Below are 136,386 nucleotides of genomic sequence, written 5' to 3'. Positions count from 1 at the left end.
GTTCATAATTTGTATCTTTACCTTTTTCTTCCTCTTCCTCTTCCTCTTCTTAAAGGATACCTTTCAGCATTTCATATAATCCTGGTTTGGTGGTGATGAACTCCTTTAGCTTTTCCTTATCTGTGAAGCTCTTTATCTGACCTTCAATTCTGAATGATAGCTTTGCTGGATAAAGTAATCTTGGTTGTAGGTTCTTGGTATTCATCACTTTGAATATTTCTTGCCATTCCCTTCTGGCCTGCAAAGTTTCTGTTGAGAAATCCGCTGACAGTCGTATGGGTATTCCCTTGTAGGTAACTGAGTTTCTTTCTCTTGCTGTTTTTAAGATTCTCTCTTTATCTTTTGCTCTTGGCATTTTAATTATGATGTGTCTTGGTGTGGTCCTCTTTGGATTCCTTTTGTTTGGGGTTCTCCGTGCTTCTTGGACCTGTAAGTCCATTTCTTTCACCAGGTGGGGGAAGTTTTCTGTCATTATTTCTTCAAATAGGTTTTCAATATCTTGCTCTCTCTCATCTTCCGGCACCCCTATAATTCTGATGTTGGTACGCTTGAAGCTGTCCCAGAGGCTCCTTACACTATCCTCGCATTTTTGGATTCTTTTTTCATTTTGCTTTTCCGGTTGGGTGTTTTTTGCTTCCTCGCATTTCAAATCATTGACCTGATTCTTGCGCTCCTCTGGTCTGCTGTCGGGAGTCTGTATAATATTCGTTATTTCAGTCCGTGTATGCTTAATTTCTAGTTGGTTCCCCAATATAAGATCGAGGGTCTCATTAGTTTTCTTGTAGATCTCATTAAGTTTATCGGCGGCTTCTAAACAGTTCTTGAGAGACCTTAAAAGTGTGGTTCTGAACTCTATATCTTCCATTGACAATTTTGTCCTGTTTCTTTGTCTCCGCATTTTGTTATGCTTCCTTGGTGCACCCCCTAGTGGTCTTTGTGCGCAGTCTTATAGTTAAACCTTGATTGTTGTAGCTAGTACCAGGGAGGGTTTTACCTCCAGGCCAAGTGGCTATGAGAATCAGCTGTGTCAGCAGTGAGAGAACTTCTGTCCTCTAGGGAGGGGCTAATCTAGCCTTTGCCTGAGGCTATCCGGCAAATGCCTGTGTGCAGGGCTTGGGCGGGGCGGGTCGCACAGGATCAACAGGGTGGGCCGGAGAGAGCAGTTATGGCGGCTCTCAGTCCTGTCCCCAGGGGCTCTGCCTCTCTGAGTCCCAGCACCCGCTGCAAAGCTCAGAGAGAAAGCTGCACTCGCTCTGACCGAAGCCAGACAGTCCCGCTTCTCCCGTTTGAGTCTGGGTCCCTAAAGACTCGCCCGTATCTGGAGCTCAGAGTCTGCGACTCCCTCCCGATTGAAAACGCCAACCGCGCCCTCCGCTGCCAGCCCGCTCCGCGCACTCCGCACCTCAGAATTTGACTTCAGCACTGTGCCTCCTCTGAGTGTTCGTATGCGTTTCTCTTTCCTCCTAGTTGTAGGACTTCCACTCAGCCAGCGTTCCTGTGGTTCTGGGTGATGTCCCTTCCGTTTTTTGGTTTCACTTTTGAAGTAGTTGTTCAAAGCAGCAAACTCCGGTGTTAACCTATGCCGCCATCTTGGTTCTCCCTTCTAAAATATTTTAAATATGGAAATAATATATGCACTTAAAATGTTTTGGAAATTAGAGAACTATACAAGCAAAACATCCATAATGTTAGGAGAGGAACTAATCTCTATTCATGTTTTGGTGACTATCCTTCCGGTTCTTCCTACACAGAGGAATTTTCTTCATGGGCTTGCACACTGTGCTGTATACACAATTTCGTAGCCCACACAATTTTTGTATATCATAAACATTTTCCATAGTCCTTGTAACCATTTGTTTTTCAAAATGGAAGCATCATTTATTCCTATTTATAAAATGAATGTATGACTAAGTGATACTTCTAAAGCTTATACAGAGCAAAAAAACATTTTATAATTCCATTCCCCAGTCATAATCACAATATTTAATGGATGCACACTATGCCTTTAAAGGGGCAAAAACACCTTAACCAGTTTGTCTCAGGGATAGAGTGTCAGCCTGCAGACTGAAGGGTCCCACATTCAATTCAGGTCAAGGGCATGTACCTCGGTTGCAAGCTTGATCCCCAGCCCATGTTGGGGCACGTGCAGGAGGAACCGATCGATATGTCGCTCTCATATCGATGTTTCTCTCTCTCTCCCCCTCCCTTTCACTCTTTCTAAAAATCAGTGGAAAAATATCCTCGGTCTGGCCAGGCATAGCTCAGTGGTTGAGTGTGGCCCTAAGAACCAGGAGGTCATGGTTCCATTCCTGGTCAGGGCACATGCCCTGGTTGCAGGCTCAATCCCCAGTAGGGGGCATGCAGGAGGCAGCCGATCAATGATTCTCTCTCATTGTTGTTTCAGTCTCTCTCCCTCTCCTTTCCTCTCTGAAATCAATAAAAAAATATTTTTAAAAAATCCTTGGTTGAGGATTAACAAAAGAAAGGAGGGCAAAAAAAGTGTGATTTCGTCATATATTTGCACGTTGGTATTTCATTTCTAATTTCCCAGGTATGGGATTATTACATCAAAGAGTATGCCTGTTTTGATGACTACTGATAGATGTTGCTAAAATGCTTTCCGAAGACTATAACTGCACAAATCACAAAATAGACTGGATACTTTAGCTTTCTGTCTCTGTGATACTGGCTGTCTTTTGGTGATTGCACTGATGAACACTAAGATAGCCTGAAGCTCTTATTTCTCCTCCACTCTCCCAACCTTTTCCTTCATTCATTTATCCACTCAGCCAGCAACATTCATTGAACAGGTAAGTAATGTTAAGGTATTCAGATAAAACAAAACCCCTACAACGTAGTTGGAGCAGAAGAATATTAAAGCAATACCATTTCTAAGATAAAACTCCCCAAAAAAACAGAGTTAGGTATTCAGCTGGGGAGGAGTTAGTTCTGGAGCCAGAGAAGCCTGGGTTTACATCCCAGCGTGGCCTGAACCTGTGTCCCCTGTGCTGGAGCCTCCTGGTCTGTCAAATGGACGGGAGACCTTGCTGGGGACCCAGGGGCCTAGCAGTCAGACACCTGACACCAGGCTGGGGCTCAGTGTACAGTAGCGATTGCTCTAAACAGCAGGTTAATATTAGAGCAGCAGGATGGACAGGGCACTGAGCAGCAGGACAGGGACTGGCTAACTCAGCTTGAGGAGACAGGAGGATTCATGGAGGAGGAGATCTCTGGGCTTTGTCTGGAAGGACTCAAGTCCTTGAGAGGTTTGCAGAGGCAGACGAAAATGTTGCTTGCCCTAAAATCACGTCTGGCAGCAATTTCTACATTTTAGTTGGACATGTAATAGCTAATGCCTCACATTTTAAAATGGCTCCATGCTTTTCGAAGAAGGAATGTCACATCCATTATTCTCATCACAGCAGCTCTGGAGTGTGGCAGGGCAGAGATCACTCCCATTTGGTGGTAAATTAGAGCCCAGATCTGGGTCTTCTCGCTCCCAGCCCAGCTCTTTCACTGCCCATGCTATCGGCAGTGTCTTCCTTTCTCTTTAGCTTCGCTTAGCCTGGGATTTAGTCTGTGTGGCTCCAGAACCTCTGCTCTGTCCGCTCTAAAGGGCTGCCTCCTGGGAGCAAAGCAAGCCTCAAACAGCTGGGGCAGTCGTGTCCAGCTGGAGTAGGTGTGCCTCTAAATTCAGGTAGTGGCCTGGGACTGGGCATTTCTGTGGCTCTGGAATTCCTTCTACGATGTCCTCTCCCTAGACAAGTAGTTTGAGCACCCAGAGTCAGCACCCAGAGTCTGGCCATCCGTTGTGCCCTCAGGGGAACAAGTCCTTGATGGTAGTCCCTGTGGGGCACGCACCCAGGAGGGACAGGCTCTCCCATGCATGATCAGTGCCTTGCCTGGAAGGCCCCTGAGCATCCCTCCATCCCCTGGGACTGCAGCTTAGCTAACACGGTCACTCCCCCCCACCCCCACCTCCCTTTGTCTTGGTGGTCCCAGTGCAGCAGCTGCTGGAAGATGGTGCAGATCCCTGTGCAGCGGATGACAAGGGCCGCACGGCTCTCCACTTCGCCTCCTGCAATGGCAATGACCAGATTGGTGAGTCCTAGAGGGAGAGGAGTGAGCGGAAATAGCATCTCTCCGGAGGAGCTGGGGAAGACCCGTCTGCACAGCCGGGGTGGTGCCCGCTCCTCCCCCTGAGCCGTGGATCTGGCACTGAGACTGGGGAAGGGGTTCACCTGGGAAAAGACTAGGATTGCCTCCGAGGTTGGGGCCAGTGCTTCAAGATGTCAGGCCACACCTACTCAGTGCCAAGACCTGCAGCGGGACGGCCCTTTTATTGGGGAGTCTCTTTGGGGTGTGGTGTAACGTATAAACCGAACTTCCTATATGTCTACACTGGTGTCATCACCACCTGGATTAAGATTTGAGCAGGCACATCACAAAGGATAAATAAATCATCAAAAAACAAAAAATATATTGAACATTATTAATCACTAGGGAAATAAAAATTGAAAGCATGGCTTCCGGTCAAGATGACAACGTAGGTAAATGCGGTCTCACATCCGCACACAACCACATCAAAAATACAGGTAAACTACAGAACAACCATCATTCAGAACCACCCAGAATCTAGATGAACAGAAGTCCTACAACTAAGGATATAAAGAAGCCACACATAGACAGAAGTATGGTGATTACAAGAGGGAAAGGGGTTGGGGGGGGGGAGGGTAAAGGGGTGATAAATGATGATTGAAGATTGCCTTGTGGTGGAGAACACACAATACCATCTACAGATGATGTATTAGAGAATTGTACTCATGAAGCCTGTATAATTCTATTAACCAATGTCACCCCAATAAATTCAATAAAGAAAAAATCCCCCCCCCCCAAAAAAAAATCTTAGTCCTGTAACACTGCATAGGGCAGGAGGCCCTCCCGGAGTGCTTAGTTCCTGGCCCTCAGCGTCCTGCACATGAACTCTGTGAGTGAGAGAATGAATGAAACAACATAAGGGACCATGTTTGGTTTCCATATCCACACTTTGAGCCTCTGCAGCTAGGCTAGGGCTGGGGGTTAGGGTCCAGTCCATAGGAGCCTCTGACAGCTCCTCTTGGGTTTTCCCATTTCCAGTGCAGCTGCTCCTGGACCATGGGGCCGATCCCAACCAGCGAGATGGGCTGGGGAACACGCCACTGCACCTGGGTAAGTGCCTGAAGAGCTGCCAAGACACCCTTCTCTGTGGCTCAGACAGGCTCCTTTGATGAAGAGCCTGGCGTCCTGCAGGCTCCCGGCGGGATCTCCTAGCATCTAGGAAGAGCCTTAGCTCCCAGTGACTGTGCCACGGACTGCCCTGTCAGTCACTAGCTGGCTGTGCCCTGAGCTTAGCTGGTTTAGGCACCTAAATGGCTCAGCAGCAGCTCTGCTCGGGGCGGTGAGACCTGCAGCTGGTTCCTGCCCTGTGGCTGATTCACTCACGGCTAATGGGCCAGTACCAGCTCCAAGCCTCTGTCCTCATGGCACAGGGAGGGAGCCAGACTTGATTGCCGAGTCCCACCGAGTTGCTGCTTTGGTGATGCCTTCCAGGAGGCATGACCTGGCACAGGCAACTCGGAGACAGTCCTGCTCCCTCCAGCAGGCACACAGGGCCAGGCCCTGCTGGTCCTGCACTCAAGCCCCTGTTCTTCCTCAGCGGCCTGCACCAACCACGTCCCTGTCATCACCACGCTGCTACGAGGAGGTATGTGGCACCTTCCCCTTCTCCCTCCTCTCGCACCCTCTCCCCCAGTGTGCTCACCTCTGCCTGCTCCCACAGGGGCCCGGGTCGATGCCCTGGACCGAGCTGGCCGCACGCCCCTGCACCTGGCCAAGTCGAAGCTGAGCATCCTGCAGGAAGGCCACTCCCAGTGCCTGGAAGCCGTGCGGCTGGAGGTGAAGCAGGTGAGTGCCCCTCTCATGCTGCGCCATGGCACCCAGCCAGCAGCGGACAGGTGCTGCCCTCACCACAGACACCCCGCCTCCAGCGCCACAGCTCCCGGGTCACTTCACTCTGACCGCGGTTGGTACCGGCTCCACTGGGCCTCTTGGCTGCAGCGTCAGACCTCTCTGTGCCTCCGAGCTGGGACCCCACAGCCCAGCCCGCCCTCTCGTTTCAGATCATCCAGATGCTGAGGGAGTACCTGGAGCGCCTGGGGCGGCACGAGCAGCGGGAGCGGCTGGACGACCTGTGCACCCGCCTCCAGATGACGAGCACCAGAGAGCAGGTGAGCGTGGCCGCAGGGCCAGGCCGGGTCTGGCAGGAGCCACAGGGGCCGTCCATCCTGAGCAGCCAGACCCTCATCGCAGAAGAGGCCGTGGCTGTGGGCTGCAGCCCCTGGGACCTCAAGCCTCTGCCCACTTCCTTTGAAGCTGCTGGTGGCCCTTCTCTCTGGGTCTGAGGCCACCTGATGTCGAGGACTGACCCTTGGGCAGCTGTCCACAGTCACAGTGAAGCCACCACAAGCCTTGGGAGGAGAGACAATGCCTGCCCTGGCCTGTGGTGTTGGGAAGGAGGCCTGGGGGCCTGGCACTGAGGCTGGTCTTGGAATCTCATGACAGAGCCGCCCTTTTGTCCCGCAGGTGGATGAGGTGACCGACCTCCTGGCCAGCTTCACCTCCCTCAGCTTGCAGATGCAGAGCATGGAGAAGAGGTAGCAAGAGGGGCTCCCTGCCTCCCACCCTGCCCCTGCCCACCCTGCCCACCTGCTCTCGTCACAAAGAAAAGCCTGGCGCCTGGGACTTGGGAGCTGCACTTGTCTGCAAGGCCATCGTCCTCAGCCCAGATGCTATGGGCCAGAGATGCTCTCACCAACCCAGAGCCTCTCCCAGCCATGGTCTCCATCATCTCCGAGCCAGGACCACAGCCCCAGCTTCTTCCTCTGACCCCCGCGGCACTGCAGCCACAGCTCAGCTCTGGCCGACTGGCGCGGGCCTAGCAGGGCTCACCCACCCCGTGGTCTTCCTGGCACCCTCGGCAGGCCCCAGACCCGCCCCTGTCTCTTCCTCCCAGTCATGGGCTTGCTGCAGCCAGCAGGGTGTGGCTTCAGGCAGGTGCCCTCGGGCCTACAGAGCTTCTTGGATGGCCCTGCACCTCTCACCAGCATTAGATTGACACTTGGCACCTGACTTCCAAGGACACATTGCGTGAGCTTCTCTGGGTGGAAGGAGAGGGTTGGGAAAGCCTAGACCCTAGAAATACAAGGTTAGGAAGGGCCCTGCTTAACCAGAGCAGAGAAGCCCAACCCTTTTTCTCCCAGTCATGAGGGCCAGGAGGGCCTGGAGCCTAGCTGTAGGGGGCTGAGTAGCGGCCCCCAAGGTGTCCGTGTTCTCATCCCAGGAACCTGTGCCTCTTACGGCAAAAAGACTTGGCAGATGTCATACGTTAGGGTCCTCGGACAAGGCGGTTACCCTGATGGTCCGGGTGGGCCTGCTGTGATCCCAGGGATCGTATGAGAGGAAGCAGGCCAGAGAGCAGGTAGGGGTACGGTGATGGAGCAAGAAGCTGTTCATACCAGGAAGGGGTCACAAGCCAAGGGATGCCGGCGGCCTCCAGAGCTAGAAAAGGCAAGGAAATGGATTCCCCTCGGAAGGAACCAGCCCTGCCGACAACTTGACTCGCCCAGTCAGACTATTTTAGAATTCTGACCACCGAACTGTAAGAATAAATGTGTGTTGTTTTAAGCCACTAAGTCTGTGGTCATTTGTTGCAGGAAACTGATATACTGGGAAAGGCTCAAAACTCCCTGGGAAGGAGGTACCCCCCCACGCCCCCCCCACCCCACCCCCCGCCACAGGAGCACATGCCCTTGTCGTGGACCAAGGGAAGGCACAGCCTGGCCAGCCCTCCCAGGAGCCGTCTGATGACAGCGTGAGGGCAGACTTGTTCTGGGTCATCAGTCGTGTCCACTCCAGTTCTGCCCCACTGTCCCTCCCACCAAATCGGGATTCTGGCTACTTTTCAGAGGAGGGGAGCTTGCTCCCCAAATCCCAGCTTGCTCAGATCTGAATTAAACTGGAACCCAGCCGCTCCCAGACCCTGAAGAAAAAGGGCCTCTGTAGGTAGGAGACACCAGCCCCGCTGCCTCCGGGCCCCTGTGGGGGAAGCCGAAGCTCCACCAGGCGGGCGGGTTGAGGAGGGGAAGTGTTGTGACCTCAAGGGGAAGTGTTGTGACCTCAAGGGGGGGCGGGGGCGGGCAGATGATGCAGTGAGATGCTGCTGCTGTGAGTGAGGGGCTGCCTGCGCTGCGGTCAGTGAGGGGAGCGGTCAGTGAGGGGAGCCGGTCAGTGAGGGGAGCGGTCAGTGAGGGGAGCGGGTCAGTGAAGGGAGCGGTCAGTGAGGGGAGCGGGTCAGTGAAGGGAGTGGTCAGTGAAGGGAGCGGGTCAGTGAGGGGAGCGGGTCAGTGAAGGGAGCGGTCAGTGAGGGGAGCGGGTCAGTGAGGGGAGCGGTCAGTGAGGGGAGCGGTCAGTGAGGGGAGCGGTCAGTGAGGGGAGCGGTCAGTGGGGGAGCGGTCAGTGAGGGGAGCGGTCAGTGAGGGGAGCGGGTCAGTGAGGGGAGCGGTCAGTGAGGGGAGCGGGTCAGTGAGGGGAGCGGGTCAGTGAAGGGAGCGGTCAGTGAGGGGAGCGGTCAGTGAGGGGAGCCGGTCAGTGAGGGGAGCGGTCAGTGAAGAGCGGTCAGTGAGGGGAGCGGTCAGTGAGGGGAGCGGTCAGTGAGGGGAGCGGTCAGTGAGGGGAGCGGGTCAGTGAGGGGAGCGGTCAGTGAGGGGAGCGGTCAGTGAGGGGAGCGGTCAGTGAGGGGAGCGGTCAGTGAGGGGAGCGGGTCAGTGAGGGGAGCGGTCAGTGAGGGGAGCGGTCAGTGAGGGGAGCGGGTCAGTGAGGGGAGCGGTCAGTGAGGGGAGCGGGTCAGTGAGGGGAGCGGTCAGTGAGGGGAGCGGGTCAGTGAGGGGAGCGGTCAGTGAGGGGAGCGGGTCAGTGAGGGGAGCGGTCAGTGAGGGGAGCGGGTCAGTGAGGGGAGCGGTCAGTGAGGGGAGCGGTCAGTGAGGGGAGCGGTCAGTGAGGGGAGCGGTCAGTGGGGGAGCGGTCAGTGAGGGGAGCGGTCAGTGAGGGGAGCGGGTCAGTGAGGGGAGCGGTCAGTGAGGGAGCGGTCAGTGAGGGGAGCGGGTCAGTGAGGGGAGCGGTCAGTGAGGGGAGCGGTCAGTGAGGGAGCGGTCAGTGAGGGAGCGGTCAGTGAGGGGAGCGGTCAGTGAGGGAGCGGTCAGTGAGGGGAGCGGTCAGTGAGGGAGCGGTCAGTGGGGGGTGCGGGTCAGTGAAGGGAGCGGTCAGTGAGGGGAGCGGGTCAGTGAGGGGAGCGGTCAGTGAGGGGAGCGGTCAGTGAGGGGAGCGGTCAGTGAGGGAGCGGTCAGTGAGGGGAGTGGTCAGTGAGGGGAGCGGGTCAGTGAGGGGAGCGGTCAGTGAGGGGAGCCGCTGGGGAGTGAGGGAGCGAGGAGGAGGGGTGCAGGATGGGGCAGCTTCTCCCCTTCCTTTCTGTCCGTTATCAGCTCCCTCCCACTCAGGCGCAAGGGCCTTGGGTGAGCTTCCCTTCCCGCAGGGACTGCGCGGCCTGTGCCTGGACACGGCCTCCTCTGGCCATGGCCTCCGCAGTGGGGCTGGGCAGGGAGAGTCCCCGCAGTGGAGCAGGGGCAGGAGGGAGGACTTGAGAGGGGCTCCTTCTCTTGGGACCTGCTTTTCTGGGCCTGGCCCACCGCACCCCCAGGGCCCGGTCACCCTGGAGAGAGCTGAGCCAGATTTCTCAACCTCCGGCCCAAGGGGTTCAATTAAGGGGCCCTTCGGAAGGTGCGAACTCCCTGACGCGATGCAGGATGTTGTGTGGAGTGCACACGTGTGTTTCTGATAAGAGAGGCCATAGCTTTCATTATCAGCACGATCCACACTCGGAAGAGGTTAGGACCCTGGCCGGTCTGGCTCAGTGGAGAGAGCACCAGCCTTCGGAATGAAGGGTCCCGGGTTCCATTCCGGTCAAGGGCGTGTACCAGGGTTGCGGGCACATCCCCAGTGGGGGGTGTGCAGGAGGCAGCTGATCAGTGTTTCTCTCTTATTGATGTTTCTAACTCTCTATCCCTCTCCCACTCTGTAAAAAATCGATAAAATATATTTAAAAAATAAAATAAGAGGTTAGGAACTCTGCTGTTAATCCTCACCCAAGAATTTTTTTAGAGAGAGCAGAAGGGAGGGCGAGAGACAGAAAAAGAGAAACATTGACATGCGAGACACATGGATTGGTTGCCTCCTGCACGCACTCCAACCAGGGCTAGCGATCAAGCCTGCAACCAAAGTACGTGCCCTTGATCTGCATCAAACCCGCAGTCCTTCAGTCCTCAGGCCAACGTTCTAACCACTGAGCAACTGGCTAGGGCAAGGTTAGGGGCTTGGGGAGCAGATAGGTGAGGGGCCTGCCAAGGACCTCCTGGGGACTGTCTGGCCCTTCTGGGCCCGTTATCCCCAAGGGCAGCTGCTTGGTACTGGCAGAGCTGGGGGGCGGCCATGCCAAGACTGAGGCTGCCCTGAGGTGACTGTGTGTGTTTCCAGGGCAGCCTGACGTGGAGAATCCCTGGCTAACTCCCAAGTCCTTGGCTGAACCAAAGCATCCCCACCTGGAAATTGACATCCTCCATCCCAGGGGTGCCCCACCCATCCACCCCTGGCCCTATAGCCAAGTAACCATGAGAACAGGCCGCTGGGGCAGGCGAAGGGATCGTTGGCAACTCCCTCCCTGGCCACGCAGACAGTGAACAAAGGGCTTGACAGGTGAAGGTGGCTTATAGGCCAGACAGGGAGGCAGCCAAACAATCTGCCTTGCCCAGTTTCCAGCCAGGATTTATCCTGCACCCCCAGATCTATAAGAGCTAGGCAGTTCGTGTCAGCCCCCGACATTGAAGTGAGTCAGAAAACACAGAGGACCCTGAGCTGGCTGGGCTGGCGGGGGCAGGAGGGAGAACTCCACAGAGGTCGCCCACACAGGAGTTAGTTCTGTTACCAGCTGTTCCAGGAGTTACTGAGTCTGTGGGGGAGGTGGGGAACGGGTGGGGGGGGGGAGCAGCAAGAAGAAATCCATCGTTGTTGATTTCACCTTCTGAGAGCGTCCTTTGCTTTATATCTCACATTTGTTCATATTAGAAACTAGAGGCCCAGTGCACAAAATTCGTGCGGGGGGGGGGGGTGTCCCTCAGCCCAGCCTGCGCCCTCTCACAGTCCGGGAGCCCTCGGGGGATGTCACTCCAACCGGAGGTCAGATGTGTCCTCACCCAGCAGGCACCAGGAGCTCTGGAAAAAGCACCTCTGGGAGAAAGTCCCTGTCCCCCCCAGGGCTGCCTGCTCCCCAGACTGTTTCAGATGCTGAGCCCATGCCAGGGTGAGGAGGCAAGGAGGCTGGACCGATGCCTGGGTCACCCCAACAAAGACCCTGCTCCCCACCAGCTGTGGGACCCAAAGGGCATTGCAGCCCAAACACCTGATACCGGCTCACCAGCTGACACCCAGGCCTCAGTGCCTGCAGTGGAGGGGGCAGCTCACTCTACAGATGAGGAAACGGGCTCAGGGAAGCAAAAGAATCCTGCCCAGACCAGGGACCGGAGTGTTCTCTCATCTCTATGACTGGCCCGTGCCAGCCCGGTGACTCTCCACTATGGAAGCCGAGAGGATGCCAGGTGCTGGGGACAGACTTGCCAGTCAACACATCCAGGGGGTCAGAGGTGGATGAGCCATGCCTCCTCAGCTGGAGACCAGGATCCGCCTGGGGGAGCCCTTAAACCTCACGTATGGCTGGCAGCGTGCCTCCAATGGGGCCCCGCTCAGGCAGAGAGCTGAGTGCTGCAGGCCACTGAGGCTCAGTGAGGTCAGGGCCAGGAGGTGCAGGAGCTAGGATTCCAACCCGACAGTGTGGCTCCAAGTCCGCCTTGACCCCTCCTCTATGCCACCTCTCTGAGTTGACCTGGCAGGTCCACCCAATGCCCAGTACCCCTGCCATCCAGAGCACCCCAGGTACTCCAAGCTGGCACTGTGCCGCTCACCCCTTCCTCCTGCTTCTGTCTCACACCTCCACTGAGCCTGGGCCACTGAAACAACATGGCACCAAGCAGATCCCTCAATAAATCAGGCTTGTCCTCACCCAAGACACAACCCAGCCTGCACAGCCTGGCCCTCTGGCCTCAGGCCATCTTGGATCCAGCTGGCAGCTTGCAAACGAGTCCTGCCTCAGGGCTGAGAAACTGATGTTCATTAATAGGAAACCTTGGGAACTTAATTGGTATTGACGTCCCCAGGTCCACACCTCAAAGCTGACAGATGATGCTGTGCCTGCCAGCGTCAGGCAGGGAGAGGGCTGACTAACACGGCTGTGCCAGGGCCCTCATCTCACCCACCCTCCCCCGGCTGAGTTTTAGCCCCGACACCGGTTGCTATATGGGGGTGGGGTGGGGGGTGAGAGCGAAGGGGGGCTCACCTTCTCTGCACATCCAAGTTCCTCCCTCCTCCTCAACCAACTCCTCCTGCCTCTTCCCTGAAGACCATGGAGCTGAAATCAGACAGACCTGAAGACCCCAGCTGTTTCTGGCCAGCTCTGTGATCTTAGGTGAGTTACATAATCCCAGTGTTTTCGTCTTTAAACTCTAAAGCAGATGAGACATGTTCTAGGCAAGCACAAGGCCTGAAAGGTAGCAGGGTGTCCAGCAGCAGTGCCCTGTGGACACCCATCACCACGCCCCACAGGCCCCTCACTCAACAAGTTCCCACCGAGCTCAACACCTTCCCCCTCAAACCTGTCCCTCATCATCCCCACTGTCACTCCCAACAGCCCAAGGCAGAGGTCTGGGGTGTCCTCTGGGACGCCTCTCTCCTCCCTCCACATGTTCAATCACCGAGTCCCGACAACTGTACCTCCTAAGGGGCTGTCCCGTCTCCCCATGTCTCCCCACCCACTGCCAACGTCTTAGATATCGTCATCTCTGGGTTCTCACTCCAGCCTCCTAACTGCCCTCCCTGCACTTCCTCCCCAGGAAAGCCTGCCTGGCAGCCAGAGTTCCCTAAAGAGTAAATCCGATCTGGTCATTCTCTTAGTAAAAATCTTTCAGGGGCTCGCCCTGGCCGGGTGGCTCAGTTGGTTGAAGCGTCGTCCCACACAACAAAATGCTGAGTTCAATTCCAGTCAGGGCACATACTTAGGTTGGGAGTTCAATCCCCAGTTGGGGCACATAGGAGAGGCAACTGATTGATGTTTCTCTCTTCCTCTCTCTCTAAAAATCAATTTTAGCCGAAACCGGTTTGGCTCAGTGGATGGAGCATCGGCCTTCGGACTGAAAGGTCCCAGGTTCGATTCCGGTCAAGGGCATGTACCTGGGTTGCGGGCACATCCCCAGTGGGAGGTGTGCAGGAGGCAGCTGATCGATGTTTATCTCTCATCGATGTTTCTAACTCTCTATCTCTCTCCCTTCTTCTCTGTAAAAAATCAATAAAATATATATATAAAAAAAAATAAAAATAAAAATCAATTTTAAAAAACATATCCTTTGGTGAGGATTAAGAAAAGAGTAAAAAAAACCAACAACACCTTTCAGTGGCTCACCATTGTTCTCAAGACAGAGTACAGTCTCGGTTCAGAGAAGAATTTGCAGGACCCTCTGTGACTGCCCCGACCTCTGGCTGGGCTCCCGCGTGCCCCGTTCCAGGCCCTGAGCAGGCCATGCGGTGCCTGACTCGCAGCCATGCTCGTGTTCCTCTCTCTCCCTCTTCCCCGTCCTCCCTAATGAACTCCCTCTCAGGACTTGGCTGGACATCAGCTCCTCCGGGAAGTCTTCTCTGCCTCTCCATGCTGGCTAGGGCCCTCCTCTGGACTCCCACAGTCCCCGTGCCTCCGTCTTTCTTTACTGCAAAGAACCCTGTCCTCCTAAGCCAGCGGTTCTCAACCTGTGGGTCGCGACCCCTTTGGCAGTCGAACGACCCTTTCACAGGGGTCGCCTAAGACCACCCTGCATATCAGATATTTACATGACGATTCATAACAGTAGCAACATGACAGTTATGAAGTAGCAACAAAAATAATGTTATGGTTGGGTCACATGAGGAACTGTATTTAAAGGGCCAGAAGGTTGAGAACACTGTAAGCGCTCATACATGGATGTTACAGGCCCATCCCTAAGAGGTTTGCACAAGTAGGAGGGTGAAAGGGATGCAGAGTTTAAATCTCCCTCCAACTAATAGGGGTTCCTTGCAGGCCCCCAGGCTGCCCCAGGCCCAGGCTGAGACCTTGCACGGGCTTGGCCTGGAGCCCTGGGGCAGCAGCCAGGGCTCACCCGCCTCTCCTCCAGCCCCTGCTGCCTGCCTCGGGCCCTGCAGGACTCACAGCGCTCTCCTAACCAAAGTTCAGTAACTTCTCACTTAACATCGTCCATAGGTTCCGTGACTTTAAGCAGAATGACATCTAACAAAACCAGTTTTATTACAGGCTAATTGATATAAACTGGCGTCAAGTTCCCATGGCATCTCCTCAATGTTATAACGCAACGACATTGAATGAAATGACGTTATTCAAGCACCTGCTGTCTCAAGGCCATCTGCTCTTCCAAGCATTTCATTAGCCCCTGACGCAGACGCGGGCGCCTCTGGGGCCGGGGCCGAGCCCAACAGCAGGCCATCAATCGTCCTGCCAAAGCCATAGCAAAGCTCATTTCCCAGCCCCGGCCAGGCCCTTGGCGGCCGCTTTCCTGGCTAAGGGCTCACAGGGCAGCCTCTGGACAGCCAGCCCCTACACTGTGACCCTGGGGCTCTCTGACCACATGTCTGATGGGGTCCCGCCCCTCCTGAAACCTGCAATGGTGACACCACCTGCCTGGAGGAAGTTCCTGTGCGCCAGCTGGCCTGGGAGGCCCTCCTGCTCTCACTGCCACCCCACCCGGCCTTCCTGGACCCCACCCGCCTGGCTTCACTGGCAGGAGCCCGCTTATGGCTCCTACCTGCACCCTGCCTGGCACAGGCTGTCGCTCCACCTTGCAGGCCCTTCCCACCTTTTTCCAGAAAAGTGCATATTAATGTGGGACGCCGCTACAGCGTTTTGGACAGGTTCAAGCCTTGGACTGAGGAGAGGGCACAGTACTCTCATTGCCACGTCCAAGTCCCAGCTTGGAGGGCAGGGCCTTCCCAGCACAATTATAGCCAATAGCTATAGCTGTAAGCGTGAACCTATGGTCCGAACACGTGGTCCCACGTTCCTGAGTGATAAGAGTTCAGGTGCGTGTAGTTGAGTAGGATGGAAACCCACAAGAATGTTGTAAACAGCTTGATCACGCCCTTACTTTGCCTCGTGGCATCTGCTATAAAATAAAGACACAAGCCCTAACCAGTTTGGCTCAGTGGATAGAGCGTCGGCCTGCAGGCTGAAGTGTCCCAGGTTCGATTCTGGTCAAGGGCATGTATCTTGGTTGCGGGCACATCCCCAGTAGGGGGTGTGCAGGAGGCAGCTGATCGATGTTTCTCTCTCACTGATATTTCTAACTCTCTATCCCTCTCTCTTCCTCTCTGTAAAAAAAAATCAATAAAATATATTTTAAAAAATAAAAAAATAAAGACACGGCTGGTGGGCATGGGCTCTGTCCATCAGAGGAGCAGCGTCCCACCGAGACCCAGCTTTCATTCTCTTGTGTCTTTTCTAAGCCTTTCATCGCCCCCACTCAGGGTCACTGAACCAGGCTGAGCTGGCATGAGTATGCCATGGCCATGCCAGCCCTCCACACATTAACTGCCACCTTCCCTGGGACTCCTGCTTGGACTGCCCGGGAAGGCGGGATGGCCCCTGTGCCTGTCCAGACTGTCTGTGCTCTCACAGCCCCTCCCACGGTGCTGTCCTTCCTTCTTTGGGTTTTTGGTGCCTGGAAGGGAGAGACTAGGTCAGACTCATGCCATCCCTGTCTTCCCCAAAAGGCCTAGCTTAGGGCAGGCCCTCACGTGTTTGGGGGATAAAGGAAGGAGGGACAGGCCATGTCTTTCTTTCCCTGGCATCCCTGACCTCATGTATCACATATCTGTGTGTGCCCGCACTGGGCCAGGCTGCACTGCCCTCCGTGAATCAGGGCCTCTGGCTTCGTTATTTGGCTCCAGGGGCCAAAAAGACCTACTTCGGAAGCAGGAGGCCTTGCCCTGGCCGGTGGCTCAGTTAGTTGGAGCGTTGCCTCATACACCCAACGGTGGCAAGTTTGATTCCTAGTCAGGGCACATACCCAGGTTACAGGTTCCATCCCGGTGGGGGCATGTTTCTCTCCCACATCAATGTTTCTCTCTCTCTCTCTCTCTCTCTCTCTCTCTCTCTCTCTCTTTCCCTGCCTTCCTCTCTCTAAATATCAATTAAATTTTTTTTTTAATGTAGGAGGCCTCAAAGTCCAGCCAGAGGCCTGGCTGCCTGACAGTTGAGGAGAGACCTGGCCACTGTGGAGGGTTTCCACTGAGCAACCCCTCCCCGGGGCCTGGGGTTTTATGCAGGTTCAGACTCTGACCCTGTGGCTCTCCAGCTGGGAGAGCTTGTCGTCTGCCCGTCCTAGATGGAGCCGTTCCCAGTCGGTCATCTGTCCGTGCCTGAGAGGTGGGTGTGGATCAGCAGCCCAGCTGGGAGGGTTCCTCCCTTCTTTTCTTTGCAGGCACTCACCATCGCAGAGCAGCGAACTGCCAGATGCGCGCACATGTTTCCCGCTGCTGCCTGGCTGCTGTGAGAGCCATCCCTGCGGCCCCAAATTTGCTACTTGGCTCCGGTCAGGCTACCTCACCTTCTCGAGCCTCGGCGTTTGTTTCTGAGGATGGAGGTAATGTTCCTCGACCGCTCGGGCTGGCACAAGGCCCGATGAGCCCGTGGAGGCCACAGGGAGACACAGGCCATGCTGGTGCTGCCCTGCAGGACCCACTCCCACTGCTGTGGCCTGAGGCTGTGGAAACCTCGGCAGAGACGTGGGAGGAAGAGCACGGGACCAGGTGTCAGGCCCAGTGCCGGGCCATTGCAGCAGCTGCTCCCCCAGCTGGGTCTTTGCCTCCCCGTGAAGGGTGACTGCCACTCTGACCCCTGGGCCTGTGGCAGGTGGCAGGCAGTGACCAGGACTCAACAGCTGCCTATGGTCAGGGAGGGGCCCGCCCAGAGTGCCCAGCAGCCAGAAGGTGTGCTGGGGAGACACAGAGGCCGAAAGGTCTCAAGCCCCAGCTGGAGCTGATCACGCTTATTGGCAAGCGGTGAGGGAGGGAGGGAAGTGGTTGGCTCTGCAACCACTGAAACTGATTTATTGGTTAATTCGGAGGTTTCCACCGCCACAGACTGTGCTGGGAAAGGGGAGGAGGGGTCCACAGGGCAGCCAGGGCTGCAGGGAGGCCAGCTGGGACCCGAGTGCGGCTGTGTCTCCTGCACCAGGAGCGCCAAATGTCTAAGGCAGGATGCCAGGGGGTTTGGGTCAGACTATGTGCCTCGGACGTGAAGCCCATCAGACCTGCGTATCTGAGCAGCACTCTCCTGAGGAAGGGGACTGGGAGCCTGGAGGTTTCCAAGGCATAAGAGTAGGGTGTGGGGAGCTGTGGGCTGGGGAAGAGAGCGGATCCAGAATCAGAAAGAACAAAATAAACACACCTTGGAAACCATGGAAACCGAGAGCAGAGGCCTTGGAGGTGGAGGAGGGGAGGTTCTACTGAGAAATTGGACTGCAGTGGGGTTGCAGCCAACCTCTGCCAAACACTAGCTATGTGACCTTACGCAAATCACTAGGTCGCTTTGATGCTTGATTTCTTCATCTGTAAAATGGAACAAATTACAGCGACCCCGCAAAGCTGTTCTGATATTTAGGTTGAAGAATGTAACTCCGCATAAGATACATAGTAAGCGCTTAATCAGTATTTGCCACATTAGCTGCCAGTATTAACCCAGAACTGGACTTGGAAGGGAGAAAGGGCTGTGGAGGGAGCAGGGTTTAGAAGCAGCTGATGGAGTTGGAGGGATGGGGGAGGGCCTGCTCTCCTGCAGACAGTCTGGGGGCTGCCTGTCTAGGGGGTGCTCTAAGCTGTATCCATCCATTTTCACCACCCAGGGGTGTCCACTGGGCTGGGACCCCAGCTCAGCCTCTGCTCCTCACAGGGCTTCTGGCCTTGCGCATCCCCTCCCCTCGCAGCTCTGGCCCTGGGGGAAGGGGGTGACAGACAGAGGACACCGAGCAGAATGGAGGCGGACAAGGTTTATTTCGGTCCTGCGGGAGTCAGGGCTGGTCCAGCCTCCCCGCCTCGGGCAGCCTCCTCCCCGGGCTCTCCGCCCCAGCCACCGCCCGCCGGCAGTCTCCCCCGAGGCCGGGCGTCCCCGGGGCAGCCGACAGGGCCCGAGGACGCCGGCCGGATGCGACGGAGGGCGCGGCGGGAGCCCGGGGGGCAGCAGGCGCGGCGGCGGCGGCGGCGGCCGCAGGGCCACAGGCGGCGGAGGCGCGCGCGGAAGTGGCGGGAGGCGAGCGCGTAGACCAGCGGGTTGAGGCAGGAGTTGGCGTAGGCGAGGCAGTGCGAGGCCAGGCGGCAGGCGTAGGTGGCCGGGCTGAAGGCGAAGCGGCCGTACCAGAAGCAGAGGATGAGCGCGTGGTGCGGGCCCCAGCAGAGCGCGTACAGCGCCGCCACCGCCAGCATGGCGCGCCCCGCGCGGCCCGTGGCCCTGCGCCTCGCCTCCGCCGCCGCGCCCGCGGGCCCCACGGCCGCCCACAGGAAGCGCAGCGTGCGCGCGTAGGCCAGGCTCACCACGGCCACCGGCAGCAGGTAGCCTGCGGCGAAGGTGGCCACGTCGAGGGCGCGGCGGCGCGCGTCCTCCCAGGCGGGCACGCAGAGCTCCAGCGCGCCGTAGCGCACGGTGCCGTAGTAGCTGAGGTAGGGCGCCGAGAAGAGCGCCGCCAGCAGCCACACCAGGCCCACGGCGGCGCGCGCGTGGCGCGGGGTGCGCAGGGCCCGTGAGCGCAGCGGGTGCCGCACGGCCAGGTACCTGCGGGTGGGCGCCCGGTCAGCGCGGCCCGCATCCGCGCCCTTCACCCCCCACCCCCACCCCGAAACGCTGCGAGGGGACCTGGGGTTGGTGGAGCAGTGGGGTTACCACTCGACCTGCCTCCCGGGTGGTGGTGATTAAGGGGGTTCACGGGCAAAGCGCTTAGAGAAGTGCCTGGAGGTACAGAGAACAGTGACTTGGCCAAGCTCATCGGCTAGAGAGCGAGCCTGGATTTGACCCCAAGTTTCAAGCCTTGCAAACAGCTATGGATGACTGCACCCGGGCCAGGCATGGGTGGTAATAAATATCTGAGTCCTTTCATGTATTCCTTCCCCTTCATTTCACTCACACAGCACCTGTCATGTGCCAGACCTGGTGAGGACACTGGAGACAGAGATCTTTGGGGGAAGCTCATCATGGAGTCGGGGAGGGCAGGATGGTCCCCTCAAGCCCGCCCTGCAGATGCCCAGAGACTGGACGGTGGTGGCCAGAGAGCTGTTCCTTTCCTCTCTCCATGTCCCTTTTGGGTCCCCCATTCTCTCTCTCCTAAGGCCAATGAGCATCTGTTCAGGTCTTCCCTCCCCCACCCGGCCCCAGGCACACCTGTCCACGGAGACGGCGGCCAGCGTGAAGCTGCTGGCGTACATGGTGAGGTAGATGAGCAGGTGCACAGCCTTACAGACAAGGGCCCCGAAGAGCCAGGCGTCCAGCGTGTAGATGGCGGCCTGGAAAGGCACGCAGCATAGGATGAAGCAGAGGTCGGCCACTGCCAGGTTGAGAATGAACAGATCCGTAGTGCTGCCTGGCTCCTGCCACGCACTGGGGCCGGGCTGCAGCAGCACCGCCAGCACCAGCCCGTTGCCCACGGTGCCCAGCAGGAAGATGAGGGCAAAGACCACAGGCACGGCCACAGCCCCCACACTCCCTGGGCTGTCTAGCGAATTGTTCTGGGCATCAGCCATCTCTCCAGCAGATGATCACCTGGGGAAGAGAAGCTGGACCTCTCAGGCAGGGGCTGCCAGCCCTGGTCACTTGACCCAGGGTCTAGTTTCCTCAGCCTGGGTCTGGCTAGATCTCCCGGCTAGAAGCTCCTGGAGGGGGAGGGGAGGTGTGGGGGGACAGAGACCTACTGTGCAAGCTCCTGGCACAGTTACATTGGTGTCTGAGGTGGGTTTCTCAGCTCCCTAGAGGACATCCCCATAGTGCTGACTGAGTGTGAAGGTGAAGTGATGGACACCTCCAACCAGTGATGCAGGTAAAGACACAGGCAGAGATGGGGAGGACATGGAGGGGGAGGAGAGGGGCACTCCAGCCTCAGGAGCAGGTATACTTTCTTCTCAATGGGGCACCTGAAGCTCAGGGAAGACTCTTGGACATGGGTCAAGGCCAGCAAAACCTGGGTGGCATCCCTGTCATTGGAGAGTCCAGTTTGGTAAGAGCCACAGCACAGCTGGGAACACCACATATAGGTCCCCCCCCACCCCCACCCCTTTGCACATGAGGAAGTCAAGGCTCAGAGAGGGCACACGGGAAGCTGAAGAGCACGCTCGCAATGGCAGATGCGGGGCCGCTGCCATCCTGGTACTGACTCCCAGGCTGGAGCTCATGAGAGCACTGTAACAGGTGCTGCTGTGAAAACCTGTGTGCGTGTATGTGCACGTGCGTTGGTGCAAGCTGTGTCCACCCCCACCCCTGCCCCACCCCACATCGGCTACTACCTGTGGATTCCCCCTGGGACCTCTAGGTTGGTGGGACAAATTAAGGGCAAGGGAGACAGGGAGAGATAAGAAAATAGATGTCTCCCTACTCCCCGCCCTGCCCCAGCATGCAAAAGACCCTCCCAGTGCTACACCCACCTGGATCCTGGGCACTAGGCCCCCGCTTGATCCTGGGTGAACCAGTCAGGCTGAGGCTGCCTCCTGGCTCCTGGCCGCCCCTTGGTGCCTCCCTGCAGATAGAGATCTGCCTCTCACTTCTCCCTCTTCTCCTTTAAGGCCCCTCCTCTGCTGAGCCAGACTCGGGCAGTCCCTCCAGAGTGCCCAGTGGCCGCCGCCTCCTCAGTCCCGGATTTCCCCCAGGTGGCATGCTCTTCTGCAAGGCTTCTCTCTGCCTTTTCGTTGCTCCCTTTCTGCAGTGAGTAACCCATTGATCTTGCTCTCCTATTCGCTTTGTAGTTAACCCCTCTGTGCCCAGGGCCCAACCCATCCTTGGCATTCCCACCTCCTGTGGCTCTGCCCAAGGATTCCACTCCCCTCCTCCCCTCTCCCTGCTCCAACCCAAGTTCAGAAAGGATTCCTAGCCTAAGGTGTCCTAGGCTGGGAAACCAGAATGAGCCCCTTTTCTGCATTCTTCAGGTGGGACTCCTCCCCCAGACCCTGAGAACCTTGAGACCTATCAGCTTCCCTAAGCTTGGTCCAGAACCCCTAAGGGGTTCAGTCTGGCTGGAGACTGGAGGGTTTATGTACCAGCCTAGAGAGTCTTGCTTTAGCCAGAGGGCAACGGGGGAACTAGTAAGAAGTTCTAGAGCAGGGCTATAACCTGCCAATTTATTTTGTAATTAGCTTATTATGGCTGCAGTGAAAAGGATGCAGATTGGGAGTGATTTAACAAGTGACCTGTTAGAAGCCTCTTTACACTCAACAGCTAAACAGGTTAAAAGGTCTTGGTGGATGGCTGACTCAGTCACGGGGTTCTGGCCTGACCTCTTAGAGTGGACCACGTGGCCAAAAGGGATAGAGGCCGGCACTTAGAGGGCGAGGTGCAGACTGCAAGGAGTTAAAAGGGAGAGGAGAGGTGGTAGGAACCGCATGAGGAGTCTTTCCAGAAGCTGGGAGGGGGGAAGTCTGGGAGAGTGCAAATAGTATGAGGGGATGCTGACAAAGCCAAGCCTTGCATCAAGGCCAGAGGAGCGGGGGAACTCCTCAGAAGCGGCTCCTTGCGGGCCCCTGGTGTTTCTGTGAGTGCTCAGAAGCACTGCTCCAAAGCCTGATGGCTCACCCCAGGCCCAGGGCATCCTCGGGTTTTTGGAAGCAGAGACCCCCTGAACTGAAGGTATTGGGACTCAGACCTGAACTCTCCAAATCTGAATTCAGAGCTAGCAGACTGAGTGAATTAGAACCGAAGGATCTTGTGATCACTGAAAGGCAGACTTGTAGGATTCTAGACTCAGTGTGCTGGGGTTTTAGAATCACAACCACCCTTTATGAATGGAAAGTAATGCACCCATCGACTCCCAGAAGCCCAGACTCACTAATGTGGCTGGCATGCCTGCACCTGGGAAGCCCCTGAGATCCCTGACACTGTCCTACCACCCCGTGGGGGCCCCCAGCCCGCAAGGCCACTCCTTACCCTTGGCTGGGTTCTGGCAAACTAGGGGAACTCCCAGCAGCTGTGAGGCTGAGCAGCTTTGATAGTAGACGCAGAGGGAAGGATGGAGGGGACCACAGAAGGCCTGGCCTTGGGGCAGGCGGGAAGGGCATGTCCTCATGCCCCTAGCACCCCCTCCTCCCTTTGCTCCAACTCCTTTTCCTGGCAGCCACAGCTTGAACCCTGTGCCCAGTGCAGAGGATGTGGATTGTGTGCCCTGGGAGCCCTCCTCTGAGCCCCCGGCCCTGCGTAAGAAGTGCAGCTGACCCATGACGGGCCCTCAAGCCTCTTGCGAGTGTCCAGTACCGCCCAAGCCCACGCATGCGACCAGAGCTGCTGCTGCTCCTCATGGATGGCAGTGGGCCAGGCTACCACATACTGGTCAGCTGCATGGTGCGCTAGTGGCCAGGTCCAGGATGGCACGACCCTACAGCTGCTCATATTGTCCATTGGGGAAAGCCAGCCAACAGCTAGCGGACCTGGGCCAGGTGCTCTGGCTTCGCTGGGTAGGGCACACCCACTGTGATGTGACAATGACCGTGGCTGCCAGGTTTGTATTGTGCCTGCTGGCAAAAACCTTACACATCAAGCTACAGGCTATGCACCTCACTGCTGTAGCAGTGCATGTGGCACCAGGTGCCTTCCCCTGGTGGTGGCAGCATTCAAGGGTTCTTGCTGCTGATGTGGTCACAGCAGCCCCTTCCCCTGGCTGTACCCCCAGCGCCCTGTGCTCCTTGACCCCAGTCTCAAGCTGTTCCAGACCACAGGTTAGGACTTCCAGAATCCCAGTGTTAAGATCCTGCAGGGTTGGGCTGGAACTCAACCAGATAGTCCACCCCAAGATTCCCAAGGAAAGGGGAGGGCTGGGGGTGCAGGGCATCACACACCTTGTCCTAGTTCCCTGTTAATAAGGGCCTTTTCAGCCTCCCTGCTCTACCCCAGCCAACTACGCAAGAGCTTCCCAAGGCTAATCACTGAGACCGGAGCCATCCCCCGCCCGCACCAGGTGCCCATAAGGCTGAGTGGGGAGGGCAGTGGAGAAGGGCTCGGGGAAAGGACTGTGGGAAGGGGGGGTACCATCTCCAATAGGGACGCTGCGAGGCGTTGTGGAGGACAAAGGTGGATGGGGCCTTCACAGAAGCCAGTGGGCCTCCTGGCGGCAGCCCAGAGTCCAAGGCCTGGAGTCTGCAGGGGCGTGGCCATAGCGGCCAGAGCCTGAGCTCGCTGCGCCCCCTGGCGGCTGACCATCAAGCCATTAGGCCTTGAGAGGAGGGAGCTGGAAGGCCCTACGTTAACATAAATCCAGTCGTGCGGGAACAGGGGGGTGGGGGGATGAGGCACACACAGAGGATGGGGCCTAGAGTGGCTAGAACACAGGGTGCCAGGCAGCAGGGCCTCTCCAGTAGTGACCCACATTCTTTCCTTTGGGGCTTGAATCCTCAGCCTCTCGTCTAAACACGGGTTTGGGTGTCCAGCCTTCTTATCTGGGCAGCTGTGAGTCGTCCTTTGGATGGGGAGAAGCACAAGGGGTGCCCAAGGCTAGACTCTGGAGGCTGGGGGGGGTGGGGGGGTGGCGTGGGAAAGGCCCTGCAGGGCTGATGCTCGGCTCCCTCTACAGCAGCACGGGGGCCAGCTGAGCCAGATGGTGGACCCTGCTCTGTTAGCCCAGCCGCCTGGCTCTCATCTTAATCTGGGGGAGGTGTTCAGCTCTGAGGTCTACTTTCAGGAGCCTGCCCGCAAGTCCCGGCTCCTGCCTGCTTCTTCAACCCATCACAGAGCAGACCAACCTGCTCAGAGAGAATAAAGCAGACCAACGCATCACAACCAATTTCCACGGTTGTTTCATACTCATGGCCACAAGCACAAGCCTTGCCCCAGCCTGGCCCTAGGACTCCGACAGGGCTCAGGGCCTCTGGCCTGGGCGGATGATCAGAGATCCCTTTCGTCGCTGTGGAGGGAGGGCTCAGGGCAGCGCCCCGTGCAGCCGCCCCACCTCCACAAAGGCCTTCACGCAGCGGTCAATGTCCTCCTCACTGTGCACTGCTGAGATCTGTACCCGGATCCGGGCCTTGCCCTTGGGGACCACTGGGTAGCTGAACCCGATGACAAAGATGCCTGAGAAGGTAGAGAGAGCCAACCTGGGACTCATCAGAGCCAGGCAGGCTTTGGGGCATGACATATAGCTCTTGCTTCCTAAGGATCACAGAGGGCAAGGGGGCAGTCCATGGTCTCTTCGACATGGATTGCCCTGTGGCCTGGGTTTCCACATTTGGACAGCTGGTCCAAAAAAGGTAGGAGGGTGGGGACAAAGGGGAATGTCACAGTCTAGGGGTTCACTCCTCCCTCTTTTCTCTCAGGACCCACAGCCAGTCCTTTTGTCCTGGTCTCCTTACCTCTCTTTAGCATGTCGTCCGCCATGGAAGAGGCCAGCCGGGCATCACCCAGCATCACCGGGCAGATGGGGTGATTGACTCCTGAGATGGTGAAGCCAGCAGCCTGCATCTGACTGCGAAACCTGTGGGCACAAGCAGGGTGTGACAGGTCCTGGGGGACTGGGGATCACTCACACCCACTCCTGATGGGCACAGGATCCCAGATCTGGGCCTGAGTCTGTAGAGACCAACAAGACAGAGGTGCAGTCAGAAAGTCCAACGGGGAGCCAGGCAGAGGAAGAAATAGACCGAAAAGAGAGGTTGAAAGAATTACATAAGACGGGCAGACACAGGGTCTTTTGCAGAGAAATGGGAGGAAATGGAAGGAAGAGACCAAGCTGCGTCCCAGTGAAACGGGCGGGGGATGTGGTGTGAGCACCTGTCGGCGGGGGCTGGGCAAGCACACAGGCAGGCCTCAGCGGCCCCCCTCCCCCCGCCTTTTCCACCCCTGCCAGGCACTGCACCGCTGGGTCTTGGCTGTTATAGACTGGACAATGGAGTTGTCTTCCATGAGCATGTCCAAGGCCTTGGAGGCACAGCCAACGATAGCAGGCGGCAGGCTATTGGAGAAGAGGTAGGGCCGGGCACGCTGCCGGAGCAGGGACACCAGGGGCCCAGGCCCCGTCGTGTAGCCCCCTGAGAAACAAGGGCAGAGGTGGGAGTAGTCAGGGCCCAGGAGCCAGAGCCTACACTAAGCCCCTCCCGAGAGTATAGTCCACGCTGCCCTCTTGTCCGCAGTGCCAAGTGTCCCCTCCCCACCTCCCTTGAGACTCCTCTAGGGCCCTGCATGTGGATAAGGGGACCCCAGGGGCACAACCCTGTCGGCACCTGATGCTCCGCCCAGCGCCTTCCCCAGTGTGGAGTTGATGATGGTGACCTGGTCCCGCACGCCCAGCAGCTCGTCCGTGCCCCTGCAAGGAAAGCTGCCACTGCCACTGCCACTATTGGCCGCCTGGTTTCCCACCCACCCTTAGAAGCCCAACCCAAGGCCTTAGGTGCCACATGTGCCCACCGTCCTGTGGCCCCCAGGAAGCCAGTGGCATGGCACTCGTCCACAAAGACCAGGGCACCATATCGAGATGCGAGTTGGCAGATCTCCTTCAGGGGTGCAATGTCGCCGTCCATGGAGAAGGCCCCGTCAGTGGCCACCAGGCGTAGTCGATGCTTCTGCAGGGGAAGGCAAGGACAGGTGGCAGCTGGTGTCACGAGGTGACCCAAACCACCCACCTTCTGAGCTCACTCTGCCCAGCGCCCAGCACAGAGGCGGGCACATAAGCCTCGTATGGTGGGACTGGAACATCTCCCTCACCTCTGCCTCTCTGAGCCTTACCCATCCCCTCCAGGGCAGTCGGGAGCACACTTAGCCCTGAGAGTGAGCATGTTCTCCGTGCCCCCTTCAGAGGGCAGCGTGGGGTGGGGCCAGTTCTTCCCATAAGTCCATCCACCACTATGCCTAAGAGCCTGCCACACCTATAAGGTACCCAAGGTGACGTGATGCAATGGAAAAAAGCTCTGGGTCTGAGGGACTTGGGTGCAAATTTGGGCAGTTTCAAACTTTGCAGGCTGTCTTTGAGTGTGGAGTTGGCCTTGAAGATAAGCCCAGCCCTGGGCCCCAGAACCCCTGGGCCTTGCCCCACCTGAGCCTCCTTCAGCTTGGCCTCTAGATCGGCCATGTCCAGGTGGCGGTAGCGGAACTTGTGGGCCTTGCAAAGACGAATGCCATCGATGATGGAGGCATGGTTCAGCTCATCTGACAGGACTGCGTCCTCTTGGGTCAGCAGGGCCTGGAAGAAGGCAGTTGGAGCAGAACCATCACCCAACCACCTTGGTGTCCTCCCTCTCCTATGATTCCCGAGTCCAAATTTCACTGCCAACCAGGGCATTTCTTTGGGCAGGGAGGCAAGGAGCCCTCTGCCTCTCTCTGGGCCCCTGCCACTGGAATATGTTTGGTGAGTGCCTGGCCCCTGCCCCCCTCAGCCATCCAGCTGATGTAGGTTATCCCCAAATACCCTGAGAGACAGCCTCCTTGCAAGCCTCAGGATTCTTTCTGGAGCACCTACTGCCTCACCTGACCTCCCTAAGAAATGATCACTGGAACCTCTAGCCATGGCACTGGCATCCTGCCAGGTTCTCCTGATTGCCCTCTCCTTCTACAGCCTAGCAGTCCTCGCCAACTCCCACCCATGGCCCCTACACACCTCAAAGAGGCCAGCATTGGCATCAAAACAGCTGGGAAAAAGAATGGCATCCTCGCGCTGGTGGAAGCGGGCTATCTTTGCTTCTAGATTCTTGTGGATGCTCTGAAGAAAGCGAGTGAGACAGGTGTTAATTCCTGCAGGGTCACATGGCACAGGTCCTGGGGACAGAGGCTTAGAAGATCATAAACACACCCAGCCTAGAAGGCCTCCAGCCCGGGCCTTTCCCTTCTTTCTTCACCACAAGGGTTCCTCAGAGCCAACAGGAATCTGGCAGATGGTTCTCACGGAGGAATTAGGGACTTGCTCGGTGTCCCTTCCTGGCCGGCTCTTCTTTTTGTAATGAGGGTTGACAGTGAAATTATGGGTACTGATGGCAAAGGAAGATGTGTCTTGCTAGTATCTAACTGAGTGTCTTTTTTGGTTGCTTTATGGCAAAGAAGTGGATTACATAAGTAACTCTAAGTTCATTTGGACCTTGAATTCTTAGATTTGAGAGCTGTCCAGGATTTTGTTGGAAAGTGCTCTGACTTAGGAGTTCCATCATTCATTTCATCCTCAACTTTCTGAGAGAATAGGTCATAATTACAAGTAGTCGGGAGCATGGACTCTTGAGCCAGGTCACCTGGGTTAAAATCCTACCATGAAAGCCTTAAGCAAGTCACTTCTCTTCTCTGGGCCTCAGTGTCCTCCTTAACAGGGGCGAAAACAACACTTACCACTGAGGATAGTTCCAAGCATTAATGAGTTAATGTTTGTAATGTTCTTAAAACAGTACCTGACACACAGTAAGCACAGTAAGTTTCATGTTTATGTAAGTTTATTTTGAAATATTACAAAATAACGAACATTCATTGAGCACTGCTGTGTGTCAAGCACTGTTCTAAGCATTTTTAAATGTATTAACTCTGTAATTTGTAGACTCTATTAAGCACTATTATCCCCATTTTACCAATAAAAGGATTGAGACACAGAGAGGTTAAGTCACTTGCCCAGAGTAACAGAGTCAATAAAAGGTGGTACTGGGCCCTCGCCGGGTGGTTCAATTAGTTGGAGTGTTGTCCCATACATGAAAAAGTTTCGTGTTCGACTCCTGGTCAGGGCATGTACCTAAGGTTGTGGGTTCAATCCCCTGTTGGGGTGTGTATGGGAGGCAACGAACGATGTTTCTTTCTCACATCTATGTCTCTTTCCACCTCCCTTCCTCTCTCTCTAAAATCAGTAAACATAACCTCAGGTGAGGATTAAAAAAATAATAATAATAAAAAGGTGGTGCTGGGAACTGGGCATAGGCAGAATTGCTCCAGAGCCCTCTACCTCAATCCCTGCCTTCTATTCTTCCTTTCTGTAGGACCGGTGGACTCTGTTCTGCAGGTGGGAAAATAGATGCTGGGAGATGTGGTTTCTTGCCCAAACCTTCACAGCAAAACAGAAGCCTGAACCCAGTCTTTCTAGTGGATGGTATCTGGGGCCCACAGCCCTGAGATAGGATGAGCTGAGTTGGCTAAATCAGCCCTGCTGACTGTGGGAAGCAGACAGCTGGGGACAAGGCCCCACTCTACCCGCCCCCTTCCCACATCAGCCACTGTATACCTGGGTCCCACAGATGAAGCGGACAGAACTAAGGCCAGCTCCAAACTCCTTCAGGTTCTTCAAACCTGCCTGGATCACCTCGGGGTGGCTGCTCAGGCCCAGGTAGTTGTTGGCACAGAAGTTAAGGATTTCTGAAGTGGGGGACAGAAAACAGACAGCAGCTCAAGGCCCTAAGGAAAGGCCTGGAAAGGTGTCCGTGCTAGGCCCTGGGGACCCAGGCAGTAAATGAATCAGGATTCCCCTTGAGGAGGCAACCACCACACAGTACGATCCATTCTGGGGCAGAGGCCAGGATGGGGATCTGGGGGCCCCTAGGAGGCACTGAATCCACCAGCTACAGGAGAGGAGAGGTCAGGAAAGGGTCTGAGTGGCATCTTGAAAGATGAGAAATTTAAACTCTGGCTCTGAATCACCCCCCCCACCCCCACCCCAAGGAGGAACTCACAGGCTCCTCCCCTCCCTGAGGACACCAGCAACCCCTCATCTGAGCCTTGGTTACCTCATGGGTAAATGAACAGGGTTTGGTCAGATGCTCACTGTGGTTCTCAAACTTCACAGTTGACTTTGCTGCCTGATATAGAATCACAGGGCAACAAGGGGTGCCTCTGAGACCTGGACCTTGAATTATACCCGAGGAGGAAAAAGCGGCTTGAGGAAGGTTCACTCAGCCTGGGGAAGGCAAAAAGGGAGGAGCACCTGGGGTCTCCTCATTTCCCATCTTTTGACCTGCTCCAAGCTTCCTGTGGGGGTTGGGCGGGGGGGGGGGGGGGGGGAGGTAGGGATTTTCCTGGTACCGCCATTTTACAAATGAGTGCAAGAGCACCAAGGATTCCATGCCTACTTCCTGAGCAGAGGGCAGCCTTTATAACCAGTACCCACTTGGGACTGGCACGGACAGAGGGTGACCGGGTGGTCCAATTCCTGGTGTGACTCCTGCAGCAGCATGCGCCCCTTGCTCGCTGAGACTGGCCAGGAAGTTGGCCTCTCTGGCCCATTAGCTGACCTTCCAGCTCCACTACCAGAGGACCTGGACGAAAGCCCAGCTCTGCCTGCCGCTCGCTGGGGGCTTTGGGGCAGCTCACTTCTGAGCCTTTCATTTGTAAAGCGGAGAGTTACAGAAGTCCACGTGCAGCTCTGAGAGGCCTGCACAAAGCAGCAGCTCCAGAAATGCCGGGTTTCTCGCTTCGCCTTCCCATCACCCGTCCTTGAAGCAGCTGGGACCCAGCTGGGCATGTCTCTTTTTTCTCACATTCTCCCAGGCTGGGTCTGGCCCACTCTGCCCTCTTAATCAAACAAGTGCTCAAGGGCAAATCACCTCCCTTCGTGGAAACGGGTTTAACCAGATTTAACATGAGTAAAGTAGGTCTGATAGCTGGAACAGGGGCCAGCGGCTACGAGCGCAGGACCTCCATTCAGCGCAAGCCTCGGAAGGCCCTCTCACCAGCCGCCCGAGTGCAACGACTCCCGGGAGGGGGAGTTACCTCCGGAGACGCCGTCGACGCGGATGTGCGGCCCCTGACGCGACGTGATGACCCGCTCGCTCTTCCAGGTGCCAGCCCCGCGGATCCCTTCCAGCTCCTCCTCCAGGATGCCACGCAGCTGGGCCAGCGCGGAGTGCGCGCAGCGGCCGGGGGCCCGGGAGGGCGCGGCGCGGATCGCGGAGACAGCCCACATCGCACTCACCTCGCCTACCCCGCGCGAGTGCGCCCGCCGGTTGGGAGCCCAGCGCCCCGAGGCCGCGTGACGTGGCCGGGGGCCGGAACCCTGCTAGCCAATCGGAGCGGGAAGGGCTCCCTCGGAGGGGCAGGAAGGCGGGCCCAGGGGCAGGTGGGCGGAGCCGGGCGGGATGCACAGAGGACGGAGTGGCTTCATCTGTAAGTTGAGACGCGAGCGGTCGGCGGAGGGGAAGGGAGGCCACGCGGCGGGCCCAGCCCACCAGCCCCATCCCATACACCCACCGCCGGGAGGGGTTGCTCTGGACCCAAAGGCAGGAGCAGCCCGCGCCACGCTCGGTCCCCCAAGCCCTAAGGTTCCCATTTCTGGGAGCTCATGGGACCCTCCCTCCTTTCTCAGGTGCAAAGGCCCCCAGAGGTTTCCCCGGCGACTCCCCCGCCCAATTGCTCCGCCTTCTCCAGTGTTAGAAGTGAGGAAAAACACCAACCAGGTTTTGTCCTTTTTCAGGTTTTTATTTTAAAGTTTCAAAATTACAAAGACAGCAAATTCTTCCCGGCACAAATAACACTTGTGGGGTACTTTTTACAAAAGGGGGGGGGGTAGGACGCGAACTGCGCGTTTTCCTATTTTATGGGAAGGACTGTACAGGTTTTTTCTCCCAGCTCCCGGGTGTGAAACTAAGTGCTAGCTCTAAGCAGGTATGTACACTTTACACGCAGACACAGACCAGCTCTGAAACTACTTAGCAATTCAAAAGTCGACTGCAGTATGTCTTACTGTCCACTCCCCGCCCGCCCCACCCACCACTACTTAGAAAAGACGCAGAAATAAAGAGGTCGGGACGTGTGTGTAGGTGGCGCTGGCAGGGCTGGAGACTCCCCAGACCACCAAAGCCACCTCTTGTACAGGAGGAACCAAAACACCGGGGAATACAATCCAATTGTGTGGAAAAACCCAAGTTTCAACAGGGCACACTGAGGCACTTGGCTGACTGACTCCCCACCCTTCCCCCAAAGTTTCCACTCCCTCAACGGGAGACTTTCCAAGCCACAAAAGACCCTCCCCCCCCCCCATGGCTAGTTTCCAGCTGAGAAGCCACAGCTTCTCAGACCAGCTGTCACCCCCCTCCTTCCCTAGGACAATGGGAGCCACAGGGACAGACTCAGAAGTGAGCAGGAAACTGGACTTGGACCCCCTCTGCTCCCCACTGGGAGGTGGAGTCCCCAGAGGGCTTATTCCACCTCCCTAATTGGCGTCCAGCTGCTGCCACCCCTCCCTCCCCAACAAGGTCCTGAAACTCACAGGGGCCGCTCAACTTAAAGAAAACCCACTTGTCTCAAAGATATTCCTGCAAATCTTGCAACCCCTGGGCTCCCTCTCAACTAGCCCGAACAAGCGGCCTCCCCCACTCCCTCATCCTCCATTCACGTTCACAGCGAAGAAACCACCCGCCTGAACAAAACACACGAACCCACCCCAAACCCTAAGCCGATTAATAATAACAAATTAACAGAACAAAATAGAAGTACATTCTCATCATTACGGAGATGAGTGTTTTTGTTTTTTTTTTTGCTGTCCTTGCACGACTGGTTAAGGAAGAATGAACTAGTCCCTAATTTCTGAGGAATCCAAATTCTGTCTCGCATCAAGTCAGAATAGAAAGGGGCCAGGGGCCGCAGGTGAGGAGTAGGAGAGAGGAAAAGTATTTACAGGAAACAGGAGACAGGCAGGAGTGTCCACGAGAAAGGTTCCCCGGTCACTTCTTCTTGCCGGCCCTCTTGGCACTGGACTTGGCTTTGGGCTTCACCGGCTTGGCCTTCTTGGGCTTGGATGCCTTGACCGGCTTGGCTTTGACAGTCTTGGGCTTTTTGGTTTTCTTGGGCGTGGCAGCCGCCTTCTTCTTGGCCTTCTTGACCGGGGTGGCTTTGGGCTTCTTGCTGGGGGCTTTGGCGGCTGCCTTCTTGGGCTTGGCCGCCTTCTTCGGCGCGGCCACCTTCTTGACTTCCTTCTTGGTCTTCTTGAAGGCCACCGACCGCTTGGGCTCGTCGCTCTTGGCCAGCCGGAAGGACCCCGAGGCGCCCACCCCTTTGGTCTGCTTGAGGACGCCGGTGGTCACCAGGCGCTTGATGGACAACTTGATCTGCGAGTCGGCGTTCTCGCCCACCTTGTAGTGGCTCTTGATATACTTCTGGATGGACTGGCGCGAGGAGCCCGCGCGGTTCTTCTCCGCCTGGATGGCGGCCACGATCATGTCCGAGTACTTGGGGTGGTCCGTGGACTTCTTGGACGCCTTGGCCCGCTTGGGCTTGGCCGCAGGGGCCGACGTGGAGTTCTCGGTCATGGTGGGGTGGGCTGCCCGGTCCTGCTGCTGAAGAAGGCGCCTTCAAAAGGGCCGGCCCCCGTCGGAGGCCGAGCAAAGCCTCGAGGTCGGCCTTCGCAGTCCCGGTGCTCGGGGACCGGGCTCGGGTGGAGGCAGAGCTCGCGGCGCCGGTGCTGCGTGGCTCAGCCCCGCCAGCCGGTCGGCTTGTCTCTGCGCGCGGCGGCTGCGGTCCTGGCTCTGCCTCCTCCGCCGCCGCCTCCGCTGCCTCTCTTTTCCCAGCTCCGCGTCTGGCGCTCGGGCGGCGCATCCGGGTATTTAGCGGCGGCGGGCGGACCGCGGTGAGGACAGGGCTGCTGGCTGCCTGCTCCGGGCCCGGAATGGCGCTGCGCCGCCGCCATCTGTGTTTCTTCCGCCGAGCAAATCCGACCTTTCCCCCCGCCCCGGGCCTTCCCGCTCCCCGCCGCCGCCCGGGGTCGCTGCCCGGCTCCCTGGGCTCCCCCGCCAGGCGGCCCGCCGGCCTGGCCGCCGCCCCCCGAGCCCGCCAGGCGCCCCAAACGGCGCCGAGGACCGCTGGTGCGCCGGCACATTTCCCCTTTGCGGGGGGCTGGCTCTGCGGAGCCGGGGAGCCCCGAGGCGGGAAACCCCCCGTAGCAAAGCTCCCACCCTGGGGTTCCTGGGGACCCCGCTCCCGGCCCGCTGCGGGGTCCCCCAGCCCGGCGGAGGGGCCGGAAAGCGGCCCCAACTAACACACGCGGCCCCGAGCCGGGCGACTCCCAGCCGGGCCGAGCCGGGACAGGGGGGAGGGGTCGCTCCCCCGGGGTCCGGTCACCTCTCGGGGGTCACCCCGCGACCTGGCCCCCCGCACCTCTACCCCCTCTCTGTCCATTGGGCCCCTAAGCAAACTTTCTCTGCAAGAGTTGGAAGGGCACTTTCAAACTCTGTCCCTTCCCCCTCCTCCGTCGGCTCTCCCCCAGCGGGTCCCCTGCCCTCTGCGGTGGGGGTTCTCTCCTGGGGCCGAACCCCCAGGGCTCCCAGGGCCCCCCGAGACAGGGGGGAGGGGTCTCCCCAGTCGCCTCCGCCCCGCAAAGGCCCCCACACTCCCCATGCAGCTGAGCCGGGAATTCATTTGTATGCCTCCCTCTGCCTAGTTTTGGGGTATCAGAGGCAGAGCCCGCTGCCCCCGCCCCTGGGGCCCAGCCTGGGGGTGCAGTCCCCTCCCAAGCACCCTCCAAGGCGGGGGTCTCGGGCGGGAGGACCGCGGCCCAGGAGCTGCCCACAGGCTCCAACAGAGGCGGCCCTGGGGGCGGCTGGAGGGAAGGCGCTGCGCGCTGCGGGGCGCGGGAAAGCGGGGCCCGGGGAAGGGGTCGGGGTGGGGGGCGGTCCCCGGCACCGACTCCTCGGAAAGTGAGCGGCCGTTCGGGGAGCCGGGCCGGGCCCACCGCCATTTTGCTGGGAGGATGCGCGTCTTTGTTACCATGTGCACATCGCTCCGTCCTTGGCAGGTATCGACGAGGCCAGCACGGGGTGCCACCGGCTCTGGAGGGGCTGGGCGGGCCCCGAGGGGATCCAGGGGCGCAGAGGCCAGCAGGAGGGACCCCAGCACCCCGGGGGCAGGACCCCTGGTCGGCGACAGGCATCCCCCTCGCACGCAGGTCCTGCCTGGCAGGGGCCCTGGTGTGAGCGGCTGGAGGCCCGACCCTGCGCCACCTCCCGCTCCAGACCCGCGTTCATTCCCGAAGCAGAGGCCTAGCTCGCTGCACCCGAAACAATTCCCGGGATTGGGGGGTGGGGGGTGTAGGGGGTGGGGTGTAGGGGGGCCTCCAGCTGGTCAACGCGGTGAACCGGCGGCCGCGCTGCGCGGAGCTGGTGCCGACTCGGCTGTGGGGAGGGGAGGTTGGAGGGTCGGACGCGGGACGGGGTCTCAGCAGGGATGCGGGGGAGGGGAGGCTGGTCCAGGACTGAGGCCGGGAAGTGCGTGGGTTCCCCCCATCCCGAGGGATGTCCATTGCCCGGCCCGCGCTTTTCTTGGGGGCACAGGTGGGGAGGGACGCGACCAAGGGCCAGGTGAGCGAAGAAGGCTGATGCCAGTGACCCCGAAGCTCCCTGATTTGAAAACACGTTCTGGTGGGTTTGTTTGGGCTGTTTCCAAAGACAGTTCTCCTGGTCCCCAAGATCTGGATGGGGCCATCGGTATCCAAATAAAGACACCCCCAGGTCGGAGGCGTTCCAGGAGCATCCTGCACCCCCCGGTCCGTGCACCTCTGAGAACCAGCACTGGGGGAGGCCAATGCCATCAGGACGGAAGAGTTGTATTTACGCGGCGCATTGCCATTTGCAAAGTGCTCGCCACCCGCTTCTCGAGCCTCTGCGCCCCCAGCCTGGGGAGGCAGGCAACGCGATCGCCCCCCATTGCCCCCGTTTTTCTGCCGGCCGCGGGACTCCCTCAGGTGGTGGGGGGCGCACTGTTAGGTTCAGCTCCCTCCGACCCGGCCCGGGTTTGAGATTGCGACTGCCCCGTCCCCATCCCTGCCCACCCCAGCGACCGGTACGTTCTCCCCCGGAACTGGAGCCAGACATGGAGGGAGGGTCGCTGGAGCTTTCCACCGGCGGGCAGCCCACCTCCCCAGCTGGGGAGGTTTGAGAGGAGGGGTCCCCCCAGAGTTGGGCGCAGAGGCCGAGGCCGAGGGGCGCCAGGTGAGGAAAGGCCGCCTCCAGATCAGCTGGGCCGCACTTGGCCTCCGCACGGCCCCACCCGCCCCGGGAAGGCTGCTCCGGGCAGACGGCGGAACTCCCTCCTCCCCCTGGAACGCGAGCCCGTGAACATCCCGGCGCCGCAGCGATGCGGGCAACTCCTCCTGGGAAATGTAGTCTCCGGCGGGCGCCGAGCCCCGCACCGCGCCCCCAGCCCGGGGCCCGGAGAGCCTGGGGGCCGCCGGGCGCCCAGGGCGCGGGGAGAAGGTCGGGCGGCCGACCGGTCGCGGTCGCGCGGAGGGACGCCCCCGCCTCCCTGCTGTTTTTTCCATCCCGTTAAAAAGGGGGCTCCGGCTCGCCGTGGGGCTGGTGTGAGGGTGAAATGAAATCCTGCATGAAGAGGGGAGATCGCATTAGGAATCCGGGAGTCATGTTTTCACAGATGTGCGCCTGTGCGTGCGCCACGTGCATGGAGCCTTGATCCATCGCATCTTCATTCATTCTTCAGGCAGGAGGTGCGGAATGGCTGAAGGACGTGCCCCAGGTGGGGCATCGTGCGGGAGGGTGAGGAGGAGGGTGACTTTCCCAGTGCACCACTGTGTCTCCTGAGGTCCTGTAAGAGGGCACGTATTCTGGGCTTTGGAACCTTAAGGAATTCACTTGGCGTGTGTCCGACACCAGGATAGGACCTCCTAAAACGAACCAACCTAAAATAATCCTTATGCCAGGGAGACATGAGTTGGGGTGACAGATTCCGTTCCCCTGCAGCTCCTAGGGTATAAGCCTGTGCAGCATGTTACTGGACTGAATACTGTGGGCCATGGAACACGATGGTACATATTTGTGTAACACTGCACATATTCCTAGGGTGGGATGGCTGTCAGATGTGTGGTCCTGTGATGACTGCCGTGTTATACGGCGCATGACTGTATTCGGGCTTCTGTTAAGAATAGAGAAAATTTGGCCTCCCAGCGCCCAGGTGAGGTCAGAGAGTTATGGCTGGCCGTCCTTGGGGCTCTGCCTTTGACCCTGAGGAGAGGGAAGGAATAAATTACCCGGTGCATAGTCTCCTGCTGCTGCTGTAACAATTACCCCAAACTTGGTGGCTTAAAACAACACGTGTGTGTTATCTTACGGTTCCAGAGGACAGGACTCCAAAATGGGTCTCCTTGGGCTAAAATCAGAGTCGGCAGGTGTGTGTTTCTTCCAGAAGCTCTAGGGGGAGGATCCATATGTTGCCTTTTCCCACGTCCAGCAGCAACCTGCATTCCCTGGCTTGCGGACCCTTTCCATCGCAAAAGCTATCCACAACTGATTGCTTTTCATGCTACCATCTCTCTGGTTCCGACTCTCCCACCTTCTTCTTCGCTCATTTAAGGACCTTTGAGATTCCAGGGTCTACTTGGGTAATCCAGGATAGTCTCCCACCTCAAGGTCAATCAATTAACAACCTTCATTCTCCCTTCTCGTGTGACATAACAGATTCACAGGTTCCAGGGACCAGCACACAAACATCTCTGGGAGCCATTATTCTACTGCCCACATGCAGCTATCCACATGCAGAAGTGGGCAGGGGCTGGGGATGTGAGCCGCACCCTCCCACACCGGAGTGGGGCTCAGCTCGCAGCCAGGGCTGTTCCTGTTCTGAGAAACCCCTGGCTGGGCAGAGAGCTGGAGGGGGGTGGGCACTTTTCAGTCACCTTGCAGCCGTGTGACTGGTAGGAAGAAGGGAGATTGTAGAAACCCTTTGGCTCGACTCTGTTAGATTCCTCATGTCCCTAAATGTCCATCACTTTTTCTTTTCAGTCCTCACCCGAGGATGTTTCTTCCATTGGCCTTTAGAGAGAGAGAGAGAGAGAGAGAGAGAGAGAGAGAGAGAAGAAGAAGAAGAAGAAGAAGAAGAAGAAGAAGAAGAAGAAGAAGGAGGAGGAGGCGGAGGGCGAGAAACATCCATGTGAGAGAGACACATTGACTGGTTGCCTCCCGCATGTGCCCTGACTGGGGCTGGGGATCAAACCTGCAACCGAGGTACATGACCTTGGCCAGGAATCAAAGCCGGGACCCTTAGGTCTGAGGGCCAGTGCTCTAGCCACTGAGAAAATGTGGCCAGGGCTGTCCATCACTGCCAGAAGCCGGTCCATCCTTGCTCCTTGACACAGTCGCTGCAGGAAAGAAACATCTGCACAGCATATGTTTCAAGGGACCTGGTGTATATAGCATACTGTTCTTAATATGTTTGCTCCCCTTAGTGCTATGTGTTTTAACGAAGGTCACCTCTCAGAGAAAAGTTGTTTCCCCAGGTAGGAATTTTTCCCTGAAGTTAGGGAGGGGATAAAACCCCTTAACTAAGTGCCAGGTGGGTAATTAATCACTTTAACTACAAACAATCACGCTTAAGCTACATAATCTTTACTCCCTGGAATGGAGATAAGAAACGCCTTAACCTTTGCGATAGAAATTGACAGGATTAAAATCAACTGGTATAAATACAGATGTAACAAGACAATAAACACCAGAACTTCGCTGGAGATCCAGACCAGAACTTGGCTGGAGATCCTGGCTAGAGATCCTGGCTAGGCTGCTGATCAACTGAATGCTGTCTCCGTGTCATTCCTTCTTCGCCGACTCCGTCTACACCTTTGGGAACCCCTGGACCTGCTGGGGTTGGACCCCAGCACATCACTTTTTCACTTAAAGAGTCTGAGTTATACCTGCCCAGGTAGGAGTGAGGGCAGCCCCCAGACAAAGAGTAACCACAGAACCTTGTTGAGAGGAGGGGACCCAGCCCTCCAGGGCATAGCGGCCATCACTCCTGAGTAGCCAGGGGTATACTCTGCCGGCCTCTCCTCTCCCACCCCCCCGTCCCTCCATCTCTAGGTCTTGCCCCATTTCCCTCTGGAGCCGTTGTTCTCCCTTCCACCTCTTTCTCCCATCTGCCTCGTCCCCCTCACGGAATGTGAGCCTCAACTCAAACATGGAAGTCCAAGCCCTCCTGGGCAACGGGACAGACCAGGCACTGGGCCTCCAGGATGTCCCGGCAAATTGTGATTGTCTCCATTTCAAGGAGGAAAGCAACGGGGGCGGGGGGAGAAGGGGGCTGGGAGAGGGGGTGGCAGGCAGGCCTATCTGGATCAGGTGCCAGGTAGGCTGTGTGGCTCGATGGGGACAGTGAAAGGGAGTGTGCGTGAGATGCCAGCAGAGAAGGGCACCCACTGAGTGGGTGCAGCCAGGGGTGTGAATTTTGTTCTACGTGCACTGAGAGCCACTGCGGAATTTTAAGCTCAAAATTTTAAGTTTCTTTTAAAAAATTAATCCAGTTATTTTTTTGTTATTTTTTTTGTTATTGATTTCAGAGAGGAAGGGAGAGGGAGAAATAGAAACATCCATGATAAGAGAGAACCATGGATCGGTTGCCTCCTGCACGCCCCCTTACTGGGGATTGAGCCCGCAACCTGGGCATGTGCCCTGACTAGGAATCGAACCTGTGACCTCCTGGTTCATAGGTCGATGCTCAACCATTGAGCCACACCGGCCGGGCTAATCCAGTTATTTTCAGATAAAAGTTTCAATTATAACCAATATCATTCATGCTAGAGATTATGCAACATATTTGTGATTCTAAAACTAACACGGAAACAACTGTGTTCCCATCACCCAAGTTAACATAATAAACATCACCAGTCCCTGAGATGCCTGCTTTGTGTCTCTCCCTGATCAAATCTCTGTGGCCTTTATCCTCCGATTATGTAAACAGTTGTTGTTCTTTATAGTTTTCCCATATATGGACTTCTTCCCATACACTATACAACTTCATGTTGCCTGGTGTTGGACCACATACAAATGGCATCCTGTGGGTGTTTTTTTCTGTGACCTGCTTCTTTTACTCACTGTCATGTTTTTGAGAGTCATCACATTGGTGCAAGCAGCTGCGGCTCATTTGTTTTCACTGCTATGGTCAGAGCACATACTGGTTTTTTAGGGCCTAAAGTTTCTATAATTTGGGGGGTCCTTTTAAAAATATATAAAATTTAATAGAATATTAGGCCAAGACTAAATTTATATTTAGAAGGAGAAGAGAACTCACAAGTTGTAGATTTCTTTAAAAACTGGTAAATATCACAAGCATCATGAAATCCAGAAATATATTATTTTTACTAATTAACTGTCTGATCCTTGTGACTAGGGTCCCTCACAGAGCTTTACCAGGGACTTGGGGGTCCCTCTCAGGGCCTTGCAAGGGGTTTGGGCAAAGAGGGACCCTAAAACTTCAGTGAGAGCAACTTCACAATGAATCTATCCCAGAATGTGGTCCCACTGTAGGAAGAGGCCACAGTTTGTCTCCATTCTACTTGTGATAGGATGGCTCCCCTAGCTGTCCATGCCCTAATTCCTGGAGCCTGTGAATCTGTTATGTTACATGAACAGGAGGAATTACGGTAACAGATGGGATCCAGGTTGCTGAGCTGGAGCTAGGAGACTCTCCCGGATTATCCAGGTGGTTCAACGTAATCACAAAAGTCCTTAAATCAGGAAAGCGGGGGGAAGAATCAGACCCAGAGAGATGGCAGCATGAGAGACTTGACCCACCATCTCTGGCTTTTAAGAGAGAAGGAATGCAGGCTGCCTCTGGAAATGGGAAAAGGCAAAGAACAGATCTTCCCCCAGAGCCTCCGAACAGGCACACCCCTTCCAGCACCTTGATTCTAGCGCTGAGACCCATTTTGGACTCCGGGCCTCCGGCACCATAAGGTAATGAACCTGTGTTGGAAGCCACCACGTTCGGGACGATGTGTTACAGCAGCCGTGGGAAGCTCATACACTGCCGTGTTGGTTGGATACTTGGGTGTTTCCAGTTTCTTGCTCTCCAGTGTTGCTGTGAGTTTTCAGCTGTACGGGTCCTGGTGCAAACAGGGAGGAGCTGCAGAAGGCGTGGCTTCCGCTTTACCAGGTCCTGCCTGTGCTTTTCACAGGCTGCCCTGTGGATGAGGGATTAGGGAAGGGCAGAAGGCGGGTGGCAAGACCTGGGGGGCGGGGCGGGGGGGGACACCATCGCAGCTACTCAGATACTGAACTGTGGAGAGGGCAGTGGAGGTGGGAAGAAGGGCCAGGTTGAGGAATATTTAGGGGAACAGGTCCACAGGACTTGCTGAAGGCTTCGTTGTTGGGGGTTTAGGGAGGAACCAGAAAGACTCCCCAAGTTCCTGGAGCAGAAGCAAGGAAGGGGTGGGACCCCGAGGTGGTGATGGCCAGGGAGTCTGGCTCCGGGACCCTTGCCGGTGGGCCTTCTCCTCCCCTGCCCTCACCGCAGGCTCTCCTGGTCCTCCTCCGCCTCCTGCTAGGAAGCTGATCCCCCTGAAACCCTTCATGGGCTGAGAATCAAACATGGACAAACACTCCGGGGACAAAGGAATGAACACGCAGGCGACAGCTTCACAGTTAAACTTTAACTAGTTTAACTCAACTCAACTTTAGCTCATTCCTAAGATTTAAAGCAACAGAACACATCACGGAGACAAAGACGGAAGGTTTTGACCCTTAGCGATAGTTTAATCTCCAAACGTATAAGGGATGCTGAGAAAAGCAACCTACGAAAAATATGTGTGGAGGATCTCATTTTATAAAACAGAGAAATCCAAGAGCTCCCTATAGGGTATGTAATAACAGTTCACGTTTCCTGAGTAGTTACTGTGTGCCCGGCACGGTGCTAGGTGTGGGCGGGTGACCCACGCTCAGAGCCAGAGGCTGGGCACTGGGGGGGGGGGGGGGGGGGGCGGGGGCGGGGGCAGACGCCATGTGTGGCTTGGGCTGGAAGTTTTGCTGGACCCACCCATTCTGGCATCATTCCCACCTCAGGGAGCAAGGACCCAGCTCCTGGTGTGAAGGAGAGGGCTGTACCCCTGAGGCCTCTGGCAGGGGGCCTGGCCCTTGTGGAAGTGGGGCTGGCCTTTGCTGGAGGGAGCCCCTGGGATTCTCAGACTATTCTGGAAGAGACCTCAAGAGGGAGATGCTTCGTACCAGTGAGTTCATGAGCGCGCCTGAGAGGCTGGTTAAATACACAAGCACAGGGCACTGGGAGCGGCCCGTTCTCCAAGCTGGGCAAATGGGCCATGCGTGTGTCCACACCACATTATCACTCACCGTTTTCTGTGAGACGTGGAATTGGGTCACGGCAGGCCTTTATTTTTTATTTCATACCCTAAAAGCAGCAATTTCCAACCGTGTGCTGCAAGAATTTTTAAAACACACAATAGCTAACTAGTCAGGAGCACTGACCTCTTTCCCCTTGGATTGTCAAATAAAAACATGACAACAGCCAACACAACAATAGCCGCCCGGTATGAATGAATGAAAGTTATACCTATTATTTTGTCAGATCAGCAAAAAGTAAAAAATATTTTTCAGTGTGTCTCAGAATTATAGTTATTAGTTTATGTGTACCATGAGAGGAAAAAGGTTGAAGATCACTGCCTAAAAGTGTTATAATTTTATATACTAGTATAATTTAATTATATACTAGTTTTAATTTATACATCAGTTTTAATTTTTAAAAAAATTTTTAGAGAGAGAGGAAGGGAAAGAGAGAGAAAAACATCAATTGTTTGCCTCCTATCTGCCCCTGGACAGGGGATTGAACCCGCAACCTTTCGGTATACGGGACGGCACTCCAACAAACGAGCCACCCAGCCAGGGTTCTTTCTTTTGTAATACAGAGAGAACCTTTATAATGTCAAAAACATACATATGATGAAAGGCAAAAAATAAAATACAAAAACACCTTCAGAATAAATATGATGAATGGTAAATATCTTTTTTTAAAAAAATATATTTTATTGATTTTTTACAGAGAGGAAGGGAGAGAGATAGAGAGTTAGAAACATCGATGAGAGAGAAACATCGATCAGCTGCCTCCTGCACATCTCCTACTGGGGATGTGCCCGCAACCCAGGTACATGCCCTTGACCGGAATCGAACCTGGGACCCCCCAGTCCGCAGGCCGACGCTCTATCCACTGAGCCAAACCATGTAGGGCGGGACCTTTTAAAAAGACAGTATTGAAACAATTGAGGACATTGGAATGTGGATTGTAAGTTAGGAAATGTGCCAGTGTTCCATTTCCCGTGGGTGCCCATTGGTCATGTGGGTGGATGTCCTTTTACGAGGTGACGCTGGAGGATGCAGAGTGTCCGGATGTCTGCGGCACAACATTCGGCAAAATGTACGTGTTTAGACAGAGACAGAGCTGACAGGTCTGTGTATGTGTAGACACAGATGACAGTAGCACCAGAGAGAGTAGAGGTGGCCGAATGACAGCCATCGGTGAGCCTGGGCGCAGGACGCGTGGGTGCTTCTTGTCCTATATCCTCGCAGCTCGCCGGTAGATTTTAAATGTTCAGAGTACGTTGGAGGAAAGGTATTCAAGGCCATTCTCAGCCCTGCACCCGAGAGGCAGGCGAGCCAGCCGGTGAGGCTGCCCTGGCTCCGGCCCCGTCCTTAGAGCCCCACCGCAGCGCCTCCAGCCTGGAGACCCCTTACAGGCCTGTCTAGGGGCCAGACCCTCCCCTGGTCCCAGACTTGGCACTCACACCAGGGCGGTGCCAGGGAGACTGAGTCCCGGTGCTGGTTCTACCCACGTCCCTGCTGGCCATACTCTGGGACCGCTTTCTCACTAGACGTGCCCATCCATCATCCCGAACACTCAGAGTTTGTCTTTTCCAGCCGTGGGCAGCAGTTGGACGGCAGCTCCAACCAAGAAGGTCAGGAGTCCCGGAGGTGGGGGACTCCCAGGAGAGGCCCTGGAGCACCCCATTCTAATTCGAGGCCCTGACGCCCAGGGCACATGGAGGGGGTGTTTGTGTTTCTTTTTTCAAAAAGCAATAACACCCAACGTGGGCGCAAGCTGATTTCCTAACCTCGGGACACGCACTCTGCTGTTGGACTGGTCAGCTGAGCTTGACCTTGGGGCCTCTCACGGGAGCAACAGCCCGCCTGGAGGAGGAGATAAGGGAGGGTCCCCGGGCGCGAGGACTAGGACACCCTGAGAGCAACACACAACAAAAAACAAGACCAGGGGCTCCAGGAAAAGAGGGCAAAGGACAGAGGTTGTGGCCCCTTCCCTCCGAGAGGCCTGACGGACACTGATGGCCCCCAGGCAGCCCACGTCCTGGCTGCCAGGAGCAATGGCCTTCGGTGGCCCCAGCTTTTGGGAAGAAAGGACAAAGCTTTCTAGACTCAGAGAATTCAAAATCATCAAAGGCAAGCTGAGAATTCTCACTTAGGTTAGAATCGTAAAATGTAAAATATCAGAATCACCATCTCTCACAGCCGCAAAGTGCTGAGGCAAGTCCTACAGTACTTTCTGCTGCGTGCACCACACTCTCAGAGGCCCTCGCTGGTTCCCTGACCAGCCCCAGAAGCCAGACGGCCCGGGAGCGGAGGCTGGGATGCCCGGGATGGCGAGGAGGCCTGCACACCAGGCCTGGCTGCTACCCGGCAAGGGCCATGCCCACCTGGGCCCAAACGCAGATGCCCATCACTCCCTGCAGGTGTTCAAAACACGCGTGCGTGCTGGCCGGGAGCCCAGAGCGCCTCCCAGAGAGGAGCGGGCACAAACTGAGTCACCGCGGCTGCTTCAGAAAGGTGTAGGTCCCTTTAAACACGCCTTAGAAGGTAATGTAGGTGTGAGGAGCACCTACATCTGCTGTGTGCCCTACAGTTGTTTGCTGACCCTCGCTGGGCCCATGCACTCGCTCCTATAAACTCAGGGTTTGGCTGGACCTCATCAACCCACTGGAAGCCCACGAAGTCTAGCATAGTGGCCAGGTCCACGCTCCACAGATCCATGGGGCCCGGGTTCCAATCCCAGCCCTACACTCACGGGCATGACACGCTTGGCAGCTGACCCTTCTGCGCCTCAATTCCCCCCCCCCGTTCCCCGTGAACTGGGGGTAATAATGGCACCTACCTGATAGAGTTTTCATGAAGACTAAATGTGCACATACGTGCATAGATATATGTGTATGTGATATGTACATGATGCACACACGAGAGTCTGACACGTAATCAGTGCAGTTTAACTATTAGCTGCTGTCATCACGGTTGGTGTCTCAGACTCCGGGACAGAAATGATGTGTTTGCCCACAATAAGGCAGCAGAGACTCACAAGTGTGTGAAGCGTCTTTCCTTCTGGCTACGATTTATGTCAATTCAGTGTGGGAACAGTGGGTTTTCTCCCCCCGATCCACAGCTTTGGCTGGGAGTTCCATCTGGCTTTGCTTAATTTTTTAAAATGTGGGCATCTCTTCTTCCTGGCTTGTTTGAGAGACCAGAAGTTTTAAAACATAGAAGAGGCCCACTGGCAGGAGCCTAGCCTAAGCAAACAACCAGAAATTCACACAAATATTTGTGTACAAGGATGTTCGCTGCAGCATTATTTTTAATCCTAGAAAAATTGGAGAAAACTTTTATGTGAAACGGTCAGAGAGGCCCAGTGGAGTACCTCTTGGTCTTATGAAAGCAGCACAAATACTAGAGATGGTGATATGTGAAGCGGTGGAAAAGTTCTTTTTCAACAAGATCGTTTTTAGTATTTTGAGGTTTTCAAGTAGCCTGTGTGTAGTATGATTCCATGAAAAGTACATACATTTTACATTAAAAAAACTATATAGGTATGCATAGTTATGTGTATCTATAGGATTACAAAAGTCCCACAGGACAGTCAAGAAATGAATGCAGTTTAAGCCTATCGGTGATTCTTTTTAAAATATATATATATATTTTTTATTGATTTCAGAGAGAAAGGGAGAGGGAGAGAGAGATAGAAACATCAGTGATGAGAATCATTGATCAGCTTCCTCCTGCACGCCCCCTACTGGGGATCAAGCCTGCAATCTGGGCATGTGCCCTTGGCTGGAATTGAACCCGGGACCCTTCAGTCCACAGGCCAACACTCTATCCACTGAGCAAAACTGGCCAGGCGGGCCAGAGCTTCCTTAATAAAGAGCTGGCATAGGCTCTGTGCCTTTCCCTCCCTTCACTTCTCCTCCCTGCTGGCCGGGATGAAGATGTGTTGCCTGGAACTAGAGCAGCCACCTTGGACCATGAGGTGCATTTATGAATGGAGGCTGTGGGTGCTGGAGTCTAGGAACTAGGCAGAAAGATATCAGGAGTCTGGATCCCAGACACTCTGGCTCAGCCTGGGATCCCCCCCTCCAAACTTTTCTGGATAAGATAAATAAACACATTTATGTAAGCTATTGCTATTGCCACTTACAGCCAAATATCTCCTAATTCTCTCACTAATGATCACTCTTTGCCAGAATCTGGTGCCGGAACAGATATGAGCCCTAAGTTCATGCAACTCCAAGTCCAGAGGGGAGATGAACGTGAGATAGACAATCCCAAGACAACTCTACTCGTGTTTTCGACTTCATACAACAGGCAGCCACTTGTTCACACTGTCAGTCAACTCTTGCCAGGAACCAGGCCTCCTGCGTGACATCAGGCGCCCACCGTGCTGGGCACGGGGGCACAGGGACACAGTGGCAGCTGGCCTCCCAGGGCCCCCAGGCTCAGAGCACACACCGTGAGCCTGGGGCCTTCTCTCCACCCAGAGCAGCTGGCCTCTGACCCGGGGCTCTAGCATAACAATGAAAACGATGACACAGCCTTCTCAGTCCTGCACAGAAACTGCCTCATGGCCTGGCCAGTGTAGCCAAGTGGTTGAGCATCGACCTATGAACCAGGAGGTCACGGTTCGATTCGATTCCCGGTCAGGGCACATGCCGGGGTTGTGGGCTTGATTCCCAGTAGGGGGTGTGTAGGAAGCAGCCAATCAATGATTCTCTCTCATCATGGATGTTTCTATTTCTCTCTCCCTCTCCCTTCCTCTCTGAAATCAATAAAAATAAGTTTTAAAAGAAACTGCCTCCCTATGAGTTCTGCACTGTTATCCTCAGGGAACTGAAGCACAGAGAGGTTAATGGCTTGCCTGGGGTCACAGAGGAGCCAGCAGTCTATCCCAGCCCGCACTCCTAACCCCCAAGCGCCTGGCCCTGCGTGCTCAACCCGGCCTGGCCTGGGAGCACCTAGGGCGGGTACAAGCCCGTGGGCTGCCTATGTGAGTAGGTGAGCTGGCGAAGGTGGGGCAGGTGTGCACACAGGTGTTCCTCGTCCGTGTGTCTACAACTCTGTTTATGTGTCCAGCCTGGCCCTCCTGCCTGGAGCGCCCTTCCTTCCCTCCCCTCCCCTCCTGACTCCCCTACTTACCTTTGAAGACTCAGGGCGCTGTGGTCACCTCGCTGGCAGCCTGCCCTGGCTGGCGTCGTCAGTCTTCCCTGGTTGTTGTTGTCCTGGGGGCGGGGGGTAGAGGCGTGTCCCTTCACATCTGTGTCACTGGGGGCCTGGAACAGGCCTGACCAGGACATTAACAGGGATGCTAGCAGCTGCCACTGTGGGCGCGGCTGCCGTGGAGGCGTGTGCGTGCCCGTGCGGGAGCGGCGCCCTCCTGACCTCGCTTTGATCCCACTTGTTAATCTCAGGGGAGGAGGACGCGCCTCAGAGGGTAGCTGACTGGAGCCCGAGGGCGGCAGAACCAGGAAGTGAACCCCACGCTCTAGCTCTGTTGTCTCCATACCACCTTCCTTTTGGGGCGATTTCAGAGTTTTGGAATAGAGACCACACGCACCTGGGAAAGCATTCAGAATGCGGGAACGAGTGTAATGTCAACATAAGGGTCCTCCACGCTGTCCCCCAGCCTTCCCATCCCCTGTTGGAGGCAACTGCTGTTCCAGGTTCTTTTCTTTTCTTTTTTAAAAATATATTTTTATTGATTTCAGGGAAGGGAGAGGGAGAGAGAGATAGAAACAACCTCCTGCACGCCCCCTAGTGGAGACTGAACCCGAAACCTGGGCATGTGCCCTTGACAGGAGATGAACCTGCGACCCTTCAGTGTGAGGCTCTATCCACTGAGCCAAACCAGCTAGGGCTGTTGCAGGTTCTTGCACGGCCAGGGCCCCCTTCCCACTGTGTGTGTGTGTGTGTGTGTGTGTACGTGCATGTGTGTGTGCAAACCCTTCCAGAGAGGTTCGACGCATATACACACACATGCCCATCTGTACCTGCCAGATTTCCTACTTTTGCACCAACAGAGCCACGTCGCACACCTGTTTCTGCACCGTGCTTTGTTGACTCCACTGTGCATCTTGGCGACCTCTCCGCATGAGCATAGGGATAATGTCCTCACTGCTTGTCATGAGTGCCTGGCACGGTGGTGCTGAGTTTACTAAACACTCCCTGCTCCCGATGCTTCCTGTGTGTCTGCTATTGTATAGTCATAGACTTTCTTCATTTTAAATATGTTTACGGAGGTGGAGCCCACAGCCTGGGCATGTGCCTGACTGGGAATCGGACCAGCGACTCCTTGGTGCATGGGTAGACGCTGAACCACTGAACCACACAGGCTGGGCTAGACATAGACTTTCGTTGGCTGAAGGGCTCAGTGAGTGAATGAGTGAAGAGGTGAGAGAGTGCATGAGGTTGGGCCCTGGGTCATACGGGCACCTGGGTGTGGGGCTGGAGACACCTGCAAGTCTGTCTGCTAAGGAAGCAGGAGCGTGAGGATCTGCTGGAGCCACAGGGTCACAGCTGCCAATCCACGTGCAGGTCTCAGCAGAGCCCTCGGCTCCTCCTGCTCCACGCAGTGAGGCCACACTGCTGGCCAAGCGTGTCCACCAGGGGTCACCTTTCAGACTCGCCTGGAGATATCTTAGCTGAGGTCACGGGGCCAGTGGGCGGCCAAACCAGGGCTCAGGCCCAGGTGACAATCTTGGGGCTACAGGCTCCTCACCTGCACTCACTGGGGAGATGGAGTCACAGCGTTGACCACTGTCCTTGTTGAGCCATGGCCTCAGGGAGCTGCAAGGGAGCTTGGAGAGTGTGGCCGACTGGATCTAGGGTGGCCGGAGCTGGGGGGTCGGCTAGGAGTGAGGGAGTGGGGAGAGGGCTGGGCAGGGAGCAACACTGAGGCGCTTGGGGAAGACTGTGGTTGGCACCTCCATGATGCATGGGGAAGTCTGGAACTAAAGGATGGTGAAGGGGCGCAGCCAATGATGCGGGCACGCCTGGCGCACCCTCCTGCCCTAGCTCGGGGCCGCCAGCCTTCCCGGCTCCCTTAAGAGGATGTTTTTGTTCTACTTTAATAGGGAAACTGAGGGAGGAGTGTGGTGATGGCTCATCTGAGTTAGCCCGGTAGAGATCCACCCAGAGTTCTCCCCACACCGACAGCACGAGTGGGGACCCTCGCTCGTGGCCTCCAGGCAGTCTCCCCGGAGAGGAGCCGGGTGAGCTCAGGAAGCCGCCTGCACCGTGAGACCGGGCCCTGGGCTCCAGCTGGGGACCCGGCCACGGCGCTGCTCTGAGTACCGGCCCCCTCACCTACAAGGTGGTTCATTCCCCCCCTCGCTGGCCTGTTCTGGGGTTAACGGAGGCAACGGGGTGAATGCTTATTGCGGGCGTGGACACCGCACGTGCCCCACCAAAGGCGGCTGTTTTTACTGTTAGGGCAGGCGGCCTGAGGAAGCGATTTGGGCTCCGGAGCCAGGTGTGCCGAGATGTGAGTGACTAAGTGACTGACCTGGGTGGGTCCTGTCCCCTCGCTGAGCCTCAGTTTCCTCCTCTGTAAGCGGACACAGCGATGGGTACTTCAAAGGGTGACTGTGAGCATTAACAGGGGTGGTGTCTGTAAAGTTTGCTCACGGCAGAAGCTCCATCAGCGTAAGCTCCTCCCTCCCGGGCCTGAGAGCCCGCAGGGCCCTTGTAAAGTCCAGCTGGGACGCGGGATGACAGGGTGACTCACAGTCACAGCCTGGCCCTTTCATGTACTGGAAACTACCTTTAGCTCCCAGCCTCTCAGGCTGGCTGCTGGGCTTCCCAACCGGTTTATGGGGAAACACAGCCCTTTGCCATTGGCGCACGGGTGGGGCTGAAGCTGTGGCTGGGTAGTCATTTACTTCCTGTTACTAGGTCAGTTAGTCAATCAACAAACACTTGTCCCACTGAGACTCCCTGTGCTCTGTGCTGGGCTCTGGGGAAACAAGTGAATCAGAACTGGCCTGGCCTCAGTGGGCTCAAAGTCTGGGGGGAGGGGGTGCAGAGAACTATGTGGGAAAAACATGTCACGTGGAGGGGCTGTGGAAGTCAGAACAGTCATCTAGCCCCATCTGGGGGGCCTGGGAGGGCTGCCTGGAGGCGGCAGATATGACTGAGCTGAGTCCTGACACCATCAGGCGAGGGGCAGGGAGTGGGCAGGTGCATGGAGGAGAGCAGTGAGGGCAGGTGAGTTCATGGCTGGGTGCCCTCGGGAGCTCAGGTGGCTTCCTGTGGAAGCCGGAGCCCAGGGAACCTGAAGGGGCAGGGAGAAGGGGCTGGGGCAGGCTGAGGGGTTTATTCGCCGTGACTAAGGGCAGGAGGGGGTAGGCAGGGCTTCACAAAGGGAAATAACGGCCAGCTCTCAGTTTTATTTTATTTTAATATACTTTTATTGATTTCAGAAAGGGAGAGACAGAAACATCAATGATGAGAGAGAATCATTGATTGGCTGCCTCCTGCATGCCCCCCACTGGAGCTCGAGCCTGCAACCTGGGCATGTGCCCTTGACCAGAATCAAACCTGGGACCCTTCAGTCCGCAGGTCAACGCTCTATCCACTGAGCCAAACGGCCCAGGACCAGCTCTCGGTTTTAGCAAGTTCACACTGGTGACGTGCAGATTGGACAGGAAGGGAAAAACCCAAGGCTGGGGACCGGGGGAGGGAGGGGAGGAGGGAGGCTGATCCAGGTCACAGTCGTGGGCACCAGGGGAGAGGCTGAATGAGGCCATGGTCAAGGGGACCAGATAAGCAGCTGCATCCGAGAGCAGGAAAGGGTAGCTGGCCAGGGCGTGGTGGGGAGGAGCAGTTGGGCCGTACCCAGTGGCCAGGCTGGCCTCTTCCCACCACCAGCAAGGGGGCGAGATGGTGCAAGGGGCAGTATGTTGGGAGCCCTCACAGGACACGCTTTTTGAGAGCTTTTTGAAGGATCTGGCTTTGTACCTGGAAATGCTGCCCCCCTTTCCCCAGCCCCACCCCCCACGAGCGAAAGGAAGTCTCAGGGTAAGTGACAGGTGGGTGGGAACCTGCCAAAGGGGAAGGAAGGGGTCTGGATTCTCCCAGACCATGGCACTGGGGTTTGGACCAAGTTTAACCAGATCTCCTAAGGATGGTGGGGGGCAGGGGCATCCAGCTAACCTCTGACGAATGATCAAATCCTAGCTCCTGTATCCCGGCCTGTGCCAGGCATTTTACTTCCATAATCTCATTTAATCATCATTACTGCCCCATAACCACCACCACCACCATAATAGTAACATTTGTATATCACTTACTAGGTCCCAGGCACTCTTCTCAGCATTGTACACCTATTAGCTCTTCTGTTCTGTTTTGTTTTGTTCTGCTAATCCTCACTCAAGTATATTTTTCCATTGATTTTTTTAGAGAGAGTGGAAAGGAGAGGGAGAGACACAGAGAGAGAAACATTGATGTGAGAGACACATCGATTGGTTGTTTCCCGCACACCCCCCCACCAGGGCTGGGGATTGAGCCTGCAACCGAGGTACATGCCCTTGATCAAACTCGAACTCGGGACCTTTAGTCTGAGGGCCGATGCTCTATCCACTGAGCCAAACCAACTAGGGTGAGCTCATTTTTTAAAAATTTATTGGAAAGAGAGAGAGAGAGAGAGAGAGAGAGAGAGAGAGAGAGAGAGAGAGAGAGAGAGAAACATCGATGTAAGAGAAACATCCATGTGTTATCTCTTTCACGGGCCCCAACAGGGGATTGAACCCAAAACCTGGGTATGTGCCCTGACCGGGAATTGAACCCCCACCTTTTGGTGTATGGGACAATGCTCCAACCAACTGAGCCACAGTAGCCAGGACTATTAGCTCTTTTTTTTTTTTCTAATATATTTTTATTGATTTCAGAGAGGAAGGGTGAGGGACAGAGAGATAGATACATCAATGATGAGAGAGAATCACTGATTGGCCGCCTCCTGCACCACACAGGTGATTGAGCCCACAACCCGGGCATGTGCCCTGACCAGGAATCGAACAGTGACCTCCTGGTTCATAGGTCGACACTCAACCACTGAGCTATGCTGGCCGGGCTATTAGGTCATTTTTTATGTTCATAACACTTCTGCAAGTTATGCACTACTATCCCCATTTTACAGAAGAGGAAACCAAGGCATAACTTGCCCTAATTTGCAGAGCTAGTGCAAGGATACAGATGAAGAGCTGTTTGACCCCAGCCCTGAGCTCCTACTCATTCCTCATCCTGTCCGCCCCCCCCCCCCGCCGCCCCCAGTGAGGGAGGGGTGTCCAGGGTTAGAGCAGGGGCAGGGGTATAAACAGGGGCATTTGGGAGGAAGAGGAGGGTGGGGTCTGCATCGTTAGTGCTTTCTGAGGGTGAGCCGCTATGGGGTGACATTGTCCCCTACCCACCCAGGGGCACTGCAGGTCCCTGGGGCTGAGAGGGGTGAGTGGTTGTGGAGCCCCTGGATGGGGTGGGGCTGGGGAGACTGGAGCTCTGGACCTGAGTAAAGGGAGGTGGAGTGAAATCTGACTCAGTGGTGAGAAGGAAGTGACAAAGCCCAAACCCCACACGGCTCCCCAGCCTCATGGCCTGAGGAGGAGAGGGAGCCAGAGAAGAATGATGGCCCCCAGGGAACCACCCCCACATCATGCCCTGCTGGTGTCCCCTCCCTTGAGTCTGGTCTGTGACCCATCTGTCCCCTCCCTGTGACCCGGTCTTGACTAATGTGATGAAAGCGACGCCACAGCACTTCCACGCTAAGTCATCAGAAACTTGTAATCCCAGCGGGGTCTCTTGAAACTCTCTTCCTCTGGGAGGTCAACCACCAAGGAAGAAGTCACTGCAGACTCCCCGGGGCCTGCCGTGCAGGGAGGAAGCCAAGCCAGCCTCGTGCAGAGGCCACTGGGGGCGTGTCCAGGGTCCCTGTCATGTCATCCCAGCTGAGTGAAGAAGTCACTTTGGACATTCAACCCAGCTGAGCCTTCAGATGGCTCCAGCCCAGCCACCGTGCAACGGCCACTGCAAAAAAGACGCCCAGAAAACTGCCGGTTTGAGCGCAGCCAGGGGGCCGAGCGTGATGATAGAAGACAGTTGATCTGAGCGTTAAGGCTGTGGCCGTTGGCTACACAGCGACAGGTAGTTGACAGGGCTGGTGATTTAATACCTACACGCCCTATAATTGGTGGTAAACATTATGGTCCCCATTTCAGTGGGTTGGAGCGTCATCTGTGCACTGAAGGGCTGCCAGCTCATCCCCAATTAGGGCACATACCTGGGTTTCGGGTTCCATCCCCGGTCAGTAACCAATTAATGTTTCATTCGCACATTGATGTTTCTCCCTCTCTCCCCGCCCCCCACCCACTTCCTCTCTCTAAGCATGTCCTTGGGTGAGGATTAAAAACAAAACAAAAACCAGATGGGAAACAAGCCCAGAGAGGGCTGTAACTCGGCGAGGTGCACGCAGCTGGAGGCGGCGGCTGGGTCTGAACTCAGGCGGGTTTGTCTGCTCCCAGCCTACGCTCTTTCCATAGGACGTGCCTGGCAGCCACGCCATGTGGTTTTGGCCAAATTCCCTGTGTGACAGGTGACTGGGGCTTTCCCCAGGTGGCTCACCTGGGCACCTGCTGGAACCAGCTTTTTTTCGAGGCATGCTTCACAGCCAGCTGCACAAACGTACAGCGCGGTACATTTTTGATGCGTACACACCCGTGTGACCACCACCCGATCACGGACGGAGTATTTCTCTCACTCGGGAAGTCCTTTGTGCCCACTGCTAGTCAGTATGAGCCCCCCGCCCAGCCCAGAGGCACATGACCATCACCATAGTGACAGTTTTCCTGTCCTTGACCGTCACACACGTGGAATTGTACAGCCGGCGCCCTTTGTGGCTGGCTTCTTTCTCTCAGCGTTGTGTCTGAAGATTCATCGTGATGTTGCGCGTAGCAGGAATTCTTTTCTCATTGCCATATAGCATGTCTAGTGTATGAATATAACATTTATTTATTCCTTCTGTTGATGGACATACATATTGTGCTCAGATTTGGGCTGCTACGAATAAGGCTGATATGAATATTATTGTCCTAGTCCTTCTGTGGCCCTACGCACATTGCTCCTGGGTGTATATGCAGGAGTGGAAATCTAGGTCATCGGGGAGATGTGTGTTTCTAAGAATCTGCCAAACTCTTGCCCACAGTGGTGGCGCAAAGGGCACTGCCACCAGCGACTCGCGAGAACCCAGGTCCCACATCCTCGCAGACACTTGAGATTGTCAGGCCTCTTAGTTTGAGCTATTCTCGTAGGTGGAGAGTGACATCTCATGTTGGCCTGACTTTAGCTTGCCCAGGGGGCCCTGAGGGTGGTGCCTCAGCCCAGGTGCACGCTGGGAAACCCAGTTGGCTGAGGGAGTCATGGGGGCTGAGGATGGAATTGAGGGGTGTCCAGGGCTGGTGGGAGGTAAAAGCACAGGGAGGATGGGTGGGGATCTGGACTCAACTCTCTGGATACTGAGCTGCCGTGCAGACACTCCATCTCATGAGACAGGAAGTCCAGAGGCAGGGGGGCCCGATGGCTCAGGGATCCTGATTCTTTCTGCTCAGCCACTATTGACCGTTGATTAGGCAAGACGGTGGCAATGTCAGGACTTCCCCCAACACTGTCCAAAGGCCAGGAGAGAAGTCTCCCCCTTATGAACCCCCAACCCCGTTTTTAAATCCTTACCCGAGGATGTTTAGTTTCGTTTTTTAATTTTTATTATTTGGTAATCTTCACCCCAGGATATTTTTCCATTGATCTTTTAGGGAGAGTGGAAGAGAGAGGGAAAGACAGAAACATGTGAGAGAAACACACCGATTGGTTGCCTCCTGCACGCACCCTGACCAGGGCCGGGGCTGGGGAGGAGCCTGCAACCAAGGTCTGTGCCCTTGAGTGGAACTGAACCTGGGACGCTCTATCCACTGAGCAAACTGGCTAAAGTAGGATATGCGTTTTTATTGATTTTAGAGAGAGAAGAAGGGAGAAGAGAAACATTGATCAGTTGCCTCCTGACCAGGGGTCAAATGCATAACCTGGGCATGAGTCCTGACAGGGAATCGAACCTGAAGCCCTTCAGTGCATAGACGACGCTCCAACCGAGCCACACCAGACACGGCTTTGGGACCCTTTTTAAGATCAAGAAAGACCTCCCAGATGACCCCTCTGGCCCTCCACCTCCAACCAATACTTCCTGCATCTCAGTGGCTGGAACGGCATCCCATGCCCAATCCTAACCCATCGCTGGCGAGGGAACAGGCCCACTTCCCCAACCCCATCAGGATGCTCCCTGCGGGTCTCTCCTGAACACCAGGTTCCCACAGCCTTCTAGGGCCCAACCTGATGTGGCTGCAGTGGGGCCAGGCCAGTTCTTGTTCATCTCTATGCACCTGTGCCTGGTCTGAGGTGCCCGAGGATTGATGGGAACAGCCATGAGGGTGAAGCTGGCTCAAGTTGTCCTTATGTCTTCATCATAGCCACAGCCCTGCTAATTGGACAGCCGGCCTGGCCTGGGGCAGCTCAGGGGGGCCTGTTCCAACCCACATGTGACCAAGATCAGCACATCCAGTCAGCCGTGACGAGGCCTCCCACATCCACTGCCCCCACCCGACCCTGTCCAGGGCTGAGCATGACCTTTGGGCATAGCCTCAGGGACTGGGACTAAAAGGCGCCCATATGATGGAGGCTCAGAGAGGGAATGTGACTTGCCAGGTGAGTCAGGGGCAGCCTCAGGTCCAGCTGGGACCAGCGCCCACCCCAGGGCGTCTCAGAGGTGCATGAACCACTGGGACTGTAATGTAGTGCGGACACTGAGTCCGTAGGTCGGTGGGATCTGGACTTGGTGTTTCTAACCAGCTCCCTGGTGGGGGTGCTGGTGCTGGTCTGTAACCCGCGCAGAGCTGCAGAGCATCGCCTGCAGGAGGAGCTAGATCCTCAGCTCCGCCCTCAGAAGCCCACAGGCCACCTGCAGGAAGGGTGCAGTGCTGGGGGCTGAGGGGGGGGAACCCACCTCCATCACCGCCCTGCCCCAGCCATCCAGGACACCAGAGCTGCAGGAACACTTTATTAAGTTAAGGCGATGGAGCAGGAGGAAAACGGCCTTCACAGCAGCTCCACCAGTTCCACGCCCAGCACCCCGAGGGGGAGGTGGGGCCATGGAGACAGAGGCGGGCGCCCTCAGTCCCGCTGTTCAGAGTCCCAGGGCGCAGGACCCTCCAGGGCAGGAAGTAATTAGCGGGAGGTAGAGTGGGAGGAGGGTGGCTGGCTCCTGGCCTCTCCCACCAGAATCAACTCTGCCAGGGCCGCTGCCAGACCCCGGGGCAGGGCCACGGCCCCAGGAGCCCAAGCGGGAGGCTGGAGACAGGGGAGCCAGTGCTGGAGGCACACAGCCACCAGGTATCGCTTTTTAAAAAGTACGTGTTTTGGGGGGAAAAAAAAAAAAAAGGAAAAAGTCTATATATAAAAATCTCTTCACATATAAAATCCTGAAGAAGGTGCAAGGTAAGAAGACCCAGTGCGAGGGGCACGCTCAGATACGCAGAGAGTGTGTGCGTGCGCCTGTGCATGTGTGTGGTGTACATGTGTGCACCTGAGTGTGTGTGCCTGGGTGTGCATGCCTTGTGGTGCCTGTGTGTGTGTCCCTGTGCAGTGCCTGTGTGTCTGTGTGTGTATGCCTGTTGTGCCTGTGTGTGTGTCTATGCAGTGCCTATGTGTATGCCCATATGTGTGTGCCTATGCAGTGTGTGTGTGCCTATGCAGTGTGTGTGTGTGCCTGTGCGGTGTGTGTGTGTGCCTATGCAGTGTGTGTGTGTGCCTATGCAGTGTGTGTGTGTGCCTATGCAGTGTGTGTGTGTGCCTATGCAGTGTGTGTGTGCCTGTGCGGTGTGTGTGCCTGTGAGGTGTGTGTGTGTCCCTGTGCAGTGTAAGTGTACCTGTGCGGTGTGTATGCCTGTGCAGTGTGTGTGCGTGCCTGTGTGTGATAGTTGTGAGTGCACGTGTAGCCCACAGAGGGTGGGGAGAAAGCTTGGCTTCTGACTTCCATCCAGCAGGGAAGGAGGGCAACTGGTCCCCTTGGGCTGGGAGTCTGCAGCTGGGCCGAACCACAGGACCTGGAAGACAAGAGAGGGGCTGGTGAGGCCTGGGGAAGCCCAGCCTTGGTCCTGGGCCCAGCGTGGCTTAGGCTACGCAAGGGTGGCCAGGAGGTCCTCCCAACACCTCTGGGCCCCAAAGGCTGGGCCGGACCTGCTCCTCCAGACTTCTCCCCACACAGCGGCCACAGGCGGCCTCTCCCGAGTGCTCAGCCGTCCACGGGACTTGTCAGCAAGAGGGAGCTGCCCCGCGTCGGGATGTCTGGGTGCGGAGCTCGGTGGAAGGAAGACTATTAGTGCCGTGTGCCTGCTGCCAGGTCTGAGGGGGGCCGGCACCGCATTTGCCACCCATGCCGAGGCGTGGACTGACCAGGCTGTGGTTAAGAAGTGCCACTGTCCCCATTTACAGAAAGGGAAGCAGAGGCCAGGGAAAGGGCGTGCCCTGGCAGGTGGCACAGCGCCGAGTGCGCCCCCAGGCCGGCTCACCTCTACTCGGCCACGCTGTTGCGCGGCGCCTCCTTCTCCTGCAGGGCGGCCATGGCGAGGCGCAGGTGCTCCTTTAGCTGCTCGATCTCCCGCTCCGACCGCGTCTTGATGTGGTTCAGCTCCACGTACACGTCCTGGTACTTTCCTGAGGTGAAGCGCTTGTCCTGGGGGCGGGCAGGGGCGATAAGGGCACAGAGCCCTCCCTCCCTGGCCCTGCCACTCAGCACATGCCCACGTGCTCCCCACTGGCCAGCACCAGCAACCAGGCCTCTCCCGCCAGGAGGCCCCCTCGCGGCCCAGCCCTGGACAAGCCCCTCCCAGCACCACCGGTTTCAGCACCATCTGCAACCTGCTCAACGTGAGAGCGGAGGCTCAGGCAGGTGAAGCTTTTGCCCAAGACCACACTGCACCCGGTGGCTGGGAGGAGAACCAGGTCAGCGTGGCCCAACACTTGGGCCCGTTCCATGAGTCTGACTCACACACTCGCAGAGCCACGGACACACAGAGGGTGTCAAACACACAGGGACATGGCACCAGGCAAGCCACACACTCACAGAACCGGTCCTGAATCCCAGCCCCCCCGCCACCTCCACCCTCACCCCCCGCTGGCAACATGGCTTGTTCCCTGAAATGCAGGCTCTGCACAGGCAGGGATGTTGGCCTTTTGGCTCACAGATGTCTCCTCAGCACCTAGCACCATGCCTGGCACGGAGCAGGTGCTCAGTAAATATTTGCTGAATCAAAAAGAGCAAGCGTGGCCTTGAGCAGGTCACCCTTTCTTAGCCTCAGTTTCTTTGTAAATGAGGATGACACCTCGGGGGAGAGGCACGAGGAGGGCCTGGCACAGAGCAGGGGCTCAGGATGGGGCATCCAGCTGGATCCCGAGGTCCCCCACCCGCTGACACCCTGCTTCAGCCAGGACCTACCTTCTGCATCATCTGGAGCTCATCCCGGAGGCACTGCACCTCCTTCTTCAGGTACTGAAGTTCGTTCTCCTTCACTCGCAGCAGCACCTGGGGTCACAGGTGCACGCTAACGCAGGGCCAGAGGCCAGAGCTGCCCAGCCCAGGGCACCGCAGCCGGCCTTCTCCTTGCCTCAGACCCCTAGAATGCAGCTCCCAGCCTGCACTGAGACCCACGACACCCGGGGGCACACTCCCCCAGGAAGTCCTCTCTCACCCACCCGCACCATAGCACCAGGCCCTCAACTTGAGGGCGAAGAAGAAAAAGGGAGCCATAGTATGGCCCTACTGTGAACCAGAGAAACTGGGACTCTCTGCGGACATCATTAACCCTCCCCAAACCCCGAGGGGCAGGTGTTGCTGTCCTGACTTAGCTAAGGAGGAGACGGTTTCAGCCAGACTGGGGAGACTTAAAAGCTTAGACTCTGGAACCAGACGGCTGGGTTGAAATCCCAGCTCCCACACCAACTATCCGTGTGCTCTTGGGTAAGGTACTTGGCCTTCTTGTGTCTGTTTTCTTACCTGTAAGACGGGAACAGTAACAGCATGTGCCCCATAGGACTGTGAGGGAGACTTGGTGAGTTAAGAACCTCGGCTTACAGAAGTCCCAGGCACAGAGTAAACCGTATATAAATGTTTGTAAAATAAAGTATCAGGGTGATCCTGGGATCATGCCCACATTTTCTCACTGCAACTTCTCCCAGTAAGAAAGGTGTGCGAGCCCATTTTACAGATGAGCTACTGGGACTTAGAAAGGCGAGGCTCTGGTCCTGACCACATAGCAGATGGGTGGGAGGGCTGGACTCTGGCTGCAAGAGTGCAGCGCACCCAGCAGGTCCTTCCCAGCTGTGCTGGCGTCTCCTTGCTGGGCCCAGCCCCTCAGGTGCCCTCCCAGGCCTAGGCCCCGAGGTGTGCACTTACCTCCAGCTCACAGGAGCTGCGCTCATTGCGCCCACAGCCGCTGCCAGTGCCCTGTGAGGCAATGAAGCCGCGCAGCCGGTCAATCTCCTCAGACAGGCGGGCATGCAGCTCCTGGGGGTGGGCAGGGGGGCATGGTCAGCGCAGGGCTGCTGGGCGCCCATCCCCACCCACTGGGGCCAGGCCCACCTGGTTGTGGCGCAGCAGCTCCTGGCCCTCCTGCTGGCAGCAGCGCAGCGTGTGCTCGCGCTCCTCGGCCTGCTGCGTCAGGGTGCCGATCTCCAGGCACTTCTGAGAGTACTGCTCCGACAGCACCTGCAGCTCCCGCTTCAGCGCCTCCATGTCTGACCTGCCGGGGCGGAGGAGGGGAACAGTGATGGGTGTGGGCTCGCGTGCCCTCTGCCAAGCTGCGTCGGGTCATGGCAAACTCAACGCGGCTCCTGATTCCCACCCTAGTGTTGCTTTGAGCCCAACTGTGGGGCTTTGAACGGTGACAGGCTCCCGTGGCTACAGATGCCTCCTCTGTGAGGGGCGGGTGGGAGGAGCCCATCGCTATAGCCTCTGCAGCCTCCAGAACTGTGCTCGGTGGCAGGACAGGGACTGGCCGAGGCTGACACTGCAGCCCAGCTCTAGGGGACACTAACGAGGGGACAGGAGTTGGAGGCCGAGACCAGCCTGACAAGAAGGGGCCAGAAGAACGGTGGCCTGAAGAATTGTCTATTTGGATGGCATGGAGGCCTGACTAAGGCCCTGCTGCTTCTGTTCAGGTGCCGCAATGATGTCAGTGGGGGTCTCATTTGGGGGCAAACTGACGTATCCTTTGCCCAGTGACGTCAGCACAGGTCCCTGACTCATGACCGCCAGTGTATGCAGCTGGGTCCCCGGCTCAGAAGGAGGCCCAGCCCACAGACCCCAGGACCCAAGTGCCATCTCACTGGTGCTGCTTCCGGAGGCCGTCTGGGCCCTGCTGGAGGCTCCGTGTCTTGTTCAGCTCCCGGCTCAGCTCCTCCTGGTAGGCCTTCTTCATGGCTTCGATGGCTGGAAACAGAGCAGAAGCGAGGGGGAGGTTGGGGAGGGGTCAGCAGCACCAACTTCCCCTCCTCTGAGACGCCACACCTGCCGTGGAGACAGGAGCAGGCAGGGGCATGCAAAGAGCCCGGGACCAGGCTGTGTCGTGAACTGAGTGGCTCTGGGTAAGCTGCTCGACCTTCTTGAGCCTGTCTAGCAAGAGAAGTTCACAATCCCTGTCTGATGGACCCTGCTGGGGAGACACCCAGCGTCTGAGCACTGGTACCTTCTGTTAGCGATGGCTGGGTAGAGCCCACAGTCCACTGTCCCTGCACAGCCTGGAGGGTCCTTTAACAAGACCCATCTGTGCGGCCCAGCTTAGTGGTCAAGAGTACAGGCTCAGCAGTGGATACAAATCGAGGAGATTTTGCTCAGGGGACTTCACCCCTCTGGGCCTCAGGTCCTCATCTGGAAAGTGGGGTTAACAGCGCACCTTCTCTCATGAGTCCCTGGGAGACGTGTGAAGGGCATTTCGAATAATGCACAGCACAGACTTTAGCTTCTGGCTGATTTTTCAGACTGTGAGCTCCCGAGGACTGAGTCTCTTTTCACACTTACACAGGGTTGCTGTGAGGATTAAACAATCCTCAACCATATCTTATCTGTAATTCCAAAATCCAAAAGCTCTGAACACTGGAAGTTTTTCATAACTCTTTTGGTGACAATCCCCGGCCTAAATGGACATGAGGCTATTTGAGGTCCCACTTAAGGGTGACCCTGAGAAATGTCACTGCAAATAACTTGGTGCTAGATTTCAGGGTGAAGCCCAGATCCTGCTGAGACACCTAATATATGCACCCGGTTATCTTCCTAAAAGCAGAACGCATGGCCCCAGGGTTTGCGATGCGGGGCCATGGGCTTGAGTGTGTCAAGCACTTAGCAGGTGTAAGTTCTAGATCATGTGATCTCTTCCATCATTTCCATTATTCTAAAACGCTCCGGAGGTGCATGCGCTGTGCCAGGCACACAAAGCAGAGGGTCGGTTCAGAGCATGGCTTTGCAGTCAGTGTGCTCTGGGCTCCACCTCCAGCTCTGCCACCGATAAGCTGTGCCATTCGGGACAGATCACTAACCTCTGAGCCAGTGTCCTCATCTGTGAAATGGGTCACTGCAAGGCCTAGGACTGCTCACACCCCTCCCTGCTCTCCCCGGGGTCTGGCCTGTGTGCCCAGTAAGGTGGCCCCGCTGTGAAAACTGGGTCTGTGGCTAAGCAGTCTCTCCCCCAGGACATGGCACCGGCTTGGATCACACTGAACCTTCCAGAGGCTACATGCCCCGAGGGAGCACTCACAGCCAATGGGGGGAGGGAGGGTCTTTTCATTGCCTCACTTTCCTCTTTTTAAGTAGGTTCAGAGGCCAATTCTGGGGGCTTCCAACTCCTCTTGATCCCTTACCCTAAGTCTAGCACCAGGGACCCCAGCTTCTTATTTAAGAGCCTCCCAAATCCAGCGAGGAGGGGCCTCAGCTTAGAGGTTTGCGAGGCCGAGCCCGCTGTGCCACTCCTTCCCGGGTCCTCACCTGAGGCCGTGGCGGCTGTCTCCTCAGCCAGGAGCCACTCCTTCTCCTGCTGCAGCCTCTGCAGCTCCCGCTCGTGGTGCCGCTGCAGCTCTTCCATCACCTGCTGGTGGGAGGACTCCATCTCGGCCAGGCTGCGCTCCCAGGCCTCCTGCAGGCAGGGCCAGGGGTCACGGGCTGCTCCCATTGCCTGGGAGTGGTCCTTCTCCAGCCTGAGGTAGGCAGGCCTACCCTGGTCCAGGCTTCCCCTGGACCCCAGCACCACCAGCCTGTACCCGCCACCATCCCTCTCCTCCAGCTACAAACCTCATCCTGTCATTCTTCTGTTTCAAACCCTTCTCAGGCCCCCATCCTGCAGGGTCAAATCCCTGTTCCATGTCTGACCCCTGCAGCCTCATCCCTGGCCCTCACCACACCAAAAAACCCCCCTAGTTATAAAAAACAATTCAGTGTGTTCACACCCGAGCTTTAGCTTATGCTCTTTCCACTGCCTGAAACATTCTTTTACATCTTTCTTTCCCTGGGTAACTCACTTCACCTGCGGCTTAAATACCCTCCTAGCTCTGTCTCTGGACAAGCTCTCCGCTGCCGCCAAAGGCCTTGTTTCCGCCAGATATAAGTCCCCCGAGGACACGCGGCCCAGGACAGGGCCTGACGTGTGGCAGGTGCTGGGGAAAGGAGCTGAAATTGATGACATCACAGAACAGGGCCTTGTGGATCAGACTGGCCAGTATTTTTTTTAATATGTATTTTTTTATATTATTTCAGAGAGGAAGGGAGAGGGAGAGAGAGAGAGAAACATCAACGATGAGAGAAACATCATTGATCAGCTGCCTCCTGCATGCCCCACACTGGGGATCAAGCTCACAACCCAGGCATGTGCGCTTGACCAGAATCAAACCTGGGACCCTTCAGTCCGCAGGCTGACACTCTATCCACTGAGCCAAACCAGCTAGGACAGACTGGCCAGTATTTAAAAGCCTGGTAATACCCACTGCTGGGAGAGTCGCTGTGATGGGGTTCGTGGAGGGCAGTTTGATAGCACCGATGCATTTTTAATGACCCTATCCCTTCACCTAGCGCAGCGGTTCTCAACCTGTGGGTCGCGACCCCTTTGGCGGTCGAACGACCCTTTCCCAGGGGTTGCCTAAGACCATCCTGCATATCAGATATTTACATGACGATTCATAACAGTAGCAACATGACAGTTATGAAGTAGCAACAAAAATAATGTTATGGTTGGGTCACAACATGAGGAACTGTATTTAAAGGGCCAGGAGGTTGAGAACCAACGACCTAGCGGGTCCAATGGTAAGAATGACCCCACAGAAAGTCACACGTGTACAAAGACTGGCAACACACAAGAACTGGAAACCATCTAAACAAACAACCCTTAAATAAGTCATGAGATCGAGCCTTACAAAGGACCCAGGCAGCTGGTAAAAGGCAGAGCCGCGCACATGGACAGCCGGGGGAAGGAGTGTGGAAAGTTAGGTGATAGAAGCTGGTTTCTGGCAATGTACATGGTGATCCCACTCACGGAAACAAAGCCCATGGAGCTGGACATCCGGATACATGTATGGAAAATCACAGGAAAGGTAAGTAAGGACGCTAGAAGGCAGAGGACTGGCCCCCAAAGATGTCCGCGTCCCGCTCCGGAACCTGTGAGTATCACCTTATACTGCGGCGGAGGGGACCTGAGCTTGCTAGATGCCCTTAAACAAGGAGACTCTCTCCTAGATTACGGACTGGCCATGAAGCCACGGGATCAGGGTCCATAGATGCAGAACAGGCAGGAGAGCAGGGCGGGGGGAGGGTGGGGGGGTGGTGGTGGAGGAGTGGCTGCGGAAGGAGGTAGAGTGACGTGAAGTGAGGACTTGACTCCTTGCTCTCTTTAAAGAGGAAGGAATAGCCGCGAGCCACGGAAGGAGGGCAGCCACCAGATGCTGGAAAAGGCGAGAAGCCGATCGCACCCAGAGCTCACAGGAGACGCAGTTCTGCGGGTGCCTGGATTTAGCCTGGCGAGACCCATGCTCGACTTCTGCCCTCCAAACCGTGAGGTGATACAGGAAACAACACAGATGTGCTCTGATGGCACTCTAGGCGACCCCTGCGGGGCACGGGGGGGCAGGCAGGGGGAGTTCATGTGTTTATTTCTAACCTTTTAATTTGAATTATTTACGAAAATGTAAACCTATTTCTTATATAATTAAAAAAATATTTAAGGCCCTGGCTGGGTGGCTGAGCCAGTTGGAGCGTCGTTCTGTACATCAAAAAGGTTGCAGGTTCAATTCCAGGTCAGGGCATGTACAGCAGGCAACTGATCGGTCGGTTTCTCTTTCACATCCATGTTTTTCTGTCTCTCCCTGTAAAGTCAATTTAAAAAACCATAGCCCTGGGTGAGCATAAAAAAAATTAAGATAATTGAAAAGGGAAGGTGAAGAGCTAGGGAAGAACCAAGGCCCAGAGGCCAGGTAAGAGGTGGTATTCTCACCTGGCTGGTGTGGCTCAGTGGATTGATCACTGTCCCATGCACCAAGAGGCCAAGGGTTCGATTCCCCCTCAGGGAACATGCCAGAGTTACGGACTTCATCTTCGGTAGGGGGCATGCAGGAGGCAGCTGATTGATGTTTCTATCTCTCCCTCTCCCTTCCTCTCTCTAAAAATCACACGAAAGAACTGTATTCTCCTTCATGGTACAGGGCATCTCACAGTGGTGGGGGCGACCCCACCTCTCCAGCAGCCACAGCCACACCTTGGAGGCCACTTTGGGGGAAGGGAAGGGCCAGCCCACCTGGGTCCAGGTGTTGAGGCAGTGAGCAAGGGTACCTGTCTCCCTGGGACTCTGCGCATGCCCTCTGTAGATCCCTCTAGTTAGGACAATAGAACCTGCTTTGTAGTCCTAATCCTGGCTGTACTGTGGAATGACCTTAAGCCTCTTCCCTCTCTGAGCATCAGTCTCCTTATCTGTAAAACAGGCCTCATAAGACCAACTCCTGAGTGTCCCTAAGGCAGGGGTGGGCAACCCCTGGCATGCGTGCCAAACATGGCACGCCAGTAACTTTTGCTGGCACATGAAACCCTCTCTTATAATCTTCCATTTACAATTTTTTTCTTAATATCGACTTTTTTATTTTTCAGATAAATTCAGTGTAGGTGCATCTTAGATAAATAATTTTTCATAACAAGTTATCTTAAAGACCATAGACATGGATTGACGAGAGAGGGGAAGAGCAATTTCTATGCCTCTGCCCTAACTCTCCCTGCCTTCCTAGATCCGACCAGTGTTTTGGTTTCATCCACATACGCTTGTGAATCTTTGTTCTCAGTGATGAATTTTGTTAAGTCTCGTAATAGGAGCAGCCTGACGGATGAAAGTAGTAGCTCGTGCATATCTCTGAAGGTCACGAAATATAAACCTGATGTAAAAGCTCTGTCATCAGTGATGCAGCAGCAAAAGTCCCACTGATAATATCAAACGGAGTCATAAAGTTTCCTGTCGGACTATCAGTGTACATGTATACATTAAAAAATAAATGTATTTTTCATCATCATATACCAGTGATGGCGAACCTATGACATCCGTGTCAGAGGTGACACGCAAACTAATTTTTTTGGTTGATTTTTCTTTGTTAAATGGCATTTAAAGATATAAAATAAATATCAAAAATATAAATCTTTGTTTTACTATGGTTACAAATATCAAAAAATTTCTATATGTGACACGGCACCAGAGTTAAGTTAGGGTTTTTCAAAATGCTGACATGCCGAGCTCAAAAGGTTCGCCATCACTGTCATATACTGTGTTTTTGTCGCTTGAATGAATTTTATTATTTCTTCAAGGTTCTTCACATATGTATATCTTAAGAGATATCAAGTTAAGTGTAACATGTTCTCAAAAAATTAGGGTTGGCATGCAGAAGAATTTTGAGTCAGAGATTTTGCTGGTTTTGGCACGCACTCACAAAAAGGTTGCCCACCCCTGCCCTAAGGTAAGCTAGCGCCCACCTAGAGACCACCCACCTGCAGAGATCAGAAAAATAGGGGGGTGGGGATCTGTCCTTAAAGGGTCAGATCAGGCAGGCAGAGCCAGAAGCTAATAGGGGGTCAGGAGGCTGGTGTCAGGAGGTGGAACCAGCCCATGATGAGGGGCTCCTAGCAGGTCAGGTGCTGCTCTCTGACCTCCCTTCCTGTGGGCTCAAGGTGTCAGCTGCCACCTCTGACGTGGATCAAAGTGGACAAAGAAATGCCCATGATCCCCACTGCACTAGGATGGAAGGGTCCCCTTTGCTAGAGGCACTACAGCCTGTGAAGTCCCAGACCCCCCAGCTGCTGTCCTGTGGTGGCAAGCCGCCGCACCAGCTAAAAGAGGGGCACCCACTCGGCCTGAGATAGCAGGTTGGGGGATCCCTCCCCAGCTGTCACCTCTCCAGGGTCCACTGAACCTCCAGCCGCTTCCTCCAGTGCCTGGGGGACACAGGTGGCTCAGCTCCTCTTCGCTGGTGCCCTCCGCGTCCTGAGCCACTCCTCCACTCCCGTCTTCTGCCCCCCGTTTCCCCTTTATTCCCTTCTCAACGCCCCTCAGTTCTGCCTGCTCACCTACCATCCCAAACTCACAAGACAAAGTGTGACAGCCCAGGAGGCCTGGACTGCAGCACTAGTCTGACTCCAGGTCAAAGTTCTAGCCTCCTCTCTGGGCCTGTTTCCCTATCTGTATGCTGACACGTCAGAGAAGTGCTTTTCAAATTTAATTTTAGCAACAGAACCCTTTTTGCAAAGGAAATCTAATGCAGGTTCTAATAGTAAAATGGACAAAGGCGGAGCTGCTCTGATTCCCCGTGGATGTGGATGAACCCACTCAGAAAAGCAGTCCCTGGGAGACCACAGCTCCACAGAGCACAGCTTGTGGGGGTCTCTGAGGTGTTGGGCCCCACCCGGCCCCACCCACCCCCACCCACCCTTACCTCTTGCCTCAAGGGAGCCTTTGACAACACTGGTCCCTACCCTCTCCTCCTTCCACATGTCAGGTGACCCCCAAGCTAGCCCTTCATGTCAAGGCCCAACTCCCCAGGCCCTGGTCTTCCTTCAGCTGAACCACACAGCCCCAGATGGGCCCCCAGGCCTTGACAGCAACCCCAGCCTTAGGGCCCCTTGGGGGCTCCCCTCTGCCTTCCTTGGGCCCAGTCACCCAGTCCTAAACTCTCCCCCCTTTGTACCCTCCTACATCCCGCTCACCCTGTCATCATCCTAGCTCCTGCCATGGCCTTGGCCCCTCCCAAGACCCTTCCACTCCAACACCACCTTCCCGGCATCACCCCAAACCTCCTCAGTCTGTGGGACAAGATCCAAACTTCTGGCTTGGCAGCGGAGGTCTCCAGGATAGGCACCCACCAGCCTTCCACCACAGCCCATGCCCCCGCCCCAGTGCTCAGCTCCATGCCCGCCCCCAGGAAGGCTTCCCAAGAGCCCCGCACAGCAACCTCCCGCCTGAACTTCTGGAAGGTCCCTCTGCTCAGAGCCTGGGTTCCCAGCATTCTTTTCTGCTTCAGGCAATGATGTGCTGATTAGAGGCAGCCGATTATCAAACTTTTAGGAATTTTGTGACACAGTTAAGCAGGCCATTATTAAAAATTATGTAAGCTTATAGTTAATTACATTAAAAACAAAGCTGATACGCCAAACATCTTTTCGTAAGGATTTCACTGCATTTTATTGTTGTCTATGCTCCCAAGGTTACTTCTCTTCTGTGTCTGTGTGGTGGAAATGCTCTATAATGGGTGTGCACATGTCTTCCCAACTCTGTGTGCCGGTCCTCAGCCACAGTGGGAGTATTTACACCATGGACATTGGTAAACGTTACAAATCAGGACTCGGTTTATTTTTTGATAGTCTAGACTTAAGCAAGTGATGAGAAAATGCTAGTAATGCAGATTAAATTTAAAAGTGTGCCATACCTATGACCACTACATTGTAAGTAGAACAAAAACCTGAGGGAATACTCTTAAGAAAATATTCTCAATAGAGAACTATTATCCAATTCAACCAAAAAATTGCTCATGACATTGATCAAGAAAAGTTTCAATATGTTTCTCGTCTTACTCATCCACATAAATAAAAATGTCAACCAACATTCATGTTAGAATGACACTCGTTTGTCAGTTACCTCTGGATACAAGCATTCGGAAAAACCAATGGAAGAATTATGAGAAAAATCAATTAGCTATATAGAAGTTACAATAAAAAGTATTACATATTTTTTATTTGTAAGTTGATACTAAACATCCTTTGTATCAGTAATATATCTATATCTATATCTATATCTATATCTATATCTATATCTATATCTATATCTATATCTATATCTATATCTACGTCTATGTGTATATCTATATCTATATATACTAGAGGCCCGGTGCACAACATTCATGCACTGGGTGGGAGCGGGGAGGGGTCCCTGAGCCTGGCCTCTGGGGAGCGGCCTAAGCCAGCAGTCAGACATCCCCCAAGGGGTCCTTAGTGCTGAGCCTCTCCAGAGCGGCTCCTGTCACCACTTCTGCGCTCGCCAACTGTGAGCCCAGCTGCTGGCTGAGTGGCGCTCCCCCTGTGGGAGCGCACTGACCACCAGGGGGCAGCTCCTGCGTTGTCTGCCCCCTGGTGGTCAGTGCGCGTCATGGTGACCAGTTGTTCCACTGTTTGGTCGATTTGCATATTAGCCTTTTATTATATAGGATATACCATATATAAGTGTGCAAGTGTGTACACATAGGTGTATTTTTTCTGGAGAGCAAGTTGTCCCCAGACATGACCAAATGTCCCCAGGGGAACAGAATCAGTCTCAGTTGAGAACTGCTGTCCTCACGTTCCCCTAAGGGCCACCGGGGGCTCCCAAGTCCCAAAGACCATCTTATGAGGGCCTCGGCCTGGCAGGCATGGGCAGGACTTCCCTGTTTAGGCAGCACCTCTCAGGGGCCTGCCCATTGGAGTGCCCACCCCCCATTGGCTCCCCATGTCCCCAGGGTGGTGTGAAGAAAGTGGTCCAAGTGCAGAGTGTCATATGAGGGCTATCAGCCAGACCTGAGCTTAAATCCCCTCTGACAGCTGCAGGCCAGCTGACCTTGGGCAAGTCACATAACCTCTCACAGCTCAGTGGCCTTGTCTGTAAAACGGCACAATGCTCATGTCCACCCGCTGGAGAGATTGAGACAATGCATGTCAAATGCCTCCCATGGTTCTGGTACACAGGAAGGGCTTCCAAAATATTAGCTCTTTTCTGAAAACATGGCAACCAGATACTTGCCCCCGTCCCCCACAAAGCAGCTCTTCAGCCTCACCTGTGAGATGTAGCCTGGGGGGATGTGACCATCCTCCTGGGACCTGGGTGCACCCTGAGGAGCCTCCCCCTGAAGACGCCATGCCTCCAGCTGGGCACGAAGAGACAGGACCTGTGAAGGGAGATGAGGTCAGCGGGGGCCTGAAAGCAGAGAGGGCTGGCGCGAGGCAGGGCAGAGCTGTGGATGGGAGGAGACGTGGCCCTGGTGGGATGTGCAGGCCAGGGGGACAGCCAGCTGTGTCCCGGATGGCAGGGCCAATGAGCCAGAAGAGCTCTGGCCCAGAGAAGACTAGACAGGGTTGGGAACAGAATGCTGTGGCCACGGACATTTACATTACATAGGTGGCAGGGGAAATGTCTTTAAGCCTCAGCTTCCCATCAGTAAAACTGTGATGAGATCTACCCTATGGGACCATGAGACTGCTGTGAACATATATGAGCCTATGTATGTAAAGAGGGCCAAGGGCAAGATGCTCAGTAAATGGTCTCTCCTTTTTCTTCTCTATTCCCTCTGTGTGATTGCTGAGGACAGAACTAAGAAGCAAAAATATCAAAAAACAGCCCTGGCCGAAACCGGTTTGGCTCAGTGGATAGAGCGTCGGCCTGCGGACTGAAAGGTCCCAGGTTCAATTCCGGTCAAGGGCATGTACCTGGGTTGCGGGCACATCCCCAGTAGGAGATGTGCAGGAGGCAGCTGATCAATGTTTCTCTCTCATCGATGTTTCTAACTCTCTATCTCTCTCCGTTCCTCCCTGTAAAAAAAAAAAAATCAATAAAATATATTTAAAACAAAACAAAACAAAAAAAAACAGCCCTGGCCTGTATGGCTCATTTGGTTGGACATTGTCCTGTGTACCGAGAGGTTCCCGGCTTGATTACTGGCCAGGGCACAAGCCAGGTTGCAGGCTTGATCCCCAGTGAGAGGTGTGCAGAAGGCAGCTGATTGATATTCTGCTTTCACATCCATGTTTCTCTCTCTCTCTCTCTCTCCTTCCCTCTCTAAAAATCAATAAAAATGCTTCTTAAAAACAATAAAAACCCCAAGGTCTAGAGAAGATTCCAGTTCACAAAGGAGTCTGAGGTGTCCAACAGTGGACCAGGAGTGAGCTCCCCACCACTGTAGGTATGCATGATAAATGCTGCAGCATGACTATAGGGATAGGAGGGGTGTTGGTGGGGTAAGGGGGTTCCCAGAGGCCAGCCATGATGTCTACCTCCTTCTCCAGTGCCTCATGGCTGTCACTAGGGGGCCCCCGGCGCTCCCCGCGGCTTTGGTTGAGCAGAGCGGTGAGAGGCACCCGCTTGTTCTCCCGCAGAGGCAGTTTCTCCAGCTCCTGCCACTTCTTCTCGATCTCCTCGCTGAGCCGACTCTGCTGGTCCTCGGTCAGGGGGGCACCCAGGCCCCGGCGTGGCCCCTCGCCAGCAGGTGTCTCTGTGGCTCTGCTGTCCACGGCCTCAAACCATTTGCGTCGCTCCTCAGAGCGATGGGCCAGGTCCCGTTCCAACTCCTCCTCCTTGGCTAGGCGGTCAAGAGTGCGAGCTGGGGTGCGGGCCCGCTGTGCGGAGCCCTGAGACAGTGGGGAGAGCTCCACGTAGTCCAGGGATGGCCGCTGTCCATCTGCCTTCCGAGGGCTGCCCCGACTGATGACCTCGGAGCCCGCACGCTGCTCCCCCACCTTCAGGGAGCCCTTCTGGGCGCTGTAGCTGTGCAGTGTGTTCTCCTTATTGCAGTCCGAGAGCCTAGGGTGCCAGCAGAGCCACATCAGGCAGGGTCTTGCCCACTCAGTCCCCAAACAAGCACTTCTGGAACGTCCCCATGTGCCAGAGCCTGGGGATGAACCCAGCAGAGGAGGCAGCCGAACCCAGAGGTCAGAGCTAGAGCTTCACCATTAACACACCCAGGAGCCATCCCAACTCTACCACTGACCAGCAGAGGGACCAGAATATCTGGCTTCCCTCTGCGCTCAGTCACTCATCTGTAATATGGGACAATGCTTCTCACAGGATGAATATGGGGACTAGGTGGGCGAATGTGTGTAAAGCAACCAGGAAGCCCATTAAGAATAGTGATCAAAGCATTATTATTAAAAGTATGGTTTGATATAAGATCCTGGGTTCACAAAACTCACAGTGGAATAAGGGAGATGCCCATGGTTACTGCCAAACAGGTGAACAGTGACCTCTGGGTGCATAGGCACAAAGTGTGGAGATTTAACAACTTTGGCAGTACTCTTCTCTATAACAATAACAGGGTATATGGTCGCCCATCCCAAAACTACACTTCCCAGCATCCCTTGCTGCTATGTAGGGCCATGTACCTACATTCTGCCCAGTGGAAGTGAGAGGTGACACCCTTTAAAGGACTGGGTGTGCCCTGGCCTGGCTCCTGTTTGGCACTCCAGGAGAATGTTAGCAGTTTCCTGAGTCAGAGGCAAAGCTATGAGTTGAGGGCCACAGGGCTGGTCTGGACTACACACCACAGGACTGCTCTGGAGAAAGAAATAAACCTCTCCTGCTTAAAGTCACTGTGCTTGGAGCTTCTTTGTTACAGCAGCCAAGCCTATACACTAAGTAACAATCCAGCTGCACTGTGCTCCAGTTCACAAAGGGCTCCTATGCATATTCTCGTGACAGTCTGACTAATGAAGTGTCTGAAACTCAGACAAGGTGACTGGACTGAGGTTGAACATCCAGGCTATGGCCACACAGGGGGACTCACGCTTGACACCCCTCAATGTCATGTTTCCATTCCTGCTGCCTGGCAGCCACAAGTCCTAGCCCCCCATAGGTGTCTGGGGTTTATACTGTGTGGGAGCGCTACCTCCAGGTAACTGAGCCCTCCCTCTACTCTACCCACGGAGGCCTCCACTGGGAGTGAGTTGCTCTCCCAGACTGCCAAGCCATCCCCTCTCCTAACACAGGATGAGACACAGACCACACAGCACAGACCATCAGCCACTAGGGGGGCCTTTTACGCACTGGCATCTCCTCCAAAGAGCTAAGGCCTCTCCCCACCTTTTCAGGATGTGGGGGACGTAGAGGGACAGCAGTCACACTCCAAATCCTCACTGTATTTCTGGAGGACTGCCAAGATGCTCACTGCCCTCTCCTCATTTTGTTGATAGAGAAACTGAGGCCCAGAAGGTACAGCCAGAGGCTCCCAGGTGAGTGCCAGCACAGCACTCAGTGATACAGGGGAAGTGCCTCCCCAAAGCCCTGGTCCAACCCAGCACGTACTTGGTGACATCTGGGGCTGAGATGGGACGCACAGTCTTCCTCAGAGCCTCGATCCAGTTCCTCCGGATGCCCGAGGTCATGGCCGACAAGGTATAGACAGAATCCTTGGTCTGCAAGACCACCCCACAGGTAGGTTGCCATGTGGCCAGCACCACTGCTCCCACCCCACTATGGACCCCAGGGAGGGTGGCCTTCTCTCCCAAGAGAGAGTCTAAGGTCTTGAGCCTGGAGTTGAGCAGAGGGTGAAATACCTCCCCTTCACTAGCCTAGTCTTGGAAGAGTGCCAGTGGCTCCAAGGTCTCCCCAATATTTGAATTACCCGGCCAACGATATCTGGGATCTCCCCAGATATGCTGTGTTGGCAGGAGAGCTTCTGACTGGCTCTGAGGACAGGGTCTCTGGGTAAATGAGTGACAAGAGCCAGGCATGCTCCACACCAACATCTCCTCTGGGGGCTCTCCAGTCATGCCACCCCCCAGATGCACAGTCTCACGTGAATCTGGAAGCCGTAGTTGCGCTGTACTGCATACTCGGTGACGTCAGTGCAGGAACGCAGGTCAATCTCGCCATCCAGCTCATCTGCCTACAGCAGGAAGGCAATGGTGCATATACTCCAGTGACCCCCCCACAACCCCCAAGCCCCTTCCAGGCGCCCCCAGCACCTGGTGCCTCACCTCCTCGGCGGTGGAGTCCCTGTAGTACTTGAGGCTGGAATCAGTCAGCACAAACCAATGCTTCTTCCACTGTGAAGGAGAGGCGGTGGTAAGGGGGCCAGTGTGGAAGGAAAGAGCATGCCTGTGCCACTTTGCTGGCACCCTGGGTGCTGCCAGGTCAACCATTCTGCTCAAGTAGGGGCCTAGCACCCTCATCCAGCCCGCTGAGAGGTAGGGGCAGAGGGCAGGGCAGTCAGAAAATCCACATTTGATGCCTGGCCCTCCCATTCCTCTCTGAGCTGCAGGGGCAGCATCGATGAAATGGGTCGACCTCTCATCCGGAACCGCCCCCCACCTTCCTTCCGGGAGCCCTTCTCTGCTTTGTGAACACTTCCATACCCATCTTGATCCTTTCCACCAAGATCGCTGAGGCGCCTACAAGCAAATCCCCCCAGGGTAGACCAGGGAGGGGTTGTGACCTGTGTAAGGTCATCTGCCTAGCAAGCCAGGGACCAGAACTTCCCCAGTTACTTTGCATATGCCCCTCTGGATCTCCCCAGTCGCCAGGGACAGGACTCCCAGAGAGCAGGACTGGAAGGTGGCCCAGGGGGAGGCATCTGGTCGCATTCTGTTTCTTGATCTGGGTGCTGGTTACACGTGTGTTCACCTTGTGAGATGCATTATCTGAACATTTAGGATTTGGGCACCTTTCTGCAGCGCCTTTCTCTCTGCTCCAGCTGGGGTCAGGTTAGCAGGACACATCAGAAAGGAAAGGGGTGGGGGCACCAGTACAGCCTGATATTGAAGGGGCCAACCTTGGCCCTCCTCTGGCTTCTGGCCATTTGCTGGAATGCTAGTTCAGGTCCACCCACTGCCAGGGTCAGTGCAGTCCCCACATCTCCTTGGATTCCCACACATCGCCAAGCCCCATCCACACTGTTTGCTATTTCAAGTACTTAGGGTTCTTTTTTTTCCTTAAGAAGATGGTACATTTTCAAGGATGTGCCAGAATGACATTTTCTACTTCTTTCAACACTACCTCTCCTTAGTATTCAAGAGACAACTATTTTATCCCTTCCTAGCTGTGTGTCTTTAGTTAAGTATCTTGACCTCTCTGAGCTTCAGTCTTCAGATTTGTAAAGTAGGGCTAATAAGAAATGCCTAAGCCTCTCGTAAGGTTAGAAGTTCCTAACCCTCCCTTGTGTGTCTCTCAGGGCACCTGGCCCAGGGTGGGCACTACACTGTTGGGGATTGCTCTAAATGGCTGGCCCTCTTAGAACTACCTGCTCTTATTGAGTGGCCTGAATTGCAGCTCAAGACCTCAACTGTCCCTTTGTAAAGTGGGGCAGGGGTTCTGTGCAAAATGATGTCCTTGGCCCAGTCTATGACTGTCTAAGATGGGAGCTAGATGGAGCTCTGTGGGCCTCCAGTGCCCGAGTTCCAGGCCTGTGTCTGCCCAAGGTACTGCTAGGCCTGGAAGAGATCGAAGCCCTTGTGGGCCTGTCTCCTGTCTGTGCACCAAGGGGCTGTGCTGGCTGAACTCCCAGGGCCCTTCCAGCTCGGACATTCCAAAACCTCGGGAAAGAGAATGAGTAACAGCCAGTGCTGGGTGGGGCCCATAATCTCTGCCCTCCAGAGACCCTGGGTGGGAGGCCAGGACGGGTCACTGGCAAGGTGCCAGGCCTTGTTTGAGGCTGGAGGGCAGCCACCAGAGGACCGGCGAGCAGGCAGCGGGTACGGAAGGCTGTGGGTTGGAGGGGATAAAGCATGTGGGTAGGAAACACAATGCAATTCCCTTGGCTCCCAGCCCTCCCGGCATGCGGGCTGCACACAGACCAAAGCCACGAGCGCATGCAGGGCAGGGGCGGGGAGACGTTCCCTCCCAAGGTGGGTGGGCAGAAAGCCAGCTCCAGCTCCAGCATGGCAGCCGAAAGGGCAGAACCCATAAGAGGCCACTGTCCCTTCTGGATCTAAGGACAGACACATTAGAGAAAGGGAAGGGTGATTACTGAGGCCCTAGCAGATACTGGGGGCTATGTGAGACCCTTTACCTGCTTGACATCTGTGCCTATCAACCCTGGAAGGAATCATCATCATCCACTATGCCCATCTCACAGATGTGGCCACCGAGGCCAGGGAAAGCTGTGATTTGACCAATGGGGCCCCAGGTTGGTGAGACTTCAGATGTGCTCTGAGCATCATCTGCAGGGTGGGGGAGGAGAGGCTGTTAAGACGATTGAATTGTTACAAATCTGTGCGTCTCAGGCCCGATGATCTCTGAGCCCTTCTACCCCAGACCCTCGGATACCCAGGAGGTCACCAAGAGGTGGCAGGACCAAGAGGTTCTTGGTGAGAGGAGGGGATGGGGTACAGAGCCTGAGGCTAGGAGGCCCCCTCCATGGTGACTCTTACACACTGGACTGCTCCGGGAAGCCTCCACCCTCCCACCCCCATAGTCCAAGGCTGGACAAGAAACACCCTGCCTCAGAGTTCCCACTTCTGGCCCCCACCCTGGCCCCCCTCCACCTGGAAGCCATGGTCTCTAGAAGGTTGGACAGGCGAGGGAAGCAGCTCCGCCTCCTGGGCTGCCCCCAGCCACCCCGCTCCTCTCCACTTCAGCCCTCCTACCTCTCCAGGCTCGTCCAAGATCGACATCCATCCCTTCTTGAAGTTGAGCAGATCGGGCTATGGGGAGATGAGGAGGCAGATGAGTCAGGCCCAGTGGAGAATCCAATGGGGCTGGGGAGGAGGGGGTGCTGTACCCTCTTGGCCTTGAATCCTGTAAGACTAAGGGCCTGAGAAGCCAGGAGAGAGGGCTGAGGGCCCAGGTAACACCCCAAATCGAGGCAGACTCCCCAGCCACTAATGCAGTCTTGGCCTAACATCCAGTAATCTCTGATTGCCAAGAGGGTGGACCAGGCAACTGGGACATCCACCAAAGATGTTCAAGCTTCCCTCCCACCAGCCTACTTCCTCACCCAAGAGTGGGAGGGGGAGGGGGGCAAGAGAATGCTGCCTGCAGAGAACAAGCCGGACCAGCAGGATGAGTGAGCTGTCCAGTTCCTCTCTCTGACAAGGCCCACGCGGCCCACCAGGAAAATGCCTTATTGCTGCCACCCACCCCCAACCCACTCACTCTCCTGTGGCCCAACCAGCCCTGCCTGCCCTCATCTCCGGGAGACCCTGAAAGATGGAACCAAGCACAGGCTGGGGTCAGAGACCCTCTGGTTCCCTCTAGATCTCTGGATGGGCCGGTCCTGGCAAGGCCTACCTGCCGGGTGCTGCCCAGGGGGATGCGGCCCCGGGGTCTGGGGGCTCCCAGCTGAAGCATGCTCCACAGGGGCCTGTGAGCTATGAGTCCCCACCTAGGCCTAGACAACGAAGCTGCTCATTCTGGCATTTTCTCTGGTCAGGTCCATCTGCTGGGTGCCCAATACCAGACTCTCTGCCTGTTGGGGAGACCTCTCTTGTCTAAGTCGCGGTCCCTCTGCAGTCTCAGCTCCTGCCACTGGCAGAGCAGGGCAGGCCAGGCTGGCGGGCAGGGAAGAGGCGTCCACCTGTTGCCATGGCTCTGAGCCCACCTATCAGCGCCTGCATCGAAGCCTCACCAGGCCAAGGTGTCTGGTTGCGTGAAGGGAGCGGGTGGCATGGCTCAGTGGGGTGGGCGGTGAGGATGGCAGCTGGAAACCTGGAAACCAGAGCCACCTGACCTGGCCACCTCCTCTGACCTGCCTTCCTCCTATGGAGCCCCTTCTCCTCTTCCTCAGCTGGAAGAAGTGGCCTGAGAGGAGTTGGGGCAGCAGCCTGGACATTCAGAGACATCCACAGCCATGGCCGTGGGACCAGGGCCCCATCTCAGCAGGCTGGCAGCCCCACCCCTGCGCTGCAGCCCCTCCCTGCATACCTGTCAGAGGGAAGGGACACAGGCTCTGCTCAGACCTGAAAACTCTGGGTGGTGTTCACCCTATCTGCTCTCCATTTCTCCCACCCTCTTCCCCAAAGGTACAGGTGTCCCAAACCAAGGCCGAACGAAGTGGTAGCCCCGCTCAAGACCACCGGGTCACTTGGGTTCACCTGCATTCAGTCTGGACCTCCCGTGGCCCCAGGGAAAACCTGCTGAATAATACCCACCCTCCTGTACCCCATCTAAATTTCTGTGCTTTGGCCCAGCCGGGTGTAGCTCAGCGGTTGAGTGTCGACCCAGGAACCAAGAGGTCACCGGTTCAATTCCTGGTCAGGGCACATGCCCAGATTGTGGGTTCGATCCCCAGTGGGGGGCATGCAGGAGGCAGCCAATCGATGATTCACTCTCATCATTGATGTTTCTATTTCTCTTTCCCTCTCCCTTCCTCTCTGAAATCAATAAAAATATATTTAAAAAAAAAATTTCTATGCTTTGGAGACAGACCCCCTCCTCCCCTCCCTGGCCCTGAGGAGTTAGGGATGGCCCACAGCAGATCAGCCTCAACTTCCAGAAGCTGAGGAAGGGTCCCTAGCAGGAATGACAGGCTGGGACCCCAAGGGCTGCCTGGGAAGTGGGGTCACAGTGACCTTCCTAAGTCACATGCCCTCTCTGAGTCCAGCTGCCTAATGTGGCAAATGACAGGGGGAGTCCTGACCTCCCTCAAGTTTTATGAGGACTGAATGTGAAGCCCAGTGACCCTCCGGAAGCCGGTACTAACACAGTGCACACCCCCTCAGGCATGGAGAGAGGAGGCCACCAATGTGAGGCTTCAAACTGCTGGCAGGGGAGGTCCTACGGTCAGTTGGGAACTCCCACCCCCCACCCAGGGTCAACAGGTCTGATAACCTAAATCTCTCCCACGGCACCTTCACACATGGTATTCAGGCCAGCCCACCCTCCTCCCTTTGGCCACAGGTCTGCACTGTGCCCGCCCTCCTGGGCCTCAGGACCTTCGACATAGCCTCCTCCCTCTAGGGCAGTGATGGCGAACCTATGACACGCGTGTCAGAGGTGACACGCGAACTCATTTTTTTGGTTGATTTTTCTTTGTTAAATGGCATTTAAATATATAAAATAAATATCAAAAATATAAGTCTTTGTTTTACTATGGTTACAAATATCAAAACATTTCTATATGTGGCACGGCACCAGAGTTAAGTTAGGGTTTTCCAAAATGCTGACACGCCGAGCTCAAAAGGTTCGCCATCACTGCCCTAGGTGCACTCTGGCAGAGGGACTCACTCAAAAGGGCCCAGTGTTACAAGTTTGCTCAGAGCCTCCAGGGATGGCTTCAGAAAAAAGTCCAGTACACCTGAAGCTAATATAATCATGTATGTCAACTGTAATTGAAAAATAAAAATGGAAAAAATAAACAAATAATAAAAACAAAACCCAGCTGCCTTAGGGTGGCACAAGAGGTCAGCCCCGCCCTTCCAGCCCAGCCTTCCCCCTGCATTGGGGGCCCCATGTTTGTGTCTCCACACATCCTCACTGATCCCCGACACACCAGGACTCGGACCCTCCACATGCCTGTGTCCTCTGCTTGAACGCCAAGCAGACCCCTCCTCATGCTTTTAACCTCCTCCTCCGAGGCCCTGTCTCTCTCACACTCACACACACACACACACACACACACACACACGCCCGCGGCCCTCCCACAGCCTCTGTTGCCCATGATTATCTTGAAGACATTTACTTGTCCCTCACAGACTAGACTCACAGGCAGGGACATGCGCATTCACACCCCCAGGACCCAGGGAATGTTTGTGGAATCTTCCCTTTTCTTTTTTTCACTATCAGGCACTGTTCTGGACCAGGAAGTCAGCTGTGAACGAAAGCTGTGGCCCTTCTCTTGGTGGAAGTCAGGAGACAGACAATAAACAAGTGGACAGGTATATAATTTGATGCCAGGCAATGGCTGGGGAATGAGGCTCCAGGGCAAGGCTGCGCACGCGAAGGCAGAAGGAGGTGGAGCAAACCCTGACTCCAGGCCCGGCTTCCAGCCTCAGCCTTTACCCATTCACTGCACCTTTGCCGCTTGATCCATACAGATCCCTGGGGTCAGGGAGATGGGACTAGCCCAGAGGGAAGGAGGCACAGAAAGGACACCAGCCTGGAGCAGGCTCAGGTCCCAGGCAGCTGGGATGAAACCAGTCACCACTGTCCGAAGTGCTCCTCCTCCTCCTCCGCCCTGCTTCAGAGCCTTTCCTGGACCCTCGGGAACCTTGACCAAAAGCCTAAGCTACTTTTCCCGGCCGATGGGCCCCTCTCCTTCCAGACCCCTCTTCCATGTTTCCAGCCCCCAAAGGTGACCACCAGCCTTTGTCCACAGCGTTCCCTCCCCCCCGTCCATCTCCACCTGACACCGTCCTACAATCACAGGAAGGCTGCTCCCAGCACAGGGCAAGCTGTCCCTCCTCCGGCGGCCCCCATGTGGCTCCCAGCAGCCCCCATGCGGCTCCCAGCAGCCTGGCCCTGCTGAGCATGTGCTCCTCCAGGAGAGGCAACTGTGTACATTTCTTATCTCCCGAGAGAAAACCAGGATAGCCCTGGATACCGATTCGGCCTCAGCAGGGCCCTCACCTCTCTACACCCCCACGTCCTCACCTGCTGGACGGGCACTTGCCATCCACCTTACAGGGTCAATTCTGGTAACGTGAAAGCAGCCAGTGCAGGGCCTGGCAGGCAAGCAGTGGGCAAAGTGGCTACCCGCCCCTGGCCTGGGGGGCCGGCAGGACACTGACTCAGCTCCTCCCCCACATCCCTCTTTGCTCTCTGACAGGGCAGGGGAGGCTGCTGCGCCAGGAAGGGCCAGCAGGGAGGTGGCAGGATGTGTGGAGGCTGAGGAAGTCCAGGCAGTGGCCAGGTCATCACACTCACGGGGGGCAGGGGCCCCTCTCCCCAGCCACCACCCCGCTCCCCAGCAGCCCAGCCCACTTCGCTGGCTGTGGAAAGGGGGCAGGCACACGCACATACACATCCTGCCTAACACCCTCTCCTCACCAGCTGTCAGAGCCTCCCTGAGACACTAGTCGGAAACCAAAAGCAGCACTGCCCTGCCCTGCCCTGCCCTTCCACCACCGAGCAGGCGGGCCTGGAAAGGGGCTGCTGCTTCCCTGACACTCAGGGTGACCTCGGGCAACTCGCCAAGGCCGCTCCCCCGCGCCTCAGTTTGTCGGACTGTGAAATGGGGATAATGGTGAACTCAGCTGCGAGGCCTACTATGAAGGCACAGGCATTGATGGAACTAGGGTAGGTCTCACCCCGAGAGAAGACAAATCCCAGCCATCGCGTCCCCCACCCCACTCGCGGCACGGTCCCGCCCAAGCCCCGCTGCGAAGGGGGCAGCCCGGGAGAACGCGGTCTCGGCCGCTTCGATCCCAGGATGGGCTCCGGCAGGGTGGGACCCCTTCGCACCCACCCAGCCTCCGCCGGCCCCCACCGGTGGGCACTCTTCCCTAGTCCGGGCCAACGAGACCCATCCGAGCCGGAAGGACCCTCTCTCCAGCCCCGGGCGAGACCCCAGCCCTGGCCCGGAGCCCGGGGAGCCCCTACGGACCCCGCAGTTTGGGGGGATCCGGTCGGGTTTCCACTAAGGGAGCCGGACGGCGGTGGTCAAGGACCACCCGAGTCGGTCGGGGCCGGTCCCGCAAGTGAGGAGGCGGGTGCCCGTGCTGGGACGTTCCCAGATCCTCGGGTTCGCCCGGGCTCCCCGCCTGGAAAGGTGAGGCAGGTCGCCCGGCCTCCGGCGGAGACTCCTCCGGACACCGGGAGGGAGGACGAGGCTGCCCGGGAGGAGCGGCTGGCTCGGACGGTCGCTCAGCCGCCCGGGCGCGGAGGGGCGCTGGGGGGCACTCACCGTCATGGCGGCGGCCGGGGGCGGCGGGGGCAGGAGGCAGGAAGGTGTACGGGGCGCGCAGGCCGGGCTCCGCGGCGCGGGAATCCCGCTGCCGCCGCCCCTCTCGGCCGCCCGGAGCCGCTCCTCCGGCCCTTCCCTTCGCCCGCGCGGCTCCGGCCCCGTCCATCCGCCCATAAAACTTTTTTTTTTTTTTCAAACTTCCTGGGAGGACCCGGGCGCGCCAATGGGCGGCGGGGAAGCCGGGACAAACAGCGGCTGGGCCGCAGGCCAACCAATGGGAGCGTGGGACGGGCCTGGGGGCGGGGCCTGCGCGACGGGACGGGCGCTGGGGGCGGGGCGGCCGGGACGGATGGGGGCGGGGAGAAGGGAGGGCGGGCCGCGCTCGGCCGCGGGCGCGCGGGGCGGAAGGAGCCGTCCAGCCAGCAGGTGACTTCGCGGGCTAGCGCCCGGCAGTGCGGGGCGTGGCCCACGTCGCCTCGGCTACCGCTCCCCGCCCCAGCCGCTCCCCGCCGGCCCCCGGCTTTGCTGGGCTCGTGGGCCAAGCCCCCAACACTAACAACTCAGCGTCCCACCCCGGAGCCCCGCTTGTCACCAATGAAATCCACTTTAATCCTCACTACAGGCTTGACAGACGGTGCCCTTGTCCCCATTTTACTAATGAGAAAATAGAGGCGCAGAGAGGTGAGCGGACTTGCTCAAGAAGAGGTGCACTCCTAGCGTGTGCCCCCTAAATGCCCCCTCCTGTAAATGGGTCTTTCTGACTTAAGAACCTGGTTTGGGGTTCGTGGGTGTGGGTGTACACCCGTGGCTCACGTTCCCAGAGCACTTGGCTGTTTTTAGGAGCCCTTTTGCAGGCAGGAGTTCATCTGAGCCCTGAAGTAGAGGAGGGACCTTTGGTGGAATTTGTTGCTAAATGCATGTAGTAGCTTGTGTGGCATTGTGATTCAAACACTGTGTTACCTAAGCAAGGTACTTAACCTCTCTGTGCCTCAACTTCACCCTCTGTTAAATGGGATAATGCTGTGTTCTCATGGGGATGCTATAAGGATTAACTGTTAAGTACCCAGAACACCCCATTTATCCCTAGTTAGCTATCTATAATTGCCATTTCAATTATTCTGCCATCTTAGTTCGGGGATCAAGAATTATTATCATAATTACCGTCCCCATTTCACAGATAAAGAAATGGAGGCTCAGGGAGCTGAAGCTCTTTCTCAGTATTTCCCACTGGGATTCTCTCCTCCACACTAGAAATGAGGCCACGGATAAGCCCATCTTCCTCTAGACTAGAGGTTCTCAACCTTCTGTCCCTTTAAATACAGTTCCTCATGTTGTGACCCAACCATAAAATTATTTTCGTTGCTACTTCATAACTGTAATGTTGCTACTGTTATGAACCGTAATGTAAATATCTGATATGCAGGATGGTCTTAGGCGACCCCTGTGAAAGGGTCGTTCAACCGCCAAAGGGGTTGCAACCCACAGGTTGAGAACCACTGCTCTAGACACTGGCCTTTTGGCATCCCTATGCTGAGTTCTCCTACCCTAACCCTGTACTTAACTCAGGCACTTTATCCTTGGGAGAGTGAGTGGAGAAACAGAAGACCTCACCTCCCACCAGTGCCTTGCCCTGTGGCCTGGGCACCTCACAGCCCCCTTACAGGTTTCCTGGCCTCTGGGACTCCACTTCTAGTTCCCTCAACCCAGTGATCAGATCAATCCCCTGCTCAAGGTTCTTCATCACTTCCCCCGTGCTACATTCTTGTTCCAAGCAGTCTGCATCCATCATAATCTGCCCCTGCCTGCTGTCCTCCGTCATCGTACACACGCATTGTACATGCGAGGGTCCACAATGCTGGACTTCTGAGAATTCCCAGAATGAGCAGGTCCGCTGCACCTTGGTGGGACTGCATATGTTGTTCTCTGCCATGTCTGAAACACTTCCTTTCCTATTCTCTGTACCCCCACTCCCCCCTGAACACACACACACACACACACACACACACACACACACACTCATCCACTCCCCCTCTCTCCTGCCTCTCCCTCCAAATGTTTGTGTGCCTGGAAAATTCCTCCTCACTCTTCAAGTCTTGGTCCAGAGGAAACCCAAGTGCCCCCAGCACAGTTACAATCTCCTTGTCTGATGCTCCCTGCATCACCTTCCCACCCAGTGCTCCCTACATCTGTACACTCCCCCACTAATGTGATAACCACAGTGTTCTAACCACATACATGGCAGTGTTCTAACCACATACATGGCAGTGTTCTCACCAAACCATGAGCTCCTTGTGGGCAGGGATGAAGTGTTTCTTTTCTCTGTCTCAGAGCTTCAGCCCACAATAGGTCCTTAGCAAACATTGGTTAAATGAATAAATGCACAAATGAAGAAATGACTACCTTACCACAACCTGTCCTGGCAGGAGAGAGATGGCACAGGCTCAGAGACCCAGGAGAGAATAATTAAACAGGGCCACCCAACTTTGGGGTGATTCAGTCTTAAACTGTTACTCTGTCAAGGATAGCAATGTGAGGCTCAGAAAAGGGAGACAATGGCCCAAAGCCACACAAGTTAGTGCAGAAACAGAATTCAAGCCCAGGCTTCCTAGCTCTTAACCTTGGACTAATTTCACTATCTCGCTCAAGAGACGTTTGCAACTACTCTAAGTACCTGTCTGGGAGGCTCCACTGGCAGTTCTGTCTCTCAGCTCCTGATTCTCCTCATTCCCAGAAGCCAGAACCGCTGCAGACTCACCAAGCCTCAGCTGCCACACCTGTCTAATGGGGACTCTTGAGCCTGCAGGAAGGCAGGGAGATCCAGATGCAGGGGTGGGGGGGTATGAGGTCAACCAGAGTAGGGTTTAAATCTCCACTCTGCCCCAAGTGGGATCTACAGCAGTGATTTTTTGTCCTCTCTGAGCCTCATTTTCTTGTCTGTAACATGGACAATATAAACCGCACCTGGTATGCCTGGTGGTAAAGCATGCCGTGCATTGAGCACAGCCGAGCACATAGTAGGTGCACAATAAATGCTAGTTATCAGCAGCAGCAGCATTATCCCAGAGTCCTTTCCCCATTTCTCTCCACTCGGGACTTCACCTGCCCCTTCCTGCCAGACCCGCTTCCTGTTGATAAGGTAATTCCTGTCCATGGCTTGAAAGAACCACCCTGCCCAGGTAACCATGTTCTTCTCAATACCCTCTTACTAAATCCCAAAAGGCAACAGAGAGGAAATTATGAAGTGGATGGGGAAGTTGGTATTTAGCCACACCTGCCCCCCCCCCTCCCCACACACACACCTCTGTGCATCCTGATCTCCCGGGGCCCTCCCTGCAGCCCTGAGTGTCTCCATAGATTCCCTGCCCCCCTTAGACCGATATGGCAACCGAGGCTCAGTGAGTTCAGCTGCAGCCATTCTCTCATCTAGGAATGAGGAAAATCACCAAGAAGCTGGCTCCTCTAAACCCCAGCTTTTTGACCTCAGGCAAGTCAACTCACCTCCCTGAGACTTAGTTTCTTGGTTTGTAAAATGGGTGTATGTCTTTAACACACCCAGCCCAGTGATGGGCCCAGAGCCAGCAAGAGGGTGACAGTCCGCCTGTCACTGAGAGAAGAGGCCGCGTGAGCCAGCCCCCTTCTCTCTGGCTGTGAAGGGGCAGGAGGGAGCAGGTCACAGTTGCCTCCCCTCCCTGCCCTTGAGGAAACCCCGAACCAGAGGCCTGAGTGTTTACAACCCTCTCTGGGCAGGGGATGGGTTACGTAATGCCAGATGTTTGTGAAACTGGCTCCGGCCCAGGACTGAGACACACTTTGCAATCCCAGAGCCCCTCACAGGGCCCTCCTCCCCCTCTCCCTCCCCCCAACCTGGCTCTCCCTGGCCGGTTGCAGACTGGGAGCTTTCAGCTCTGAAGCTCATTCAGTCACCCCTCACCCTGGAGTGGGCAACCCACTCACTCGCAGAGGCCATCCGGGCTCAGGACTCTGCTTTTCCCTCCTTTCTCATGTGGGCCCCCAAATCCTGCCCTCTCGGCCTCCACTCTCTCCTCTTTGACTAACACCAACCTCCTCCCTCTCCTCCCCCGCTCCCCGCCCTCACCCCTCCCACCCCACTGGAGCCAGCCTACCCTTTGCCACCTGAGGACCCCCAGGGATAGCAGGAACGGATTGAACAGCGTGGGCCGGTCCCCGGGCATCCGCCATGAGGTCACCAGTCGGCCCTTGAGTGGGCTCCCAGCCTTGCCCTCCGCTGGCCTCTTGTCTGCCTGTCAAACAGGGTCCAGTGTTGGCCCCAGGTCCCTTTAGGGAGATGGGAAAGTCCCTGACTACAGCCTCCCCTGCCCATCCTGCCGTGCCCGCCTAGAGGCCCAGGGTTCCCCTTGTTCTCCTCTCCCAGAGCTGGGAGAACGGAGCTCGGTACACCTTTCATGCTACATGGTGTTTGCCTGACTGGGCTCCTAACGTCGAACCCCATGTGGCTGGCAGGATCCAGTGTTAAATAATCAAGAGAGTTAACATATAACGACATATTTCTAACTTCTCTTGAACTATCTAAAGATGTGGGAACACTGGACCCTCTTCCCCATGGCACAGCCACCTGGGGCCAAGGGGTCACACAAGGCCCCTCTAGCCTCAAGTCCCCCATCTGCCTACGCTCCTCACCTTTGTGAAAGGAATGGATCACAGGCTCCTACAGCCACCTGTCCTCCCATCCTCGTAGGACCCCCAGGTGAGCCCCCTTTGGAGGAACAGGCCCAGCGAAGCAAAAGCATTTGCCCCAAGTCCCAGAGCAGGTGGAAGGAAGACAGAGCCCAGATGTCCCAACCCTCCGGGTCCGGAGATTCACTGGAGGCAGAGCATGAAGCCTCAAAGCACAGGTGCAGGAGGGCTTTGGGGAAGGACTGCCCCACCGCCACCACGTCCCATCACAGTGCTGGCCGCTAGACCGTGCGCCATGCTGGTGCTCTAGTCACTCCGCCCACACCCAGCACGCAGAAGGTGCTCACTAAGTGAATGTGAATGAATGAGTGAATGAATGAATGAATGAGGCTGCTATCAATTCTGTGTAGTCCTGGCTGCCTGGGGGTGATTGAGAGGCTTTCCGTGTTGCTGGGATGGGCCCATTTTGTGGAGACTGGAGGGACCCCTGTATTACTATTTCCTCTTTGTTCATGAAACCCTGGCCCCAGGAAGTATGAAGAAATAACCCAAAAAGAGGAAGCGCAAAGTTGCCGGAGCCCCTCTGAGAGCTGGAAGTGCCGTTAGTGACCAGTCCCCTGTCCCCTCCCACTTCACAGACTCCTACAGCCACCTGTCAGGAAGACTGGCCCACCAAGCACATGGGACATTGCTGCTGCTGTGCAAGGCCAAGCAGGGAATCGGGGCAGGGCCAGGAAGCGGCTTGGGGGGAGCAGACCGAGCCCTGGGTGGGGGTTCCGAGCCCTAGTTCTAGTCTGAGTTCAGCCACCAACTGTATGACCTGTGACAACACCCCTGCCCTGTGTTTTCTCATCTGCACAGGGAGGGGTTGGGCAGAATCCCCCCAGCTCTGACAAGCAGCAGGGCCAGAGTCGGGGCTCCAGGCTGCCAGACAGACACCCCAGTCAGGCGGCATGTGGGACAGCAGAACAGCAGGGTAAGGAAAGCACAACCCCAAACAGCCTGTCTCCTCCCCGCCTCCCTCCCGCTGCCCCAGGCCCTGAGCTCTGACCTCACCTCTCTGGAGGCTGAGGGTGAGGAGAACAGTCTGTGTGGCAGGTCAGGGGGAGGGGCGGGACAAAGCAATGCACTACAGCTGCAGCCAGGCCTCAGAGCAGCCCCAGTGGGCCCCACCCCTGCACACATCTGTCCTGCCCCAGGATCCTGGAGATGCTCCAGACCTGGCGGAGTGTGGCGTTTCCTCAGCCCCTTCAACGCTTCTCTTGCTCCAGCTCCTGGGAGCTCTACCCTTCCTCCCAGCCTGGCAGCCCTCCAGAGCCAGAAGGACCTTGCCTTCAGAGACCATTGGAGCCAAACTGCTATTTACCCAGGGGAGGCGTTTTAGTTACCTTTCCAGGGCATGCTAGCAAGTTAAGAGCAGAGCCCTGGGCTCAAGTCCTCACCCAAATCCCCAAGCCAGAAGGTGGCTCTGCCACCCAGCTCCACCAGAGCCCTTCCCACGGCCCCGCATGCACACGGATGGCCCCATTACAGAGCCCAGCTGGGTCTGGATGAACCCAGAGGTCAGCTGAGGACCTCAGCCCATCTCCAATCTGATTTCCCATCCCTTCCACTCCCCTCCCCATGTGTCCACACCCAAGACCCAACTACCGAGTCTGCCTGCTTCTGGCCAGTCAGTGAGTCTCCTCTCGGTTCTGACTCCTTAGGCTCCTTTGATTGGAACTGAAGATAAGAAAGAACACAGCTTTAGTCCAAGTTATTCCCCAGTTTCCACTTGTCTATCCACCTTCTTATCTATCCATTCATCATCCAACATCCATCTAGATCCAACATCCATAGATCCATGTACCCATCCAACATACATCCTACATTACTCACCTACTCACTATCCAACATCCATTTTCCCATTTATACATCCATCCTCTATTCAGCATCTATCCATCCTTCTTACATCCATGTATCCTTCCTCAGTCCATCTACCTACCCTTCTAACATTCGTTTACTATCCATCATCCATATTCCACATTTACCCTTCCATGCAACATCCATCTATCTATCCATCCATCTATCCATCCATATTCTACCCAACATTCACCCATCCATTCATCTCCCCATCCATCATCTAAGCAACATCCATCCATCCAACATCTATTATCTATTCCATTCATCACCCATCTATCTATATATTTATCTACCCATCTATCATCCATCCAGCATCTATTTATTACTTGTCCAGCTATATGCCCTATCCATCGTCCATTCACATATCCATTTTCAATCATTTATCATCTACCCACTCCCCTCCCATATTCCATCTTTTTTTTCTTTTTTCTTTTTTTTTGTTAATTTCATCCAAGGATATTTTTTCCATTGATTTTTAGAGAGAGTGGAAGAGAGAGAGGGAGGGAGAGAGCAAAACATCAATATGGGAGAGACACATCAATTGGTTGGCTCCCACACGTGCCCCTGCCAGGGCCCGGGATCAAACCTGCAACCAGGTACATGCCCTTGACCAGGAATCAAACCCGCAACCTTTCGGTATATGGGCAAATGCTCTAACCACTTAGCAACACCAGCCAGGGCTTGCATTGCACATAAGCATCCATGTATTCACCGGTCAACCATCCACTGAGCTGACCTCTTCCACTGTGTCAGGCCCTGGGCCAGGGGCCAGGGATACAGAGAGAAAGAAGGCACACCTCCTGCCCCATAGAGCTCATGCTTCTTATGGGGAAATGACAACTGAGTATGACCAGATGAAGGTAGAACTATCAGAAGGAAGACATCACCAACCTGGGGAAAGCGTCTCAGAACAGGGCACCTGATCTGACTTGCACAGTGAATGGCGTTTAGTGAAGAGGGAGAGAAAGAGCATCCTGGGCAATGGGAACAGCATGCACAAAGGCTGGGAGATGTGCTCACAGGGCTCTGCAGCCAGCTCAGCACAGCCAGAGGGCAAATCTGGGTGAAAGGAGGCCAGGAGGCCTTGAATGCTGTGCCAAGGATTTTCACAGAGGTGAGCAGCTGGAGCCCCAGTAGGACCTAGTGAATGCCTATTGTCATCTGTGGAAATGCCCGTGTGTGTGTGTGTGTGTGTGTGTGTGTGTGTGTGTGTGTGTAGAAATGCCCTTAAGCACGTGGTGTTCCTGCCCCTCCCCAGTCACCATCTCCTAACCTCCCCGGGACCCCTGAGCCTCACTGTGCAGTAATTGTAGCTGAAGAATCTCCCTGCTCTCCCTCTTCCCTTTGATCTGGCATCCCAGCATTCACTGGGACACAGCATGGCGCCCTCCCTGAGGTACAGGTAGTCCACCTGCCTCCCCAGGAAGCCTGACAGAACCACATTGGCTTATGCCTGCCTCTCTGCTGACTATGCATTGAATTCATTAGAGGACAAATGGATAAAAGCCAGAAACACGGGGGAGGGACTCCCTAGTCCTGCCGTGGACTCTGAGGCCTCACAACATGGTGGTTAAAAGCTTGGACTTATGCAGGTGTGACCCCTGGCAAATGCCTAATGGGTCTGAACCTTGTACATGGCAGAGCGTGTAAAGCGCCCAGGCCAGGGCCCGGCACACCACAAACCCTGCCATCATCCTTGCACACTGAGGGTCAGATGAACAAACAGGAGCCTCGCATCATCCCAGTGGTACCTGTCAGGGAAGGAGTTGGTCCTATTTTATAGGGAAGACTGGGGCCAAGATGGGCTAGGGGTCCCAAACCACGTGCTGTGTTCCGGGGAGCGGAGGCAGGCTGCAGGGCTCTGGCCTCCAGGACCCTCCCAGCCCATCACCTCCAGATAAAGGCTCCAGGCAGCACAGAGAACCACTGACTCTTTGAATCTGCCCTGGGCCGAGAAGGCAGGGAAGGGACTTGGTGAGCACCTACTGTGTGCCAGGCATGGAGCCTACTTTGCACAGGGGTCCTCATTTAAGCAACCTGTCTCAGCAGCCGACTCACGCAGTGAGCAGATGCAACCTCTTCACTGTGCCCGAAAGGAGCTGTAAGGACCAGAGCGAGGTACGTGAGGTTGTTCTGGACTGAGGGGAACCTGGAATACAGCAAGGGGCGGGGCCATGACCACACTGGCTACAATGCCAGCCAAAGTCAGCTAAGAGCCACCGGGGCAACACAAACCAGGTGTTGTGGGGCCGGGAGGGGAGGAGGCCCTGGACAGAGCATCTTGCCTGAGGCCTCAGGTGATCTGCACTGAGCAGACCCGGGGTTCACCCCTGCCCCAGCCCTTACTAGCTGTGTGATTTGGGGGAAGTGGCTTGACCTCTCTATCTCAGTTTCCTTATTTGTAAATTATCAGTGGCTTTCTCATGAGGTTGCCATGGGAATTAAATGAGGAAAATACCCATACGTCATTCACACCAGGGTGGAGCACATAGTAAATGCTCACTGGAGGGTTGGCCATTACCACCGATGGCCATTTTGGTGACCGGGAAAGGTTCTGTCAGGAGGGAGGATTGGGGCCGAGCTTTGAGACGGACTTACCTCCCAGTCTGTTGAGCTGGGGCCTTCTGCAGGGCGCCTACTCGCCAGCTGGCTCATCTCCAGACCAGCCGTAGCTGAGGTCTCTGGTCCACTCGTCACTTTGGTCTTTGGCCACTGGGTGGAGGTGCAGGCAGGGCTGGGCAGCTGGGCCAAGCTCTGGGGCCCCTGCTCGGGGCTGTGTCCATTGACTAGGGTGGCCTCTGCCCAGCCGGCAGGCTGGCTTTGTCGCTCTCGTTCAAGGGCATCCTTTGTGCCCGGGGAACCCAGCTCTGGCCCTGGAGCTGTGACTGGGCCACCCCAGTGTCCAGCTGGGTCCTTTCGGGGCAGCTGGGTCTGCAGGAGCTCCAGGAGGCCTTCCCAGTCCAGGCTTGGAAGACGGGAAGCAAGCGTTGGCTCCTCTGGGCGGGCCCAGGCCCCCTCTCTGGGCATCCCAAGAAGGCTCAGCAGGTCCCTCCAGTCAAGCTCGAGGCGCCTCTCAGGGCCATGCAGGTGTGGGCAAGCTCCCTCAGTTCCCCGGCCCATATCAGTGTCTGTCTCAGGCCTCCAGGAATTCGAGAACTCTGCTGGGCCTTCCCGGGTGTTCTCCGGAAGGCTCATAGGCTGGGGAGGACCGAACAGCTCCTGCAGGGCGCCCCGGCCCCTTTGAGCTGGCCTGTCAGGAGGCTTCTGCACCCCATTACTGGGGAGCTTCTCCCAGGCCTCTGACTGCCCCCAGCTCTCCTCAGACTCCCTGAGAGGGCCCCTCCATGTTCCCTCCAGGGCTCTGGTAGCGCCCCCACTGGGCTCCCCAAGTCCTTGCCAGCCCCCCAGGCCTGGGCCCTCCTCCTGGCTGCTCCAGCCTCTCTCCAAGTGTCTGTGCGGACCCGGGGCCCCAGGCAGCTCCTCCTGGCTCTGCCACCCACCCGGAGGCTGTCTTGGGCCCGCCCGGCCTCTCTCCGGAGGTTTCTCTGTTCGCCGTTCCCTCTCAGAAGTCCTGGCTGATGTCCTTGGGGGCGGCGAGGACCCCTGGAGCCGCAGGTCCCCCCCAGGTCTCCTGGGAGGAGGGGCCTCTGCACGGCTCCTCCGGGCGGGTTCTGCCTGCTTCGCAAGGGGCGTGGTTACCTGAGGATGAGGTGAGGGGTGGGTGAGGCTCCAGGACCCTGACCAGGTGGCCTCTGTCGAGGAGCTCAGGACACTGGGCTCTTGGCCAGGCCACAGGGAGAGGCGGGCTGTGTCCTCACAGCAGCTGGGATTAAAGCAGGTCAAAAAGCACCTACAGTCTCTGCGCTCCCTCCCGGGGGCAGGGGGGCGGGGGGTGTCTGCTCTTCCCTCTCACCCACTTTCCGCAGTTCCAGAAAGAGATCTGCAAAGAGCTGCTCACTGTCCCCGCTTCCCCCTCCCCCACGATATTGATTCCAACCTGGGCTATCAGGTGCACGAATTTCCACACCAACACTCCCTTCCACTAGCGCAGGCCTTGCCCTCTAAGAGTTTCTTTAAAAATATAAATCCCGCTCGGCCAGCGTGGTTCAGTGGTTGAGCATCGACCTATGAACCAGGAGGTCACGGTCCAGTTCCCTGGTTGTGGGCTTGATCCCCAGTGGGGGGCGTGCAGGAGGCAGCCAATCAATGATTCTCTCTCATCATTGATGTTTCTCTCTCTCTCTCCCTCTCCCTTCCTCTCTGAAATTAATTAAAAAAAAAAATATATATATATATATATATATATATATATATATATATTTTAATATATAAAAATATAAATCCCCGGCCTGGAAGGGATGGCCCTTAGAGGCGGACTATTGAGTCCAAGGCTTTCCCTGAAAACTCAAGCTAGCAGCTACTTAATGAAGGAAGGAAACAACAAGGAAGGGCCGCCTTCAAAGGACTGCTGGCTCTGGGAGAGGGGGAAGCTGGACACCCGTGATTGGGATTCTGACACTTTCATAAAGGACCTCCCTTCCCAGGACCCCGCCTGGCACCTGGGGGAAGGGAAAAGCAGTGGCTTGCCCCTTGGGGTGCAGGGGCCCAGGGCAGGCTGGCAGTGCTCACCTCCCTGCTGAGGGCAGGGCTGGACTGTCTCCGGAGAAGCTGGCTCTGACCTTGGCTGGGCCGCTGCGACCGCCCCTCGTCCCGGGCCTGGAAGGTCCCTGGTGCCTCGGACTTCCTATGAGCAAACGCAGCCGCCCCTCTGAGGGCCCTTGGGGCTGTCCCACTCCCAGCACCCACCGCCTCTACTCCCACCCCCAATGGGAGGAGATAGAGGAGACCCACAGCTGAAGAGCCCTAAGGGAGGGATGAGCCTCTCAGGGCCTCAGTATCCCCTTCTGAAAAATGGGTGACACTGCTCTACCTGCCTCATGGGGCTGTGGTGGAGATGAAATGGGAAAAGGGATGAGCAAAGGTGCAGGCTCAGCCTTGGCCTTGCCTGCCTCCTGTCTCTCAGTACAGTGGGGCCTTGACTTACGAGTGTCCCGACTAACGAGTTTTTTGAGATACCAGCTGTCTCTCGTCCGATTTTTTGCATTGAGTTGATAGAGTAATTTGAGTTAGCGAGCTCGGTCTCGGAACGAATTAAACTCATAATCAAGGCCCCATTGTACCTCCTGTTTCTGACTGCCACCCGGCCAATAGCCCATCTCTCAACCCCAAACAAAGGTTAGACTGGTCTTTGTGGGAAGTAAGGTTTATTGAGCACCTACTGGTCACCAGGCACTGTGTACACATGATGGTAGCGGCAGACATTTATTGAGCACTTCTTGTGTTCCAGGTGCCAAGCACTTGTATCATCTCATCTCATCGCATCTCACGCAACCCCTGTGAGGTGGGGACCGGAGCTGCAGAATGCTCACGCCCTCATATTCCATTCTTTCTGCCATCTGTCAGTCTACATGGTGAGTTTTTGGCTTCCCAGGCCCACCCTTTTCCTCCTCAGTACTAACAAGATTCCTGCACTTGGCCTTGAAAACGCCAGGCCATCCCAGCTGTTGGTAACAGAGCTCTTAGCAAGACCAGAAACAAGAAATGCTCCCTCTTCCTACACAACTCCAGGACGGCCAGCATAAAAGGTCGTTTCCAAGACACCTAGCCTTCAGGCATTGTTGCCACGTCTGTCACCGATAAGCTCTAAGCTGGTAAAAGTCCCTCGTTCCACTTAGCTGTCTTAGTCATTGGTAGCCATGCCTATTAATATTTAACATGACATCTCTGTTGCACGTAAGCATACCAAACAGATTCTGGGCCCGTCTCTCCCCTCCCACATGTAAGGGGTCAAAACAAAAGACCAGGCTGCTCCACTGGGTATCTAGTCCAACAGGGTTTGAGTCTGGCTCCATCTACATCAGTGGTTCTCAACCCTCCTATGCCGCGACCCTTTAATACAGTTCCTCATGTTGTGGTGACCCCCAATTTCATTGTTACAAATTGAACATAATTAAAGCATAGTGATTCATCACAAAAACAAGATGTAATTATATAGGTGTTTTCTGATGGTCTTAGGCGACCCCTGTGAAAGGGTCGTTCGACCCCCAAAGGGGTCGCGACCCACAGGTTGAGAACCGCTGGTCTACATGGACAAGTGGAGCTCTATCTCCGGTGGCCGAGCTGACCTGGGAGTGGCCTGGAACAGACGGCCTGGTGCTGAGCCTGGACAGAGCCCGCAAAGAGGAAAGCAAGAGGAACCGCTTGGTGTGGGAAGGGACTGTGCTTGGAGTCTGCCCCCAGCGTGGGAGCCATGCTGGAACCCGCCAGAGGCTTCGGAGAGAAAACAAACCATGGGCTTGGGGTCTGTTGTTGTCTTATGGCTTTTGCCAGTGTCACTAAAATCAAATCCATAAAGTAACTGGAGCTTTTAGCAGTTGACTCACAGGGAACCCAAGCTTCCCACTGGACTAAGTGTTCCTAAATTTGCGGGCTACCTGATCAGGTTCCATTTTTAACCTAATTTGAAGCGAGAGAGGTTCCGTGCTCTGTGAGAGCTGAGGCCTTGGAGGGCTTTTCCTCCAGAACCAGGGTGCAGGAGCCTCTGTGAAGCAAAAGCCCCAAACGTGACCCAGTGGGGAGGACACGGTGACAGCGACGGAGAATACTCCGTGCAGGGCAGCGAGGCACCGTGTGTGTTCTCTCCAAGTGAGTGCGTTTTCCGTATAAACTCCTGCCTGCCAGTTCCTCCCGAGAAGCCCCCTCCATGTGGAATTGAGAGAGAGGAGTGAAGACTCAGGGCAGCAACAGGGCGCTCGGGCCACCTGCTCCTGAGGCTGATGTGGCTGCACAGGGCTGAGAAAGGAAATGCATTTCCTTTGGAAGCTGGAATGGGCTCTTCCACCTCCACAAAGTTTAAAGGACAAAGCTGTCAAGTCTAGCAAATTCCATGAAGGCTGTTTTGAATTTAAGAGACTAGGAAGTGCTTATGTGATTGTAAGATAAGAGATTCCAAAGGCATCCAGGGGAGAAGAAAATGAAGATATCAAGCCAAAATTCCTAATGCTTTAATGTGAGAGCCGTTAAGGAAAAATTTCCAGGCTTAGTTAGTACAATGCTTGGACAGAGTAGATGCTCAATAAATACATGTTAAATGAAATAGGAGAAAATAATAAACGTACTGTCTATAGTCACCCACTCATAAATTTCAGTCTTCCAGATACTCAAATAGGTTTTAAAACTTCATTTTCAGATTAAGAATGGTTTTCTACTTGGAAAAAAATGCCATACAACAGGAGAAAATTTAATTACTCAGTAGAGTTATAAAACCTTGGTTAAAAGGTACGTCATCTATTTCTCCAAAATATATACTTAAGCATATGCAATTTTTATATATCAATTATAGTTCAATAAAGCTAAAAAAGGTAAATAATCTATTTCAAAGAATAAAATAAAATTAATAAAAGTATATGTGTAAAAACAATTAAATGATTAATAAAAGTATAAACATATTCTGGACTTTTATTATAAACCTTTATCTCTCTAAAAGTTACCCCAGTAGGAAAAAAAGAAAGAAAATTTAACTTAGGTTTAAAGACCTTAGTGTTCCTACTGAGTTATCAGATAAAAGTTAAAGTACACAAACTGACGTCTGACTAAAAATAGTAGTCATAAAAAGGCAAAGACAAAGGGGGTTTTAGGGCAGTGAAACTATTCCATATGATACCATAATAGTGGATCCGTGTCGTATATTTGTCCAAACCCCTGGCATGTACAGCACCAGGAGTGAACTATGGACTTTGGATGCTAATGACGTGTCCGTATCGGTTCATGGTTTGTAGCAAATGTACCCTCTGGTCAGGTTGTTGATAGTGAGCTGAGTCCAGGCGTGTGGGGGAAATGGGATGTATGGGAATTCTCTGTACTTTCCACTCAGCTTTGCTGTGAACCTAAAACTGCTTTAAAAATTAGTGCCTGTTTAATTTTTAAAAGGCCAAAGAAATAATTATATTAATGCTGGAGACCTTAAAGGTTGTCATCTGGATAGTAAATGGATTGAAGTTACTGTAAAAAGGAAATCTGAGCCTTAGGACTGAAGGGTCGCAGGCTCAATCCCCAGGAGGCAACCAATCAATCAATGGTCTCTCTCACAGCTGTTTTTTTCTCTTTCTGTCTCTCCCCCTCCCTTCCACTATCTCTAAAAATCAATGGGAGAAAATATCCTCACGTGAGGATTAACAAAACAAAAACAAAAACAAGAAAGAAACGGAAATTTGAAGAATGAAAGATAAGATTTCTCGCACAGATTCTAACCTAAGATAAAATGTTGCCTCACGGACGACAGAGAGAGGAATTCTGGATGTAAAACATTACCCACTCTTTAGGGTGACGGAAATGTTCTAAATTTGGGTTGTGGTGATGGTCTTGGTAAATACGCTATAATTCATTATACACTGAGAGCGTTGAGACTTCCAGACCTACTTGTTTGCTGTTCTTTCAACCCTGACTAATGGAATTCCAACCCTGGTCCTGAAAACTCCTGAGGCTGGGACTGCTGGAGAGAGAAATCTCGGCCAAGCAGGGGTAATGCTTCCCCTCCCGGGGCTGTGTGAGTGGCCCCAGGACCAGCACTCCAGGGTGCCTGGACTTAGGGCTTGTCACCACGTCCCAGGAAAGTAACCTTTAACTTCTAAAAGGTCTGTGATTCTGAGTTCTCTTCATTACAATAACGGCTCTGGCTATATAGTTTAAACTGACATCTCTTTTCCAAGAGGCATGGGTAGCCATGAGTCTTCTTTGTTAAGGCAGAAAAAAATCATGGGCACTTTCTTCCCTCACATAAGGAGGGGGAAAAATAAACAAACCTGTGACTATGGATCACATTAAGGGTTGGAGAGCTTAGCCTCATTTCAATGAATGGATACCGTTCGAATTTTCCAGATGAGGACATTGAGGCTCAGGCAGTAGCTTTACCAGGTCACAAAGATGGGGAGTGGCTTTGACCCGGGATTGAACCCAGCCTGCCTGACCCTGGTCTTTGCTCTTAACCACCAGGCTATGCACAATATCACTTCATCATCAAAAAAACCCTCTTAACTTAGGGAAAGAGATGAAGTGACTGGCCCAAGGTCACACGGCCAGTAAGTGGCAGGGCAGGAGACAACCCTTTCCATCTGGCCACCTAAGCCTTGAACCTTCCACCTGTCCTGCTGCCGAGGCTCCTCCCCAGCCCACCTGGCTGACCCCACCCTGGGCTCACCTGCGCTCTTGCCCGAAGAGGCGCTCCACCTCTGCGCGGCCAGGGCTGCGGGTTCGGCCCCCGTTGCTGCCCTGGGGCCCTGGCTCCCTCTGTGCCAGCCTCCTGGGTGGGGGCAGGTCGGCCAGCACGGTGTACTCCTCCCTCTCCAAGTTGTGCCTGGTCTCCCCAGGGGGTGCTGAGCCCCGGGAGCCCCCTGAGCTGCCTGGAGGAGGTGAGGGTGCCAGGAGGGCTAGGTCACTGGGTGGGTGGCGGGGTGGGGAGGAGGCTCGAGGTGCATCCCGGTGCCCGATGCACACTTGGGGGGGCAGCATTGGGGAGCCATGCAGAGAGTCCGTGGAGGGGGCCAGGCTCTCCATACTAGTCCCAGGGGGGTCCTGAAAGAAGAGGGAGGGCTCGGGGGCCTGGCGTGGGGGGGACGTGAAGTAGGGTGCATCTCGGTGTCCAATGCACACAGGGGTGGGGATGTGGGGGGGCTCGTGCAGGGAGTCTGTGGAGGGGACAAGGCTCTCGGTGCTGGCCCTGGGGAAATCCTGGAACAGGAGGGAGGGCTCAGGGGCCTGGCGCGGAGGGGAGGAGGCCCGGGGTGCATCGCGGTATCCGATACACACAGGCGGGGGGAACTGGGGAGGGTCATGCTGGGGCGACTGGTTCTCAGCATCTGATGTGTCCGGGAGGAAGGGGAAGGGGTCGAACTGGGTGTGGCGAGGGGGTGAGGAGGCCCGGGGAGCATCGCGGTGTCCGATGCACACGGCCGGGGGGATATAGGGTGGCTCATGGTGAGTGGATTCACTCTCAGAGGCGTGGGGGTCTGGGAAGAAGGGAAACGGGTCATATTGCAAATAGCGAGGAGGCGAAGAGGCTCGGGGGGCATCCCGGTGTCCAATGCACACGGCCCAGGGAGGCTGGGAGGACTCGAAAGAGGTCTGGGATGCCCCTCGGGTGAGGTACAGAGGCGTGGAAGTCCGGGGGGCGCTGTGGGGGCCGGGGTTGTGCGAGGAAGAAGAGGCCCGGGCTGGTGAGTTGTGCTGGGGAGGGCCCGAGGAGGACTGGGGGGAGTCACGCTGAGCTGGTTTGGTGGGAGATGAGGTCTGAGGCCTGTCAGCTTGGGTTGGCCGAAGGGCGATAGAGGCCCAGGGAACCTCGCTTTGCTTGGAGCGGGATGGGGAGGAGGTCCGGGGACCATCGCTCTGGGTGGGCCGGAGGGGAAAGGAGGCCCAGGGGATGTCTTTGTTAGTACGATGGGGAGAAGGATTCCTGGGGTTATTCCGCTGGGTGGAGCGATGGGGAGATGATGGCCCAGGATTGTTCTTTGGGGTGCAGCACTGAGGGGAGGAGCTTCCGGGGTGGTCCCGCCGGAAGGAAGAGGACTGCGGGTTGTTCCGTTGGGTAGAAGAGGTTCTGGGGTTGTCCCTCTGGGCACAGGAAGTTCTGGAGTTTTCCCGCTGGGTGGTCCGGTTGGGAGAGGGGCCTCTGGGGTTGTCCTTTTGGGCACAGGAAGTTCTGGAGTTTTCCCGCTGGGTGGTCTGGTTGGGAGAGGGGCCTCTGGGGTTGTCCCTCTGGGCACAGGAAGTTCTGGAGTTTTCCCGCTGGGTGGTCCGGTTGGGAGAGGAGCCTCTGGGGTTGTCCTTTTGGGCACAGGAAGTTCTGGAGTTTTCCCGCTGGGTGGTCCGGTTGGGAGAGGAGCCTCTGGGATTGTCCCTTGGGGCACAGGATGTTCTAGAGTTTTCCCGCTGGGTGGTCCGGTTGGGAGAGGAGCCTCTGGGGTTGTCCTTTTGGGCACAGGAAGTTCTGGAGTTTTCCCGCTGGGTGGTCCGGTTGGGAGAGGAGCCTCTGGGGTTGTCCCTTGGGGCACAGGAAGTTCTGGAGTTTTCCCGCTGGGTGGTCCGGTTGGGAGAGGAGCCTCTGGGGTTGTCCCTTGGGGCACAGGAAGTTCTGGAGTTTTCCCGCTGGGTGGTCCGGTTGGGAGAGGAGCCTCTGGGGTTGTCCCTTGGGGCACAGGCAGTTCTGGAGTTTTCCTGTTGAGAAGTACATGCAGAAAAAGAAGTCTGAGGGTTGTCCTGTTGGGTAGAAGAGGTTCTGGAGTTGTCCTGTTGGGCGGCTCTGGGGGAAGAGGAAACTCGAGGATTGCTCCGTTGGGTGGACGAGGTTCTGGAACTATCCCGTTGGGTGATTCTTGAGGGAGAGGCCGTTCTGGGGGCGCTCTGCTGCGTGGAAGAAGCCCTGCGGGTGTCCCGTTGGGTGGACGAGGTCCTGGGGCTGTCCCGTTGGGCTGCTTGGGAGGGAGAGGAAGCTCGGGGGGCATCGAGTTGTACGGCAGCCGTCTGGGCAGCGTCCCTTTGGGCGGAGCGGCGGAGAGAGGAAGCCTGGGGGGCGGCACTTCGCGGTCCGCTCTGTGGTGTCTCAGAGGAAGCCCGGTGCCGCTCCAAGAAGTGCCCGCTTTCTCCCCGGAGCTTCGCCCAGTGCTGCCCGGCGCTTCGGCTCCCACCACCCGGGTCTAAGAGAGAAGAGGCAATGCACGGTGAGGGAGAGTGTGCTTTGCAAACTGAGAGATGCCCCACGAGGGATGTCAGGGAGTTCCTAGTGTCTTGGATTTGGCTAATTCCTCCTGGGCCTTGGCACCCTGCCTGCAATTTGGGCCCCTGCCAGCAGGTGGACAGAGGAGGTGACTGCCTTTGATCAGCAGGTCAGAGAGGAGGCTCGCCCACCCACGCTCATGTGTTTAAGAGCAAGAAAGCAGGTGCCTGTCACCCATTCACACCAGGGAGGTGCTGGGTCTCCATGTGTTAGTCTCACCACAGTCTCCCCAGGGCCTGAGGGGACAGCGCAGTGGGATGGGGCGGTGAGGTGACAAGATCTGATTAATGTTTTAAAAGATGGCTCCAGCTGCTGTGGGGGGAATGGACTGAAGGGGCCAGCAGGAGCGGGAGAGGTTGAGGGGTTCTGGCAATAATGCTGGCCAGCGGCAGCCATGGTGGCTTGGCCAGGGGGTTATGGTAGAGACAGCAAGACGGGGACAGATTGGAGGTGTGTTTTGAAGGCAGCGCTGAGCAGAGCTGCTGGTGGTCGAAAGGGTGAAGGAAGAAAGGAATCAGGATTTGGGGCCCAACTGCTGGGCGGGTGGTGACACAGAACAGACTGCAGGAGAAACAGGTTTGGAGGGAGAGTTAGGTGGCTGGTGGCCTCCTCTCCACCCATTTTCCTCTGCTTCTCGAACCCAGCACCCGTCCACTCCTTAGGGCCTCTGTACTGGTTGTTCCTTCTGCTTGTGAACTCAGATCAGCCACAATGCCACTCCCCCGCCCCCCAGGCCAGTGATGGCGAACCTTTTGAGCTCAGTGTGTCAGCATTTTGAAAAACCCTAACTTAACTCTGGTGCCGTGTCACATATAGAAATTTTTTGATATTTGCAACCATAGTCAAACAAAGACTTATATTTTTGATATTTATTTTATATATTTAAATGCCATTTAACAAAGAAAAATCAACCAAAAAAATGAGTTCGTGTGTCATAGGTTTGCCATCACTGCCCTAGGCCCTCCCTGTCCACCTGGCCAGTCACTCTCACCGTTCCCTGTCTTAATTCTCCCAAAAGCAGTTGCCGCTTTCTGCTCTGGCTTCCTGTTTGTTTTCTGCCAGCTTCTCTCCACTGGAGGGCCAGCTCCAGGGACTGGGTCTTGTCTGTCTTCTCCCCTCTGGCTCTCTAGCACTAGGCCAGGGCCTGGCACACAGTAGGTGCTTGATAAATACTTATCGATGAGTGAAATGAGGAAGCTGTGCTGAGTGTGAGGTGCTATCCTACACCCAGTGAAGAGGTCAGTTGTACAATGAACTAGATAGAGGTCAGGGGAGAGATCAAGGCCAGAGGTGTGAACCCAGGAGATGCCGATTTTTCCAGATAGCGTTGACAGCCAGGTGTTGTCAAGTTGTCAGAGAGGGGAGAGAAGGGAGCCCAGGACCAGGCTTTGGGGCATCCATATTTGAAGGTCGAGCGGAGGAAGAGGCATCAGCAAAGGAGTAGCCAGAGAATGGTCTTGACCCATCACTGAGCAACTGGCTCTACACCTCTTGCCTGAATCTACACCTCTTCCCCGAATCTACACCTCTTCCCCGAATCTACACCTCTTCCCTGAATCTACACCTCTTCCCTGAATCTACACCTCTTCCCAGGCTCTGGATCCACCTCGGCCCACACTGCTTGCACCTCCTCCCCAGTTCTCCACGGTCAGTGAAAGGCATCGCCGTCCACACAGACACCCAGACCAGCAGCTGGGACCGTGCGTTCTCCTGTTCCCACTCCCATCAAGTCCACCTTCTAAACCTCTCTCCTTCTCTGTCCGCTCCTCACCCACAGCCACCGCCCTAATTCAGGTTTCTCCATCTCTCCCCTGGACAATTGCCACGGGCTACAGAGGGGTTACAGGAGTGGTGCGTCCATCACCCAGAGAGCAATTCTTCACCCAGAGTGACCAGCTGTTAACAGTTTGTCTCATCTGCTTTATCCTCGCATCTGCCTACCTACCTACCTGTCATCTACCTGTGTCTATCTCTCTGTCTTCCTGTCATCTATCTTGTTGAACATGTGAGAGTTGAAGACCTCATGACTCTTCACCCCCTATGCTCTCCTAATGCATCTCCCATGAGCAAGGACCATTTCCTCCCATCACCGCACTCAGGAAATACAGCGTGGGTCCAAAACCTTTATCTAACATACACTTCATATTCAAATTCCCTGGCTGTCACAATAATGTCTTCCAGAGTTATAACTTTTCCTATCCTTGCTCCACCCCAGGATCCCACATGGCATTTGCTTCTCTGCCACTGTAGCCTCTTTTATTCGAGAATAGTTCCCTAGGCCTTTTTCGTCTTTCATAGAGTCCTGTCAGCCCTGGCTGGGTGGCTCAGCTGGTTGAAGTGTCGTCCCATGGACCAAAAGGTTTCGAGCTCTATTCTTGGTCGGGGAGCATGTGGGAGGCAACCGATGATGTTTCTCTCTCTCTCTCTCTCTCTCTCTCTCTCTCTCTCTCTCTCTCTCTCATCAATCATTAAAAAAAAATTTTTTTAAAGAGTCCTGCCAGTTATTTTGCAAACAGTCCCTCAATTTGGGTTTGTCTGATATTTTGGTGGGACCAGATGCAGGCGGTGCATTTTCAGCCAGAAGACTTGGAAAGGATGCTGTGACACCCCCACACACACACACCGTGCATCACATGGGAGCACCTGACGCCACTTTGCCCCCGCTGGGATGCTGAGCGGCCACTTGGTTAAGGAAGATCTGCCAGATCTTCCCATCCTAAGGGTGCCTTTTCCCTCTGTAATCGATGTGCAATCTGAGGGGTGATACTTTGAGATCGTGTGAATATCCTGGGTGAATATCTTTCACCCAGGAATTTAGCATCAGCCGGTGATTCCTGCCTGAATCAGTTATCACTACAGTGGCTGCAGCAGTCCCTTTACTGGTTTCTCAGCCTCGTCCTGCTCCACTCCATCCTTCACACTTCGCCCTGGTGAATTTCTTTAGGCACAGGTCCAAACATATCACTCCTCTCCTCCAAATCCTCCCATGGCTCCCTACTCCTTAGAGAAGTGAGTCCAAACGCCTTGGCCCAGGGTGGTCTGAGCAACTGTGCTCTAGCTGCACCTTCCAGAGCACTCCCCATTCACACCTCCAAGCCGTGGCCAGGCTGTTTCCTCAGCCAGAGCACCACGGCCAGGAGCCACTCCTCTGTGAGTCCCTCGCTGGCTGGAAGGAAGCTCTTTGTCCTCTGCCCCCACTTCCCACACAGCCCTTTGCTCACAGCAGGGCACGCGCTTCTGCTCCTCCTCCGTCCTGGGCTGCTGTGCTGGGGGACGAGCTGTCTGGGCAGGGACCGGGTAATTCCTCCTGAACACCCACTGTCTGGTACCAGGTTTGTGCATAGTTAGCACTGGCATGTTTGATGATTGGATGCTGCAGGAGCCATAGGAAGCCAGGCCTGCCCACCAGGGTAGAACCTGGATGCTCGGGCCCATATCCCCGAACCCTGACGATGCTGGAAATGCAGATCAGGAGCAACACAGTGCAGCAGTGATGGGAGGGCCCGAGCTGTGGGAGCCAGCCTCACGTGACTCTCTGGGCTTGGCCTGACCAGCAGCCTTGTCCCTTCCCTTGGGAACACCACCCTGATTTCCTTTGGGCCACCTCCTCTTCCCCACCCTCAAGCCATAGGTTTGTGCAGGGGGCTGACCCTACCCCTGATCCCCTGATTGGGCACATGACCCAAGCTGGGTCCCCTGGAGAAGCCTTCCTAGGACTTTAGCTACATCTGTTGGGAAGATTGTACCTTCTGTTTGTGGAAGTTGATAAGCAAGTAGGATACAGCCTGGCACTGCTGCTGCTCATCATGTCACTATGGGGGAGGGTCTGGCTGAGAATGAAGCCACCACAGAAGAAAGCGGAGCAGAGGCCGGATTTCTGATACTGTTTGCACCTGGATCCAGCTATGCCTGAAGTCATCTCCCCCTAGACTTTTTTTTTAACAAAATCTATTTTTTAATTGATTTCAGAGAGGAAGGAAGAGGGAGAGAGATAGAAACATCAATGATGAGACAGAATCATTGATCGGCTGCCTCCTGCATGCCCCACACTGGGGATATAGCCCAAAACCGGAAACTTGAAATATGACCTCCTGGTTCGTAGGTCAACACTCAGTCACTGAGCCATGCTGGTCAGGCTCCCCCTCGACTTTTTACTCAGCTACTTTGTCGCTTGCAACCTGAAAATCCTAGCCCACCAATTGCGGGAGATGTGTATAAAGCAGGTTGCATGGACGCATGCCTGCTCCATCATTAGATGAGACTGTTACTATTATTAGGACTTGAGCCAGCAAAGTGCGATGTGCCCAGGGACCCAGATGGCCCCTGGCAATCACTCCATCCAGTCACAGGAACCAACCTGGCCCGGCAGAAGGACTCACCCTCCTTCCGTTGGCTCGCAGTGTCTCCTCCCACAGGGGACCGGGTGAGGACGGACGGAGCCCTTTGGGTGCTGTCAGCTCTTGACCCCTCCTGCAGCTTCCGAGGGATCATCTCGGTGATCTCGTCCCCGCCGGGGGCCTCCTCCTGCCTTTTGACAACGTCCCAGTCCTGCCAGGGAAGGAGAGGAGAAAGCGTGCTTGGAGGTTAAGAAGAGAGACCCCCAGCATGAGATGGGTAGAAGGAAGGAAAGGACCTGGCATTGAAAGGGCACCTACTGTATACCCACCACTCTGCTGGGCTCTTAGGTGGCAACTCAACTCATCTGGAATCAACTCCTGAGGGAGGCAGTCTGTGGAGCCAAGAACTTGCCCGAATCACACAGCTGGGAAATGGTTTATGTGGGCGGGGACTTGAACCCAGGGGACACCATGTGGTAGGAGGGCCTTGGCATAGCAGTCCCCGCCCCAGAGACAACCCCATGATCCAGAGAGAAGTCGTTTCAAAGCCTCGCCCTGCCATTTCCCAGATGTACGGCTTCCACTAAATTGCTTCCCTTCTCTGAGTCTCAGTTTTCTTGCCCCCAAACAGGGCCATAAAGCAGGTGGTGAGCCTTCCTGAGCCCATGCTGGCCGCCTCATCACTTCCCTGTCACATCCTCCTGGAGGTCTCACAGACAGTCTGCCTCTTCTACCCGGGGAGGCCCTCTGAGGGGTGAATGCCCAGGAAGTTCCTGATTCCCTTCTTCTCTCAGGGAAACGGCCCAGCTCTGCCCAGCACCCACCCCACCCCCAGCCTACTCCGTTCCCTCTGTCCTCTGCCAGCGCTGGTCATAGGGTGCAGTGGTGTGTAACCAAGGCAGGGCCAGGACCAACCCCATCCTTGCTCTGGACAAAACACCCAACCTCCTGGCCCTCTGTGACCTGTGACCTGAGAGTTTTTGGCAACCTGAGCCCATTGGTGATTCACATGGAGCGCCCATCAACCAAAACTCCTTCCTCCATTATTTCATAGGCAGAGCCCGGCCCTCCTGCACCGGCCCCTACCTCTCCCAGGTGGGGTGGTCGGGGCAGCCTGACGCACTAGGCCTCCAGGGGCCCTTGGCACAGGTCCCTGGTGTGAGGCCCAGCCCTCCTCTGGGAGTTTGGGGCTGGCACAGAGGGGTGATCTGTTCGTGCCCTCAGCCTCCCGCCCCCAGCTCACCACAGAGGACGAGTTGCTGGTATCATCAGGGGCGTCACAGTCAGGGCTGGAGCTAGTGCCAGAGTCAGGGCCCTCGTCGAAGCTGCACAGGGAGGAGGCTGGGCCCTCCAGATAGGGCACTGCCTCGGAGTCCCAGCTCCTGCTCCTGGGGGTGGCTCCCTGCTCCTGCTCTGCAGGGAGCCCTGTCGCCGGCCTCCTGAGAGAGGAGACAGACACATGACTTTTCCCCCAAAAGTTATGGGAATTAAGAAGTAACACCCCCATCCAGGTACACACACACCTCACGTTACAGGGGAAGAGGGAGCTGACACCAGGGCTCTCTATGTCTGCCTGGCTTAGCTACAACAGCCTCTCTTTGAAATGAGTGTAATGATTCCCATTTTACAGATGAAGAAACTGAGGCTCAGAGAGGCCCAGGACTGGCCAAGATCACAGAACTAGAAAAGGGCAGCACTGCACTGTGAACCAGGGCTGTGGCGCCAGCCTCGACCCTCTGTCACTGGAGCAGCAGTGGGGACCCAAGCTCAGGAAGCCCAGACATAACTGTGTTGCGCTAATGGGGGGCTCTGAGAGGCAGCAGAGCTCCAGGGGCAGTGGCAGGGGCACCAGTCTGGATGCCAAGGGAGGGCGCTGCAGAGAAAGCCCTGCTTAGGGGAAGCCAGCGAGGGTGGCCACAGGCCTTAGCAGGCTTAGAGCTGGCAGTATCCCCAAGGAGTGGCCCACAGATTGGCCTACAAGATGGAAAGGGGTGCTGACCCCCAAGAAAGAGGCCTGCAGTCAAATAACTTTGGGACATACTACACACATCTACCTCCCCCCTTCAGAAGCACAATGCATGTCTGCAAACTACAGGCTTTGACAAGTCCTGCAAGAAAGACATCCAACTCTGTGGATCTCAGACTTTCTGAAACTATTTGATGGCAGAGGTTTTGGTTTTTTTAAAAATGTCTACCTGTGAGGAACACATGTTCCCAAAGCAATGCTGGTTTGATTCAATTCTTCTTATTTTTCAAATGGGGAAACTGAGGCACAGAGTGAGGGAATAACTTGTCCAAGGTCCCACAGCCCAACAGGGCTGAAGTTGAAACAGGACCCCAGGTTTCTAGACCCTCAGCCATGCCCTCCCAAAGCCCCTCAGCCCCAAAGGGACTTCAGTGCAGCTCAGGATGTGGGTGGAGGGAATCCCAGAGCCGGGAGCCATGCACAGTCAGACAGGTGGGTGGTAAACCTGTTTAATTTTTTAAAGCTGTGCAAAGAGAACAAGGAAATGTAAGCAGGCTGTGAGCCATGCCCAGGGCAGGGTGGGTGCGTGGGTGCTCTGTATCCTGGAATAAAGCTGAGCTAGGGCCCCAGGAACATGCCCGTGTGCCCAGCTGTATGGCCTGACCATGTGACCCACGCTAGCAGCCACCATAGACAGACGCTGCCATTGTGAAGGGGTGTGGGGTGGGGTAAGTGAGGGCTACCCCAGGGAGCCCCTCCCCAAGCCCTGGAGCTCTACCCACCTCTCGGACTCTGGCCCAAGGCCGAGGCCCACCACAGACTGGCACCCAGAGGTTGAGGCTCTGTGCAGGTCCTCAGATGCAGGCGGGCGGCGGGGCAGGTCGCAGTAGGGTGCCTCAGCACCTGGAGGGCTCCCGGGCTCCTGGGACAGAGTTGCAGAGAGGAGGCACCTCATGGCCCACGTGGGGGCTCCCCTCCCCCTGCGCGGCCCCTCCCCCCACCAGGCGGTGTGGAAGTCTCCAGGCATCTCCTCCTAGGATCTCAGACTTCTCAGGAGAGCTGTCCATCAGGCTGGAAGCGCCCCTGGGGATCAAGGCTGAGGGCAGACCAAGGTACAGTGTGTGCATGCACACGTGTGTACAGGTATGTGGGCGTATAAAGGCCTGTGTGTGTGCAGCTGTGCACATGAGCATGCATGTGTATGCAAGGCCGGGGGGTACACTAGTGCATGTTTGCATAAGTGCATGCAAGTTCCTTTATATGTGTTGGCACATATGTAGGTGTGTGTGCCTGGGGACATGACGTGCACAGAAGGGGCCAAAGAGCTTTCTGTAGCTGGAAAGGAGGAAGGCAGGTGGGGAAGAAGGGTTAAACCAGCCTGCAGAGGGAGGGAGGAAGAGGCTGTCTGAGGGAGGAGATGGGGAAAGAAGGCCTCATCGGAGAGATTTGCCCACTGAAGGAGGGCAGGGGGCCCCAGGGTGGAGGCGAGGCCCTGAGCTGACTGCTGGCTTTCTCTCCCTCCGCCCTCACTGAGGCCACACCTGTGAAGGCTGGTGCTGGGCTCACCCAGGGGGAACGGCTGCTCACCTCCGGGAAGGCCCCCCCATTCCTCCCCACCTCCTGGGGTGGCAGGGCCCTCCCCTGGTGGTGGGAGACAGCGGCCACAGCACCCTGCACCCCGCCTCCTCTCGGGTTACCTGGACGGCGGGCTCCGGCGGTGGCGGCTGGCGGCTGTCAGCACCCTCGTCCCCGGGGGGCTCCGGCTCAGGCCCCCACGCTGCGGCCCTCCCAGGCCCCAACTCTGGGCCGTGGCGGCGGCGGCCGAGGCAGCAGAAACCTTAGAGGGGCCGGCTGCGGGAGCAGGGGCCCCTCATTACTGTTTCATAAGCCGGGGCCCAGCCAAGAACAATGCAGGACATGAAACCACAGGAACCTGATCCCCACAGCTCACCTGAGAGCTGGCAGGGCGGGGGCCTGGGCCTGGGCTCCCTGGGGACCCTGGAGCCCAGAGCTCAGGGCTGAGGCCACAGCTTGGACACAACCCCCGGGGTGGGCACAGACTCTCTGGGTTCCAAGAAGGTGGCCCCTGGCAGGTCCTGGGCAAGGCCAAGGAGTGGGGCTAGGGTGTCTGCCATGCCATCCAAGCCAGAGGAGCCCGACTGGGTTCAGTTTCGCCCCCTGCCCTGGAGCCAGATTCTGATCAGAGCTCGTAGCGGGAGGTGTCAGATCCACAGCCCGGCCTGGCGCCTGGGCCACCCCAGGGACCTCGCAGCATGAATGAGGCGGGAGCAGCTTGCTGGGCATTGCCAAGGGGTCCGAGCCCAGCTGAGCCCAATAAGACCCCAGCCAGGCATGGCACTTCCTTCCTGCTCTCACCCCCAGCCCCCATCATACCCATCGCCCACTTGAGCAGCCCAGCAGCCAGTCCCTGGCTCTGATTTCCTGTCTGGCGGGTCAGCACAGGCTCTGGCCTCAGACAGACATCAAGCCCAATCCTGGCACCTCCACTTCCCAGCTAGGTGACCTCAGCCTGTGGCTTCCCCTCTCTGAGCCTGGTTTTCTCATCTATAAAACCGGGATGATAAGAGGACCCACCTCCTAGGGGTGCTATGAGAATGAAAGGAGTTAATATTTGTAAGGGGCTTAGAACATTGTCTAGTTTGTACATCTTAAATATAATAGGTAACGTATAAAGATGAAATAGAATTTTATTAGTGTTGAATCAATAGAATGTTAAACACACATAGGAATACTTTAAAAAGGGATGTGCAGTACCTGGCACACAGCGCGACCCTCCCAGTGAGGCTCCCTCCCTCCATCCAGAACCTGGCCGTGACCTGCTCCAGGCCCTGTGATTTCCAGGGATAAGCCCTCCCCCGGCCTGTGGGACTCAGCTGAGAACAGAGTAGAGGCAGATCCAGAGCTGGGATCCCAGGGGAGCCAGAACAAGCTTCGGGGAGGGGCCTGGGCCATTCCTGCATATTCCAAGGTAAAGATGTCAGAATTATTTCCACCCACAAGAGGTATCTTTCCAGGCCCCCAGGGAAGAGTTGGAGCCCAGATTAACTAAGGCCCCAGCTAGGCCCCACACAGCCCCATCCAGGCTGGGGGATGCTTCTTAAACACAGATTTTGTGACTCTACAGGTTTGAAACAACCTATCCATGAGCAAGACTTTTCATCAGTGTCAGATCCTGATGATTCGAGAGCCTTGATCTCCCACTGAGGTCTGGCTCCTCAGCTCCATAACTCAGTGACTTCCCTCATCTATAGTGTGGCCCACAGGCACCTCTCACTCACCGCCCCCAACCACTCCCGACGGATTTCCTATCCCAAGTACCTGCCTCAGGAAATAACTTAGAAGTCAGCCATGTTTCACCCCTCCACGTGCCTCAGGTACCAAATCCTTTAGGTTCCCCTGTTCAATTAGTTCTGAAATGTGTCCATTTCTCTCCATCTCAAAGTCTCCATCATCTTTGGCAGGAGTAACACCGTTTCCTCACTGGTCACCTTGATTTACTCTCACTCCCTGCACTCCATTCTCTGTCCTGCAGTCAAAGTGACTTTGGAAAATGCAAATCTGATCACATCACTTCCATTTAAAATCTTCAGTGGCTCCCATGCCTCTCAGGAAGAAGTTGGAAGTCAGCATGTCTACAAGGCCCCAGGAAGCCCACAGAGACCATCCCCCACCTCCTTCTCCAACACTGTCCTGGAGTTCCTGTGCCTCTCCCTCTTGGTGGCCTCTCTCCAACCTCCAATGTGCCTCCTCCTTTCTGCCTCAGGGCCTTTGCACCTACTGTTCCCTTCCTCTCCTCTTCCCCTAACTTCACTGGCCAATGTCCCCACATAGCCTTTACCAAGCAGCTGAAATGTCATTTCCTTGGAGAAACCAATCATTGATCCTCATGCCACTTGCTATTCCTTACTACCTTTACCACAACCGTAATTCTTGGCACGATTAGTTAGTTTCCATTTCTCCTGCTAGTTTGCAAGCCCCATGAACCAGGGACTGTGTCTGTGTTACTTTTCACTGTTTCCCCAGCATCTAGCATCATGCCTGGCACACGTGAAGCACCTATTCAATATGTGTGAACATGTGAACTGGCCCGTCTCAGCCGGGAAGTGGAAGGACTAACCCTAGAACCCAAACCTGTCTGAATCAAAATTTCTTCTCCTGTTCCTGACTTGCCATCTCCCCACCCATTAGGAGAAGGTGATTTGCATGGGAGATGGACTCACTGAGCTTTCCGGCCGCTGTTCCCTGAACTTGGGGGGAGGGGAGCTGTTACTACAGGAATCAGGACGGGCAAAAAGGAATCTCCCGGGTTGGTTTGCCTGATCAGGAAGGAGGGAGGGGAAACTAAGGCGTATTGAATTAGCCACCTGTGACTGCGGCTAAGCAGCGCCAGAGGCCCTGAGTGAGGAGCCTTGCTGCCTTTTCTCTTTAGGACAGTGAAGCCAGAGGGTAAATGACCCACGGTCACACGGCGGGGAAACGGCAAACCTGGCCCTGGAACGCTGGCCGTGTGGCTCCAAAGCTGAACAATGCCTCACTCATATTGGTCACTTCAGAGCCTAACCCCCTGCATGGTGCTGGCTGCCAGGCTTAAGAGGAGCCTCAGGACCCTGTGGGAATAACAGGCCCACGAGGCACCAAGGCTGACGGGCCCATGGAGATTCAGGGTCCAACGCTTCTCATAGCGTGTGTATCAGGAGCTCTGGGTTTATGTGTGTGGGGACTTGACCCAAGACCAGATGGTTCCCAAAGTGAGAAAATGCTTCACTCCTTCAACACCTTCAAGGAGAACCTTTGCAGTGGCTGCTGGGGTATCTTGAACATCTCTCTAGCACCTGCCAACCTCCCCCCATCCCCGCCCCCCCAACCTCCCTTTTTAACAGACAGCAGGACTCAGGTTCAGAACATTTGGCCAGCAAATTCTCTAGTTAGAATTTAAAGACACTTCTGTTTTTCATCTTTCTCTTTCCTTCTTTTTAACCTTTTATGTAAAGGATATGGTCCTAGTTTTCTATTTGTGGTGGTGATGTAAAGTTCTGCTTTAGTGGAAGTCAAAAAAGGGAGTTGATTTAAAGAATAAGGTATGTAATAGATTACATGAGGCAATGGCAAAAAAACAAAACACAAACCCATAAAATCGGGAGAATGCCTGGCATTCGGGAAACATTCACGTGGTCCCACTACTTCATTGAACAGATGGAAAAACTGAGGCTCTGCCCAGGAGGAAAGCCAGTGTCTGGGTTCAACTGCAAGTGAGTGTCCCAGTCAGGCCCCAGCCCATCACGGACGCCCCCATCCCAAACCACCCGACCACTCAGGAGTGCCAGCCCACCTGGTGCCTTGCTCTGTAGGCCTCCTCAGGGTGGAAGCAGTTTTGACAGCAGCTCTGGGCAAGCACATTGGCCTCACAGTGTGCACAGGAGGCATTCCCAGCCTCCCCCTCCATACTGGGTGAGTCAGGCCAGGGCAGCTGCTGCAATCCACTGGTGGGGCCCGGGAAGAATGGAGCAGGGAGGCGAGGACCAGGTGACTGGCTAGTAGTGTACCCGGACCCCAGCCCCAGCTTCCCCCTGGACAGACAAAGACCAAGGAAATAAGGTTATTCATCCATGTATCCATCTGTTCATGTATTCACTCAACAAACACCCATTAAGCACCTACTAAGCACCAGGCACTCTGCCAAGCACTTGACACGTGCTTCCTAGTTATTACTGCAGTGTTGCTCCGAGTGTGTTCCGAGGACCCTGCTAGACTCAGTAGAGCTGTTTATAAAATGCATATTCCCAGGTCTCTCCCCAGATCCGCCTACTTAGAATCTCTCTGGAGGTGAGGCCTAGGGGTGTGCATTTTAAACAAGTCTCCTAGGGCACTCATGCACCCCAAAGTTGGAGTGCCCGTGCCTTACAATTATCCTGCATTGTGGATAAAATTCATGTCAGTTTCAGATGAAGCAAGGAAGGCTCACAGAGGTTCCATAACTTGCAAGGCCCCAGTGGCTGAACTGGATTCAAACCCACCACCCCCCAAACACACACACAAGGAGGTGGAAGTGAAGGGCACTGGATCACCCTGCCAACCCACACAGGTCCTTTGGGGGAATACTGGGAGGCAAAAGGCCAGCCAGGTCTTTTCAGAGTTGAGGACAAAGTCATGAACAAAAGTAACAACCTAACGTCACACAGCAAGTTTGTGGCAGAGCCTGGCCAAAGAGGAACCCTGGTGTTCTGACTTGTGCCTGTGGCTGTCCCTTCTGTGCTCCTGGGAGCTCCACTGTCATGCCCTTGGGGGGGGGGAGGGGTAGCCCCAACAGAAGAGTGACTTGAAGATGCCCTCCTAACCCACACAGAGCGCCAGGAGGGGGTGGGGCGAGAGGAATCCATATTCCCAAACACACCTGCCCCTATGGCACCCCAAGTCACTGCCCGGTACTTTCCTCACCTGGAGAATTTCCTCCAGTGTCCCAGGGAATCAGGCCTTCCTTGCCAATCTCACCCGAGAACTGGGGAATTTCATGTCCTCTGCTGGGGCAGCCAGGGCGAAGGTTCTTGGCTTCTCCATCATCAGACCTGGGAGGCAGCAGGGCACGGTCTATGGGGAAGAGGGTGGGGTCTCTGATCCTCTCTGGGCTCTCCTCCCAGCATCGCTGCTCCCAGCTCCCAGTGGTAGACCAGGAGGGACTTGGTCCCGCCCAGCCCGGCAGTTCTTTCCCAGTTTGGCCACATAAAGGAGTATCTCCTGGGATGGAGACCGCTGCTCATTTCCCTGGGAGCGGATGTAGAGGACTCTACTCCATGTCCCCCTCACTGCTCCCGCTTCCTCTTCCCCCACCCGCAACCAATCGGCAGAATCCTTCTCTGAAATGCAGTTTAGATGCGGATATAACAATGAAAAACCTGCAGAGGACATGGATGCTCCACCCGGAGAATAGACCCGTAGACCTCTCTCCATGCAGCCAGTCCCCCAGTCCCTCTCCATATCCTCACTCCGCTACCTTTTCCCGCTTACCCTCCTCCCCTCCACCCTTTCCAATGCGCAGAACTAACCTCGGCTCGAGTTTCCATGCACAAGGGGGTGCCAGGGTTGGGCACGGAGGTCACAGCCTCTTTATTTTAACAATGAATCAGAACATTGCCCGGGAGGAGGATGAAGACCACGCCTCTGCCGCCCTCTCATAGGCTCTCTCTAGGTCCTTTATTTACATGAAGACTGTGCGATTGGATAATCCGAGGAGAAGGGGCGGGGCGGAGGTGGGCGGTGCCCAGATGCCTCTGAGCGCGGGACCCAGTGCACGTTAAGCCTGAGCAACCAGGTCTGGACCCTCCATGGCTCCTTCTGATCTCCCCCTTTGGTTCGGTCCCCTTACAGTCCGCTAACCTGGTTTCTGCCTAGACCTCGGGCTAGAGTCTTAACTTCTCTGTGCCTCAGTTTTCTAATTTATAAAATGGGGCTAGTAATATTACCTGTGAGGATAAAATTAAATACCCAAGGGTTTTCAACCTCTATTTGCACATTTCCACTAATGCGACGTTCACGCACATGCACAGCTCTCACCTTTTAAAAAGTCTAACATTTTCACCCCACCTGGTTTGGCTCAGTGATAAAGCGTCAGCCTGGGGACTGAAGGGTCCTGGGTTTGATTCCTGTCCCGGGTTGTGGGCTCGATCACCCCAGCTATCAATGATCCTCTCATCATTGATGTTGCTATCTCTCTCTCTCTCTCTTCCTCTCTGAAATCAATAAAACACATTTAACAAAATAAAAAGTCTAACATTTTGCTCTAGCCAGTGTGGCTCAGTTGGTCTGAAAGGTCGCCTGTTCACTTCCCAGTCAGCATACATGTCCAGGTTGTGAGTTTGATCCCAGGTAGGGTGCGAGTGCTTGCAGGAAGCAACCAATCGATGTTTCTCTCTCTCTCTCTCTCTCTCTCTCTCTCTCTCTCTCTCTCAAATTAATAAAAACATTTTTTTTAAAGGCGAACTTTTATTCTGCACCATGTGGCAGCTCCTGGTCCAAATCTCCACTTATGAAGACATAACAATGTGAAGGATTAAGTACAAAGATCTTCATTTCATAGCAACTGAAGATCAGAGAAATTAACTAACTTTCCAGTGTCACACAGTGGCAGAGGCACGACTAAAGCCCTGGATGTCTGCCTCTACCATGGTCCACAGAGCATCCTCACAATCCAGACATCCACATGTACGGGCCTAGCATGCTGAGCTGGGTACTGGGGAGATGGTACCATGAACAAAATGTGGCTCCTTCTGAGACGAGGAGCCCACTGCCCAGTGGGAGAGACAGCCTCGGAACAGGTCATTGTGGGCCAGGATGGAACAGGCGAAGATACAGCTTCATAACAAGAATAAGGGGCTTTCTGCTTGGTCCCAATTACTGTAAGCAAAACAGGGAATAGTGAGACTTGTGTTCAATGTCTGGCTCTGGCACTCGCTGCCTGTGTGATTGTGAGAAAGTTCCTTGACCTCTCTGAGCCTACGGTGGGGTAGGCTCTCGGTCTGAGTTTGAAGCTCGGGTATGATGCCAGCCCTCTAGCTCCCACCCATCAGTGAAACTTGGAGCCAACTCACAGGGCCCTCCTGACAAATTCACTACGCACTTATGAAGCCCCTGCCTTTGTCCGCGTGTGTACTGAGGGTGTATCAGTGAGCAAAAGATCACATCGCCTGCTTTCGTAACGCTTACACTTCAGGGGAGACAAGCAGACCACAACTAGATAGATAAGCAGTATGTGGAGTGTGCTGGCCGGTGATGAGCACAAAGGAGAAAAATGAAGCAGGGAGGGGGTGGACGTGGCTGGCATGGCCAGGGAAGGCTGCACTGAGAAAGGTGACATTTGAGCGAAGACCTGGAGAAGATGGGGCAGCGAGCATGCAGGGCCTGGGAAGGGAGTTTTCAGCTGAGAGGACAGATGCAGAGGTTGGAGTGGAAAGAAGGGAGAGAGGAGAGTCAGGGGCAGGTTGGTGGGTTGTGCTGAGCTCTCTTCCCAGCTCTGGAGCTGCCTGGTTGCCCCCCTCTGTGGAATGGCTCGGGGCTAAGGGTGCAGTGGTGGCAGCCAAGGAAGCATCACCATGTAGTCCCAGCCTCGCAGCCCCCTTTGTATTCTCTGAATCTGCTTATCTCCACTTTTGCTCATGCCATTTCCCGTGGCTGGGACACCCCTCCTCAGAGGTCTGGGGAAGCTGGATAGGTTCTGTTCCCGCTCTACCCCCCTGAGCCTCAGCTTCCTCTCAGCCAAGTGGAAATGGCCATCCCAGCTCTCCTTGCCCACAGGCCTGGTGGAGAATCACATGCTCTTGGCAGGCAACATAGAGATGCAGGGGAGTGTGGCCCAATGGAGCAGGGACAGGAAGGCACGAGTCTCTAGAAGGGTCATCAGGGCTGGCTCCAGCCCGTGGTCACCTTGCACAGTATGATCCAAAGCGGCCAGGCTTGCTTTTACTGACCGCTTTAGAGACTCATGACTTGATAAAGCTGCTAGAGGCCTCAACCCACAGGGCCCAGGAGATGGGGGGCAGCAGGAGTAAAGAACCAAAGGCAGGCATGGCGAGAGGCGCTCCTGGGAGAAGACCAGCTCCCCAGAGGGTTGACTGCACCGCAGCTGACACTAGGACTAGCACAGCCACGGCCTCAATGTCCTGGGTCTGCTGGAGGAACCAGGGGCACGCATAAGAGCGATAATACTAACCAACTTCACCCGTTGTAGGTACAAGTTATACATGACCCCATGTCACTGGGGATGGGAAGAGACCCAGGGCAGATGCCTCAGCAGTCAGCAGCAACTGCACATGCACTGAAGGCGCATCGGAGAACACAGTGCTGAGAACTGTCCACACGCAGGTCTCATTTTAGCCTTCGGGCAGCACTAGGAGGTAGGTGTCTCCTATCATCCTACACATGGGAACAGACCCAGGGAGGTTAGCAGAGTGAGGAGCTCAGACAGTGGTCAAGTGGCAGGGCCCATATTCCAATCCACACTCTGCCGTCCACTGACGCCCCAGGCCTAGCTGTTCCTGCTCACGGGGCCTGTGAGGGCTGGGGTCACATTCCGCTACCATGGGTTGAGCACCAGAACAGCTTTGAGCCTGGTAGCAGGCTCTGCCCTGGACGGAGGCAACCAAGTGGGACTGAGTCACCTGACCCAAGCACAGGAGGGGACAACCAGAAGGCAACAAGAGGAGCGGGTGGAAGGAGCCGAGAAGCAGGTCACGAGGCCTCCTGGCCAGAAGCCCTGAACTGCGCGTTCCCATGCCCAGGTGTGGCCTTCAGAACTGCATCAGATATCACCAGAGAGGTGTTGATGGCGACATGGGAAAGCACCTGCCCACCCCCAGGTGCAGCCTAACAGCCACTGTTCCTGAGCCTGCCCAATGGTGGGGTGCGGCTGCTCCTGGAATGCCTTCCTGGGAGGAGTAGGCGGAAGGCCTGCCCCACAGACTTCAACTCCCTCTCCTCCAGGCGTCTCCTATATCCCAAGGCCACAGACCCTGCAGCTGTGCTCCCATCACAGCTCTCCTGTCACCGTGACCATCTCTCACTAGTCATGAACTTCACTGGGGATGAGAGCACATCCCACTCCCCTTTCAGTCCTAGTGTTAGGGTCCTGACCAGGGTGCAACACAAAACCCCTGTGCCCCAGCTCAGAATCACCAGTAAGTAGTTAGGGGGGAGTCAACGATGCTCCAGTGCGCTGGCTTCCTCTACCTTCTTGGTCAGGGGAACAGCAGAGCGTGAGGGGTCACTAACAGCAGGAACAAGGGCGGCTTTCATCAGCTCGGAGGCCACGTCTGAAGGCCTGGAGGAGTGTGAAGCCTCGTAGAACACCAGCTGGACTCCCAAGGGGTCTGCTCGGAAAGGGCCACACTTTCAGACACGATGCATTTTCTTTAAAAAGGTTATTCACTCCTAGAGCCTGAGAAGCTGCCTGTTTGGGGGTGGGGGATGCTCCAAGAGTCATCTGCCCCCACCATTTCAATTTCAGCTGAGGAGACGAAGAAGACCAAGGAGAAGGGACAGACTGCAAGTCTCAGCTAGTAAAGGGCAAGCTTGGCACTGCTCACCCCCCAGCTGCCCGCTTTCCAGAGCAGCAGGTGGACTCTGGATTCCAGCAGTGGTTATGCTGGTCTGCACCCCAGTCAGGGGGCCTAGAGCTGACGCTGCCTCTTCACACCCACAGGGAAAAGCGCTGGAGGGTGAGGATGGACCCACTCTCTGACCACGCCCACCACCCCAGCAGCCTACCCTTGGTGCATGGCATTGGGGCCAAGGACAAACCACAGTGCACTCAGTTTCAAAAATCTGAGGAAGGCCCAGTGGTGTATACATTTAGGAAGATGCTCCAAATGTGGCTCAGAAGGTTCCTCCTGAGGGAGGCCAGTTCTCAGCTGCCCGCTTCTTCTGGGTGTCGGTGCAGGCTGGGTTACCGGGACAGCCAAGCAGAGGCGGGACAGATCCTTGCAGCCCAGGCTGGGGCCTGGCCTGGTTCTCCGGCTCACTCTCCGCTGTGCCGGGCTTTGCCGGTCAGCCGGCGGCGCTGGGTCTTGCTGGTACGGGTGGCACTCGGGGGCTTCTTGGTGGAGTCCTGGGCTCGTCGAGGATGTTTCTTCTTGACTTTTCTGCGGTTGTGTGCATGCAGTGACGCCGTGAGAGAGGAGATCCTGCGGGAGGGTGGAGGCAGTGAGGCTCGGGGAACAGGGCCGAAGAGAAAGGTGGTGTTTACCTTGGGGAACAGGGCGTAAGCGAAAGGTAGTGTGCGGGTTGACTGACAGCCCAGCTCATGAAGGGGAAGTCAGGACAAGCCCACGATAGCGGGAGTACCAAGTCCATTCCAAAGGCAGCCTGCTCTGACCCAGAGGGCGGCCAGCTCCTCAGCTCAGAGAGAGAAAGGTCTTTACCCCAGGTACGAAGGGCTTCCAGGGTCGGCCGATCTTGGAGTGGGGATGGGGGACAATGAGAAGCTGAGGACCACATGAGGCCCCATCCCTGCCCCACCCACAGCACTCCCCGAGCCAGCGGGCGGTGGCACTGCAGGCCAGGTCACCCGGGCAGCCACGCAGAGCAGGCTCAGAGGAGGACAGGCCGGGCTCACCGCTGGGACAGCAGGGGCTCTCTGGACTTCCTGGGTAAGGCTTTGGTCGGCTTCTCCATGGACGACACCTCCTCTTCAGACCCAGGCCCGGTCCCTTGCTAAAGAAGCACAGGACAAAGATCGTCACAGAGAGCAGTGGACTGGGAGGCCAGGCAATCGTGGCTCTATGCAGTGGGGGCGCGATTCGCCACCTCCCAGGCCTGGGCAGGCTCAGGGAAGGCTCTGTATGCCCTGGAGCAGGAATTACACAAGGGAGAGCTGTATTTCAGAGTCCTCCGCTGCCTCAGTTTCCAGTGGGCACGCAACACTCACAGATGGAAGAACTCTAAAACGGAGACAAAACTTGTCTTTGCATCAGACCTTTCAGGAGATGGAGCACAAAATAGAAGGTGGATAATAAGACGTGGCAAGGCAGTGGCTCGAGGACTTAAGCACACTGTAGCCCGGTAGGAAATGTGGTTTACCTGTGACTGTGCACAGACAGTCCTCGGGTTACATCGGACTCGACGTACGTTGTTTTGTGGTTACGTCGCCATCTCCCATTTATTTATTAAAAAAAAAAGTTCCGTCACTTTGACGTATGTGCTTTATGTTTTTTATTATTTATTTACCACAAGTAAAGGTCAGGAATTGTTTTCTTTCTTTGAAATTTTTTGACTGTTTCACTTCATTACTGCTGTGTATGTGCTCCATGTGAGTGACGTAGGTGCTTATGTGGGTGGGTTCTGACTTACCACGAAAATCACGTTTTGTCGTGTTGCAGGGACGGATCTCCGACGTCACCTGAGGACCTACTATACACATGTACACAAATTCCTACACAACCCAGACAGACAGACTCTAACTGAAACTAACTTACTGAGATGCTTTCCGATATTCAATGATAATTCTATTCTTTTTTTTTTAATTCTTACCCGAGGATGTGTTTATTGATTTTAGAGAGAGAGGATGGTAGAGAAAGAGCGAGACATCGATGTGAGAAACATCAACTGGTTGCCCGACTGGGAACAAACCTGGAGCCTAGGTATGTGCCTTGACCTGGAATCAAATTGGCAACCTTCTGGTGTATGGGACAACGCTCCAACCAACTGAGCTACACCAGCCAGGGCTACTTCTTCCTTCCTTTCTTTTTTTTAAAATATATTTTATTGATTTTGTACAGAGAGGAAGGGAGAGGGATAGTTAGAAACAACGATGAGAGAGCAACATCGATGAGCTGCCTCCTGCACACCCCCTACTGGGGAAGTGCCCGCAACCAAGGTACATGCCCTTGACCGGAATCGAACCTGGGACCTTTCAGTCCACAGGCCGATGCTCTATCCACTGAGCCAAACCGGTTCGGGCCCCCCACCCCCTTTTTTTTTTAGTGCTCTTAGAAACCTGCTAATAACTCACAGGTTGAAAACGCACTGTCAGTGCACTCAGATGTGCCGTGTTATTATTGCTGCTTACCATGCAATGGAGTGACCACAGTAAACAGCTATCTTAAGTGCTTCTAATGGGTTCTCCACTTTTAACCTCACAGAAATCCCACAAGGCAGGTGCTACCATTAGCGAGCCTCAATGTACTGATGAAAGGAAGAGGCAAAGCAAAGAGAAGCCAAGCTCCCCAAGCCGCTCAGTGGTGGAGTTCGCCTGTGAAGCCCCAGACTCCAGGGTTCTGTCTGGGCCCAGAGGGAAACAACCCTTTGCACTGGAATCTCCATGACATGGACCAGGGCTGGGAGTGACACTCACATCAGGCGGGGGCAGTCCGAGCAGCCGGGCCCCTGAGAGGTCCAGGTCACTGATGGTGGTCACGGTGACTGTGTGGTTGGGGTGGTCATACTGCACTGACTCTGTCTTTGCCGTCACCAGCCGGTCCAGTTCGTCCGCCTCCTCTGTTCAGGGTGAGCACAGAACTGAGCCTCAATACTAGGGCATAAGTAACCAGGCCCCAGCCCCTCCCAGTCCTGGAGTGCAATGCTCCCTCTACTCTGTAGGAGAGTATCTGGGAGGTCACTGGCTCCAGCGCCTGGCCTGTCAACAAATGCTATAAGTTATCCAATTCCTCCTTTTGTGTTCCAGGAAACCCTCAGACCACATGGTTCCCACCAAGGACAAGCCCAGTGTGACACCAGGAGCTGCTGCCCCTTTCCCTCTACCCCCAGTCCCTCCAGGTCTCAGAAACTGGGCTGACTGCTCAGAATCGGTTTACCAAGAGGTAGGGTCTCCTCCGTGTCTCTGAGCCACTCACATTCAGAGGTACCCAAGGACCACTCCTGTCCCCGGGTCATCACCAAGACCCTCAGAGTTAAGGAAGTCAGCTTCCGTGCAGCCCCGGCACCCCTATCCTCCCACCCACCAAGGGATTAACAAACCCAGGCCTGTTGGCTATTCTCCAGGTCAGGCCAAGGATGGGACTTACCCAGTGCCTCCTCTCTCTCTGCCAGCATTTTCAGGTATTCTTGGTGGCGCTGAAACCAAAAGGGAGGGGAACACAGTGAGTATGATGGCTGTCCAACCCCACCTCAGGCAGGGGCACTGCTCACCTCCAGAGTGAGTGAGTGAAAGACTAGAAGATCCCATCCTAAACCTTCCCCAGACCTGGGCCCACGGTGTCTCTACCTGTACAAATGCTTCCCAGGCCTGCTCACGCCTCCCCTCACCCCCGAAGATGCCCCATTCAGGCATCGGAGGCTACAGGTCCCCTGGGGTGAGACTCTCCCACCCTCCCCTCTGCACCTCCTCCCGGAGCTTCTTCTGCTCCTTCTTGAGCCGCTGCTTGATCTCCTCTATGGCTGCCTTCTTCCGCTCCACCTTCCGCTTGTGGAAGCCTGTCAGGTACTCCCTACAGGAAAGAGGCAAGGGAGCGTCAGGACATACAAGGAATAAAGGCTCGTTCCAAAAACAGCTAAAGTGCACCCTCAGTCCTAACTGGTTTGGCTCGGTGGATAGAGCATAGGCCTTCGGACTGAAGGGTCCCGGGTTTGATTCCGGTCAAGGGCATGTACCTTGGTTGCGGGCACATCCCCAGTAGGAGGTGTGCAGGAGGCAGCTGATCGATGTTTCTTTCTCATTGATATTTCTAACTCTATATCCCTCTCCCTTCCTCTCTGTAAAAAATCAATAAAATATATATTTAAAAAAATAAAAAAAAATAATTTGCACCCAGTGTGCCATGCACCATTCCCAAAACATACCTGTGATCCTCACAACTACCTGTGCCGTGGGTACCAATCCCTGTCTTACAGACGGGGTCACTGGGGCACAGAGAGGCTGGGTTACTTCCCAAGGTCACAGAGGGGAAGGTATGAAAAGAGGGAGATGGTGCCTCTTTCTACCCACTACCCTCCAGGGCTTCCAGCTTCAAGAAACAGAGACAGTGATGGGCGTGGGCTTCGGGCCTTTGAACCCAAACAGGCGGCCCGCCTATACTGCCCAATTCCATTTCCCGGTGAATTGAGCCACTTCCAGCAGGACTTCCGAGGCCACCTTACTCGGACCTCTGCACTTTCTGCTGGACCAACACCGCATCTCCCCAGGGCATTTGCCCGCTGGACCCCTCCATCCGTGTAGGGCCTGTGGATGCCCCAGCGCTTCCCTCCCTCCATCTATCTGAGCTCAGCCCCTTCCCGGCTCTGCAGTACCGACGGCACCATTCCCATCCATTCCGGGCCCCCACACTAGGTTTTTCCATGACCCACTACCCTCTGCTAAGGTGGCACACACATGTAGGAGTGAGTACATGTCTGGTGAGCGAATAAATGAGCTTAAGCCACGCGTGTCATTCATTTATCGTTTATCTTCAACATCTGAGAGCACTGCAGGCGGGGCGGCCGGCTGGGCTAGGGAGGTCGCAGCCATTGCTCCGAAACCCGAACTCCCGGCTCTAAGAAGCTGGGAGGTTTGGGGCGCGGAGAAGAGCGAAGGGAGGGCGGGGCGAGCGGTTCCATTGCTCAGGCCGGGGGCCGAGAGCGGCCGCTTCCATTCGGCCCGAGAGCGTCCCGGGGGAGCCGCGGAGCACGCCGCGAGGGCGGGGCCGGAAGGGCCCGAGCGTGAGCGTGCGCGGCGCGGGGATGGCGTAGGCCTTGCCCGGCAGCCGGAGGGGATGCGGCCCAGCTTAGCACTCACCGCCGCTTCTCCTCGTCGAAGCTGAGAACGAGCCGCGGCCGCCGGTTGTCGCCGTCTCGCTTCTTCTTCTTGTTGCGGCCCATAACTGTGAGGCCTGGGCGGTGCGGCTCCCGCTCCCCTAAGACACTTCCGGTGTAGCGTCCTCAGCCTTCCGGGCGCGCCTGGCAACGACGCTCCGAGGTTCCATCCACTAGAGCTGGTCTTTTAAAGGGACCGCCCCAGCCAGTCTCCCCACCCCTCCCTTCTGGGTGTAACGAGCAGAAATCCGCCGGGCGACTCCCAGCCCCATTCCTTCTAGACAAGCACGGTACCCGACACAGAGCAGGTGCTCAATATGGAGTTATTAGATGGCGTTATATCAACCAAAGATTGCTGATCCTACTTTTTTTTTAAGTGTTTTTATTTTATTTTTTAAAAAATATATTTTATTGGTTTTTTACAGAGAGGAAGGGAGAGGGATAGAAAGCTAGAAACATCAATGAGAGAGAAACATCGATCAGCTGCCTCCTACACACCCCCCACTGGGGATGTGCCCGCAACCAAGGTACATGCCCTTGACCGGAATCGAACCTGGGACCCTTCAGTCCGCAGGCCTACGCTCTATCCACTGAGCCAAACCGGCCAGGGCTAAGTGTTTTTATTTTTATTTTTTAAATATTTCTTATTGATTTCAGAAAGGACGGGAGAGGGAGAGAGAAACATCAATGATGAGAGTGAATCATTGATCGGCTGCCTCCTGCACACCCCCTACTGGGGATCGAGCCTGCAACCCAGACAGGTACTCTGACGGAGAATCAAACCTGCTGACCTCCTGGTTCATGAGTGAATGCTCAACCACTGAGCCACACCAGCCAGGCCTGATCCTACTTTTGATTCTGATGTTCACTTGGGGGTGCTCTCCAAGATCACGTTTCTGGAAGTAAACTACCTGGATTAGAAACCTGGTATCCCAATTACAGCTGGGTGCTGGACCACTTGCCTTTGCTGTGCCTGAATTGCCGTTTGTAAACTGGGGATAATTATAGCGAACTTTGTAGTGTTATTGTAAGGCAGTGGTTTTCCAACTTTGGTGTGCGCCAGGATCTCCTGGGGGAGGGGGCGGGGCATGCTGAAACCCAGATCCCTTGGCCACACTCCAGAGTTTCTGATTCAGCAGGTCAGGAGTGACCCCCAGAATTTGCATTTCTAACACTTCACCAGCTGATGTTGCTGATCCACGGACCAAACTTTGAGAACATGATTGTGAGGACTAAATGAGTTATGTAACATACGTATCTAATCATGCCACATGTTTGCCACACAAGCTGTCTCCCCTCTCTATGCCTCAGTTTCCCAAGTATGGAGTAGGGGTGTCATAACTAATCCTCTACTGGAAATGCAGGCGCGGATGTTAAGGCATTCACTAAAACAACACCTGAAGGGGAGTTTTAGTAACTGGGATTACATGCCTGAACCTCCCTGTAAACAATCATATAAATGATGCCACTTTAAATGGAGCCAGAGCTGCCATCCCAGAGGGAGCTGCCTTATGCCTCAAATCTTTGAAAAGTAAAAAACAGGGCAAAGTAACCCTGGACAGGCCTCAGCAACCTTGTTTCCCTAAGAGCTGTTTGCAGAGATAATAAGAAAGCAGTTATCGTGACTCATGGAATGATGACTACTAGACTGAAAACTTAAAACATTGTTTAGCATTCACAACACTATGTTGTTATCTGCACCAATAGAAATGCCTTCCTTCTATTGATGTAATTGTCCCCCTTCCCTGTCTCATAAATACCACTTGCCTCTGTCTCCTAATCAGAATATTGTTTGGGCTTTTGCCTGAATTAATGATTCCTTAATAACTATCTTTGCTGGTCTCAAATAAATGCTTGTTTGCCTCTCACCTTGAAAGGCCCCTTTATTCTTAGGGTAGCACTCCATTCTCAACGCATCTGTGCTGGGTGGCCCTACAGACTGCAGGAGTTCGGGGTTGGCTCCTCCGGTGTGGAGTGCTTCCCAGCGGTGCTGACCCCAGAACAGCTGAGAGTGGGGATACCAGAGGCATAAAAGACTCTTAGGACCCATCCCGCTCCTTTGATAAGTGAACGGATCCCAGAGAGCAAGTAAGCACTCTGAGTGCCGGCTGAATGCCAGGCACACAGAGAAGGGAAGAGCCCGGCCGGCCTGCTCCAGTGGTTGAGCGTCGACCTATGAGCCAGGAGGTCACGGTTCAATTCCCCCCAGTCAGGGCACACGCCCAGGTTGCGGCTCAATCCCCAGTGTGGGGCGTGCAGGAGGCAACTGATCAATGATTCTCTCTCATCACTGATGTTTCTATCTCTTTCCCTCTCCCTTCCTCTCTGAAATCCATAAAAAAAGATATTTTTTTAAAAAAGAGGTGAAGGAAACCAACATTTACAGAGCCCTTCCTATGTGCCACGCACCATACATTCTCTACATTATCTCAGCAAATCCTTGCAACAACCCCATAGGGTAGATACCAGTATGAACGCAATTTGGTAGATGAGGAAACAGGTTCAGAGACGTCCAGTAACTGCTCTGCGGGCAAACGGTGATGGAGCTGGGGTTTGAACACAAGTCAGATTCCAGCCCAGTTTCCTTCCTCCATGTGTAGTGGTCTCTCTGCTGATCTGTCCCCCGGCTTTCCTCTGGCTCCATGTAGACCCAGTTCTGGTGCATTGTGGGTGTCCAGCCAGCTTAGGGAGAATCAATGAGTGAACTCTCAGAACCAGAGGCAGTTGAGGGGACACTTTCTCCAACGTCCAGCAGAGGGCGCCCTCCCACAGCCAGATTTCCAAAGCTGTTTCTGGGTGGCCACTTGGGTGACTCAGGAGAGCCTGGAGATTGGGTGTGGCTCTTAGGAGCCGCAGCCTGTGCGCTCCTTCCTTCCAGGCCCTCTTATAGAAATGTGCTTCCTAGGGGACCTGCCGAGGTGGGACTCCCGCCTGAAAGGGCCCAGGTGTGAGTAATAACCCCCCTTTTATGGGTGAGAAAATGAAGGCTGGAGACAGACAAAACCTCCCCAGGGCCCCCCAGCTGCTGCTGGCTGTTCTGGGAAGTGAGATTCGCCAAGCTCCCATTCCCCTGCTCAGCTGGGTGTGGCACAGACCAGGGCATCACGTTGCCACTCAGAGGCTTGAGGGCAGTGGGGGCGAGAAACCACTACTGTTTACCATGGGCCTTGCACTCATCTTCCTCTCACACATTTCTCTTCATCCTCACAACTGGTTATGTGCCCCTAGTCCCCCCGCATGTGAATAACCAAGGCTCCGTCAGTTCATGCACACAAGGCCACACAGCTGCAGCCCTCACCACCGTCTGAACAAACCAGCTCTTTCTAGCTCGTGAGAACAAATGAGGGGCCCAGTTACCCTTCTCCGTGCTGCCCCAGATACCAAGGCATGAGTCAGTCCGTCCTGGCCTCTTTCCCCCTGGTTTCACTTATTCATCTTTTGAGCACCTACTGTGTGCTGGGGCCCACTAGAGTTGGAAGCTGTGTGTCACCAAGTCCCCTACTGTGTACTGAGCTCTCTTCTCCACCTGGGGACTCAGGGGAAGAAGATGTCACTGTCACTTAGCAGGTGTGCATCAAGGCAGTGGATAGCAGAAAGGGGCAGAGCCTGGGGGTGCTAGTGGAACACGCCCTCTTACACTTACACTTACACACACACACACACACACACACACGTGAGGCTGGTTCAGGGGGAAGAGGCAGCAGCCTTTATTGGGTGCTATGGGTTGGCTGGCTTCAATCAAAGGCCACACACTTGATCTTGAAGTCACCTTCAGCTGTCAGGTAATTGATGGCCTCCAGGTTGAGGCGGTTGGGGAACTTGAAAGAGTATCCATCTGGCAGCTGGATGGTCAGGTCGGCCTGGTCGAAGGAGATGCACACCTTGGGAGAGGAAAAGGGCAGTGAGCAGTGTCCCCAGCGGGAGCCTCCGTGCAGCCACAGCCATGGCCCGCAGGCCACGGGCCCTCCCAGAGCCCTTTCCTCCTGTGGCCCTGACCGCTCTACCTCACCGGTGAGTCCACTGAGGTTGGGGGAGGGGGATGACACAGCAGGTGAGAGAGGGAGAGAAGGGGGTGGGCAGGAAGGGCAAGGTGGGGCCTAGGTCTCTAGTCACTAAACCCAGCTCTGCCCCAGCCCACCCAGCCCCCGGCCCCCGGCCCCAGTCCCCAGCCCCTTGCCCCAGTCCCCAGCCCCGAGCCCACCTCTGCAACACTTCCGGGCTGGAAGGGGAAGGCAGTCTCCCGCTGCTCAGCCCCCCAGGCCCCGCCATCCTTGCTGTTACACACAATGGTGTTGATGTCTCCATGTATATTGAAGCGAGGGTTGAAGTGCAGGCACATATTGTTGTCATCTTTGCCCAGGTTCAGCGCGAAGCTAGGGGGTAACAGGTGGGAGGGATTGAGGCCTCCGAGGCCAGCTGTAGGCCAGCGGCAGCCCCCTCAGACCAACCATTCTCTGGCATGCAATGCCTGGAGAGCTGGGAGAATGCATTCAGCCCGGAGGTGAGAAACCACCTCCTTGATGTGTGACCTGGAACAGGTCCCTGCCACTCTCTGGGTCTCAGGTTCCTCATCTGCACAATGGGGGCCACACAAGAGGGAACTCTAGGGGTCTTGCTGTGCTGACAGCCAAGACACTTGCAGACTGTCGTTTGTGACCCAGCCCTTTGGCCGCGGTCGGAGACTCCCTCCAGATGACCTCTGGGAGTGCAAGTGTCCCCTCTGCCTTGTGTGTCTTTGTATCCGTGGTGCCCAGCACGATGCATGACATGCAGAAGGTACTCAATAGCTCTGGGGCGAATGAACAAATCACAACCCATTTGCTAAGTGGAGGAAATAGCAACCCTGGCCCCTGAGGTTTGGTAAGAATGAAATGAGTAATGCACGCGGCTCTGATGGTGTCAGCTGATCATCTCCGCACCGAGAGATCCGGCATCTCACATCCTCCACACAACCACCGACCCCTTGTTTTGGTTACTGATTAACAAACTGAGGCTCAATGCAGCTGGTTGACTAGTCCAAGGTCGGTCACATGGCTGCTGAGAAAACAGACCAGCGGGCTGAATGATGAGTGAAGGAAGGACCGAAGGAGTGAAAGGTTGAGTGCCGGGCTGCGAGTGAAGAACGCAGGAGAGAGGGACCGCAGAGGGAGAGCATTGGGCGTGACACCGTCTCATTTCCCTCTCCCCGCCCTGCAGCCTCAGGCCCGCCCAGAGCCTGGAGGAGGGGGCAGGCCGAGGTGGGCGATGGAGCCGCAGCTGGTTTAGTTTAAGAGGCTCCAGTCGGGAGGGGAGGGGAGGGGAGGGGGCGGCACTGGTGGAGGCATCCAGATCCCGCGGAAGAAGTGACTCATCCAGAAAACCCAGCTTTGGCCAGCGGCCACCAGAGAAGAGGCCAGAGTGGAGCCTGGCTGGCCACGCCCCTACCTGACCTGGGGCTGGACCCTCCGGCTCCCAGACTCCCAGACCCGGCCACCGCCTCCAGCCACTCCCGCCTTCGCCCCCTCACCTCTTGGCGTCGGGGGCTATCTCGCCCCGCACTCGGAGGCACTCCCCAGGTTTGAGATTCAGGTTGCTGGCGACCAGATTCTGCAGGCAAGACCCCACCCAGACCGTTAGAGGATGCAGCGTCCCTGGGGGTGGGGTCGTCTCCACCTGGATCCTCTGACCCCGTCAACTGGGAAATCAGGTGCAAGTTCTAGCCTTTCTTTCTCTCTGTGGCCCTGGGCAATTCCCTGCTCCCAACCAGGCCAGTTTCCTGGTCGGTTTCCTATCCGCAACACGACTAAGGTTTTAGAATCCAAGGTCTAGAAGGTTCTGCGGTTCAGCGTGGAGATTTTGGATTCTGGGTGCTCTCGTGCCTCATGGAACGGATGGCGAGAATCAGACTCTGTGAGTGAGGGAGTTGGTGCAAAGGAAGGTGGACGGAGGGGGTCTGCCCCTCTGCTGGAGAGGAAGGGCCTGGGGCTGCAGACCCCCCACCAGCCCCTCTGCAGAGGAGGGAGGTGGAGAGGAGGCCCCACGGAGCAGGGCCAGGCTCCCTTGGGAGGGAGCGAGGCCTTGGTCCGAGTTGGCATCTGGCTGGCTGGGGGTTAACAAGATTGAACGCACAGCTGAACTGCCAGCGAGTGGTTCCCCCTGCCAGAAACTTGAGCGGTTTCCCTCCGGGCCTGGGGAAGATTCCGGCCTCCTTCTCTCCCCCGGCCCCCACCTGACCAGCCTGCACAGAACCCCTTCCACCCACTAACCGGGGAGGCCCCTTTCCCGGGCAGCCATCTCGGGTCCTGGCGCCTTTTCAGACTCTCTAGAGCAGAGGGTGACTGGCCTGGCCCGGTGACTGGAACAGCTGCAGCGGGGGTGGCTTTTTGGGGTGGAGGAGGGGGAAGGGACAGTGGCCTGGGTGCCATCAAAGTGCCTCCCCCTCCCCCAAGCTGGCCACACCCTTCCTACTCCTACTTCTCAGAGAGCTGCAGAATGTGGGACCTTGGCAGAAATAACTGTGCTGTCAGACCCTGGAGGAATCCAGAACATTCTTAAGCCCGAGAAAGTCTTGGGGGACCCTGGTGCCCACCCCCATCTTACAGATGGGGCCACTAAGGGCCCAGAAAAGAGAAGGTACTTGCTCATGGCCACACCGTGGGGACTAGGACCCTGACTGCCCGCACCCTCCCAGCTGTCTGCCCCCACGCCACCCCGAGCCTTGGGGCGGGGTCCCCGCACTCACACAAGCCATGACTGAGGACAGAAGGATGGTCCTGGGGACTGCAGCACCAGCTGTCTGAAGACTCCACCCGAGAGATGGGCCCTGAGCCGCTCCCACCCTTTTAACGGGACCAGACCCCGGTGAGTCCCGCCTCCTGGAAGCTCAGCCAATTGCAAGTCAGGACAGGGATAGGGGCCACTGGAGGCGGAGTCCATGGACTTTTGCAGCCAGTTCTGGAGCAGAGCTGACCAATCAGAATGGTGACCCCCCCCTCCATGCCTTCGTAGCCACGCCCCCAGGGCCCAGGCTCCACCTCTCATTCTCCCTCATCCCTCCCCAGACCCCACGAAAAAATTGTGCGGTGGCAGGAATTGGGGGAAGCCAATGGAAAATAGTTTGAGGATGAGCTAGGCCCAGGAGTTGGCGGGAAGGGGCCTGGGGCCAGCAGGCTGAGCTAGGGGTACCCAGGGAAGAATGTGGAGGGGATGCAAGGTCCTTCGGGGAATTAGACCTGGGGTTCCTGAGGCTGCACCCTGGCACCGCCAGGCTGTGACCCCTTCTGTAGGCCTATGCAGAGGGCCCAGGACCCATTAACCACAAGGCCCTGCCCTACCCGGGCCTCCCCCGGAAGCAGGGATTGTGGCTGCAGCTCCGCGTGCTTGTCACTAATGATAAAGAAAGGCTGGGCCAGATGCCAAGTCTGAGCAGCTGCCAGGGTTCAGGGCTCAGGCCTCGGCCCTCCTGAGGCGCCTGCAGGGGATCCTCCAAGAGCCCCTGCTTGACAGCCTCTGGCCTGTCTGAGAGGGTCAGGTGGGGGCGAGGGTGAGCTGGGGGGTGACGGGGGGAGGCGGCTGCTGATCCAAGCCATGAGGGGTTAGGGTCCCTGCTCTGTGCACCCCGCCCACCCTCCTCACATCTCTCCCTCCAAGGCCAGGCACAGCCCTATCTTTCCCATCTGGTTAGCAGATATTTTACTGAACACCTACTATATGCCTGGCCCTGAGCTGGTCTGAGAGGATTGAAAGAATGGAACCCTGCCAGTCCCTGCTCCCAGGCCGCCCACTGTTAGGGCAGAATCTGGCCATGAGCCCAGTGAAGGAATAGCATGATGTCAGCTCTAAGACAAGTCACCAGTAAGCATCTTGGTGGCATGGAGGCTGTCCAGAATGTGAAGGTGGCCTTGAAGGATGAGTGGAGGAGGAGGGCTGGCGTCCCAGCCTGGGCAGAGGCTCCGAAATGAGAAAGCACAGACTTGGGGAACAGTGAGCATGTGGCCACGGCTGGAGTTTAGGGTGTGCTGAGGAAACATGGAGCATGAGGCTGGGAGGCCAACAGTACCTGGATGAGGAAAGGCTTCCCTGAGGGGCTTGCACCTGATTTTATCTGAGGGCGCTGGGGAGCCACAGAAGGTTATAGGGAAGGTGAGTATTGAGGCCAGATTTGGGCTTCAGGGAGGATCACTGTCGCAACAGAGTTGGGGGTGAGTTGGAGGGGCGCTCACATCACACTCAGGAACCAGGTGGAGAGAGGGGTCTGGGGAGCACTGGGCAAGGCGGGAAGCTACTAGGGCAGTTGCCAACGGCACTTTCTTCTCCAATCACTGTCCTGAAATTGGCAGCACCAGAAAGGAAAGAAGATGTGGACCAGGAGCGACTCCCACCTGGAGGTCAGGCCAGCAAATCCACCCTGCTCTCCATTACCTCCCCAGCCCAGCCTCCTCTGTCCCACACCCCACGGGCCACCTTCCTCCAGTGACTGCAGCCCACCCTGGCAGGGAGGACCGGGAGGACCAGGAAGACCGGGAGGAAATGGGATTGCCAGGCAGGCCCAGAGAGGAGGCTGGGCCACACCCGCCGAGCCCCTTCCCCCTCCTCCCAGACCCAGCCTGCGGCCTCGGAAATAACCACAGCAGCTGCACTTTTCCCTCCAGGGCCTCTCCCAAACCTCAACCTCGGGAGGGGGGGGGAGGGGGGGGGGAGGGGGGAGGGGGGGTGGGGCCCAGCTCCACTGCCTCTCCTCTGTGCTTCTCCTCCAGGGGCCACAGGCACCCTCTCTGCCTGATCAAGAGTCCGGGCGTTTTAGGAGGAGGCCCAGTCCTTGCCCAGCTGCCACCGGGTGGGCCAGGCCGGCTGGTCCGGCCCAGTAGGCTCTCAGGGCCCCAGAGCTGCTTCTCCGCTCCTCCCCCTGGAAGACGGCCCACACCAGGAGTGTTTGCTGTCGGACAAGGGGCTGCTTACTCCTCTTCAGCATCTGGGCGGCCGCGGGCTGGTAGGGAGAGATGGTGTGGCTCGGACAGTAGGCCCCGGAAAGGCCCCTGTGGGAGTTTGGAGACTTGGGTGTTGGGCGTAGCCCTGCCATGCCCTCCCCGAGGCATCCTGGTAAGTCCCTTCTCCCTGCTTGCCTCAGTCTCCCCATCTGTACGTTGGGGAGGCGAAACCCTGCTCTGTACAAGGTTAGTACAAGGTGGAGTTCTGGTCTAAATAGAGGGTGTTTTTCATAGTCTCAGAAGGTCTTAGCTTCTTTTCCCAGGCTGTTTACCTTCCTGGGGTCAACACCTCTGGGGGGCCCCTCCACCCCCACTTTCTCCCCATCAGGGCCGGGGAGAGAATCTTCAGATTCCAGTGTTCCCTGTACCAGGGCCTGTGGTTTTCCTGGGGGGAGGAACAGGGACAGGGTGGATTGTGTGGTGGCGCCCACTTATCTGCCAGGCCCTGTGCCTGGCGCCTCGCTTTCATACATTATCTCATTTCATCTTCTCCTCACCTCGTCTTGTCTGCATTCCGGGCTGAACTGCACAGGGACGCGGCTCTGGGCCCTGAAATGAAGCTGATGTTAGAAACAGGAGAAGAAAGGCAAGTGCTGCCCTGGCCGGTTTGGCTCAGTGGATAGAGTGTCGGCCTGTGGACTGAAGGGTCCCTGGTTCAATTCCGGTCAAGGGCACATGCTTGGGGTTGCGGGCTCGAATCCCCAGTGGGAGGCGTGCAGGAGGCGGCCAATCAATGATTCTCTCATCATTGATGTTTCTCTCTCTCTCCCTCTCTCTTCCTCTGTGAAATCAAAAAAGAAAGAAAGGCTTGGGGCTGCCTGACTGTGACTGTAGCCAAGTCCTTGACCTCTCTGAACCCGCTTCCAGGCTGGAAAGTGGGACTGTCCCCAGGCGCCGGCTGGTTGGAGGATGACAGGATGATGTGTGAGGGACTCAACATTAGTTCTCTGCTCCTCCCCAGGCCAACGCCCTTCCCCCAGCGTTCTCTCCCCCCTCACCATTCTGCAATGGAGGCAGTGGGCTCTCTGAAGTCCTCCATCCTCCAGGCCTGTCCTACAGGCTGCACCTTGGCTGCTGCATGAGATGGGCTCGGCTTGCTCGGACAGGGGGTCCAGAGCGGTGCGGCCCTCCCAGCCTGCCCTGCCCCTGCGAAGGCTGTGCCTCCTCCAGCTGGCAGTGGCGGAGAGGGCTGCTGGGCCCACTGAAACACTTCCACACCCGCTGCCCCTCCTGGGTGGCAGGTGGGGAAGGTGTGGTGGTCGGAGCCAGGAGTCCTGGGAGTCAGAGCAGGGAAGGACCCCACGTACCACTCCCTTATTTGATGGCATAGCAACCAGCGGCCACGGTGGCCACTTGACCAGGTCACACAGGAAGCTAGGGCTGATTGAGCCTTTATCTGCTGAGCATCGATGAGAGAGAAACATCGATCAGCTGCCTCCCGCACATCCCCCACTGGGGATATGCCCGCAACCCAGGTACATGCCCTTGACCGGAATCGAACCTGGGACCCTTCAGTCCGCAGGCCAACGCTCTATCCACTGAGCCAAACCGGCTTCGGCAAGGATCTTTTTTGGATCCTGTTCCATGAAGGGTAGAAAGGACTAGTGTGGGGGTGGAGAATGCCTGACCCCCCTGCCCCCCGACTTCAGGCACTTTTCCTACTGGTTGGTGCAGGAGCCTGCCTCCCAACCCCCAGCTTACCTTGCTCATCCTCGCCTTTCTTGCCTTTGCTTGTGCGGTCCCTCCCACCCAGCCACTCCCCAAACACAGCAGAGGCCTGTCACTTGTGCCTTCCCACCTGCTGTCTGTCCCCCCCTCCCCCCAACCCCCTCTGACCACAGGCCCTGACTCGTCTTCAGTGAACAGTCCCTCTTCTATGAGGTCTGGCAGGATTCATTAGCCCCCCAGGGCTCAGGCACCAGTCTTGTTCAGTGTTTTTTGTTTAAACATTTTCTTTTGTCCTAATTATAGACTTACAGGGAGCTAAGGGCTTTTTAAGAGCTTAGAAAATATTTGAGACCTGAAGAAAGAAAGGAAAAAAAAAAAAGTATTGGCTCCCAAATCCTAAAACGGCAACGCTGGAATTAATAAATGTTTACTGTGTTCAAACGTAAAGGGGGATCGTTATAAAAAATTGTGTTATATTTTAAAACAATTTTGTAGGTTGAATTTTCTTACTTCAGAAGTGGGCCCCAAGTCTTCCTAGAGGTTGGCCACTCCTAAATTAGATCCCCATAGCCAAATAATGTCGGAAATAAAACTATTAAAACACATTGAAAAACGTATATAAAAAACAACAACATTCCACATATATACAATATGGGATGTGGGTGATTTTTCATGTTTTCTGTGATGTGCCTGGGCCTGTGTATCAGGAGAGTTTTTGGCTGCAAAACGTCAGAAATTGCTTTGAAGCAAAAGGAAACGCTCACGTAACAAGAAGTTTGGAGCTAGGAGGTTTCCATGGCAAATTAACTCAGGGGCCCAGTGAAATCGCCAAAGGTCTGGGTTCTTGTCTGGCCGTGGATGGCGGCTGTGCAGACAGTCCTTGCTCTTAGGAGACATGAGCTGAAAGACTTGGGGTGAACTGTCTTTTGACATCTGCAGTGTACTCTCAAATGAATCCGTTAGAAAGGTAAGTGTAGCCCTGGCTGGTTTGGCTCAGTGGATAGAGCATCGGCCTGCGGACTGAAGGGTCCCAGGTTCGATTCCGGTCAAGGGCATGTACCTGGGTTGCGGGCACATCCCCAGTAGGGGGGGGCGTGCAAGAGGCAGCTGAATCGATGTTTCTCTCTCATCGATGTTTCTCTCTATCCCTCTCCCTTCCTCTCTGTAAAAAATCAATAAAATATACATATAAAAAAAGAAAGGTGTAAAGAACCACTCGGCAAATTGGGCAAATGTCAACAACGGGGAATCCAGGCGAAGGGCATATGGATGTTTATTTGCTGTTCTTACTCCTTTCCTGTTGGTTTGAAATGTTCCTAAATTAAAAGTTGGAGAATGTGAGATAATAAATGTATAATTGGTCTCTGACCCCAGTTAGTGGCAGAGTTCCTAAAACCCTTGTAATTTCCTAAGCAATAGAGATGCTAAAAGCATCTTTTGTCTTCATATGTGGTCTATGACCCAAATTCCTGACACGGAGCCCCTAAATCCCTTGGGATTTCCTGGGCGATAGGAATATCTTTTTTTGGTTTGTTTTTATTTTAGAGAGGGAGGAAGGGAAAGGGGGAGAGAGAGCTACCTCGCTGGGTTGCCTCTCATGCATATGTGCCCTGACCTGGAATCGAACCCATGACTTTCCGGTGCATGGGACAAGGCTTTAACAGAGCCACACTGGCCAGGGCAGGAAGATCTTTTGTTCTAATGAGGTGACTCTGGGTGGGCTCCTGTTTGGCTTCAAGGCTGGTCACCAGAAATACCAAGCCGTAATTAGAAGCTTGGGCCTCTCAGCCCCCCACCCCCGCCCCCCGCCCCCATCCCTACCCTCCAGGGAGGGGAGAGGGGCTGGAGCTTGAATTAGCAATCAATCTCGACTACTCGATGAAACTCCACAAAACTCCCCAAAGTGCAGGGTGTGGCGAGCTTCTGGATTGGTGGACACACCACATGCTCGAGGGTGGCAGCTGCTGGGCCTCGCCCTGCGTATCTCTTCACCTAGCTGTTCATCTGTGTCCTTCATCATACCCTTCATCACATAATAAACCGGCACACATAAGGGTTGCCCTGAGTTCTCCAAACCATTATGGCAAAATATCCAACCTGAGAAAGGGATCAGGGGAACGCCCGATGTATAGCCAGTTGGTCAGAAGGACAGGTGACAACCTGGGACCTGGGACTGGCATCGGAAGTGGGCAAGTCTGGTGGGACGGACCCCTTAGCCTGTGGGTTCTGCACACACTCTGGGCTGTGTCAGAATTGAATTAAGCTGTAGGACACCCCGTTGGTGTCCAAAGAAAACTGGAGAATTGCTTGATGTTGAAAACCCACACATGTGGTGTCAGAAGCATTCTGTGGGTAGAGGGCACCGTTTTCCCTTTCAGTTGGCGCCAGAGAAGTGGGATTTGCTAGAACGGCCCTGGCTCATGGAAACGTGGTTTGGGAAGGGAACGGAAGAAAGGGCGGGCATGAGGAACTCTCGACTCCTGGGTGCCACGTCCTCAGTCACCATGGTGTGGGCCAGTAGCTGTGCGCCAGCTACTATGAACATTACCAGTGGAATTTAGAGATGATTCGAACTCTCGGGGAGCCGGTTTACTGGATGCGTAAGGAAACAGAGCCCTAACCGGTTTGGCTCAGTGGGTAGAGCGAAGGCCTGCGGACTGAAAGGTCCCAGGTTCGATTCCGGTCAAGGGCATGTACCTTGGTAGTGGGCACATCCCCAGTAGGAGGTGTGCAGGAGGCAGATGATCAATGATTCTCTCTAATTATCGATGTTTCTATCTCTCTCTCCCTCTCTGTAAAAAATTCAAAAAAAATATTTTTTTTAAAAAAGGAAATTGGAACCCACAAAAAAACAAACAAAATATATAGTCCCGTGGTTATGGTTATTGGTAACAGCTAAAATGAAATTGAGTGGTGGGTGGAATCTTGATTTCAGAATCTGAGTTTGGGCCACTAGCCTCAAAGTCACCCCCAAAGGGAAAAACTACTCAGGGACAACAGAAAGGACCTCTAGGACAGGGGTGGGGAACCTTTTTTCTGCCAAGGGCCATTTGGATATTTATAACAGTATTTGTGGGCCATACAAAATTATCAACTTAAAAATTAGCCTGCTGTATTTGGTTAAACATTTCATTAACTCACCCCCAATGCCTTGGCAGGGCCAGACCAAATAATTTCTCGGGCCTTATTCGGCCTGTGGACTGGACGTTCCCCACCCCTGCTCTAAGGCATCTGGTCACCAAGAAAGTAGTCACGTGGGGGGGGGGGGGGATGGCTTTGTGCCATTCTTGTGCTTTTTTCTGTTGATTTGAAACTTTTTAAAAATTGAAGGTTGAACAACCCTACCAAGTTCTTTCCATCTTTTTGCTCCACAGTCACACAGTAGAGAAATGTGTTGGGTCCCACCTCATGGTCACAGGATGGCTGCAGCAGCTTCTACACCCAAAGCCAGAAGAGTGGGTCCCTGCTCCGTGTCCTTCTTCGAAAGTGAGGCAAACATTTCTAGAATCTCCCCTCATGTCTTATTGGTCAGAAGTACACCACAAAAAACAAAACAAAATTAAAAAAAACGACAAACAGAACAAACAAACAAGAAGTGCATCCCAGGTCCATGGCTACCCACTCCCTGGCTAGGGGAAACCAAGTAACCATGACTGGCTTAGACTTAGGCTTTAAACAACAGAGATGCACTACCTGGGACGGGGATGCCCACCCCATCTGACTCACATGCCGCCAAGTGCTCCGAGGGAAACCAGGATTCCGTCAGCAAGGAAGGTGGGGAGTGGCTCTTGGTCTGGAGTGAGGCCAGGGCGGCCAGTACTGCCCTTCTCCGGGGGGCACATGACTCAGGCTGGTCAGCATCTGTGCACCATCCCCTTGGGCACAGGCTGAGCTGGGCAAGGGACCCAAGTCTGCCCTGGGATGTTGGTGGGGAGAGGTACCACTGTCTGGGAGGCAGCACAGCCGAGGCAGACATTGGAGCGTGCTGGATCGTCTCATGGGGGCGGCCATAGACCCCTCACGCCTTAGCCGGGTGAGCTGAGTTTCTGTCACAGCCTCAAGTCTCCGCAAGTGCCATCTGCTGACTTTGTCGGTGACGGCCTGGCCTTGAACAGACACGGCACCTCCCAGCTGGGCATCTGTAGGCCATTTCGGGCTGCTCTGTGGCCAGCTCAGAGCTGGGCAGCCACTCTGCAGGAGGCGCTGGGAGGCCTGGAGGGGCTCAGGGTAGCAGGGCACAGGCATAGC

The 136,386-nt window shown here is 55.5% G+C and overlaps 9 protein-coding genes across 15 annotated transcripts in view; 1 reads left to right on the top strand and 8 right to left on the bottom strand.

Moving 5' to 3' along the window:
* Positions 1 to 7,726, top strand: part of ANKRD54 (ankyrin repeat domain 54) — an 11,721-nt gene extending 3,995 nt beyond the window's left edge. Inside the window, exons 3-8 of one of the 3 annotated variants that reach the window (XM_036299460.1) lie at positions 4,003 to 4,101; positions 5,137 to 5,208; positions 5,642 to 5,743; positions 5,819 to 5,943; positions 6,159 to 6,266; positions 6,622 to 7,726. In XM_036299460.1, coding sequence (XP_036155353.1) covers positions 4,003 to 4,101; positions 5,137 to 5,208; positions 5,642 to 5,743; positions 5,819 to 5,943; positions 6,159 to 6,266; positions 6,622 to 6,696 — 581 coding nt within the window. In that variant the 3' untranslated portion in view covers positions 6,697 to 7,726. Of the gene's footprint in view, positions 1 to 4,002; positions 4,102 to 5,136; positions 5,209 to 5,638; positions 5,744 to 5,818; positions 5,944 to 6,158; positions 6,267 to 6,621 lie in introns of all 3 variants that reach the window. The other 2 variants (XM_036299459.1, XM_036299461.1) reach the window with 2 other exon arrangements.
* A 10,540-nt stretch (positions 7,727 to 18,266) lies between these two features.
* Positions 18,267 to 24,939, bottom strand: GALR3 (galanin receptor 3). Of its 2 annotated transcripts, XM_036300882.1 has the most exons (4): positions 24,820 to 24,844; positions 20,917 to 21,008; positions 19,664 to 20,041; positions 18,267 to 19,060 (listed from the first exon to the last, which is right to left on the bottom strand). In XM_036300882.1, exons 3-4 carry the CDS (start codon positions 20,020 to 20,022, stop codon positions 18,283 to 18,285), a joined length of 1,137 nt encoding a protein of 378 aa, XP_036156775.1. In that variant the 5' UTR covers positions 20,023 to 20,041; positions 20,917 to 21,008; positions 24,820 to 24,844; the 3' UTR covers positions 18,267 to 18,282. The 2 variants fall into 2 exon arrangements, with proteins under 2 accessions (XP_036156775.1, XP_036156776.1); XM_036300883.1 differs by lacking the exon at positions 20,917 to 21,008 and having other exon boundaries at positions 24,820 to 24,939.
* Positions 24,245 to 30,394, bottom strand: GCAT (glycine C-acetyltransferase). Its single transcript, XM_036300881.1, has 9 exons — positions 30,128 to 30,394; positions 28,647 to 28,777; positions 27,057 to 27,158; positions 26,496 to 26,642; positions 25,871 to 26,025; positions 25,687 to 25,769; positions 25,323 to 25,494; positions 24,820 to 24,941; positions 24,245 to 24,541 (listed from the first exon to the last, which is right to left on the bottom strand). The coding sequence occupies exons 1-9, from the start codon at positions 30,318 to 30,320 to the stop codon at positions 24,390 to 24,392; spliced, it is 1,257 nt and encodes a 418-aa protein (XP_036156774.1). The 5' UTR covers positions 30,321 to 30,394; the 3' UTR covers positions 24,245 to 24,389.
* Positions 30,395 to 30,811: 417 nt separating this feature from the next.
* LOC118651072 (histone H1.0) lies at positions 30,812 to 32,947 on the bottom strand. The gene has a single exon (XM_036299838.1). The coding sequence runs from the start codon at positions 32,659 to 32,661 to the stop codon at positions 32,077 to 32,079; it is 585 nt and encodes a 194-aa protein (XP_036155731.1). The 5' UTR covers positions 32,662 to 32,947; the 3' UTR covers positions 30,812 to 32,076.
* A 23,405-nt stretch (positions 32,948 to 56,352) lies between these two features.
* On the bottom strand, positions 56,353 to 80,739 carry LOC118650292 (TRIO and F-actin-binding protein-like). Of its 3 annotated transcripts, none has more exons than XM_036298607.1 (14): positions 80,563 to 80,739; positions 75,368 to 75,424; positions 72,761 to 72,829; positions 72,580 to 72,669; positions 72,087 to 72,196; positions 70,064 to 70,589; positions 68,851 to 68,961; positions 61,523 to 61,670; positions 59,872 to 59,974; positions 59,126 to 59,285; positions 58,940 to 59,050; positions 57,983 to 58,069; positions 57,057 to 57,220; positions 56,353 to 56,591 (listed from the first exon to the last, which is right to left on the bottom strand). In XM_036298607.1, the coding sequence occupies exons 1-13, from the start codon at positions 80,734 to 80,736 to the stop codon at positions 57,059 to 57,061; spliced, it is 1,908 nt and encodes a 635-aa protein (XP_036154500.1). In that variant the 5' UTR covers positions 80,737 to 80,739; the 3' UTR covers positions 56,353 to 56,591; positions 57,057 to 57,058. The 3 variants fall into 3 exon arrangements, with proteins under 3 accessions (XP_036154500.1, XP_036154501.1, XP_036154502.1); XM_036298608.1 differs by lacking the exon at positions 80,563 to 80,739 and adding an exon at positions 75,502 to 75,639; XM_036298609.1 differs by lacking the exon at positions 75,368 to 75,424.
* A 2,584-nt stretch (positions 80,740 to 83,323) lies between these two features.
* LOC118650755 (TRIO and F-actin-binding protein-like) lies at positions 83,324 to 92,576 on the bottom strand. Its single transcript, XM_036299050.1, has 5 exons — positions 92,508 to 92,576; positions 89,719 to 91,026; positions 86,869 to 86,940; positions 84,687 to 84,824; positions 83,324 to 83,359 (listed from the first exon to the last, which is right to left on the bottom strand). Exons 1-5 carry the CDS (start codon positions 92,574 to 92,576, stop codon positions 83,324 to 83,326), a joined length of 1,623 nt encoding a protein of 540 aa, XP_036154943.1.
* Positions 92,577 to 93,189: 613 nt separating this feature from the next.
* LOC118650754 (TRIO and F-actin-binding protein-like) lies at positions 93,190 to 107,651 on the bottom strand. The gene is made up of 6 exons (XM_036299049.1): positions 107,630 to 107,651; positions 106,951 to 107,090; positions 106,036 to 106,175; positions 104,531 to 104,726; positions 103,330 to 103,498; positions 93,190 to 98,870 (listed from the first exon to the last, which is right to left on the bottom strand). Exons 1-6 carry the CDS (start codon positions 107,649 to 107,651, stop codon positions 96,373 to 96,375), a joined length of 3,165 nt encoding a protein of 1,054 aa, XP_036154942.1. The 3' UTR covers positions 93,190 to 96,372.
* Positions 107,652 to 116,574: 8,923 nt separating this feature from the next.
* On the bottom strand, positions 116,575 to 121,650 carry NOL12 (nucleolar protein 12). 2 transcript variants are annotated; one of them, XM_036301142.1, is made up of 6 exons: positions 121,488 to 121,650; positions 120,099 to 120,204; positions 119,782 to 119,830; positions 119,112 to 119,254; positions 117,375 to 117,472; positions 116,575 to 116,943 (listed from the first exon to the last, which is right to left on the bottom strand). In XM_036301142.1, exons 1-6 carry the CDS (start codon positions 121,568 to 121,570, stop codon positions 116,778 to 116,780), a joined length of 645 nt encoding a protein of 214 aa, XP_036157035.1. In that variant the 5' UTR covers positions 121,571 to 121,650; the 3' UTR covers positions 116,575 to 116,777. The 2 variants fall into 2 exon arrangements, with proteins under 2 accessions (XP_036157035.1, XP_036157037.1); XM_036301144.1 differs by lacking the exon at positions 121,488 to 121,650 and adding an exon at positions 121,086 to 121,480.
* Positions 121,651 to 125,187: 3,537 nt separating this feature from the next.
* Positions 125,188 to 128,372, bottom strand: LGALS1 (galectin 1). Its single transcript, XM_036301151.1, has 4 exons — positions 128,226 to 128,372; positions 127,011 to 127,090; positions 125,706 to 125,877; positions 125,188 to 125,385 (listed from the first exon to the last, which is right to left on the bottom strand). Exons 1-4 carry the CDS (start codon positions 128,232 to 128,234, stop codon positions 125,239 to 125,241), a joined length of 408 nt encoding a protein of 135 aa, XP_036157044.1. The 5' UTR covers positions 128,235 to 128,372; the 3' UTR covers positions 125,188 to 125,238.
* Between the last annotated feature and the right edge of the window lie 8,014 nt (positions 128,373 to 136,386).

The sequence above is a fragment of the Myotis myotis genome, unplaced genomic scaffold (assembly GCF_014108235.1).
Source record: "Myotis myotis isolate mMyoMyo1 unplaced genomic scaffold, mMyoMyo1.p scaffold_m19_p_3, whole genome shotgun sequence".
NCBI classification, from domain to species: Eukaryota; Metazoa; Chordata; class Mammalia; order Chiroptera; family Vespertilionidae; genus Myotis; species Myotis myotis.
The sequence above is the reverse complement of the archived record's forward strand: the minus strand, read 5'-3'. Positions and strand labels throughout refer to the sequence as shown.

Bases quoted from the DNA above. Each gene is read 5' to 3' on its own strand.
- LOC118651072 (XM_036299838.1), bottom strand. From the start codon at position 32,661: ATGACCGAGAACTCCACGTCGGCCCCTGCGGCCAAGCCCAAGCGGGCC.
- NOL12 (XM_036301142.1), bottom strand. From the start codon at position 121,570: ATGGGCCGCAACAAGAAGAAGAAGCGAGACGGCGACAACCGGCGGCCG. The intron at 119,831-120,098 runs GTGCAGAGGGGA...TTTTGGTTTCAG, and splicing joins AGAAGAAGCTCCGGGAGGAG to CGCCACCAAGAATACCTGAA. The intron at 117,473-119,111 runs GTGAGTGTCACT...GTGCTTCTTTAG, and splicing joins TCGGACTGCCCCCGCCTGAT to CAAGGGACCGGGCCTGGGTC.
- LOC118650292 (XM_036298607.1), bottom strand. From the start codon at position 80,736: ATGGGCGGATGGACGGGGCCGGAGCCGCGCGGGCGAAGGGAAGGGCCG. The intron at 59,286-59,871 runs GTGAGATGGCAC...CCGCCCCGGCAG, and splicing joins GGCCTCCGGAAGCAGCACCA to GTCAGACATGGAGGCGCTGA. The intron at 57,221-57,982 runs GTAGGTCCTGGC...GCCCGCCCCCAG, and splicing joins AGCTCCAGATGATGCAGAAG to GACAAGCGCTTCACCTCAGG.
- GCAT (XM_036300881.1), bottom strand. From the start codon at position 30,320: ATGTGGGCTGTCTCCGCGATCCGCGCCGCGCCCTCCCGGGCCCCCGGC. The intron at 26,643-27,056 runs GTGTGTAGGGGC...GCCTTCTTCCAG, and splicing joins CCAATGCTGGCCTCTTTGAG to GCCCTGCTGACCCAAGAGGA. The intron at 25,495-25,686 runs GTGCCGACAGGG...CTTGTTTCTCAG, and splicing joins GGCGCTGGGCGGAGCATCAG to GGGGCTACACGACGGGGCCT.
- LOC118650755 (XM_036299050.1), bottom strand. From the start codon at position 92,576: ATGGCAGAAAGAATGGAATATGAGGGCGTGAGCATTCTGCAGCTCCGG. The intron at 91,027-92,507 runs GTGAGATGCGAT...AGTGGGTGAGAG, and splicing joins CCCCACCTCACAGGGGTTGC to GGAAGAGCAGACACCCCCCG. The intron at 86,941-89,718 runs GTAAGTCCGTCT...TCTTATCTTCAG, and splicing joins CCAGCTCAACAGACTGGGAG to TTCCAATCAAAGGAGCCTAA.
- GALR3 (XM_036300883.1), bottom strand. From the start codon at position 20,022: ATGGCTGATGCCCAGAACAATTCGCTAGACAGCCCAGGGAGTGTGGGG. The intron at 19,061-19,663 runs GTGTGCCTGGGG...GCCCACCCGCAG, and splicing joins GCCGCCGTCTCCGTGGACAG to GTACCTGGCCGTGCGGCACC.
- LOC118650754 (XM_036299049.1), bottom strand. From the start codon at position 107,651: ATGGGTATGATGGGGGCTGGGG. The intron at 104,727-106,035 runs GTGGGTAGAGCT...CTCCTCTCTCAG, and splicing joins CTTGGGCCAGAGTCCGAGAG to GAGGCCGGCGACAGGGCTCC. The intron at 103,499-104,530 runs GTGAGCTGGGGG...CTTCCCTGGCAG, and splicing joins CCAGCAACTCGTCCTCTGTG to GACTGGGACGTTGTCAAAAG.
- LGALS1 (XM_036301151.1), bottom strand. The intron at 125,878-127,010 runs GTGAGGGGGCGA...GTTACCCCCTAG, and splicing joins ATAGCCCCCGACGCCAAGAG to CTTCGCGCTGAACCTGGGCA. The intron at 125,386-125,705 runs GTGGGCTCGGGG...TCCTCTCCCAAG, and splicing joins AGCCCGGAAGTGTTGCAGAG to GTGTGCATCTCCTTCGACCA.